The 144,179-nt window shown below is 38.8% G+C and overlaps 5 protein-coding genes across 7 annotated transcripts in view; 4 read left to right on the forward strand and 1 right to left on the reverse strand.

Annotated features, from left to right (window-relative positions):
* Positions 1 to 17,247: 17,247 nt before the first annotated feature.
* LOC125371703 lies at positions 17,248 to 78,716 on the forward strand. Its single transcript, XM_048386277.1, has 6 exons — positions 17,248 to 17,422; positions 70,098 to 70,203; positions 70,687 to 70,790; positions 71,624 to 71,681; positions 71,899 to 72,014; positions 78,059 to 78,716. The coding sequence occupies exons 1-6, from the start codon at positions 17,389 to 17,391 to the stop codon at positions 78,136 to 78,138; spliced, it is 498 nt and encodes a 165-aa protein (XP_048242234.1). The 5' UTR covers positions 17,248 to 17,388; the 3' UTR covers positions 78,139 to 78,716.
* On the forward strand, positions 45,541 to 51,342 carry LOC124112154. Its single transcript, XM_046472143.2, has 6 exons — positions 45,541 to 45,672; positions 46,455 to 46,560; positions 47,538 to 47,641; positions 48,548 to 48,623; positions 48,819 to 48,934; positions 50,520 to 51,342. The coding sequence occupies exons 1-6, from the start codon at positions 45,648 to 45,650 to the stop codon at positions 50,597 to 50,599; spliced, it is 507 nt and encodes a 168-aa protein (XP_046328099.2). The 5' UTR covers positions 45,541 to 45,647; the 3' UTR covers positions 50,600 to 51,342.
* An 18,632-nt stretch (positions 78,717 to 97,348) lies between the features above and the next one.
* Positions 97,349 to 104,329, forward strand: LOC124129284. Of its 3 annotated transcripts, none has more exons than XM_046492806.2 (7): positions 97,349 to 97,531; positions 98,462 to 98,549; positions 98,939 to 99,042; positions 100,674 to 100,749; positions 100,955 to 101,040; positions 102,148 to 102,210; positions 103,674 to 104,329. In XM_046492806.2, exons 1-7 carry the CDS (start codon positions 97,498 to 97,500, stop codon positions 103,751 to 103,753), a joined length of 531 nt encoding a protein of 176 aa, XP_046348762.2. In that variant the 5' UTR covers positions 97,349 to 97,497; the 3' UTR covers positions 103,754 to 104,329. The 3 variants fall into 3 exon arrangements, with proteins under 3 accessions (XP_046348762.2, XP_048242232.1, XP_048242233.1); XM_048386275.1 differs by having other exon boundaries at positions 102,151 to 102,210; XM_048386276.1 differs by lacking the exon at positions 102,148 to 102,210.
* A 5,572-nt stretch (positions 104,330 to 109,901) lies between these two features.
* LOC124112156 lies at positions 109,902 to 129,840 on the reverse strand. The gene is made up of 12 exons (XM_046472145.2): positions 129,691 to 129,840; positions 126,092 to 126,207; positions 125,376 to 125,511; positions 123,831 to 123,942; positions 123,084 to 123,284; positions 121,227 to 121,339; positions 120,568 to 120,691; positions 120,042 to 120,127; positions 119,488 to 119,558; positions 114,395 to 114,553; positions 113,361 to 113,522; positions 109,902 to 112,481 (listed from the first exon to the last, which is right to left on the reverse strand). Exons 1-12 carry the CDS (start codon positions 129,777 to 129,779, stop codon positions 112,279 to 112,281), a joined length of 1,572 nt encoding a protein of 523 aa, XP_046328101.2. The 5' UTR covers positions 129,780 to 129,840; the 3' UTR covers positions 109,902 to 112,278.
* Positions 129,841 to 134,003: 4,163 nt separating this feature from the next.
* LOC124112135 (transforming growth factor-beta receptor-associated protein 1-like) overlaps positions 134,004 to 144,179 on the forward strand; it is a 21,242-nt gene continuing 11,066 nt past the window's right edge. Inside the window, exons 1-11 of the mRNA XM_048386366.1 lie at positions 134,004 to 134,214; positions 135,986 to 136,038; positions 136,661 to 136,754; positions 138,177 to 138,275; positions 138,901 to 138,987; positions 139,785 to 139,889; positions 141,139 to 141,273; positions 141,974 to 142,134; positions 142,492 to 142,624; positions 142,956 to 143,051; positions 144,141 to 144,179. The exon at positions 144,141 to 144,179 is cut by the window's right edge and continues 66 nt beyond it. Of these exons, the coding sequence (XP_048242323.1) occupies positions 134,140 to 134,214; positions 135,986 to 136,038; positions 136,661 to 136,754; positions 138,177 to 138,275; positions 138,901 to 138,987; positions 139,785 to 139,889; positions 141,139 to 141,273; positions 141,974 to 142,134; positions 142,492 to 142,624; positions 142,956 to 143,051; positions 144,141 to 144,179 (1,077 nt within the window). The 5' untranslated portion in view covers positions 134,004 to 134,139. The remainder of the gene's footprint in view (positions 134,215 to 135,985; positions 136,039 to 136,660; positions 136,755 to 138,176; positions 138,276 to 138,900; positions 138,988 to 139,784; positions 139,890 to 141,138; positions 141,274 to 141,973; positions 142,135 to 142,491; positions 142,625 to 142,955; positions 143,052 to 144,140) is intronic.

Here is a 144,179-nt window from a genome sequence, read left to right on the forward strand (position 1 = left end):
CAGAACCCGTTTGTTCGGAGTGACGTTTGAACATTTAACTACTAGGTTACGCCACCACCAAGGTAGGATTTTAAATCACATTTGCAATGTTCTTTTCCCCAGCTACTTAGGATATGTTAAACAGACTGTGTTTGATTGTTTTCTTTTACTATTCATGACGTAGAGAGTCCTCCCTGTGTCGATAATTATATAAAAGTCAAAAGCATAATCAAATTTGAAATCATGTATCAACATCTACTAGTATTAGACCTCACACACGCATGACTATTGCAGACACGTATTAGATGAGAAGCCAAATATTTTATATTTTAATCATTTTTAACCATTAGATAGCTTTAGTTATGTGGTATGGTGCTAGCTATAGTACAATGAGATAACATTCCGCAGTTGAACATGGATACCCCGCTCAGACACAGTATACTGGGTTAAGCTGATCAATTCTTGTTTAAGCCCCTTAATGCCGAGCGCCAAGCAGTCTTTCGTATGACGCGGCCAGAGGATCGAATCACTGACCCTCTTCTCTCTATGGTTTGCTTGTGTGTTTGTTTAACGCCGCACTGAGCAATAATCAAGCATTATGACGGCAGTCTGTAAAAAATCGAGTCTGGACCAGATAATCCAGTGATTGACATCATGAGCATCGAGCCACGCAAGTGGGATACGATGACATACATTAAACAAGTCAGCGAACCTGACCACCCGATGCCGTCAGTCGCATCTTACGACAAGCATAATCGCCGTTTACGGCAAGCATGGGTTGCTGAAAACCTATTCTACCCCGGCTCTTTACGGGCCTTTGGTTGACTAGCATCCTTTTGAATATATATACATATGCGCCAGAGAATAACCATTGTCGATTACTCGACAGAATTTTGACATATACACGGAGGTTTGGATAAAACAATGTGACAGGATATTCAATGATAGAAATAATGTACATATACAGTATATTCAAAGATAAAACTTTTACTTTTACTCCGTGGTTGTGATAAAACCATGTGACTGTATTTTCAATGATAGGACTTATGTACATATACATCGAGATTGTGATAAAGCAATCTGAAAGTATATTCAATGATAGGATTTATGTACATATGTACCATAGTTCCGATAAAGCAACATGATAGTATATTCAATGATAGAATAAATGTACATATACACCGAGGTTGTGATAAAGCAATGTGACAGTATATTCAATGATAAAATGTATGTACATATACACCGCGGTTGTGATAAAGCCACGTGACGGTATATTCAATGATAGGATTTATGTACATGTACACCATGGTTGTGATTAAACCACGTGACAGTATATTCAATGATAGGATTTATGTACATTTACACCGAGGTTGTGATAAAGCAATGTGACAGTATATTCAATGATAGAATTTATGTACTTATTCACCAAAGTTCCGATAAAGCAACGTGATAGTATATACAATGATAGGATTTATGTACATATACACCAAGGATGTGATAAAGCAACGTGACAGTATATTCAATGACGGAATTTATGTACATATACACCGAGTTTGTGTGAAAAGCAACGTGACAGTATATTCAATGATAGGATTGATGTACAACACACCGAGGTTGTGATAAAGCAACGTGACAGTATATTCAATGATAGGATTTATGTACATTTACACCGAGGTTGTGATAAAGCAACATGACAGTATACTCAATGATAGAATTTATGTACTTATTCACCAAAGTTCCAATAAAGCAACATGATAGTATATTCAATTATAGGATTTATGTACATATGCACCGAGGTTGTGATAAAGCAACGTGACAGTATATTCAATGATAGGACTTATGTACAAACACACCGAGGTTCTGATTAAGCAACGTGACACTATATTCAATGATAGGATTTGTGTATATATACACCGAGTTTGTGATAAAACAATGTGACAGTATATTCAATGATAGGATTTATGTACATTTACACCGAGGTTGTGATAAAGCAATGTGACAGTATACTCAATGATAGAATTTATGTACTTATTCAGAAAAGTTCCGATAAAGCAACGTGACAGTATATTCAATGATAGGATTTATGTACATTAACCGAGGTTGTTATAAAGCAACGTGACAGTTTATTCAATGATGGAATTTATGTACATATACACCGAGGTTGTGATAAAGTAATGTGACAGTATATTCAATTATAGGATTTATGTACATATACACCGAGGTTGTGATGAGGCAACGTGACAGTATATTCAATGATGGAATTTATGTACATATACACAGAACTTGTGATAAAGTAATGTGACAGTATATTCAATGATAGGATTTATGTACTTATTCAGAAAAGTTCCGATAAAGCAACGTGACAGTTTATTCAATGATGGAATTTATGTACATATACACCGAGGTTGTGATAAAGTAATGTGACAGTATATTCAATGATAGGATTTATGTACATATACACCGAGGTTGTGATGAGGCAACGTGACAGTATATTCAATGATGGAATTTATGTACATATACACAGAACTTGTGATAAAGTAATGTGACAGTATATTCAATGATAGGATTTATGTACATATACACCGAGGTTCTGATTAAGCAACGTGACACTATATTCAATGATAGGATTTATGTATATATACACCGACGTTGTGATAAAGCAACGTGACAGTATATTCAATGATAGCATTCATGTACATATTCACCGAGGTTGTGATAAAGCAACGTGACAATATATTCAATGATAGGATCTATGTACATATACACCGAGGTTGTGATAAAGCAACGTGACAGTAGTCAATGATAGGATTGATGTATATATACACCGAGGTTGTGATAAAGCAACGTGACAGTATATTCAACGATAGCATTCATGTACATATTCACCGAGGTTGTGATAAAGCAACGTGACAATATATTCAATGATAGGATTTATGTACAAACACAACGAGGTTGTGATAAAGCAACGTGACAGTATATTCAATGATAGGATTTGTGTACATATACACCAAGGTTGTTATAAAGCAATGTGACAGTATATTCAATGATAGGATTTATGTACATATACACCGAGGTTGTTATGAGGCAACGTGACAGTATATTCAATGAAAGGATTTATGTACATTTACACTGAGGTTGTGATAAAGCAACGTGACAGTATATTCAATGATAAAATTTATGTACATATTCACTGAAGTTGTGATAAAGCAACGTGACAGTATATTCAATATATGATAGGAATTATGTACATATATACACCGAGGTTGTGATAAAGGAATGTGACAGTATATTCAATGATAGGATTTATGTACAATTACACCGAGTTTGTGATAAAGCAACATGACAGTATATTCAATGATAAAATTGATGTACTTATTCACCGAGGTTGTGATAAAGCAACGTGATAGTATATTCAATGATAGGATTTATGTACATATGCACCGAGGTTGTGATGAAGCAACGTGACTGTATATTTAATGATGGAATTTATGTACATATACACCGAGGTTGTGATGAGGCAACGTGACAGTTTATTCAATGATGGAATTTATGTACATATATACATAGCTTGTGATAAAGTAATGTGACAGTATATTCAATGATAGGATTTATGTACATATACACCGAGGTTGTGATAAAGCAACGTGACTGTATATTCAATGATAGGATTAATGTACATATTCACCGAGGTTGTGATAAAACAACGTGACAGTATATTCAAAGATAGGATTAATGTACATATTCACCGAGGTTGTGATAACGCAACGTGACAGTATATTCAATGATAGGATTATTGTACATATTCACCGAGGTTGTGATAAAGCAATGTGACAGTATATTCAATGATAGGATTTATGTACATATACACCGAGGTTGTTATGAGGCAACGTGACAGTTTATTCAATGATGGAATTTATGTACATATACACAGAGCTTGTGATAAAGTAATGTGACAGTATATTCAATTATAGGATTTATGTACAATTACACCGAGGTTGTGATAAAGCAACATGACAGTATATTCAATGATAGGATTTATGTACATATACACCGAGGTTGTGATAAAGCAACGTGACAGTATATTCAACGATAGCATTCATGTACATATTCACCGAGGTTGTGATAAAGCAACGTGACAATATATTCAATGATAGGATTTATGTACAAACACACCGAGGTTGTGATAAAGCAACGTGACAGTATATTCAATGATAGGATTTGTGTACATATACACCAAGGTTGTTATAAAGCAATGTGACAGTATATTCAATGATAGGATTTACGTACATATACACCGAGGTACCGATAAAGCAACGTGACAGTATATTCAATGAAAGGATTTATGTACATTTACACTGAGGTTGTGATAAAGCAACGTGACAGTATATTCAATGATAAAATTTATGTACATATTCACTGAAGTTGTGATAAAGCAATGTGACAGTATATTCAATATATGATAGGAATTATGTACATATATACACCGAGGTTGTGATAAAGGAATGTGACAGTATATTCAATGATAGGATTTATGTACAATTACACCGAGTTTGTGATAAAGCAACATGACAGTATATTCAATGATAAAATTTATGTACTTATTCACCGAGGTTGTGATAAAGCAACGTGATAGTATATTCAATGATAGGATTTATGTACATATGCACCGAGGTTGTGATGAAGCAACGTGACTGTATATTTAATGATGGAATTTATGTACATATACACCGAGGTTGTGATGAGGCAACGTGATAGTATATTCAATGATGGAATTTATGTACATATATACATAGCTTGTGATAAAGTAATGTGACAGTATATTCAATGATAGGATTTATGTACATATACACCGAGGTTGTGATAAAGCAACGTGACAGTATATTCAATGAAAGGATTAATGTACATATTCCCCGAGTATGTGATAAAACAACGTGACAGTATATTCAATGATAGGATTAATGTACATATTCACCGAGGTTGTGATAACGCAATGTGACAGTATATTCAATGATAGGATTATTGTACATATTCACCGAGGTTGTGATAAAGCAATGTGACAGTATATTCAATGATAGGATTTATGTACATATACACCGAGGTTGTTATGAGGCAACGTGACAGTATATTCAATGATGGAATTTATGTACATATACACAGAGCTTGTGATAAAGTAATGTGACAGTATATTCAATTATAGGATTTATGTACAATTACACCGAGGTTGTGATAAAGCAACATGACAGTATATTCAATGATAGGATTTATGTACATATACACCGAGGTTTTGATAAAGCAACGTGACAGTATATTCAACGATAGCATTCATGTACATATTCACCGAGGTTGTGATAAAGCAACGTGACAATATATTCAATGATAGGATTTATGTACAAACACACCGAGGTTGTGATAAAGCAACGTGACAGTATATTCAATGATAGGATTTGTGTACATATACACCAAGGTTGTTATAAAGCAATGTGACAGTATATTCAATGATAGGATTTACGTACATATACACCGAGGTACCGATAAAGCAACGTGACAGTATATTCAATGTAAGGATTTATGTACATTTACACTGAGGTTGTGATAAAGCAACGTGACAGTATATTCAATGATGGAATTTATGTACATATTCACAGAGCTTGTGATAAAGTAATGTGACAGTATATTCAATTATAGGATTTATGTACAATTACACCGAGGTTGTGATAAAGCAACATGACAGTATATTCAATGATAGGATTTATGTACATATACACCGAGGTTGTGATAAAGCAACGTGACAGTATATTCAACGATAGCATTCATGTACATATTCACCGAGGTTGTGATAAAGCAACGTGACAATATATTCAATGATAGGATTTATGTACAAACACACCGAGGTTGTGATAAAGCAACGTGACAGTATATTCAATGATAGGATTTGTGTACATATACACCAAGGTTGTTATAAAGCAATGTGACAGTATATTCAATGATAGGATTTACGTACATATACACCGAGGTACCGATAAAGCAACGTGACAGTATATTCAATGTAAGGATTTATGTACATTTACACTGAGGTTGTGATAAAGCAACGTGACAGTATATTCAATGATAAAATTTATGTACATATTCACTGAAGTTGTGATAAAGCAACGTGACAGTATATTCAATATATGATAGGAATTATGTACATATATACACCGAGGTTGTGATAAAGGAATGTGACAGTATATTCAATGATAGGATTTATGTACAATTACACCGAGTTTGTGATAAAGCAACATGACAGTATATTCAATGATAAAATTTATGTACTTATTCACCGAGGTTGTGATAAAGCAACGTGATAGTATATTCAATGATAGGATTTATGTACATATGCACCGAGGTTGTGATGAAGCAACGTGACTGTATATTTAATGTTGGAATTTATGTACATATACACCGAGGTTGTGATGAGGCAACGTGACAGTATATTCAATGATGGAATTTATGTACATATATACATAGCTTGTGATAAAGTAATGTGACAGTATATTCAATGATAGGATTTATGTACATATACACCGAGGTTGTGATAAAGCAACGTGACAGTATATTCAATGATAGGATTAATGTACATATTCACCGAGGTTGTGATAAAGCAACGTGACAGTATATTCAATGATAGGATTAATGTACATATTCACCGAGGTTGTGATAACGCAACGTGACAGTATATTCAATGATAGGATTAATGTACATATTCACCGAGGTTGTGATAAAGCAATGTGACAGTATATTCAATGATAGGATTGATGTACATATACACCGAGGTTGTTATGAGGCAACGTGACAGTATATTCAATGATGGAATTTATGTACATATACACAGAGCTTGTGATAAAGTAATGTGACAGTATATTCAATTATAGGATTTATGTACATATACACCGAGGTTGTGATAAAGCAACGTGACAGTATATTCAATGATAGGATTTATATATATATACACCGAGGTTGTTATAAAGCAATGTGACAGTATATTCAATGATAGGATTTATGTACATATTCACCGAGGTTGTGATAAAGCAACGTGACAATATATTCAATGATAGGATTTATGTACAAACACAACGAGGTTGTGATAAAGCAACGTGACAGTATATTCAATGATAGGATTTGTGTACATATACACCAAGGTTGTTATAAAGCAATGTGACAGTATATTCAATGATAGGATTTATGTACATATACACCGAGGTTGTTATGAGGCAACGTGACAGTATATTCAATGTAAGGATTTATGTACATTTACACTGAGGTTGTGATAAAGCAACGTGACAGTATATTCAATGATAAAATTTATGTACATATTCACTGAAGTTGTGATAAAGCAACGTGACAGTATATTCAATATATGATAGGAATTATGTACATATATACACCGAGGTTGTGATAAAGGAATGTGACAGTATATTCAATGATAGGATTTATGTACAATTACACCGAGTTTGTGATAAAGCAAAATGACAGTATATTCAATGATAAAATTGATGTACTTATTCACCGAGGTTGTGATAAAGCAACGTGATAGTATATTCAATGATAGGATTTATGTACATATGCACCGAGGTTGTGATGAAGCAACGTGACTGTATATTTAATGTTGGAATTTATGTACATATACACCGAGGTTGTGATGAGGCAACGTGACAGTTTATTCAATGATGGAATTTATGTACATATATACATAGCTTGTGATAAAGTAATGTGACAGTATATTCAATGATAGGATTTATGTACATATACACCGAGGTTGTGATAAAGCAACGTGACTGTATATTCAATGATAGGATTAATGTACATATTCACCGAGGTTGTGATAAAACAACGTGACAGTATATTCAATGATAGGATTAATGTACATATTCACCGAGGTTGTGATAACGCAACGTGACAGTATATTCAATGATAGGATTATTGTACATATTCACCGAGGTTGTGATAAAGCAATGTGACAGTATATTCAATGATAGGATTTATGTACATATACACCGAGGTTGTTATGAGGCAACGTGACAGTTTATTCAATGATGGAATTTATGTACATATACACAGAGCTTGTGATAAAGTAATGTGACAGTATATTCAATTATAGGATTTATGTACAATTACACCGAGGTTGTGATAAAGCAACATGACAGTATATTCAATGATAGGATTTATGTACATATACACCGAGGTTGTGATAAAGCAACGTGACAGTATATTCAACGATAGCATTCATGTACATATTCACCGAGGTTGTGATAAAGCAACGTGACAATATATTCAATGATAGGATTTATGTACAAACACACCGAGGTTGTGATAAAGCAACGTGACAGTATATTCAATGATAGGATTTGTGTACATATACACCAAGGTTGTTATAAAGCAATGTGACAGTATATTCAATGATAGGATTTACGTACATATACACCGAGGTACCGATAAAGCAACGTGACAGTATATTCAATGAAAGGATTTATGTACATTTACACTGAGGTTGTGATAAAGCAACGTGACAGTATATTCAATGATAAAATTTATGTACATATTCACTGAAGTTGTGATAAAGCAACGTGACAGTATATTCAATATATGATAGGAATTATGTACATATATACACCGAGGTTGTGATAAAGGAATGTGACAGTATATTCAATGATAGGATTTATGTACAATTACACCGAGTTTGTGATAAAGCAACATGACAGTATATTCAATGATAAAATTTATGTACTTATTCACCGAGGTTGTGATAAAGCAACGTGATAGTATATTCAATGATAGGATTTATGTACATATGCACCGAGGTTGTGATGAAGCAACGTGACTGTATATTTAATGATGGAATTTATGTACATATACACCGAGGTTGTGATGAGGCAACGTGATAGTATATTCAATGATGGAATTTATGTACATATATACATAGCTTGTGATAAAGTAATGTGACAGTATATTCAATGATAGGATTTATGTACATATACACCGAGGTTGTGATAAAGCAACGTGACAGTATATTCAATGAAAGGATTAATGTACATATTCCCCGAGTATGTGATAAAACAACGTGACAGTATATTCAATGATAGGATTAATGTACATATTCACCGAGGTTGTGATAACGCAACGTGACAGTATATTCAATGATAGGATTATTGTACATATTCACCGAGGTTGTGATAAAGCAATGTGACAGTATATTCAATGATAGGATTTATGTACATATACACCGAGGTTGTTATGAGGCAACGTGACAGTATATTCAATGATGGAATTTATGTACATATACACAGAGCTTGTGATAAAGTAATGTGACAGTATATTCAATTATAGGATTTATGTACAATTACACCGAGGTTGTGATAAAGCAACATGACAGTATATTCAATGATAGGATTTATGTACATATACACCGAGGTTGTGATAAAGCAACGTGACAGTATATTCAACGATAGCATTCATGTACATATTCACCGAGGTTGTGATAAAGCAACGTGACAATATATTCAATGATAGGATTTATGTACAAACACACCGAGGTTGTGATAAAGCAACGTGACAGTATATTCAATGATAGGATTTGTGTACATATACACCAAGGTTGTTATAAAGCAATGTGACAGTATATTCAATGATAGGATTTACGTACATATACACCGAGGTACCGATAAAGCAACGTGACAGTATATTCAATGTAAGGATTTATGTACATTTACACTGAGGTTGTGATAAAGCAACGTGACAGTATATTCAATGATAAAATTTATGTACATATTCACTGAAGTTGTGATAAAGCAACGTGACAGTATATTCAATATATGATAGGAATTATGTACATATATACACCGAGGTTGTGATAAAGGAATGTGACAGTATATTCAATGATAGGATTTATGTACAATTACACCGAGTTTGTGATAAAGCAACATGACAGTATATTCAATGATAAAATTTATGTACTGATTCACCGAGGTTGTGATAAAGCAACGTGATAGTATATTCAATGATAGGATTTATGTACATATGCACCGAGGTTGTGATGAAGCAACGTGACTGTATATTTAATGTTGGAATTTATGTACATATACACCGAGGTTGTGATGAGGCAACGTGACAGTATATTCAATGATGGAATTTATGTACATATATACATAGCTTGTGATAAAGTAATGTGACAGTATATTCAATGATAGGATTTATGTACATATACACCGAGGTTGTGATAAAGCAACGTGACAGTATATTCAATGATAGGATTAATGTACATATTCACCGAGGTTGTGATAAAGCAACGTGACAGTATATTCAATGATAGGATTAATGTACATATTCACCGAGGTTGTGATAACGCAACGTGACAGTATATTCAATGATAGGATTAATGTACATATTCACCGAGGTTGTGATAAAGCAATGTGACAGTATATTCAATGATAGGATTGATGTACATATACACCGAGGTTGTTATGAGGCAACGTGACAGTATATTCAATGATGGAATTTATGTACATATACACAGAGCTTGTGATAAAGTAATGTGACAGTATATTCAATTATAGGATTTATGTACATATACACCGAGGTTGTGATAAAGCAACGTGACAGTATATTCAATGATAGGATTTATATATATATACACCGAGGTTGTGATAAAGCAATGTGACAGTATATTCAATGATGGAATTGATGTACACATACACGGAGTTTGTGATAAAGAAATGTGACAGTATATTCAATGATAGGATTTATGTACAAACACACCGAGGTTGTGATAAAGCAACGAGACAGTATATTCAATGATAGGATTGGTGTACATCTACACCGAGGTTGTTATAAAGCAATCTGAAAGTATATTCAATGATAGGATTGATGTACATATATACAATGTAACAATGTACCGATAAAGCAACGTGATAGTATATTCAATTATAGGATTTGTGTACATATACACCGAGGTTGTGATAAAGCAACGTGACAGTATATTCAATGATAGGATTTATGTACATATACACGGAGTTTGTGATAAAAAGAATGGTGACAGTATATTCAATGATAGGATTTATGTACAAACACACCGAGGTTGTGATAAAGCAACGAGACAGTATATTCAATGATAGGATCTGTGTACATATACACCGAGGTTGTTATAAAGCAATGTGACAGTTTATTCAATGATAGGATTGATGTACATATATACAATGTAACGATGTACCGATAAAGCAACGTGATAGTATATTCAATTATAGGATTTGTGTACATATACACCGAGGTTGTGATAAAGCAACGTGACAGTATATTCAATAATAGGATTTATGTACATATACACAGAGGTTGTGATAAAGCAATGTGACAGCATATTCAATGATAGGATTTATGTACAATTACACCGAGGTTGTGATAAAGCAACATGACAGTATATTCAATGATAAAATTTATGTACTTATTCACCAAAGTTCCGATAAAGCAACGTGACAGTATATTCAATGATAGGTTTTATTTACATATACACCCAGGTTGTGATAAGTTGAACTTTATATAAATATGACATTACAGCTATCTAAAATAATCAACATTCCAGAATGCTTGTCTTATTTTCCATACTTTGAGCTTTAGTATCAATCACTTCAATTATTATTACTTTTCAAAACTGAACATGACATGTCCTTAGGCCAGATGGCATAAGCACCTGATACAATTTCAGAAGAAAATATTTTTTCTTGCATGTAAACAAATGGTAAAAAGTCAAGGTGACTGATAAAGATGATTCTACATTCTGATAAATACTAGCCCTGTGTCGGGGGAGTGGGGGAGTGAATGAATGAGTTTTAACCTCTTTCAGTGTTTTTGCAGTGGTAGGGGACACATTGTGTCACTATCAGCAGAACACTCCTGAGATGTTTCCACTTTTTTACACAGCACACATCTTCGAATTGTCCATGAAGAAAGGGACAATGTAGACTGTTCATATTCTTTGTGTAGACTCTCCCTATTCAAAGCCAGAATTGACTACTGCAATAATATCGTAATGAAATTTCAACTTCTATTATTTAATAAATTATGCTGATGCATATTCTGTCAAAGTATTTCTTTCCTAGGCAAACAAGATTTTTTGTTAGAATATTTTTTTCGGAAATAGATAAGGTTTAGTCTAAAGTATCATGCTATTTTAGAATATTCTTGAAGACATCACTTCATTTGATGTAAAAACTTCAAACAGTCTACTCTAAGTTAACACAACAGATGCATTTATTTGATGACACAGCGTAGACATTATTTGAATGAAACACACAGATTTCCTTCTTCCTTCAAAATTCGACATTGGTGTTGACAGGTTTTGAGCTTATTAATGTGTATTTAGTAATGAAATACTATGATTTTCTGAAAGTGAAACAACTTTTTGTTAAAATCGGGTGAGTCTGCCTCATTGACACTGTGCTTTAAAGCACAAAATTCATGAAGATAACTAAGAAAATATAATATAAATAAAATTTCTTCATTCTTGTCAATAGCCAAAACAAATGTTACCTCATCTTGTGACCTGCCGAAGATGATATTTTCAATTGTGGCTGTGTACAATTATAATATATTTTTTATAATATAATTATTGCTGACAGTAAGCACAACTCTAATTAGCATATACGCACATATAGCTTTGTGATTAGAATGTTTTTTTGTTTTCTGTTTATAATACCCACATAAAACACAATTGCACCCTCTCTTTTAATGGATCAGTGTCACCAATTGCAGTCAGGATATTTGTCATGAACATTTTAGCTTGGCAACGCTTTGATCATCTGCACCTTTGTTATTAATGTAACTGACGTTTGATGTGATAGGAAACATATAAATATGCCTGTAGATGTATCTCAGAAACTGAAATTGGCCATTAGCTTTCAAAGCAGAGTACCATCTTTGAGTTTAGTAACATATTGTATAGTCAAAAAAACGAGATTGGGCACAATTGTAACCCTTATCGCCATTTTGGAGAAGGTATACTACTCAGAGTTTGTTAAGGATCGCCACTTTTAAAGGCAATACGTCAAACTGTGCGCAGGAGTTGAACTAGCCGAAAACAATATTGCGTGAAGTCATGTTTTAATTACCAAAAGCCATGTGCCAAACAATGCCAACAAGCACCATTTAACCAATAATCCGTCAATTCAGTCAAAATGAGAGTATCTGACTAAAACTTAAACGTAAAAAAATCTTGAAAGCAAATTCATTGTCCTTGGAAAACAACTCTCAGAAGCGCGTTTGTGATCCTTGTGATGCGATCACAGCCTGGCACCGTCGTCTCATGCTCCCAATAAGTTTATAGATTGTTGCCCAAGGAAGATTGATCCACTCTTCAATAAGAGCATTGCCGAGTTCCCGTACATGTAAAGTTGCCTGAAGGACATCGCGTCATGACAGGCTAAACTACGCATAGCTCATTCCACATTTGTTGGATAGGCTTAAATGGTTACCGGGCTGGCCACTCCATGCGGACAATTGGTCTTATACTTTCAGTAGCACCAACGGCCCTGGCACGATGAGATCGTGCGTTACGATCCAAATGGATGAAGTGCGGTCCAGAATGTCGTCCCTGTAGCGCCCAACAGTAACCGTGCCTCACTGTAGGTCACAGAGGTCGGTACTTCCAGCTCTACTGATCCCACCCCAAATCATGATTGAGCGCAACGTGACACATTCAATATGCGAACATCATTAGTTTTGACTGTCTGGAATTTCGGGACTACAGCTGACACAATTTTGCACTTTTATTAAAGTTTAAGTTATTATTTTTTGTTTTTCTGGGGGTGATTTGGGGCTTTAACGTAATGCGGAAGGAAAGCCCATAATGACGCCGATTTATCAATTCCGTGAAATCCACGAGCACGATTTGGGGCTTACAGATCATGGATAGAGGTCGAATCACGATACCTATTCATATGTAGTTCATGCTTAAGCGCACGAATTATTGACACCTGTTGGTATGAACACAACGATAGCAACATCAATATATAATCTCTAAAACCACTTTGTGCACTTTTTATTTATAACTGACAGTTACAATGTTACGTTAGTTGGGAGGCACCATCTATAATCTCTGTTGACTCTCTAACAAGCAATACTTGACACCATAAGAATTTGTTACACGTTCGTAAAAGCCTGACAGCTTTATGCACAACCGTCTTAAGGAAGTACACATTGTAATCCTTGGATCTCAGCAAGTGCGACACAAACACATGTTCAATAGTTTACCAGGTTCTATTAATATAAGTTTTTTTTATAGGGATTACACATAGCGCACGTAGGCTCGATAAAGCACGTAGCAGTTTATACAGGTTGAATATGCATACGTGACATTCAAAGTAAATACATTAGTTAACTATTATGTAAAATAGAGAATACACTACCATCTCTAAAGGATTAAGGGTGATCTCTCTCTACTGAATTAATTTTGGATGTTCCCAGCCTTTGTTCATAATTTTACGAGGAACAAATAGCTAGACTTGTACCTGATATATTATTCAAAGCAGCGTTAAACTAAACTCACTCATTCGTCACCCATTACACGCTTTGATCAAAGATCTACTTGAACGTTCGTTTAGAAATAGAAACGTGTTATATGTTAAATGTATAGCTGAAGGAACTTTAAAGGTACATAGAAAATAAATAAATTCAATCAGGGATTAAATATAACATCCTACATACTTACTACATAAAATATTTTGTGTGTGTAAATTTAAGAATATAATTGGCTGGTGGATAAACCGTACCAGTACAATTTCGCTTTCTATCACGGAGTTCATCAACACATAACTCTTACACTGTAGACTCATGAAAATATGTATGGAAGCGTGACATAATGTCTACTAATCATAAGTATATATCGTGATTAGTAGACGTTGTCTGTGTGTTTGTTTGTTTATTTAAATTTCCTACATGGTAAAGGGTCATATCTTTTGACGGTATCTGAAATTAGATAAAATTTAAGACAATATAAAAATATATTTATCATATGTGGATATTTGGGCTCGACTTCGGTGTTCCAATCTCATTATCTTTTCCTTTATTTTGTAATTTCACCAAGGGATGGTGTCAGATGTGCATTTGATTACTTGAGGCAGCGAGATAACCAGAAGATTCATTTGGATCATTAGGTCCAACAGCACCACCATCTAGACTATACTGTTTATTGAACTGCCGAGTAAAAGAAAGTATACTCATAAAAATGTGATTTGACCAAAACATCACAAATATATAGACGTTTAAGGCTAAACTAAAGTGATTGAAGAACCCCGGGTTTGGTCAGTAGTTCGCATTTTACTAACCAAATGTGTAACCAATTTTTACTAATAAATATAGACCTTTATGGGTTATCCTCTGCCCCTTTTTCACCTTCGTTATACCCTTGAACAAGAAAACAGCGTTATCACTACGAACCCAAACCCAAACTCTCAGAGTGAGGCATCTAATCGCCAGCATACAAAGTCAGCCATGTCCCCAATAGACGCCTTCAAGATGATGGCGACGTATCCCACGTGACGTCATCAGACGAATGACTTTTTCCGTGCGCCGTGCGTGTGGCATGTCATTAAACTTGTGAGATTTCAGATTTGTGTACCCTTTGTACATAACCTTGAAAGCTTGTTTTTGCAACCGCAGCTCAGTTCGTGCAATTGTCATGCCAATATCGGATGCTGTATGACTGTAATTTTAAATATTGATTTCGTTGTGATTTTGATCTTTTCAATACATTTTACTTCTTGCATCTATCTGTTGTGTTTTTTAAACTACAGTAAAATACGCTTAATACGAACACGCTAATAACGAACTTTATTTTTGGTCCCGGCCAATTGCTGTAGATATGAGGTATATATGCTTGAAACGAGCTACTATTATAACGCTCTGGGATTAGTGCTCCCTTTGAGTTCGTAACAAACGTGTTTTAAAACTATGGTGACGTTTCGTTTGGCCGTCAGTTTATATATACATTTGCGTCATAATTACAAAGTCATATTTAAAAGCAAACATAATTTAACAAGAGAAATCTGATCAGATATCACGTTTTCATCACAAGGGACACAACTCCTATTCTACACGGGGTGGCGCCACGATCGAGCCAAACAAAAGTAGGCTTGAAATGGCTAAGGTGGAAACTAATCCTTCATATATGCTAGTGAATACCCTTGCCCCGGGAAGATGGCTTCAAGTGATCAGAGTCCGGTTTATCTCGAGTGAAACTGAGTTTGGTGGGGGATGACAAAACGCAACATGGAAATTGAACAGAGATTGTTCACGAGATGTAGCTTGACGCTTAAATATTTGAATAATTATATAAAGCGAAAGTGTACCTGAAGTAACCGCAAGTGTTCTTGAGATCAATTTGACATACATGTACCAATCCTGTGCTGCGGTTTAACAACACAGACGAATCCAGACATGGAAAATAACATACTGCCGCACTCAGCTATATTCCAGCTTTATGACGGCTGTTTGGACCAGACCAGACCAGTGACTGACATCATGAGCATCGATCCACGCAATTGGGATACGATGACATGTATCAACCAAGTCAGCGAGTCTGGCCACCCGATCTCGTTAATCGCTTCTTACAACAAGAATAGTCGCCTTTTATGGCAAGCATGGGTTGCTGAAGACTTATTACCAACTGTATAATAACAATGTGTGTATTTATAGTGAGTGAGTGAGGATGGTTTTACGCCGCCTATAGTAATATTCCAGCAATATCACGGCGGGGGACAGAAATGGGCTTCACACATTGTATTCATGTCGGGAATCCAACGTGGGTCTTCGGTGTGATGAGCGAGCGTTTTTACTACTAGGCTACCCGACCGCCCCTTGTGTACTTATAAATATCAGTATACAACAATAACAAAAATGTATATACAACGAGGTCACAAGAAAATATGCTATAATCAACAAACGCAGATAAACATTTCTGGTGCAAAAAAAATAACACTAAAGATTCGTACATTTTCAAATTCATTCGAATCACAAAATCGGATATTTTCTATCCAAGTCATGAATTGGATAGTTGAGAATCAGTATATGGTTCTGTCGACATAGTAGTACACGCAATGGTCGGTGGTAAATAACTTTAAAAAAGCTGTTGAGTCTGTGCTACAAAAGTGCATGGATAAACAAATTCGTGAAAGCATAAAAAGTCTTGTGTTCGTTCGAAAGGTTGTAAATATACGTGGATCATGCTGTCAAGTTGTATTCACGTAGGTCCCGCCCCATACCTGTGTTGTTGTCAACAGAAGACACCATGGGAACACACCCTATAAAAGCAGCAAGACGCCCAGCTTTGAAGTGTGGGAGTCCGAGGAGCTAGCCAAGACAAGGGTAGAGAAACCAAGGTTCATCAAGATGTGGAAAATGATGACATTATCGTTCCTCATGTGTAAGTTATATGTGTATTATCTGATCTTAACATAAATGGGAATCAACGTCTTTATGCTTTATGCAGCGTGTTCCTTTATCTGGCTTTTCTATGTGAATAATGTCTTTGTCAGTTTTGCATTTGGTCAAGCACAGTATTTATAACATACTTAATAACGCTTGGTCTATGCATCTGGCTGGAGATTGAGATTTAAATTTGCTATTGTACATTGTATAGATTCAAGTTATAACAGCTCGTTTGGCATTCAAACATGCAATATCATTTTTGTATGATTACATAAAATCTAAGTAGGTATTACAATATAACGGAACTGAGTCACCTTATGTGTCAGAAGAAATACTTTCATAAACCAGAAATCGTTTTGTATTTGAGAATGTGTTGAAGTGAGTGAGTGAAGTCTGACGCCGCTTTTAGCAATATTCGAGCAATATCATGGAGGGGGACACCAGAAATGGGCTTCACACATTGTACCTATGTAGGGAATCGAACCCGGGTCTTCGGCGTGATGAGCGAACGCTTTAACCACTATGCTACCCCACCACCCCAAGAATGTGTTGAAGTTGTCGGACTCCCATAAATTTTGCACGTCACCAACCTTGTTCAATCATTAAGTATGGAAACAACATATACGTTTAGGACTAAAAGGACCCGTTCTTCTAAATACTTAGCACTTTACATAAATAACATTTTATACGTTGTTTCTAAATGTCCGTGGGTGTGGTCACATCAGTCTGTTTAGAGACGTAATCTTCTGGAAACCACTTCCAGTTCCGGTCCAGTCCAAGCATAAAATAGCAAGTCCTAAGGTTTAAAGTTAAAATATTGCTGTTTATGGTCACTTAGTTTTCACGAATAAAGATAAAATGTGAATGGGCTTGAAATTTGATCATGATGATATTTTAGAGGCACATGTTCTTTCAGGCTTCTTCATAGCAACACTTATCAGGGTTCAGGTTGCTGCTGCTGATGATGCTGCTGCTGCTGCTGCTGCTGCTGCATGTGCTGCCTGCACATACGACTCAACTTCAGATACGAGCTGTGCGTAAGTAAATTCCACCTCATAAGAGTCGACTTGAAAGGCTATGGTGATTAAGATCAGATTGGGTGACTTGGTTTATTGTGTATCATCAGATTGGGTGACTCGGCTTATTGTGAATCATCAGATTGGGTGACTTGGTTCATTGTGTATAATCAGATTGGGTGACTTGGCTCATTGTGTATGATCAGATTGGGTGACTTGGTTTATTGTGAATCATCAGATTGAGTGACTTGGCTTATTGCGTATCATCATGCCCCGACAGCGTTCGTTGTTGTTCGTGCACACGATATGGCGGGAATCGTTCGCCCGAAAAAATTATCGGAACGTTTACATAAAATATTTATCCATATAATTGTATGCTATAATAGTGTATAAGACATCAAATGATACAACAGATATCGTGGTGTTATCAAGATGTACTTTGCAGAAATTTGAAAACGTACCTTGGATGTCTCGAAAATGCTGCGGGAATCAAAGATGGATGCACACTTTCAGGAGCAGATGTCAAGAAAATCACAGACGCTAAATGCAGTAAGCCACAGTTCCCCATCGTTCGTACTACGTTAATCATTCGCCTGCATAGGCCCCTTTCTTTGTATAATTTATTTTGCGAATTAGTTTTTGAGGATTATACGTATTGACATGACGAATGGTCAAGACATGTAATTGTAAAGACAACGGCATTTTATGCGTTGTTGCGATCCAAGTTCCACAACGTATACTGTATAATTAGATTTTGATACAATGAAAACGTTTTTTAAAGCATTTGCTTTCTTTTGTCATAATCTATACCTTGAAGTGAAATCATATCACATCAATCAGTCAATGTCAATGGTTATATGAACAAACTACACATTACGTAAAATACTGCTTATATAACATACTTGGTGGCAAAGTAACTGTGATCATAAAATAATGAACAGATTAATAATCAATAGATATTTCAAATGGAAGTGATGTCTAATTTGCAGGTGACACAGCTCACATACAAAATAGAATGTGTTTTGCGTCATTCTACCTCGAAAACAAATTTGGGAGTTTCTTTGTACTAGCGATAAAGTGGCAGTGTGCAACATTTAGTAATGAGTCTATTTCTTATTTCAATTGAGGAGATAATGCCTTACTAGATGTTCACTACATCAATCGTATCTAAAAATGCCGATTGGCTCCGCAAAGATCCGGGTTAGAATTGGCCTTTGGCAATCTATGTTTGTGATCAATGGCGACGAAAGGGACTCGGTGGTCAGGCTCGCTGACTTGGTTGATGTATGTCATCGTATCCCTGTTTCGTAGATCGATGTTCATGATGTCAATCACTGGATTGTCTGATAAAGTCTTGATTATTTATGGACCGCCGCCATATAGCTGGAATATTGCTGAGTGCAGCGTTAAACAAAAAACAAACAATCACAAACGCTGATCCAATTTTGGCATATAAAAGACGGCTCCTGTTTCAAGGTTACCTCAAAAGCACCCAATCTGGCGTTTAAAATCGTCCATATTGGAGCATTTGGTCATATTTCTGACTACATTTCCAAGAAACTTGTGTTCATGTATCAAACTATTCCTTGGTAAGTTAACACAACAAACTCAAAATACATGGTAGCCACATATACCTTCATATCACCCGGGAACAATATGAGTAAGGTCACTGAAACAGAAGTCTTAGCTGAAATTGTTCTCGGGGGATATGTAGGTACCGATTGGACTCTGTATTGTTTTCGACACAACGCGTCTAAATGAAATCCTTTACATCGTGCTCTTTTTAGATACGGCACTGAAAAAGAGACTCGGGTTACAGTAGGTCTTCAGCAACCCATGTTTGCCTTAAGAGGCGACTATGCTTGTCGTAAGAGGCGACTATGCTTGTCGTAAGAGGCGACTATTCTTGTCGTAAGAGGCGACTAAAGGGATCGGGTGGTCAGACTCGCTGACTTGGTGGATGCATGTCACCGATCCCAATTGCGTGGATCGATGCTCATGATGTCTATCACTGGATTGTCTGGTCCAAACTCGATTATTTACAGACCGCAGTCATATAGCTGGACTATTGCTGAGTGCGGCGTTTAACAACAAACAAACAAACACTGAAACAGATGTAACCATTGAATCAAGGTATCCCTGTAGTAATAGAAATGTCCGAAATTTAAAATAAAATTACGCCCACCATAAGGTAAGAATTTCCTGAAATTGTTCTTCCCTTAATTATCATAATTACGATTCGTTAAGTAGTCTTAGATTGTGGTAGCAGACAGATATACAGTGGATTCCAATTGTATTTCAGCGACAGGTTTGGATCCACCTTGCACATGCCAAAAAGTCTTCTGGGGTACGGATCTAACTGGCGACAAGGAATGCGCGTAAGCTCCTGATGATGATGGGGGTTAAGTTCAAGAAATGTAAAAATGAATATATTCAATCTATATTTACATGAAAATAATATGTGTATAATAGTTTATGTATGTCTTATTTTGTGTCGTCAGCATAAGAATAAACAAAAGAAATGCAGACTATTATACATTACTGTGTTTACAGCCATCAAGTTGTTTTAGGGCTCTGACCACCTATATCGGCTGTCTCAAAGTAGACGGAACTAAGAAAACATGTGATGCTTCAACCTTAGCCTCTGTACTAGTTACCAAACCGCAGGGGAGGTCGGATTCCAAGTGCAGTAAGTATAATTTGCACACGTTCAGTGTAGCTTTTTGTAAAATCCATAGCCTCACTTGTATTCATACATCTCCAGGATTAATGGTCCTTGTGCAGCCCCGTTTCGTACTGTATTCTCATAATATAATCTAACACTCAAAAATAATTAACACACCCCTTTCAAAAAGTATCGGCATTTTACAACTGTAATGTACAAACTTTTCAGAGTCACTTGTTAATTCTATTATTTTTTATCTGGTTTAACCAGATTTATTAAATTTGTGAAAGAGTGCAATCTAAATCAAAAATTATTTTTTGGGGGGATCATAGACTTAAGTACCCAAACAGGTCGAACGAGAAACAATGTTCATCATTTGTACAAAATATACATCAATAAAAGAATTCATCTGCTAAATATAAAAGATAAAAACATTTCCATATTCATAAGAAATATCTGTCATAAACAGAGTCGACTGTACGAATCCGACTGTATCATGACATGTGTTTATGAATCACTGTCAAATAGTCAAAGTATAAGGTGTTCGCGAAAAGGCGAACGTATCCTGCCTCACCGATGGCAAGTGACACAAACACATACAAAGGCAAGTCACTTATTCACCTGAAGTCATAATAGGGAATTGCATCGGACATCATTTTTGTCACTGATGCGTCACATATGGAAATGTCTACCATAAAACCTTTTGAAAGCTTAACTGAGGCCTTGAATGTTGTAACCGTGATCACACCAATTCTTACACCGTTTTTCAAAGAAAGAGCATGCTCCATTGTACCTCAAAAGTTGTGAAATCTAGTCACCAAGGGCTGGAGCTGCAGGAATGTTGCTCGACATAAATGGGACTGCCTAATTCTTGCAACGTACAAATACATTTGGACCTTAAACCTAATATTTTATCTGTGAGCTAAGTGACGTGCTAAAGATAGAAAGACGTTATCCAAAGCGCATTCCTCGCATTACCCAGACAGAGGAAAACTACCAGGTTTACTTGTTTCAATAAGAAAAATAGATGAAATATTTTGGTTGCATTCTTCATGATCACTTCCCCCACATTTACTATAGGACATATGGGACTGATAGTTATGCTATCGCAATACTTCATATATATGAAGTGACATTTCGCTTTTGTTAAAATGAGGCACTGTCAATGTACCAGATTCGTAGGTTTTTGTAGCATATACTATCACCATAAAATGCTGACAAGTGCGTGATTTATTTTGTCATTGCGACAAGACAGTACAATTACATAAATGACTGGGTATAAGAATGAGAAAGTATTATATCAGCCCATAAGTTCCACGTATTTTGGAGTGCAGTACATATTAATGTAACAACGCGTTGGTCTGATGTTGATTAATGAATAATTGGCACACTCGTATGTGCAAGGGGCCGACGTATGGTTCTCAGTAGGAAGTGACAACTTGGAGACGATGGCTTGCGGTATATACAGTTTTACTTTATACATGTAGATATGTACATACAAAAGACACTATGTGCCAGCTCAGCACATAGTGGCAGTGGTTGTTGTCTAGGTGCCCCGGAGCACCCAGCCTAACCCTAGCTAGGCTAAGGGTAAGACCTTTCTTTTTCTACTTTCCAGTTTTTTCCCTCTCTGGACCAATGCATATATATAGCCATGGTCACCTGACATTTAGTAAGTTATAAATATAAACAGTAATTCATCAGCAGGATGGCAGACAGTCGATGTACACAAGAAGGGGATTAACAATTAGGATTAGCATCTTATAAATAACAGCAATTAAGTGTTTCAAGGCATATAGATGTCATGGCTCCAGGGTAATGAGCCTTTGCAATTAAATGTTCTTCAGACAATGGGTGTTGTAAATCAGTCGCTATGACAAATGCATGGAACAGAGCCCAAATGAGACGCATGTAAATGTGAATAGGGAATAATCATTTCAGACACGTTACTAACATCAATGACTATTTTACAAAACAGCAGCAGGTAGTCCGACAACAACCGCACCAGGTAGCCCTACACCAACACCAGCAGACAAGAAAGGTAAATATCAAGTTCAAAAGTACTACATTGTGCCAAGTTTGCCCTGTGCTTGTGTGAGCTGGTACAGTTATGTGGCTGGGTAACGGGGAAGACTTTCGTTTTCAAGATATGTGTTCACAAGTATCTTATTTGAATATATATACATAATATTGATACCTCATGTGAAGTGAGGGACTGAATTTCTTTTTACGCCGCAATTGGTATTATGACAGCTTTATCACGGCGGCATGTGAATACTCGGATCTGAGCAAGACACACATTGTAACCACCTGATTTATTCAAATATGAAAAGACATTCATTATACCCAATGATGTTACATAGATTGTTTTTCGGCGATTTGAAAGTCATTGACGCGCTATTTACACGTAGTCGCTATTTTGCCCGATGGTATAGGTTGATGAAAATATGCATTTATTCAAATATGGACCCAAGAAGATCCGGGTAGAGAATAGGTCTTCAGCAACCCATGCTTGCCGTAAAAGGCGACTAGGATTGTCGTAAAAGGCGACTAACGTGATCGGGTGGTCAGGCTCCCTGACTTGATTGATGCATGTCATCGTATCCCAATTGAGTGGATCGATGCCCATAATGTGAATCACTGGATTGTCTCGTCCAGACTCGATTATTTACAGACCGCTGTCATCTAACTTGAATATTGGAGTGCGGCGTTAAACAACAAACAAACAAACAAACAAATATCCAAATATGTTGACAAATATGGTATATATTACATCGTTTTCTTAAATAATGCTTCTTATACTGCATATGCGCCAGAGTCAATTTAATGTGTCTTGTGTGTACAGTTATTCCCTGTATCATGTTTTGTGTTCATTCTGTACAGATTCCGGAGCTTCTTCACTGAGAATGTACAGTACCATTGCCTCCTTTCTTCCCTTCGTCCTTACTGCATTCCGACTTTGACCGACCCAGGAATCGCACCGAATGCCTGCTGTCCAAACGTCCATCGAGTGCCGTCGCTTATGTCAAATGAGCCAAATGTCAAATTGTCAAATGAATTAATCTTTATGATTACCATTCTTAAAACTCCTGATAGATGACAACAAATTGTTAATAAATGTGTATTTTGGTGAAAAATATACTGATATGTTTAATGATGTGTGCAGTGTCAGTTAGATAGAACAAGTAATTTGTTATCACTATTTTCATATTGGATGTGATTTATAAATATTTTTAATTTGAAAATAAAGCTGCTGCAAACTGACTAACGGGGCAAAAACTCCAACGTACATTTAGGCCCAGCTGATGACGTTTCCTGATGACGTGAGCCTCCCCAAGAGGAACACTGACGAATAGAAAATGTCATCAACCCTTTAGACACTTTGGCAGCAGATCAGTCAATATGTCCACGTTATAAGTTTTGTTGGATTTTGCGTGTTTGCGGAATTACCTATGTGATTGAAGAATATCCCTGTAATAAAATTTTGCAATTGTCATATTCTTGTGTTGTTGCCAAATTCACAATTACTAAAGGTGAGGTGAGTGAAATGGGTTTTTAATATCGCGTAGAAGATTATTGCACTTCCATACCGGCGCGTGCGCGTGCGTGCGTTCGTGCATGCGTGTGTGTGTGGTTTTGGAGTGCTAGCCTGGTGACGGGTGGGTAATCCAACGATACAATGATTCAAGACATAGAGCAAAGCATTCTCAGGAATGGTTTAATATAAAGAGCAAAATGTTACACTCATGAACCCAACTGAAAATATTTTGGGAGTCATGAAAGACAATATCAATGACAAATATCTCATAAATATATGTGATATGAAAGCAGATGCGGTGAAGTATTGGGATAGTATGACTCATGATTTTTCAATCTTCCTTGTAAGGCAGCAGTTAAAGGCAACTATACATGTCGTAGGAGGCGACTAACGGGATCGTGTGGTCAGGCTCGCTGACTTGGTTTGATGTATGTCGTCGTATCCCAATTGCGTGATGTCAAGATGTCAATCACTGTCTGATTGTCTGGTCAAGACTCGATTATTTACAGACCGCCATCATATAGCTGGTATATTGCTGAGTGCGGCGTTAAACAACAAACAAACAAAAACATGATATGCAGCATGCCTCGCCGCATTGAAGCATGTATTCGGAAATGGTATTAGAGGTGGTTTCATCAGTTGTACATTTAGTTATGGCCTGATGAGACTCATACGTGGTACAAGTTGAAAGCGCAAGTGTTCAATCTTGTTGCACTTATTTCATTGTTACTACATGTATATATACTATTTGGTACTGGTATTTATGCTATCACAATGCTTCATATACATATACTGTCTATGTACCAGATTCGTAGGGGTCTTTTTCACAAATACTATTACCACGCAATGCTATGAACTAATTATAAATAATTTATTTTGTCATTGAAACATGATGGTAAGATTACATAATTGTCTTGGCATAAGAGTGATACCGTATCCTATCAAATTATATTCACGTATTTGGAGTGTAGTACACATTAGTGCATATAACAGAGCCCCACACAGATATGTCAATAGAGATTAATCATTATAAATACATATAACCTACACAAAAAGTTAGTTGTCTGTGTTAATTAATAGAGAAACATCAGGTACCACCACCACCAGCAGCACCAGCACCACCAGCACAACAACAAAAGGTAACACAGGTAAAATAATCAGTTCAAGAGCTGAATGGGCCTATATACCTTAATTTTTTAGAAAAATGTCTCCAGATTCGATTATTTATAAACCCCTGTCATATAACTGGAATATTGCTGAGTGCGACGTTAAACAACAAACAAACTTTGTCATTAAGATATGATGGTAAATTTACATAACTGCCAGGGTATAAGAGTGATTAAGTATCATATCCACTTATTATATCCACGTATTTGGAGTGTGGCATATACTGATGTAACAAAGCCCCCAAAAGACCCATGTAAATGCCAAAAGGGAATACTCATTATCTATACATAGTATCTATATAAAACGTTAGTTTCCTTGGTAATTAGTAGAAACATCAATGACTCTTTTACAAAACAACAACAGGTCCCACTCCGACAACATCAGCAGCAACAACAACAGGATACGATGACATGCATCAACCAAGTCAGCGAACCGGACCACCCGATCCCATAAGTTGCCTCTTACGACCACCATGCTTGCCGTAAAAGGTGACTATGCTTGTTGTAAAAGGCGACTAACGGGATCGGATGGTTAGGCTCGCTGACTTGGTTGATGCATGTCATCGATCCCAATTGCGTGGATCGATGCTCATAATATTAATCACTGGATTGTCTCGTCCAGACTCGATTATTTACTGTGTGAGATCGGAATAATTCAGTGATGGCATAATGTCTTGCGTCGATGTCGTTTTTTCAGTTACACTCAACTTGAAGACATTTACGTGCGCACACAGTAGCACTTTAATCAAGACAAAAGTCTAACGATTCTTCTCAAAGCAATCTACATCACATTCGTAGCATATACAATGACACAGAAGATTACTTACCAGTAAACAAGTTACCCTGGCGACATAGAACACTATCACTTGCTGGACGCCACCATCTTGAATCAAGTCTCGCACTCGGGAGATCTCGTTATGTATTGACACATTAACTTTAACATTGAACACAAGCAAAACATATATGCAGGGCAGATACGACAATCTGATATTAAATGACAATACAGGTAGAACTGACCCGTGAAGATCCGGGGTAGAATAGATCTTCAGCAACCCATGCTTGCCATAAAAGGTGACTATGCTTGTCGTAAGAGGCGACTAACGGGATCGGGTGGTCAGGCTCGCTAACTTGGTTTGATGCATGTCGTCGTATCCCAATTACGTTGATCGATGCTCATGATGTCAATCACTGGATTGTCTGGTCCAGACTCGATTATTTTTCAGACCGCTGTCATATGGCTGGTATTTTGCTGAGAGCTGCGTTAGACAACAAACAGCTAGAACTTCTCAAAACTAAGACGCTGGAAGACGGTAAGCAGAGTTGTGTCCCTTAATAGACTTAAGATACCAGTCGTGGTTTCGATTCACAGACATAAACTTTCCAGACATTATCAGTTCGTGGTCACGCACAGAGAATACCTTGTTCTAAATTCTCCTTTAGGTAACAGGATAGTATTGCTGAGACTAGACTGATCAACACATTGAAAAGGAGATATACAAGTCGGCAATGGGGAAGACATACACCTGTCCATGTGGGCACCCCGCACACTAAAACGCATCAACGTTATCTGGAGTAAACCAAGTCCACTTCCCACCATATATCCGTTTCCGACGAATCTGAAACTCGATTTGCAGATGGCCGTGATTCAGCTTGACTATTGAGAACAGAGGCATTACACAACATTCATTCACTCGTCTCCGAGGCAGTGGGTACATGTCACTTGTGTTTCACTTGTACATTACACATACAGCGAACTAACTATAGCCTGGACGACAAACATATTACTGTGTCTGATTTGCTGTTCAGTCCTTTAGCTGGATGCATTTAACGAATCAAGCAGTACCCAAGACAATCTTTAGATCGGATTAATACAGTGATGGCACAACGTCTTGTGTCAATGTCGTTTATTCGGTTACACTCAACTTACGGACAATTACGTGCGCACACAGCAGCACTCTGATCATAACTACGTTTAACTGACAAGTGTGTATTTAAGCACATGGATTATTGATTATTTGTGGATCGATGTCGTCTGATGTTTGCTGTAATTCACATTGTTAAATACGTTGATTAAAATTTTGATTTAGCTCAACTGCAATGGTTTCAATTCTGTTACGGGTTGGTATAGGTCCCCAGTACTTCACATGTGAGGTACATTCACCAATAATGAGACCGCGAATGGTTGCTCATACTTTCAGCCTGCTAGCGTGTCTGCTGGGATAGAGGTGGAGCATTGCTTACTGTTGCAAACAACATCCACAATTCGCTTATTCATTCACCATACTATGACGTTTCCCGAGAACAACTTTGACTCAGGGTGGTCTTATTTACATAAAAGAGTGCATGTGAAGATATGATCTGTCAAATTTATCATTTCAATCCCCTAGAGACATTTGTATGTGCTATGACTGTGAGGAATTCTGGCGATAATAATAATATAAGAGAAAACTATAGTAGCTCTGTCCAGTATCATATTGCATAAAACGCGTGGCACGGTATAATGAAGTCTGATCTGCCCAAGACCTGGTGAAACAGTGAGTGAGTGAGTATGGTTTTACGCCGCTTTTAGCAATATTCCAGCAATATAACGGCACACATTGTACCCATGTCGGGAATCGAATCCGGGTCTTCGGCGTGACGAGCTAACGCTTTAAGCAATAGGCTACCCGACTGCCCCTGGTGAAAGAAACGATCCGAAGAGAAAATAGATAATATTGAAAGTAACAACCCTTGTTCTTCTGCATGTTTAAAAAATGTCGGCGGCAGCAGAAAACTTACAAGTGAAATGTGGGAGTAAAGCCCGTAGTGATGCAGGTCGCACACGTCGACGACTTTGCTGAAACACACGAGCACGTGTCAACAAAACAAGAAACATAAACGAACCGGTATTCGAACCCACAACCATAGGTTTCTGCGAATTGCTGCGCCTTATATAATTAGATGACTGGGTCATCCATGCCCAATGCAAATTAACGGAAAAAAACATAGTAATATTGTATAACTGTCCATTTACATTTACACAGCATTGAGGAGACAAAACAAGGACTGATCGGTTCGGAGTCAGTATACTGTGTCTGAGTTGGGTATTCATGTTAAACTATGGCATGGTATCTGATTGGCTTGGCACTATACCACACACGCGTGCATGCACGTCGCCATATCAGTACAATTATCTTAAACCCGACGTTAAACCCCGTTTCACCTCAGCTCCGCATATTGCGTCTGGGAGTACCAATGGCCCAGTCTCTGTGCATAGATGCGTCTCTTCCACTATCCTAGGAACGTAGGTTCCAATCCAAGATCGCGCTGATAACGACTCTTTGTTTGTATCCTTCAGGCTTTCATCCAATAAAATAGAACCTAAGTTGTGGCAAATAATACAAATGTCAGTAACCCCATGACCCAGGAGAGGAGACACTGAATATTGCTCTTCTTGGAAGGACAATTTAGAAAGGTGGATCATTAACACAGTCGACACGGCTTCATGTGTGTCATTGTACCTCATTAATGTACATCTTTGCTCATGCTATCATTGTTTTGCCAAGTCCAGACTCCATAATGCCGTCTTGATGTTGCAATGTTGCGACGTAAAATCCGTTTGTCTTACTTACCTAATGAAACGTTCATAAATTATAAGCGAACCGCGTGTCTTTCCTCTCACCTTATCGCAAATACCTGGTATCATTACTATTTTATAGTGATTCATAAACACATGCTCATGACACAATCGTACAATCGACTCTACTTTTAGCTGAGATTTCTTCTGGCTATTGAAAGGGTTGTCGCTGTAACTCAGAAATTGATCAAAAAACGAATAATTGATTGTCCAGTTTTAGAACCTCAGATATTACACCGGAAAACTGGAATAAGACGAGTTGTATCCACTTGTACGCGTCCGATCTTAGGTTATGGTAAAGAATAGCAAGAAATCACATGTACAAGCTGCTAGGTTTGTGAAGTAACAAAGAGGAATTTCCCATCAAGTTGAATATAAAATGAGACTGAAATAGCATGTCACCCTGTATGACTGCTTCGTTGAGGGTGATAAGAGGGACTGACTGAGTGAGTTCGTTTTACGCCGCTCTGAACAGCATTTCAGTTGTATGACAGTATGTCAGCTGAACGAGAATAACAAAGAGGAATTTCCCATTGACGGGAATTGTATCCACTGAGTGTTTATAAGATCATGAGACCGAAACAACATCTCATCCGGTATGACTGCTTCGTTAAGGACGATATGAGGGACTAAGTGGGTGAACTGGGTATCACGCTGCTCTGAACAGTATTTCAGTTGTATCTGGGCACTTCAGCTCAACAGTTGCACCTTGGCGAAACCCACACCTTGGTTTACAAACCACAGATCCTTATCATGAATTTGAGATTCGAACACACGATGAGGAGATACCGGTAATGGCCTTGGCTCAGACTAATGGTCGGGTAGCCTAGCGGTTAAAGCGTTCATCAGCAAATGAATGTAGATCACCATACTTTGGACCGTTGGGTACCTGCATGGACCACAGCAGGATTTACATCATCCCTTCAGGCCCAGAAGTCATAAATTGATCCGGGAAGGAATTCTTGTTAATCACGGATAGGGGGTGCAGATAGTCCCCCGGACACGTCCTTACGAAAGTTGATCATATTTTGTAAGTGAAAGAGTAGGTATCGTTCAATGACGCTTTTAGCAATATTCCGGCAAACATGAGAGGTGGGCTTCTCACATTGTACCCATGCAGGAGATAGTACCCGGGCCTTTGACTTGACGATCTATCGTTTTTAACATCTAGGCTATCCCAGCGACCTTGGCTGGAAATCCTGGCATCCTAATATATTATATCAGTGCAAGTGTATTTTAGAGGGATTTAACCTTCATATCAACTATTTCACTCTATTCACCTTACAACCATATACTTTTATAGCATCATGTAACCTGTGTGCATTTCGTGAGTATCTGGTCTATGTCGTGGTATTTCCATCCATTCCATCATTAATAATTGCAACCATATTGACGCTTTAATGGTAACATAGACAGCTATTAAACAAAATAGATTTTCACGAACGTTCCGTTAGAACTAGAAACTGAAAGTATGTCATATCAAACCATATACTATACTCTCCAAAGAACGCAGGGGATCATGAAACATTTTTTTAATGTTATAATCGGTCGTAAGAATAAGATCAGTTTTGAAAATGGACTGCCAGAGTTGATCGAGTTCGGTCCCCAAAACCTCACACACCATCAGTATTGCATGTGGGAAATGCAGTTCCTCTGATCCGTGCACGTGGGTAGAGGGTCATTCTTGAATTTGACACTTCACTAAAAGGACGTCAAATCACTCTGATCTATCAGTGATGATTTTCATTATCAACAGTAACACGTTGGCGCTCTACTGTTTAATGCAGTATTTGTGATCAATTTGGCGTCGTCTTCAATGTGATAAATGCCTAATGTGGGCTATTGGCATGCTTCAAACGGGTAGAACTCAGTCTGAGGCAGCCGATATACTAGTATTCAATGTGATTGGCAGATTATGGAACATGTTTCTGCCGACACAGAATGGTAATGATCGGCCTCACACATGGAGCCCAACGTCAACAAGACAAGACCAGGAATCAGGAACGAGGCTATGGGAAATCGAGCTCACACAAATCGCTGTTCAGATGCGCCATGCCACTGGTGTTCAAAATGCTGACCAGACGATTACAAATCTTCACGCAGCTAATTTGTATCCTCGGCGACCACGTGTTGTACGACCGTTAACAAATCGACACATAGGCAGACGCCAGTGGTGTTCAAAGCGTAGAAAATGTGGGAATCAAAGATGATTCTAGATTCACAAGGCAATATGACACATTTAGGAGTGGGTCTGTTATGATATGTGGCGGGATCATGACTGTCAGAACGCCACTGTATATTGTCCATGGAAAGGTCACTGGATGGTATTAACGGGACAACAATGGCGCAAATAAATATGCCGTTTGAGCGCCATGCTGATCCACGTCTTATCTGTCAAGACGATAACGCTTGTGCCCACCGTGCACGTGTCGTAACAGACTACCTCCAGCAGCAAAACATCCCCAGAATGCTATGGCCAGCGACGGGTGCTGACATTAGAGTGCCCATAGAGCACACCTGGGACCTGATCTGGAGACGTGTACCCGACGTCAAAGGCCATCCGCTACGTCAGCCGAAGTGGGCCAGGCCTTACTGACTATATTTTTACTAGTCGTGGAGACATGGCCCATTAGTAATCAAGTCATGTTCAACATTCATTTTTTTACCACGCATCCCTTTTCGCCTTTCGTGGTTGTTTTCACCCTGACAAGACACCGCAAACATGTTCTGTTGATTGTCATGTTACACCTAGTCCTTTCTTTTTCTTGTCCATCCATACCCATCACAAGATACTTCTTTGTATTTCTCTGATCGTCTGTTATTTTCGATTATCACCTATATGTTTGGAGAGTAAACCATTCTGTTTGTTTTGGTTGCTAAGCTAGTATGTAAAAATATGTCCAGCATATGTTTTATATTATTTCACATTCGATTTCAGTCTGTACAATCAGATATTAATACATGTCGTAATATGATGCAGCATGGCGAATAACTTCTTCGAGCTGCCAATCAACCGTGACCAAGGCTATTGCATACCCCCGGCGTACCATCAACTCATCAAAGACCCCAATGAGCCATAATCCAATTCAAATGAGTGTACATCTTTCCAACAATTAAAGGACTTCAACATCGATAGCCATGCGTTGTCATTCGTTCGTTATGAAATTCCTTAGGCATGGTTATAAAACAAAATTACCATTAATCATAATAAAACCAACCTATGTTGCTAAACGTAAGACAGGATGGACTACAGAGACAGCGGGATATAGAGAACTCGTCGATATAGGAATTACACACAAAAACAGAAACATAATTCAATAGCACATGCATGTCAATGTAAGGGAAATAAATTAATTGAATCACGGTGCACAACAAGTGGTAGAAAACCCCAGCAGGAAAGGTAACTGATCTATGAAGTGTTACGCAGCAATGTTCAACATTTCCGGTTTCCCTAACGCAGTTGGATCAAACAAAGTGCCCATGCAACGACATGGAAATGATTAACTACCCCATAAAAACGGAACACCTTACAGGAGCTGAATTATTTATTGAGTTCATAACAGCAGAAGAGATCAGGACGCCAGGTGAGACTCGAATTACGGCTTCATTTTGTTTATCTTAACAACTTTGGTCATAAACTATTGCATGGAGGAAACAATTTAGGCTTAAAGTTAAGGTAGAATGTTAGTGAACTAGGAGAGGTTTGTGGAATATTCTGTCCAGGTCAACACGCGGACCTTACCTAATATTGTGTCAGAACCCGTTTGTTCGGAGTGACGTTTGAAATTTAACTACTAGGTTACGCCTCCACACACATTTTATATCACATTTGCTGGGTTCTTTTCCCCAAATACTTAGCATATGTTAAACAGACTGCGTTTTCTTTTCTTTTACTATTCATGACGAAAGCAGTCTCCCTTGTATCGGCTATTACATCAAAGTCAAATGCATGTATGTACGTTTACTAGTGTTAGACCTGACACACGTATGGCTATTGCAGACACGTATTAGATGTGGAGCAAAACATTTTTAATTTCAATCATTTATAACCATTAGATAGCTTTAGTTGTGTGTGTGTATGTGGTATGGTGCTAGCACACTGAGATAACATGCCGCAGTTGAACATGGATACCCCGCTCAGACACCATATACTGAGTCAAGCCTACCAATCCGTGTTTAAGCCCCTTAATGCCGAGCGCCAAGCAGTCTTTTCGTATGACGCGACCAGAGGATCGATTAAATGACCCTCCGCTCGCTACGAAGACGTGCTGTCTAGACCATACTAAACGTGTGTAAAGGTGTATCATTCATGATAGAGCGTCCTATAAATTTGAGCCTTGTGGGATTTAATAAAATGATAACGTTTAATGTAACGTCAATGACAGAGAATAACCAGTATCGATTACTAGTATCCGGGGGTAAAGACAAAATAACGATGAAAATAATATTAATGGATCATTAAAAATTAAAGATGACACAAGATATTCGCGCCAGGTAATAGAATAAATATATTCTTCGTATATTAATATTTATTTTCCAATGTCGTCATGCTCCTTTTTCACTAACGTATTAACAAGTACGGTTCCTTCTTTTCAAGCAAATAAAGTAAATAAAGCTGAAATACTTTTCGAACAGCTTTTATCCAAATTGACTCACTCACATTTTGTATGATAGTAGTTAACATTGTGTTATCTTCCGCGCTCTTAAACATTACGTGTTCAAACTTAACATCAAATATGTTGTCAGATTATTAGTTGATTACTTTTTTCAAATATACATAGACAATATGTTCCCCGTGTGCGGAATAAACAGAAGATTCATTAAGATCATTAGGTCTAACGGAACCATCAGCTAGACTGTACTGTAAACTGTATATTACATTATAGGGTCAAATGTTATACACTATTGTTGTTGCATCAACAAGTGCATGGGCATATAAACAATCGCCGTCTGTGATTCACCAGTCCCCTAGTTAGGCAACTTATTTCGATATTTCGGGAATGGATTCGTATTAAAATGTATGTACACATACGCCGAGGTTATGATAAAACAATGTGACAGTATACTTTTTTTAAAAGTAAGGGATACTTGGCTCATTGCTGGCCATGGCATTCTATGGGTGTTGTGCTGGAGGTGAGCATTGACGCTTCGTGCTCGTGAGTGCGCGAAAGACAAAACGTCGACCCATACGCCTTGCAAACGGGAAGACAATGAGGTGTCAGGTTGATATTAGCTTGACGTTCATTTTGACGTCAACAGGCACGACCACGCCTAATAAGGAGGTGCAAAGTGAATCGGGACTTATCTGAAAACATGACACGTGATCAGCGACAATAACTTAACTTCTGACGTTGTGCACACCATTGACGTCTGTTGGCAATTTGACCATTTGTTAGATGCGACACAACACGTGGCCGAACTTTGAGATGAGCCGCACGTGGACGAAACTCATACTTCAGTCGCCTGATAAAAGTTGCAGCCATTTGATTCGCCGTTTGGAATCGATTTGGTATCGCCTGGTTTCGGATCAATCGATCCTGTACTCTGTCGTTGACCGGGGACGCCCTGAACGGGGTCGATTGTCAACATGACTCTGAAACATTGAACGTATTGGCCACTGCAGGCTCACTTCAGTAAGTTTCCAGTATGCCAACAGTTAACTGACACTGTGCGCGTTGCAGACGCCGAATCGCTTGCTCATACACAAACAATGAATGAAATCAAGTTAATTCATACAGTTACGCGGATTCACACAGTTTGCACATCGGCTTTTCGATTCATACCTCAATGAACAGAAACAAAATACACAGTCAATCCTTAAATATCAAAATAATCACTTAACATCGAATCCTGTAAAGACATTAAAATATGTGATGTGACGTCACATTGAAAGCCAAATAAAGGTTGGCGGTTCCTAATTAGAAGTAGCAGAACATCAATTAATTATTTGTGTAATATCATATGCCAATAAAACCTCTGCCAATGCACAGCTAGCGATCTGGATCTGGATGAAGATTTTGTTACACTTCAGTCTAGAGTGACATTGGCATATATACTGAACCGCAAAAGAAACGCCACCCCAAGTAACATTGCATGAAAAGTTGTCATTTAAATATCTGGGTAATTTTTGTCAAAGTTTCTAAAATTTAACATTACCTTGTCCGGAAAAATGAAATTTGATGATAAAAAAACAAAGCAGATGACAATAAAACCGATCGCCCAAAAGCATCAACGCAACGGCCATGGTAAGCCGATGGACGTGAGTTCCGTGCAAATTGAAATGCACATGCGTTCCCCCATTTCTTGCCTTATAAAAATCCACCCATATCAGATAACATGCATTCGTTATTGAATTGCTACCACATGCCAATATTGACAAGAAATCAGCGACACCAAGCCCTTGGACAATTGCAAGCTGGAAAACCGCCCGGCAAGTAGCCAAGACGCATCGGGGAACGTTATTCGGGTGCGTGTGTTGTTGAGAGAGACTCGTGGGGTGGTCCGAGCATCACGGTGTGGGATGGAATTGATCTTGCACAATGGGTCAGCCCTGTGGTCTTCCAGAGCATTGGTCCACGGAGAGGCAATGGTGTCACAGCAGCTCGGTACATTGATCAAGTCTTGAGACCACATGTACACGCCATACCTCATTTGGAACGTCGCTGCAACCACGAGTTTCAGCATGATAACGCCCGTGCCCATACTGCGAAAGCAACAAGAGACTTCCTCCTGCAGAATGGCATCGGAATCATGCAGTGGTCTGTCCTTAGTCCCGATTTATATCCCATTGAGCACCTGTGGCACGAGATTCAAAGACGGCTGAATGACGTTTGACCAAGGCCGACAACCGCAACTGAACTGCGTCAGGCGTTCCTCAGAGTGTGGGCTCAAGTGCCTATGGCCTTCATCAACCGCCTCATCCATTCCATGTATCGACGTTGCACGGCAGTCATCAATGCACATGGCGGAGATACGAGATACTTACTTGTGATGCCATTTTCTCGTGGAATAGAGACTAGTGTTGTGTTTCACTTTAAGAACTTTTGACACTTTAATTTCAACCGCGATGATCAGTTTTGCCAAGTTTCATCTTTTTAATATGTCTCAAAGTATGTTTACACTGTTTCGGTTTCTCACATATCTATCCACGGTGACGTTTCTTTTGCGGTTAAGTATAGTTGGCTGACATACTTCTGTTTATTCTTTCTTGGCACTGATCCTAAAGACACCAATTACCAAACTATTCCTACATAAATCTACTTAATATAATTGGGCAACTATTGAGGCATATGAAATACTGATGAGTGAGAGAAACACAAGACTTTAGTGCATCGGTTGGTGGATCTTATTAATGAAGTTTATGCAGATAAATGTGATTTGATCATACACATGACCAAAGAAAAACATCAAAATCATTCTTGTCATTTAGTTCTCAATCATTTTTGATATAAATTTATAAATACAGTTTATTTACAATTATGAAAGCTGGATTTATATAAATATTTCATTATAACTATCTAAAGTAATCTATATTCCAGAATACTTGTTTTTATATTTCATACTATGACCTTTGATATCAATCATTCAATTACTATTACTTTTCAAAACTAAACATGGCTTATCCTAGGGCCAGATGTCATGAGTACCTGATATAATGACACAGTGTAGACATTATTTGAATGACACACACAGATTGCACTCTTCCTTAAACATTCGATATTGGTGTGGGCGGGATTCGAGCTTTTTAATATGTATTTAGTAATGAAATACAGTGATTTTCTGAAAGGATATTTTCATATAATGCCAAAAATTGCACCTCTCTCTTATTGTATCAGTGTCACCGATTGCAGTCAGGATATTTTGAAATGAAATTTCAGTTTGGTAACGCTTTGACCATTCTGGAGATTGACATAAATGCAATTGACATTTGATATGGTAAGAAACATATAAATATAAAAATCCATGCCTGTAGATGTAAAAGCATGTCTGTAACAATGATATAGCAATGAAATTTGACAAAATTGACCATTAGCTTTCAAAGCAGGGCCCCATCTTGGAGCTCAGTTTAAACATATTATATTGTCCAAACGACACAGGGATAGGGCACAGTTGCAACACTTATCGCCATTTCACATTTTGCACTCAAACTCAAAGTTTGTTAATGATCAACACTTTAAAAGGCAATATGTCATACTGTGTGCAGATGTTAAACTAGCCAAGGACAATATTGCGTGAAGACATGTTTTATGTCAAAAGTCTATTGTCATGAGCCACACAATGCCACAAGCAACATTTGACCAATAATCAGTCAGTTCAGTCAAAATGAGAGTATCTGACCAAAACTTAAACGTAAACAAATCCTAAAAACATATTCATTGTCCTTAGAAAACAACTTTCAGTATTGAGTATTTGAGTATTGAAATACTGGAGCCCTGTTCTGGTCTCGTGTCGGGCTGCTAATGACATGCATGTGAAGCGAGTCAAAAATAATTTACCCCACCTGGTATAAGGTTGTGTTTGCGTAACGTGACACATTCAATATGAAAACATCATTAGTTTTGACTGTCTGGATTTTGGGGATTACATCTGTCACAATTTTGCACTTTGAATAAGTTTAATTTTTTTTTTTTTTTTTCTGGTGGTGATTTGGGTTTAACGCCGTTTCGACGTATTGCGGAAGGAAAGCCTATAGTGACGCCCGTCGTGACGATTTATCAATTCCGTGAAATCCACGAGCTCGACTTTGGGCTTACAGATCATGGATAAAGGTCAGGTCCAGTCACGATACCTATTCATAGATAATTCATGCTTAAGCGCTTATTGACAACTGTTGGTATGAACTCAACGATAGCAACCGAAATATATAACCTCTAAAACCACTATGTGCACTTTATATTTATAACTGACACTTACAATGTAACGTTAGTTGGGAGGCACCATCTATAATCTAGGTGGACTCTCTCAACAAGCAATACTTGACACCATAGGAATTTGTTTCACGTTCGCGATAAAAAGCCTGACAGCGTTATGCACAACCGTCTTAAGGAATTACACATTGTAATCCTTGGATCTGAGCAAGTGCGACACAAATACATGTTCAATAGATTACCAGGTTCTCTTTATACAAGTTTTTTTTATAGGGACTACACATAGTGCACGTAGGCTCGATAAAGCAGGTAGTAGTTCATACAAGTTGAAGATCATACTGCACCCCTGTGACATTCAAAGTAAATACATTAGTTAACTATAATGTACATAGAGAATACACTACAATCTCTAAAGGAATAAGCGTGATCCCTCTAGACTGAATTAATGTTGGATGTTCCCAGCCTTTGCTCATAATTTCACGAGGAACAAATAGCCAGACTTGTACCTGATGTATTATTCATAGCAGCGTTAAACTAAACTCACTCATTCGTCACCCATTACCCGCTTTGATCAAAGATCTACTTGAACGTTCGTTTAGAAATAGAAACGTGTTATATGTTAAATGTATAGCTGAAGGAACTTTAAAGGTGCATAGAAAATTAATAAATTCAATCCAGGACTAAATATTACATCCAACAGGCAGTGTTGGTACTACATAAAAAAAAAAAAATTGTGTGTAAATTTAAGAATATAATTGGTGGATAAACAATACCAGTACAAGTTCGCTTTCTATCACTGGGTTCATCAACACATAACTTTTACATTGTAGACTCATGTATATATGTATGGGGGCGTGAGAAAGTATCTACTAATCATAATTATATATACATAATACAAATATATATATATATATAACTTCAGGGACAAGTCTCTTTGTGTGTGTGTGAGTGTGTGTGAGTATGTACGAGTGTGAGTGTGTGTGTGTGAGTGTTTATGTATGTGAGTGTGTGAGAGAGAATGTGTGTCTGTGTGAATGCGTGTGTGTCTGTGTGAGTGTGTGTGTCTGTGTGAGTGTGGGTTTTTTTGCGTGTGTGAGTGAATGTGTGATTGAGAGAGATTAGTAAACGTTGTTCGTGTGTTTGTTTGTTGATTTAAATTTCATACATGATAAAGGATTGAAATTAGATAAAGTTTAAGAGATTATAAAAATATATTAATTATATTTGGATATTTGGGCTCGACTTCGGTGTTCCAATATGCAGTCGCTGGACGCGAGATAAACAGAAGATTCATTTAGATCATTAGGTCCAACATCATCACCACCTAGACTGTACTGTTTATGAAACTGCCGAGTAAAAGTAAGTATACTTATAAAAATATGATTTGACCAAAACATATATATAGACGTTCTAGGCTAAACTTAAGTGATTGAATAACCCCGGGTTTGGTCAAGAGTTCGCATTTTACTAACCAAATGTGTAACCAATTTTTACAAAGAAATATAGACCTTTATGGGTTATGCTCTGCCCCTTTTTGACCTTCGTTATACCCTTGAACAAGAAAGCAGCGTTATCACTATCCCCACCACCACCATGGATACACCTGCCCCGCTGAGTCGAAAGACATTCTGAAATAAATACAGGCACTGCTTATAGTTTTTCTAACAAACGTTTTATTTCGGTTCACATTTTCTAATTAGTGAAGTACAATTTATGGTACTCTTTGGGGTTGAGTCACATCCGGGATTCGAACCCACACTCTCAGAGTGAGGCATCTAATCGCCAGCACACAAAGTCAGCCATGTCCCCATTAGAAAGCCTTTCAAGAAGAATGGCGACGTATACCACGTGACGTCATCAGAAGAATGACTTTTTCCGTGCGCCGTGCGTGTGGCATGTCCTTGAACTTGAGCGATTTCAGATTTGTGTACCCTTTGTACATAACGTTGGAAGCTTGTTTTTGCTACCCCAGCTCCATTCGGGCAATTGTCGTGCCAATATCGGATGCTATATGACTGTCATTTTAAATATTTATTTCGTTGAGATTTTGATCTTTTCAAAACATTTTACTTCTTGCTTCTATCTTTTGTGGTGTTTATACGACAGTAAACTACGTTAATAACGAACACGCTTAAAACGAACTGTGTTTTTGGTCCCGGCCATTTGCTGTATATACATGATGTATATATGCTTAAACAAACTACGGTTAAAACGCTCTAGAATTAGTGCTCCCTTTGAGTTCGTTATAACCGTGTTTTAAAACTATGTGACGTTCCCTTTGGCCATCAGTTTATATATACATTTGTGCCATAAATACAAAGTTATTTTTAGAAGTAAACATATTTTAACAAGAGCAATCTCATCAGATATCGCGTTTTCATCACAAGGGACACAACTCATGTTCCACACGGGGTGGCGCCACGATAGAGCCGAACAAAAGTAGGCTTGAAATGACTAATCCTTGTTATATGCTAGTGAATACTCTTGCCCCGGGAAGGTGGCTTTAAGTAATCAGAGTCAGAGTTTGGTGGGGGATGACAAAAATCAACATAGAAATTGAACAGAGACTGTTTCTGTTATTGAATAAATGATGCTTATGCATATTCTCTCAAAGTATGTATTACTCTGCAAATAAAATCTTTTGTCATGCTCTTTTAGAATAATCTTGAAAACATCACTTCATATGATGTCTAAAATTCAAACAGTCACAAACACAACATATGCATTTAATTTATGACACAGTGAGTAGACATTATTTGAATGACACATACAGATTTCACTCTTCCTTCAACATTCGATATTGGTGTTGACAGGAGTTGAGCTTTTTAATATGTATTTCGTAATGAAATACAATGATTTTCTGAAACCATACTTTCACTAGAGTGAAACAACATTTTATTAAAATCGGGCGGGATATCACTAAATGAATCTGCCTCATACAAAGTACAAACATCATGAAAATAACTAAGAAAATATAATATAAATAGAAATATTCGTGTAAAAAAAATGTTATCTCATCTTGTGACCTGCCGAAGATGATATTTTGAATTGTGGCTGTGCCAGTCATGAAACTATCAACTGTGTCAGAATACGGGACGTGATAGATAATTACAGTTTGACAAGGTCATTTCACAAGACAAGCAGATTTCCTCTGTGAATTCTTGTTTTGAATGCATTCTGAAATGATCGCACCACTTGACCTGACTTAAAAAAGACTACATTTCGTACGATTGTTGACAATATCCAAATATTAAATAAAATTAATATAATTATTGCCCACAGCAAGCACAACTCTAATATAAGATATTATAACATAATTGCTCATTAATACATTACAACAGAAATGATTTTATGTCAACAGTTTAAAATATGGTTGTAAACATAAAACATGGAATATTATACAAGATACATTTCACAAGTATTAAGCTATTATTATTATTATAATAAATATGAGAATTATACAAGATTCATATTTATTTCCGGTTGATCTGAGGCTCACGATTCTCAAAGGATTTTTTTCGTACAAAAAGTAAATATCGTTTTGGTGAAACATTATTTCTTAAATTGTAGATTAAATATGTCCACAGCCTCTAAAGAAATTCAATAAAAATAATACTCCTTATTCTATGTAATCTGTCAACAATCAATACCACAAAACATAAGCTTTGGTGAAAGGTGGGGTCACAGTAAATTATTCCCTCTAGAGTATGCATTTTGGACAGGTCATAAAAATATGGACGTCACAAACTAAACACTCTGTATCTTAAAGGAACTCTACCTGTTTAACCCCTGATTATACTGCATGAAATCTTGTGCGCACTACATACTTGTATTATACATGCTGTACCTTAGGCCATGTGGCCTTTAATACGAAAAAACTTGTCACTTGAGTGTTAATCGTAGAGGTGGTATTCATTCATCATGGTGATGTAATATAAAGTTACTGTTGAGAGGGTTTTTGACATTGTCAAAAAGATATTTATAATTATTTTAATTAACATCAAAATACTTTTTCAATTTTCTTCTGTAACCCAAGGATTTAATGCAAGTGGATACATATTTGTATAGTTCAAAGGGGCGAACCTTATCTTTATTCGTTCAGGTTAGGCTAAATCTACCTTACAGGAGCTCAGATGTTTTTATATTCTCTCTTAAATGCAACCAAAGAGACCTTTGAAACCCTACGTATTTTACACAACCAGGGAAAGAAAACCATCAAGTCTGTTCATAGGTACTTCAAAAGGCAAGTGTTTTTAGTTTTAATCCACCCTGTTCTGATTATGCTTTCATGTAAACAAATGGTCAAAGAAAATTTGGTATGTCTGTTAAATTGATTTGATTTTGGCCTGTGTTAAAGACGATTTTAAGTCAGGCGATATCAATTCTAAGCATTGCACCTAACTGACGACCCAGTAAAGCTATGCCTCCACGGAATACGTGGAGTACTAAATCCTTCCAGGGTTGTACTTGTTTCATGTTAATCCCATAAATTTGTCAAAGTCCGACATGTTTGCATTCTTCATTCATGCAGTACTGACGATGTTCGTTTAAAACATAAGTTGATTTGAAACAATGTGATTCTATCAAATGACGATTCAACTGAATATTAAATCCAAAATGTCCGTGTCAATAAAACTAGAAATTAGCATATACGCACATATAACTTTGTGTTTTCTGTTTATGATTCTGACATACAACGCAATGCATAAACTGCACCCTCTCTTTTATTGTATCAGTGTTACCGATTGCAGTCAGGAAATGAACATTTCATCATGGCAACGCTTTAGCCATCTGGACCTTTGACATAAACGCAATTGTCGTTTGATGTGTTGGGAAACATATAAATTTAAAGTTCCATGCCTGTAGATGTATAATCATGTCTCAGAAACTGACAATGATCTTACCATGAGATTTGACTAATATCGCCAAGTTAAGTTTAAACATACAGTATCATATTGTCAAAAACAATATTGTCATATTGTCGAACCGGGATTCGAACCCACAATCAAAGGTTTCTGGCGTCTCCAAGGGACGCAACCAAGGGACGCCACACAATGCCAACAAGAAACACATGAAGAGAGTTTCTGACCAAAACGTAAACGTAAAAAAATCACGAAACAATTCATTGCGCTTAAAAAACAACACTCAGTAAGGCGTATGTGATCTACGTGATGCGATCACGGGCTGCAACCGTCGTCTCATTTTCCCAATTAGTGTCTGTATGGTTGCCAAAGGAAGATTTTCCACTCTTCAATAAGAGTATTGCCAAGTTCCTCTACAGTTGTCGGAAGGACAGGGCGTCATGCGAGGGCAATTTTGCGGCTCATTCCACATGTGTTCGATAGGGTTAAATGGTGATCGGGCTGGCGAACAATGGTCTCCTGCTCTCAGTAGGCATCAACGACCCTGCCACGATGAGGTCGTACGTTATCGTCCATACCCCAAATCATGATTAAGCTCCCACAATAGCGGTCATGTTCGGCTACGTTGGAATCCTGAAATCTTCTCCTTGTCTACGCCACACACGGGCACGACGATCTGTGAAGTCTAGACACTATCTCGATTCATCAGTGAAAAATACTTGAGCAAAGTCCTGGTCTGTCCAATTGACATGATCAAACCAAACCAGTCAGTGGGAAGTGAATGCGTGACCGTAGACCAGCCTCATGGTGACGATTACGAACTGTTTAAGCAGAAACGTTAACGCAACTGGCGTTACGCAGGTCACTTCCGAGTGTGGTGGCAGTCACGAAGTGAAGACGTCTTGCTGCAGTCAGGATTCACCTGTCTTTCCGCTGTGTGTTGACCACCTGCATGTCGCTGGGTAGCTGATCCAAATGTCTGGTATCGATTCCATGCCCTGCTGATCAAACTTTGGTTGACACCAAAGACGTTTGCAACGTGACGATGCATCTGCCTAATCCTTCCGGTCGTCAAACGACGTCTTTGACGTTTGAAGGGGCAAGAGTGCATTCAGTTGTTGCAATCCTTTGTAGCAAATGATGTGCTCTCTGATAACGATGTGCTAGGATTCTCATCAAAACGATCTTTAGCAAACTTTGAATAGTATTTATGCCGACTTTAATGTTCATTGCATTAATACATACTGAAAAAGTGTAATCATAAACATTTTGTGAGATCATTTTATCGCATGGCCTTGACGTTCAACCTTTTCGTGACATCTGCCTAAATAATTCCACGGAAGAATAGTTTCTGATGTCTAGAATCCTTGTGCAGTAGTTATTAGAAAAGAGGACAAAGTCATGCATTTGCCCCGCACAGGTAAATACATGTCGTGAATAAATATATGAAACGTGTTGCCTTGGAAACTAGAACCATATTTTTTTCACAAATCCCAAATTATCGATAGGCACCAGTTTACCACCAGACCTATCTTTGTACCAAGTTTGGTGAAAACATATTCCACAGTTTTCAAGATCTGCTCCGGAAACGACATCTTGCACGGACGGAATACTTTTAATACTTCCCGCAAGACAAGTTGTAGGGGATAAATATAACAGTCAAATTCCAACAAAACTTACAGCAGTCCCGTTTCAATCAGTCCTATATGTAATACATGTACGTAAAGTATACAATGTATATTTAAACCCAAAATAATATTGGGTAAATTAACAAATATAAATTAACTAAATATGCTATGGATTACTAACTGTATACTAACAACTTGTATATTAATAATTGTTTGTATACAACAACAATACATACCATACACGCGATACAGAAGTATTTACGTTGGGACATATTTCGCAAATGCAGTCAGGTTAAACCTTTCTGTTGCAAAAAACAACGTGTAAAGATTCATACATTTTCAACTTCATTGATCCATAAAATCTTCTCATTATACCAAGGAAAAAGAATTCTTAGTTATGGAAAAATACCGAACATTTTAAAGTTGTATGTCATAAATATATTAAACAATGTACTGTTAATAATAACAAAAATCGGATATTTCTTGTGAAACAAATTATTCATGTCATGCTTGGAGAGATGAGATTCACTTTTTATGATAGTTATGGTTCTGTCAACATGGTAGTAAACATGATGATAGATCGTACGTGATTTTGAAAAAGGGCTCTTGAATATGTGCTTCACAAATGCATGGATATACAAATCCGTGCAAGAATAAAAAGGTCTTGAGTTCGTTCGATAGCTTGTAAGTATACGTGGATTATGCTGTCAAGTGTTTTCATGTGGGTTCCGCCCCATACCTGTGCTGTTGACACCATGGGGACACACCCTATAAAAGCAGCAAGACGCCAAACTTCAAAGTTTGAGAGAGTCAGCTAGAGAAGACACGGGTGGAGAAACCAAGATTCCTCAAGCTGCTGAAAATGATGACATTATCGTTCCTCATGTGTAAGTTACATGTGAATTATCTGATCTTTACATACAATGGTTTGGACTGAAGTGACATGGGTTTCAACGTCTGTATGCTTTCAATGCAACGTGTCCTTTTTCTAGCAGCTTCTGTTTTCTATGTCATCGTCCGTTTTGCGTTTGGTCGAGCACATTATTCATAACACACTTAATAACGTTTCTTCTATGTATCAAGAAAAAAAAATTATTTAGTATTGTACATTGTATTGATTCAAGTGAAATGACAGCTCATGTGTAATTCAAACATGCAATAATATCATCTATCATAACAGATACTCTTAGTAGCTATTACAATGTAGTAGAGCTTAGTCTCCTTTTGAGTCAGAAGAAATACTTTCATAAATCATGAGCCAGAAGTCATACATTGATGAATATGTATTCAAGTTGTCGGGCTCCCTTAAGCTTAAACTACCACAAACCTTGCTGACTCATTATGTGTGAAAGCAACACATACTCTGTGACCTAAAAGGACCCGTACCTTTAAATACGGAACACTTTAGCTCTACATATATACATAACATTTTATATGTTGTTTCTGAATGTTCTCTGAATCAGTCAGTGCTTACTAACAGTATCATTCGAAAGCCGCTTCCAGTCCAGGTACAGTCCCATCCTAAAACGAAAAGTCCTAATGTTTTAAATTTATTATTGATATTAATCGTAATGTTTATGGTCATCAAGGCTTTAAAAATTAAGAAAGTAATATGTGAAAGAGCATGCAATGTATTGAGGATGTGATTTACGTGCATATGTTTTTTCAGGCATCTTCTCAGCAAAACTTATGGGAATGCAGGTTGCTGCTGACCCTGGTGTTGCCTGTGCTGGCTGCACCACTGACTATATGCCAGCTGCAGGCAATGAATGTGCGTAAGTAAATTTCATCTTAATACTCTAAAACCCATCGTGTGAAATCCTCCATCAGATGAACAGAAAACTAAAGAGGGTGTGCCCAACATTCCTCTGTATCTGCCTATCGTTACGTGTCGACCAAATTGAAAGAATAAGTCAACACAGAAATATATTACATAAAAGAATTATGTGTGAAACAAACGAACAACAAAGTTATGGTATACAATCAACATTTGCATTATAAAAGGAGCTAGTTTCAATACAAATTGCTGCAAAGTATTTACAATGGCAGTTCACAATAGAGTGGTAGTACAATATTCAATGGGAGTAGTGGTCATGATAGCAAATCGTAAGTGATAATAATATTTACCAAGCAGCAACAGTTGTCAAGCTTCGAAAAGGCCTAGGCTGGATGCCCAGGATGAAAACAATAATCTTCCCACAACCGCTAATCTTGATCTAACGTAAGATAAGAGAGGCACGCTCTTGCCCCCTTATATAGAGTCTAAATACCTTGTAGAAGATTCTTTACAATACTGGATTAGTCTAGCTATTCTGGTAGATTCCAGATTACACTTGACACCAAAATAATCTAACTATCTAACTTCTATACCACTACATTAGATAGTACTACATTCCTGACAACTAATCTTTGTCAAAACACAATGCGGTGAACTTCTACTGAATCCCATAAGAAACAATGTAATATAATTGGAACATTGTTTAACAATAAATTACACTGTCATACAACACTATGAGATAAATCTTACATGTTCAATAACAGTGAAACAGCAAAAATGAGTAGTTTGTTCTGTATCCATGCAATTATTATCGTGAGGCTGAACCAGACTATTTGCAGACTGCTATCTGGCGGGGATATTTAAAAAAAAATACCATTGACACATTCCGTGATGGTTACACAATGCCTATTATCATGATAGTACCGTTTCATCTAAATGTACACGAAATAAACATGTATAATTCATATTTTGCAGAGATTTGAAAAAGTACCTGAATTGCCTCGAAACTGCTGCGGGACCAAAAGATGGATGCACACTTTTAAAAGACGATGCCAAGAAAATAAAAGCCTCTACTTGCAGTAAGCCAAAGTTCCCTATCGTTTTTGTGCCTCTTCTTTTGTTTTATTATTTTGAGAAATTTATTTTATTTTTATATTGATGAGATGATGAATTAATCCAGCTAAAGGTGTGCTCATGACAATATCACATTTTCAGTGAATTCAAATTCGTATTTTTTTAATGTATCATAACAAACACAACGGTAGTTCAGGCCTTGGTACCATCCAATATATAATTAGCTGTAATGCATTTTTAATACAATGGAAACGATCGATTTTCCCATAATGTTACCTTGAAGTGACTGCAATCACATCAAGTAATCATTCTGAATGGTTTCATTATACAAATAACTACACATCATGTAATATACTGCCTATGAAAGATTTTCAAAGGCAAAATTAACTGCCTTTAAATAAATTGATTATCAATACGGATATAAATAACTGCGCGTTCAGTTCACATTAAAATGTATTTTTCTAATGTACAGATGACACTTGCTCACAAAATAACACATAATGTCCTTTCTACCACGACAAGATATAACATAGTAGCTAATAATACTTATCAATAATGTGATGATAAGTGTCTTTTTCCTAAAACAAGTTATCATAATAAATATATACTATTACTATCAGTATGTTTTCACAAAATCGATTATTTCTAACAAGATACAATTGGTCTAGCTTTGATGCATAGTGACATCTGACCATTCAGGTAAAAGCACAAAGCATGCGTTCAGTTTTCACCATTTGGCTGAAATGCAACTTGCATTGCCTTGGTGAAGGTGAAAATGGGTATACAATTGTCTAATTGGCCAAAAGGCACTGAGTTTTCAGAAATTGTTCTTTCTTTATATATCCGTTTCGATTAGTAGTTTGACAATGTTGAATCAGACAGACATACTGTTGATTCCAATTGAATTTCAGCGACGGACTTTGCACCACCCTGCACATGCCTAAAAGAATTTTGGGGACGTGATCCAACTGTTGATAAGGAATGCGGGTAAACTTCTTATGGTGATATTCCCTTCTTTGATTTAAAATTGAAATCATTGAAACAAATATATTCATATAATAATAACGTGCGTATCATAGTTTGTGTAAAAATGTTTCATTTTGTTACATTATCGTTAGAATAATAAAAGAAGATCTACAGATTATAAGACATGGTCGTGTCACAGCCTACCCGTTGTTTTAGATCACTGAAGAACTATACTGAATGTCTCAACAAAGCAGCTGACGCAGCATGTGATACTGGACCCAAAGCGTCTGTGATCGTTGTCAGCGTGAAGGGGAGATCGGATTCGAAATGCAGTAAGTATTAGCAGCTGTACCGTGCAATGTACTTATTGCTAGATCCAAAGCTTCACGTTTGCACATATTATCTGCAGGATGAATTATCCATCAGTGTGTATTCGGTCGAGTTCTTTTGCAATAACCGTCATTATCTAACACTCGACAATGAAATAATTGTCAAACCTCTACAAAAGCTGCAATCGAAAAGGGCGGGACTTCACAAGTCAATTCTAATAAATAAATAAATAAATAAATAAGTAAAATAACCATAAGAACTTCACATATTGCCAATTTAATCGCAAAAAACGGTTGGCAACAATACAAATTCACTGACATCATTCAGGGCAATAAGACTAAATCCCGACCGTCCTATTATCGGCCAATCAGAAAACAGTATACCGCTATTGGGCGTGGCATGCATATTTTGGTTCAAAGGAACATGACCGCAAAAAGTATTGCTTGGTTATCTAAAGTTATGCAGTGGAATCACATGCATTTTTATTTATTACATAATATAACTGTTTATCTTCATTAACAAAAAAGCGTTTTGAACTAGATAATTATGTCGAAGCTTGAAAGAAATTGTTTGAGTGCTGAATGGCGCCAAGATGCACTTCGACTGAACCTTTTCAAGCTTTTGTATATGTACGAAAAAGTGAAATCTCAACCAACATATTATATTTCTGTGGTGTAATGGATTTAAAAACCGGAGGAAAAACATGTCCATCATTTATACAAAGTACAAATTAATAAAAAGAATTCATCAGTAAGAGTGTCGCCAGTCTTTTGGAGTGCACTGATGTTTTACTTTATAGATCAATAGAAATATTAACGTCACGTGGCGACGTAGGATACATTTTGACCTAACTTTATAACCATAAATTCAGTATTGTTATTTAAGAAATAAACGACTCGTGGTCGTTGTTTGTTGTACAATATATCACTGAAGGGAGAATACACCACGAGGGCCGCAGCAGTGTTATATTGTACGATAAACAACGACCACGAATCGTTTACTTCTTACATGAGATATCAACATTATGTACAGCCTCTTAAGGGTGATAACAAAATGTACAAGCTTTAAAAATTATATCCGTATTTTAATCAATTATAATGATGACTCCCTCTATAGAATCCGACCTCGCCAATGTCGGACAAGTCCATTTTATGCACAGGTGGGTATTTCCCGCACATGTACTTTTTCTCTCAATACCGATTGTCATATCTCTTCCGCTTTGAGATGCTATCGTTCGGCCATCGCGTTCATCTATGAGGAACAACTCACTATATATATATTAATAATAATAATAATAATGATACCTTATGCCAAGTGAGTGAGTGAGTGAATTTCGTTGTCGTCCGTAATCAGTATTAATACAGCAACATCAAAGTGGCATGTAAATACTCGAATCTAAGAATCTCAGAATCTAATCGCTGAAAAAAACATCTATGTAACATCACTGGGTATAGTGAATGTCTTTATATTTATCCAAATATGCTGACAAATATGGTATACATTACATCGTTGTCTGAGGGCATTAAAACTACATACGCGCCATTGTCAACACAATGTATCTTGTATAAATAGTTCATTTTTGTGTAGGTTCCGGAGCTTCTTCACTGGGATTGTACAGTGCGATAGCTTCCTTTCTTCCCTTCGTCATTACTGCATTCCGACTTTGACCGACCCAGAACAGAATGCCTGCTGTCCAAACGTCCATCGAGTGTCGTCGCTTATGAACTGTCAAATTAATTAATCTGTATGAACGTCATGCTTTAAACTCCAGATAGATGAAAACGTAAAATTATGAAGGAATCTTTGCGGGATTGTTCTAATCGTCATTGCAAGAATATAAATGTATTTTTAGTGAAAAATATATGATGACATTTTCAAGTCTCTTAATATTGTGTGCAGTGTTAGATCAAGTTATCGTATATTACTGTTTACTTATTAGATTTAATTTGTATATATTTTGAATTTAAAAATGAAGCTGCTGCAGACTGACTAAAGGGGAAAAATCTCAAACGTACTCTTCTTACTTGCCTTTGCAGTTTTGTTTCAATCGTAATTGCAAGATTAGTGAACAATAGATAGCCTCTGTTAAGTGTACAGTGTTGAAAGAACAAGCTATATTTCCACACTGGATGTGATTTATAAAATGTTTGAATTAAGAAATGTAGCTGCTGCAAACTGACTCACAGGGAAAAATCTCCAACATACATTTAGGCCCAGCTGATGACGTTTACTGATGACGTGAGCCTCCCCAAGAGGAACACTGACGATTAGAAAATGTCATCAACCCTTTAGACACTTTGGCAGCAGATCAGTCAATATGTGCATGGTATAAGTTTTGTTGGATTGTGCGGATGTATGGATTTACCTATGTGATTGAAGAATATCCCCCAAATAAAAGTTATTTGCAAGAGTCATGTTCTATTTTCTATTTTCTGGGTTTTAATAGCGCGTTAAATGATGATTGCACTTGTATAGCAACGTACGTGTCTGTGTGTTCGTGTGTTAGTGTGTTAGATTCCCAAATTGAAACAATATGTGTACGTAATAGAACTTGAATGTGAAAGTGTGAAATCAACAAACAACCAACAATTGGTATACAATCAACAAATGTATCACAAAATTAACTAGGTTTCCAAATCAATACGAAGTACTGCACAGCAATGACACTGACGGTCACAATAGCGTGGTAGTACAATATTCAAGGACAGCAAAAGTCGGTGATAATAATATATATTCACCAAACGGCGATAGTGGTCAAGCTTCCGAGATGGACTAGGCAGGGAATCAGGTATGATAAGCAATCCTGAGATGCCTAAATTCGCCCTTGTATACTTATATACAACCTGGTGCCCCAGTCGTCTAAGGCGCCCCGATTCGCTGTGCAGAGTTGCGCCCCTTGGGCACGCCAGAAACCTATGATTGTGGGTTCGAATCCCGGTTCGCCCCGATTATGATTCTAGGTTTGTCAGCACCATACCCGTGCTCCTGGGTTTCACCGAAGTGGTAAACGTCTGAGACATGCATCACTTCGAGCTTTCCTCCCACATTAAGCTGACACACCGTGATATAACTGGAATACTGTTAAAACAAGCGTTGAATCCAACTCACTCACTCACTCACTCACTTATATATAACCGACCTACCTACTTAAAAGTTCGACTGATCACTGTCCAAACACAATGCAATGGGCGTCTACCGAACCCCAACAGAAACAATGTAACAGCTTCAATCACTGTCAAACAATAAAATGCACTGCTATATAACAGTGTGTGTAAATGTGAACTTCCGGTTCGAATGGTTACAGTTACATGTACGTAAACACTGGTTTGTCTGGACAGGAATTAATCACCGAAGGCCGCGGTGATATTATTGCTGAGACACGACATAAAGAAGACATACAAGACAGCAATGGAGAGACTGACATATATATGTTTCAATACCGAACATATCACATGACAAAGGTGCTGACTGTGGCGTTAAACAACAATCATACAACAGTCTCCTGTATCTTTGTCTGAGTAATGTCCGTACTCGGAAGCTATCATCACTTGGTCATCAATCTATTCGCCCTAGGAACAATGAGACAGTGGGTGCATATCTTTGTCACGCCGAAAGGACCACATACACATAGGTTCAGATGGTAACAATCTGTGAGGTACCTGACAGCGTAGATGCTAGCCTGTGCTTTCAAACACTGGTTGTCCAGACCAGGAATCAATTACGAGATTCCGCTGTGTACATCTGGACCATTGTTTTCTGCACCATAAAGCAACATTGACTTACTTAATCTGATTATAAAGGATAGTCGGTAATCATTTTACCAGTGCTTCTCTTGCGAATTACAAAAGCAGCGAAACACCGCCTGAACTACCAACATATTAGTGTGTCTGCCTTAGTTGGATGCATTTAACGAGTAAGGTTGTACCCAAAACAAGCGTGAGACCGGAATAATTCAGTGATGGTAGAATGTCTTGTGTCGATGTCGTTTTTTCGGTTACACTCAACTTGAAGACATTTACGTGCGCACACAGTAGCACTTTAATCAAGACAAAAGTCTAACGGTCCTTCCCAAAGCAATCTACATCACATACGTAGCATATACAATCACACAGAAGATTACTAACCAGTAAACAAGTTACCCTGGCGACATAGAACGTTATCACTTGCTGGACGCCACCATCTTGAATCAAGTCTCGCACTCGGGAGATCTCGTTATATATTGACACATCTACTGTAACATTAAACACAAGCAAAACATATATGCAGGGAAGATACGACAATCTGACATTAAATGACAATACAGCTAGAACTGACCCGTGAAGATCCGGGATAGAATAGGTCTTCAACAACCCATACTTGCCATAAAAGTTGACTATGCTTGTCGTAAGAGGCGACTAACGGGATCGGGTGGTCAGGCTCGCTGACTTGGTTTGATGCATGTCGTCGTATCCCAATTGCGTGGTTCGATGTTCATGATGTCAATCACTGGATTGTCTGGTCCAGACCCGATTATATTTCAGACCACCGTCATATATATGGAATGTTGCTGAGTGCGGAGTTAAACAACAAACAACAGCTGGAACTGCTCAAATCTAAGACGCTGGAAGACGGTAAGCAGAGTTGTGTCCCTTAATAGACTTAATATACCAGTCGTGGTTTCGATTCCCAGACATAAACTTCCAGACATAATCAGTTCGTGGTCTCACACAGAGAATACCTTGCACTCAATTCTCTTTAAGGTAACAAGATATGATTGCTGAGACTAGGCTGATCAACACAATGAAAAGGAGATATATACTGAGTCAAATTAAAAACTTCACATTTTTAAAAGTAATCCCATATATGATATACAACGGACAAATGTATCAGAGAAGGTAATTTTTAATCATTAATGTCCAAAGAAGGATTTTAATTAACGGTGGTAACCATAATTTGTTCCAAGCACCTACGGTATTCGGTAATAACATCAACAGTTTTAATCATAAGTACCAAGTTCAGTAGGGTGTATGGCCACCATGTGCGTTGACAACTGCCACACAACGCCTCCGCATGGACCTTGTGATGCTTGTGAACACATGATTGGGAAGACGACGCCATCGTTCTGCAAAATGGTGCCAAGATCTTGCAAATTCTGTGGTTGGTTCTGGAGAGTGCGCAAACTTCTGCCAAGAGCATCCCAGACGTTTTCGATGGGATTGAGGTTGGGAGACCTTGACGGCCAGTCTATGACGTTGACCCCGCATTCTGAAGGAAATTCCTTGTAAAAATTGCTGTGTGGGGTCTGGCATTGTCGTGTTGGAAGATCAAACCGGGTCCATGTGCTGCCATAAAAGGCAGAAGTTCTGGTGCCAGTACCTGGTCGCGGTAAGCAGCAGCGTTGAAGTTGCCACGGATGACAAGAAGCCTGGAACGTGCATTGCCACAGAAAGCACCCCACACCATGACACATCCGCCTCGAAATCTGTCAACTTCCTGTACACAACACTGGGCGTAACGTTCATGACGGCGCCTCAACACCCTCGCCCTACCATCAGCAAATCGAAGATTAAATCGGGATTCATCACTGAAGACGACTTGATTCCATCGTAAGTGTCGCTGTTGACGTCTGTGTAATTGAGTCAGAATCTGCCCGCAGTATGGCCGTCGTGCTTGAAGGCGAGCAGTTCTCAGACGGTTTCGAATAGTTTGCGCACTCAGTCTACCCCTAAACAGTTCATATCTGGTTGATGTAGCCGTCAAAAATCGGTAACGGAGGTGACGTAAGACAATCTGAAGATCCTCTGCATGTGACGTCACCTGTGGTGGACCTGGCCGACGGCGATCATCGGTGGTACCTGTTTGCTGTAGACGCGTCTGTAAATCATAAACAGTCCGTCGACTACAACCCTCGCGACTTCAGCTACGGACGTTCCCGTCTGCAACATGCCGATGGCACGTTCACGTTGCACATTTGAAAGGCGTGGCATGGCAAATGGCCGTAGAGACTTTTGTTTTCTTGTGTTTTTCTTTTTTTATTAATGACTGCTAACAAGTATGGCTGAAAACACGTGCGGTATTATGTCCACGTGACCAGTTGCACTTGAAAAAACACTTTTGCCATTATAGTGCTGTGCACATGATTTTGATCGATTCACCTGCACAAAACGGGTGTTATTTGACGACAATATGTGGCCATTACTGTTTAAATACACAATAAGGGCCCACAATGATAACTGGTCAAAATGTTACAATTTGAGGATTGTGAAGTTTTTAATTTGGTTCAGTATACAAGTCAGCAAGGGGGAAGACATACACCTGTCCATATGGGCACCCCGCACACAAAAACACATCAATGGTATCTGGAGTAAAACAAATCCACTTCCCACAAGGTATCCGTATCTGACGTATCTGATACACGATTTGCAGATCGCCGTGATTTAGCTGGACTATGATAACAGAGGCATTAAACAACATTTATTCACTCGTCTCCGAGGCAGTGGGTACATGTCACTAGTGTTTCACTTGTACATTACACATACAGCGAACTAACTATAGCCTGAACGACCATCATATTACTGTGTCTGATTTGCTGTTCGGTCCTTTAGCTGGATGCATTTAACGAATCAAGGAGTACCCAAGACAACTTTTAGATCGGATTAATACAGTGATGGCACAACGTCTTGCGTCAATGTCGTTTATTCGGTTACACTCAACTTACGGACATTTACGTGCGCATACAGCAGCACTCTGATCATAACTACGTTTAACTGACAAGTGTGTATTTAAGCACATGTATTATTGATTATTTGTGGATCGATGTCGTCTGATGTTTGCTGTAAGTCACATTGTTAAATACGTTGATTAAAATTTTGATTTAGCTCAACTGCAATGGTTTCAATTCTGTTACGGGTTGGTATAGGTCCCCAGTACTTCACATGTGAGGTACAATCACCAATTATTGGACCGGGAATGGTTGCTCATACTTTCAGCTGGCTAGCGTGGCTGCTGGGATAGAGGTGGAGCATTGCTTACTGTTGCAAACAACATCCACAATTCGCTTATTCACTCACCATACTATGACGTTTCCCGAGAACAACTTTGACTCAGGGTGGTCTTATTTACATAAAAGAGTGCATGTGAAGATATGAACTGTCAAATTTATCATTTCAATCCCCTAGAGACATTTGTATGTGCTATGACTGTGAGGAATTCTGGCGATAATAATAATATAAGAGAAAACTATAGTAGCTCTGTCCAGTATCATATTGCATAAAACGCGTGGCACGGTATAATGAAGTCTGATCTGCCCAAGACCTGGTGAAACAGTGAGTGAGTGAGTATGGTTTTACGCCGCTTTTAGCAATATTCCAGCAATATAATGGCGGGGGACACCAGAAATGGGCTTCACACATTGTACCCATGTCGGGAATCGAGTCCGGGTCTTCGGCGTGACGAGCTAACGCTTTAACCAATAGGCTACCCGACTGCCCCTGGTGAAAGAAACGATCCGAAGAGAGAATAGATAATATTGAAAGTAACAACCCTTGTTCTTCTGCATGTTTAAAAAATGTCGGCGGCAGCAGAAAACTTACAAGTGAAATGTGGGAGTAAAGCCCGAAGTGATGCAGGTCGCACACGTCGACGACTTTGCTGAAACACACAAGCACGTGTCAACAAAACAAGAAACATAAACGAACCGGTATTCGAACCCACAACCATAGGTTTCTGCGAATTGCTGCGCCTTATATAATTAGATGACTGGGTCATCCATGCCCAATGCAAATTAACCAACAAGAACATAGTAATATTGTATAAGTGTCCATTTACATTTACACAGCATTGAGGAGACAAAACAAGGACTGGTCGGTTCGGAGTCAGTATACTGTGTCTGAGTTGGGTATTCATGTTAAACTATGGCATGGTATCTGATTGGGTTGGCACTATACCACACACGCGTGCATGCACGTCGCCATATCAGTACAATTATCTTAAACCCGACGTTAAACCCCGTTTCACCTCACCTCCACTTATTGCGTCTGGGAATACCAATGACCCGGTCTCTGTGCATAGATCCGTCTCTTCCAGAATCCAAAGAACGTTGGTTCCAATCCAAGATCGTGCTGATAACGACTCTTTGTTTGTATCCTTCAGGCTTTCATCCAATAAAATAGAACCTAAGTTGTGGCAAATGATACAAATGTCAGTAACCCCATGACCCTGGAGAGGAGACACTGAAAATTGCTCTTCTTGGATGAAATTGAGCAAGGGCAATTTAGAAAGGTGGATCATTAACACAGTCGACTCGGTTCATGTGTGTCATTGTACCTCATAAATGTACATCTTTGCTCATGCTATCATTGTTTTGCCCAGTCCAGGCTCCATAATGCCGTCTTGATGTTACAATGTTGCGACGTAAAATCCGTTTGTCTAACTTACCTAATGAAACGTTCATAAATTATCACGGGACCGCGTTTCTTTTCTCTCACCTTATCGCAAAGACCTGGTATCATTACTAGTTGATAGTGATTCATAAACACATGCTCATGACACAATCGTACAATCTCTACTCTTAGCTCAGATTTCTTGTGGCTATGGAAAGGGTTGTCGCTTTAACTCAGAAATTGATCAAAAACGAATAATTGATTGTCCAATTTTAGAACCTCAGATAATACAACAGAAAACAGGAAAAATGACGAGTTGTATCCGTTTGTACGCGTTCGATCTTAGGTTATGGTAAAAAATGACAAGATATTACATGTACATGCTACTAGGTTTGTGAAGTAACAAAGAGAAATTCTCCATCAAGTTGAATATAAAATGAGACTGAAATAACATGTCACCCTGTATGACTGCTTCGTTGAGGGTGATAAGAGGGACTGACTGAGTGAGTTCGTTTTACGCTGCTCTGAACAGCATTCCAGTTGTATGACAGTATGTCAGCTAAACGAGAATAACAAAGAGGAATTTCCCATTGTGTGGAATTGTATCCACTGACTGTTTATAACATGAGACCGAAACAACATCTCATCCGGTATGACTGCTTCGTTAAGGACGATATGAGGGACGAAGTGAGTGAACTGGGTATCACGCCGCTCTGAACAGTATTTCAGTTGTATCTGGGCATTTCAGCTAAACAGTTGCACCTTGGCGAAACCCACACCTTGGTATACAAACCACGGATCCTTATCATGAATTTGAGATTCGAACTCACCATAAGGAGATACCGGTAATGGCAGGGACCCCTACTCTGCGCAGTAAATTGCCTTGGCTCAGACTAATGGTCCACACCTGCTCCAATGGGGGCGGTCGGGTAGCCTAGCGGTTAAAGCGTTCACCAGCAACTGAATGTAAATCACCATACTCGGGACCATGGGGTACCTGCATAGACCACCACAGGATTCACATCATCCCTTCAAACCCAGAAGTCATAAATAGAATTCTTGATAATCACGGATAGGGGTTGCAGATAGTCTCCCGGACTCGTCCTTACGAAAGTCGATCATATTTTGTAAGTGAGAGGGTAGGTATCGTTTTATGCCACTTTTAGCAATATTCCGGCAAACATGAGAGGTGGGCTTTTCATATTGTATCCATGCAGGGAATAGTACCCGGGCCTTTGACTTGACGATCTAACGTTTTTAACCTCCAGGCTATCCCGGCGACCTTGGCTGGAAATCCTGGCGTCCTAATATATTATATCAGTGCAAGTGAATTATAGAGGGATTTAACCTTCATATCAACTATTTTACTCAATTCACCTTACAACCATATACTTCCATAGCATCATGTAGCCTGTGTGCATTTAGTGAGTATCTGGTCTATGTCGTTGTGGTATTTCCATTCACTTGATTCTAAAATGAGACGAGTAACATAATAATTGCAACCATATTGACGCTTTAATGGTAACATAGACAGCTATTAAACAAAATAGATCTTCAAGAACGTTCCATCACAACTAGAAACTGAAAGTATACCATATCAAACCATATAATATACTCTCCAAAGAAAGAAGGAGAGCATGAAATATATATGTTATAATCGGTCGTAAGAATAAGATCAGTTTTGAAAATGGACTGCCAGAGTTGAACGAGTTCGGTTACCAAAACCTCACACAAACCATCAATATTGCGTGTGGGAAATGCAGTTCCTCCGATCCGTGCACGTGGGTGGAGGGTCATTCTTGAATTTGACACTTCAATAAAAGGTCGTCAAATCACTCTCAGCCATCAGGACCGCCTCCGTGATCTAGTGGTAGAGCGTCCGCCCGGAGAGCGGGAGGTCCGGGGTTCGATCCCCGACCGCGTCATTCCAAAAGACGTTAAATCATGGTACTTGTTGTTACCCTGTCTGGCGCTTGGCATTAAGGGGCTGAAACAAGGACTGGTCGGCTGGGAGTCAGTATACTGTGTCTGAGTGGGGTATTCACGTTAAACTGTGTCATGGTATCTCAGTGAGTTAGCACTATAAATCGGCATCAGTCCGGCTTTGTACAAGCAGCCACACAAACACACTCACGTACATGCACGTCGCTATATCAGTGCAATAATCTTTGACACGAAGTTAAACCCCGTTTTACCTCACCTGAGCCATCAGTGATGATTTTCATTATCCACAGTAACACGTTAGCGCTCTACTGTTTAATACAGCATGCGTTATCAATTTGGCGTCGTCTACAATGTGATTAATGCCTAATATGGGCTATTGGCATGCTTCAAACGGTAGAACTCAGTCTGAGGCAGCCGATGTACTAGTATTTAATGTGATTGGCAGATTTTTGAACATGTTCCAGCCGACACAAAATGTTAATGATCGGCCTCACACATGGTGCCCAACGTCAACAAGACAAGACCAGGAATCAGGAACGAGGCTATTGGAAATCGAGCTCAAACAAATCACTGTTCAGATGCGCCATGCCGATTAAAAATCTTCACGCAGCTAATTTGCATGCTCGGCGACCACGTGTTGTACAACCGTTAACAAATCGACACATAGGCAGACGCCAGTGGTGTTCAGCGCGTAGAAACTGGGGGAATCAAAGATGATTCTAGATTCACAAGGCAACATGACACATTTAGGAGTGGGTCTGTTATGATATGGGGCGGGATCATGACTGTCAGAACGCCAATGCATATTGTCCATGAAAAGGTCACTGGATTGTATTATCGGGACAACAATGGCGCAAATAAATATGCCGTTTGAGCGCCATGCTGATCCACGTCTTATCTTTCAAGACGATAACGCTTGTGCCCACTTTGCACGTGTCGTAACAGACTACCTCCAGCATCAAAACATCCCAAGGATGCAATGGCCAACGACGGGTCCTGACATTTCCCCCATAGAGCACACCTGGGACATAATCTGAAGACGTGTATCCCGACGTCAAAGGCCACCCGCTACGTCAGCCGAAGTGGGCCAGGCCGTACTGACTATATTTTTACCAGTCGTGGAGACATGGCCCATTAGTAATCAAGTCATGTCCAACATTCATATTTTTACCACGCATCCCTTTTCGACTTTCTTGGTTGTTTTCACCCTGACAAGACACCGCGAACATGTTCTGTTGATTGTCATGTTACACCTTGTCCTTTTCTTTTTCTTGTCCATCCATACCCATCACACGATACTTCTTTGTATTTCTCTGATTATCTGTTATTTTCGATTATCACCTATATGTTTGGAGAGTAAAACATTCTGTTTCTTTTGTTTGCTAAGCTTACATGTAAAAATATGTCCAGCATATATTTTTTTTTTGTTTCACATTCGATTTCAGTCTGCACAATTAAATGTTGATACACTTCATAATATTATGCAGTATGACGAAGATCTAGATTAAGCTCCTCTCTTTTTGTTGGCTGTCATCGCATTGCTTGCCATCCATCGTGTTGGTTTGTTGTTTAACATGACGGTCAGTAATATTCAAGCAATATCACGGCGGCTTGTGGATAAACAACTCTGGACCACACAAACGAGTGGTTGATATGATGAGCAGAATCCCAAGATCCATCACCCCACATGATAACTCGACAACAGAAAGGCCGAAAACAAATCCGAAAAAGAATGTTACATATTAAGTTACCTCTGGTGTAACAATATCATGCAAGCCATGTCAGGTAAAATACCACTGTGAAAGCTCGTCTGCATATATTTTATTTATAACTACTCAAGTAACAAACGAAGATGAACACGATATGGTTCAATTTCAAGTAAATCTTAGGCTAAATCAAAGACGTCTGGAGACCCCGGACCTGTTTGCACTTGACAGCGACTTTAACCACTTAGACAAAATCAAAGACGTATTGAAACCCCGGACCTATTACTACTACACTCTGACGCGATCTAGTGTATAAATAATGGCCTTATATTGTATAGGTCGCCGTCAGGTCGATGATAGGAGTTTGAACATTCATGGTTTGTACATCAGAAGACATACTCCAATAAATGGTCAACATTGGTCAACTTTAGTATACTTAGATCATGATGGTACACTAGTTTCGTGTTAATATACAATTGAAATGCGTGGACATCTTTCTAACGATTGAAAGCACTTCAACATCGTTGGTCAGATGCGTCGTGACGCGTTCGTTATATGATATTCCTTAGTCATGGTTATATTACAAATCTATATTTTTTTATAATAAAACCAACCTATGTTGCTTAACGTGAAGACGAGATAGACTAGAGAGTCACCAGTATAAGGAGAACTCGTCGATACAGGAATTACGCATTGGAACAGAAACATAATTCGACAGCCTACGCATGTCAAAGTAAGGGAAATAAATTAATTGAATCTCAGCGCACAACAAGTGGTAGAAAATCCCAGCAGGAAAGGTAACTAATTTATGAAGTGTTACGCAGCAATGTTCAACATATTCGTTTTCCCAAACGCAGTTGGATCAAACAAAGTGCCCATGCAACGACATGGAAATGATAAGCTACCCCATAAAAACGGAACACCTTACAGGAGCTGGATTATTTATTGAGTTCATAACAGCAGAAGAAATCAGGACGCCAGGTGAGAATCGAATTACGGCTTCATTTTGTTTATCTTAACAACTTTAGTCAAAAATTGTAGCACGGAGGAAACAGTTTAGGCTTATGTAAGGTAGAATGTTAGTGAACTAGAAAAGGTTTGTGTAATATTCCGTCCAGATCAACGCGGGGACCCCACGTGTGTGCTTCACACATAATACCTATGATTGTATCAGAACCCGCTTGTTCGGAGTGACGTGTGAACATTTAACTACTAGGTTACGCTACCACCAAGGTAGGATTTTAAATCACATTTGCAATGTTCTTTTCCCCAGCTACTTAGGATATGTTAAACAGACTGTGTTTGTTTGTTTTCTTTTACTATTCATGACGTAGAGAGTCCTCCCTTTGTCGATAATTATATAAAAGTCAAAAGCATAATCAAATTTGAAATCATGTATCAACATCTACTAGTATTAGACCTCACACACGCATGACAATTGCAGACACGTATTAGATGAGAAGGCAAATATTTTATATTTTAATCATTTTTAACCATTAGATAGCTTTAGTTATGTGGTATGGTGCTAGCTATAGTACAATGAGATAACATTCCGCAGTTGAACATGGATACCCCGCTCAGACACAGTATACTGGGTTAAGCTGATCAATTCTTGTTTAAGCCCCTTAATGCCGAGCGCCAAGCAGTCTTTCGTATGACGCGGCCAGAGGATCGAATCATTGACCCTCCTCTCGCTATGGTTTGCTTGTTTGTTTGTTTAACGCCGCACTCAGCAATAATCAAGCATTATGACGGCGGTCTGTAAAAAATCGAGTCTGGACCAGACAATCCAGTGATTGACATCATGAGCATCGATCCACGCAAGTGGGATACGATGACATACATTAAACAAGTCAGCGAACCTGACCACCCAATGCCGTCAGTCGCCTCTTACGACAAGCATAATCGCCGTTTACGGCAAGCATGGGTTGCTGAAAACCTATTCTACCCTGGCTCTTTACGGGCCTTTGGCTGACTAGCATCCTTTTGAATGTATATACATATGCGCCAGAGAATAACCATTGTCGATTACTCGACAGAATTTTGACATACACACGGAGGTTTTGATAAAACCATATGACAGTATATTCAAAGATAAAACTTTTACATATACACCGTGGTTGTGATAAAGCAATGTGACAGTATATTCAATGATAAAATTTATGTACATATACACCGAGGTTGTGATAAAGCAACGTGACGGTATATTCAATGATAGGATTTATGTAAATATACACCGAGGTTGTGATAAAACAACGTGACAGTATATTCAATGATAGGATTTATGTACATTTACACCGAGGTTGTGATAGAGCAACGTGACAGTATATTCAATGATAGAATTTATGTATTTATTCACCAAAGTTCCAATAAAGCAACGTTACAGTATATTCAATGATAGTATTTATGTACATATGCACTATGGTTGTGATAAAGCAACGTGACAGTATATTCAATGATAGAATTTAAATACATATACACCGAGGTTGTGATAAAGCAACGTGACAGTATATTCAATGATAGGATTGATGTACATTTACACCAAGCTTGTGATAAAGCAACGTGACAGTATATTGAATGATAAAATTTATGTATTTATTCACCAAAGTTCCAATCAAGCAACGTGGTAGTATATTCAATGATAGAATTTATGTACATATGCACCATGGTTATGATAAAGAAATGTGACAGTATATTCAATGATAGGACTTATGTACATATACATCGAGATTGTGATAAAGCAATCTGACAGTATATTCAATGATAGCATTTATGTACATATGCACCATGGTTATGATAAAGAAATGTGACAGTATATTCAATGATAAAATTTATATACATATACACAGACGTGATAAAGGAATGTGACAGTATATTCAATGATAGAAATTATGTACATATACACCCAGGTTGTGATAAACAATGTGACAGTGTATTCAATGATAGAATAAATGTACATATACACCCAGGTTGTCATAAAGCAATGTGACAGTATATTCAATGATGGAATGTATGTACATATACACCGAGGTTGTGATAAAGCAATGTGACAGTATATTCAATGATGGAATTTATGTAAATATACACCGAGGTTGTGATAAAACCATGTGACGGTATATTCAATGATAGGATTTATGTACATTTAAACCGAAGTTGTGATAAAGCAGCGTGACAGTATATTCAATGACAGAAATTATGTACATATACACCCAGGTTGTGATAAACAATGTGACAGTGTATTCAATGATAGAATAAATGTACATATACACCCAGGTTGTCATTAAGCAATGTGACAGTATATTCAATGATGGAATTTATGTACATATACACCGAGGTTCTGATAAAGCCACGTGACGGTATATTCAATGATGGAATTTATGTAAATATACACCGAGGTTGTGATAAAACCATGTGACGGTATATTCAATGATAGGATTTATGTACATTTACACCGAGGTTGTGATAAAGCAGCGTGACAGTATATTCAATGATATATTTTATGTACATATTCACCAAAGTTGTGATAAAGCAACGTGACAGTATATTCAATATATGATAGGATTTATGTACATATACACCGAGGTTGTGATAAAGCAACGTGACAATATATTCAATGATGGAATTTATGTACATGTACACCGAGGTTGTGATAAAGCAACGTGACAGTATATTCAATGATGGAATTTATGTACATTTTCACTGAGGTTGTAATAAGTTGAATTTTATACAAATATGACACTTCAGCTATCTAAAATAATCGACATTCCAGAGTGCTTGACTTATTTTCCATACTTTGAGCTTTAGCATCAATCACTTCAATTATGTTTACTTTTCAAAACTGAACATGACATGTCCGTTGGCCAGATGTCATGAGCACCTGATACAATTTCAGAAGAAAATATTTTTTCTTGCTTGTAAACATATGGTAAAAAGCCAAGGTGACTGATAAAGAGGATTCTACATTCTGATAAATACTAGCCATGTGTCGGGTGAGTGAGTGAGTGAATGAGTTTTAACCACTTTCAGTGCTTTTGCATTGTAATGTAGTAGGGGACACATTGTGTCACTATCAGCAGAACACTCCTCAGATGTTTCCACTTTTTTTATACAGCACACATCTTCGAATTGTCCATGAAGAAAGGGACAATGTAGACTGTACATATTTTTTGTATAGACTCTCCCTATTCAAAGCCAGAATTGACTACTGGGATAATATCGTAATGATATTTCCACTTCTATTATTTAATAAATTATGCTTATGCATATTATCTCAAAGTATTTCTCACTAGGCAAATAAGATTTGCTTTCAGTATAATTTTTCAGAAATAGATAAGGTTCAGACTAACTTATCATGTCATTTTAGAATATTCTTGAAGACATCACTTCATTTGATGTAAAAATTTCAAACAGTCTACTCTAAGTTAACACAACAGATGCATTGATTTGATGACACAGCGTAGACATTATTTGAATGAAACACACAGATTTCCCTCTTCCTTCAAAATACGACATTGGTGTTGACAGGTTTTGAGCTTATTAATGTGTATTTAGTAATGACATACTATGATTATCTGAAAGTGAAACAACTTTTTGTTAAAATCGGATGAGTCTGCCTCATTGACATTGTGGTTTAAAGCACAAAAATCATGAAGATAACTAAGAAAATATAATATAAATATAATTTGTATATTCTTGTCAATAGTAAAAAAAATGTTACCTCATCTTGTGACCTGCCGAAAATGATATTTTCAATTGTGGCTATGTACAATTATAATATATATTTTTATAATATAGTTATTGCCAACAGTAAGCACATACGCACATATAACTTTGTGATTAGAATGTTTTTGTTTTCTGTTTATAATACCTACATATAACACAACCGCACCATCTCTTTTAATGGATCAGTGTCACCGATTGCATTCAGGATATTTGTCATGAACATTTTAGCTTGGCAACGCTTTGATCATCTGCACCTTTGTTATTAATGCAACTGACGTTTGATGTGGTAGGAAACATTTGAATATGCCTGGAGATGTATCTCAGAAACTGAAATTGGCCATTAGCTTTCAAAGCAGAGCACCATCTTGGAGTTTAGTTTAACATATTGTACAGTCAAAAAAACGAGATTGGGCACAATTGCAACCCTTATCGCCATTTGAGAAGTATACTACTCAAAGTTTGTAAAGGATCGCCACTTTAAAAGGCAATACGTCAAACTGTGCACAGGTGTTGAACTGGCCGAAAACAATATTACGTGAAATCATGTTTTAATTACTAAAAGTCCGTTGCCATTTGCCAAACAATGCCAACAAGCACCATTTGACCAATAATCAGTCAATTCAGTCAAAATGAGAGTATCTGACCAAATCTTTAACGAAAAAAATCTTGCAAGCAAATTCATTGTCCTTGGAAAACAACTCTCAGAAGCGAGTTTGTGATCCATGTGATGCGATCACAGCCTGGCACCGTCGTCTCATGCTCCCAATAAGTGTATAGATTGTTGCCTAAGGAAGATTAATCCACTCTTCAATAAGAGCATTGCCGAGTTCCCGTACATGTTTAAGTTGCCTGAAGGACATGGCGTCATGACAGGCTAAACTGCAGTTCATTCCACATTTGTTCGATAGGCTTAAATGGTTACCGGGCTGGCCACTCCATGCGGACAATTGGTCTTATACTTTCAGTAGCACCAACGGCCCTGGCACGATGAGGTCGTGCGTTACGATCCAAATGGATGAAGTGCGGTCCAGAATGTCGTCCCTGTAGCGCCCAACAGTAACCGTGCCTCACTGTAGGTCACAGAGGTCGGTACTTCCAGCTCTACTGATCCCACCCCAAATCATGATTGAGCGCAACGTGACACATTCAATATGCGAACATCATTAGTTTTGACTGTCTGGAATTTCGGGACTACATCTGACACAATTTTGCACTTTTATTAAAGTTTAAGTTATTATTTTTTGTTTTTCTGGGGGTGATTTGGGGCTTTAACGTAATGCGGAAGGAAAGCCTATAATTACGCCGATTTATTAATTCCGTGAAATCCACGAGCACGATTTGGGGCTTACAGATCATGGAAAGAGGTCGAGTCACGATACCTATTCATATATAGTTCATGCTTAAGCGCACGAATTATTGACACCTGTTGGTATGAACACAACGATAGCAACATCAATATATAATCTCTAAAACCACTTTGTGCACTTTTTATTTATAACTGACAGTTACAATGTTACGTTAGTTGGGAGGCACCATCTATAATCTCTGTTGACTCTCTAACAAGCAATACTTGACACCATAAGAATTTGTTACACGTTCGTAAAAGCCTGACAGCGTTATGCACAACCGTCTTAAGGAAGTACACATTGTAATCCTTGGATCTCAGCAAGTGCGACACAAACACATGTTCAATAGTTTACCAGGTTCTATTAATACAAGTTTTTTTTTATAGGGATTACACATAGTGCACGTAGGCTCGATAAAGCACGTAGCAGTTTATACAGGTTGAATATGTATATGTGACATTCAAAGTAAATACATTAGTTAACTATTATGTAAAATAGAGAATACACTACCATCTCTAAAGGATTAAGGGTGATCTCTCTCTACTGAATTAATTTGGATGTTCCCAGCCTTTGTGCATAATTTTACGAGGAACAAATAGCTAGACTTGTACCTGATATATTATTCAAAGCAGCGTTAAACTAAACTCACTCATTCGTCACCCATTACACGCTTTGATCAAAGATCTACTTGAACGTTCGTTTAGAAATAGAAACGTGTTATATGTTAAATGTATAGCTGAAGGAACTTTAAAGGTACATAGAAAATAAATAAATTCAATCCAGGATTAAATATAATATCCTACATACTTACTACATAAAATATTTTGTGTGTGTAAATTTAAGAATATAATTGGCTGGTGGATAAACAGTACCAGAACAATTTCGCTTTCTATCACGGAGTTCATCAACACATAACTGTTACACTGTAGACTCATGAAAATATGTATGGAAGCGTGACATAATGTCTACTAATCATAAGTATATATCGTGATTAGTAGACGTTGTCTGTGTGTTTGTTTGTTTGTTTATTTAAATTTCCTACATGGTAAAGGGTCATATCTTTTGACGGTATTTGAAATTAGATAAAATTTAAGACAATATAAAAATATATTTATCATATGTGGATATTTGGGCTCGACTTCGGTGTTCCAATCTCATTATCTTTTCCTTTATTTTGTAATTTCACCAAGGGATGGTGTCAGATGTGCAGTTTATTACTTGAGGCAGCGAGATAAACAGAAGATTCATTTGGATCATTAGGTCCAACAGCACCACCATCTAGACTATACTGTTTATTAAACTGCCGAGTAAAAGCAAGTATACTCATAAAAATGTGATTTGACCAAAACATCACAAATATATAGACGTTTAAGGCTCAACTAAAGTGATTGAATAACCCCGGGTTTGGTCAGTAGTTCGCATTTTACTAACCAAATGTGTAACCAATTTTTACTAATAAATATAGACCTTTATGGGTTATCCTCTGCCCCTTTTTCACCTTCGTTATACCCTTGAATAAGAAAACAGCGTTATCACTACCCCACCCCCACCACCCACCCCCCACCTACCACCCCCCAACCTAAAGTAAACATATTTTAACAAGAGCAATCTGATCAGATATCGCGTTTTCATCACATGGGACACAACTCCTATTCTACACAGGGTGGCGCCACGATCGAGCCAAACGAAAGTAGGCTTGAAATGGCTAAGGTGGAAACTAATCCGTGATATATGCTAGTGAATACTCTTGCCCCGGGAAGATGGCTTTAAGTGATCAGAGTCCGGTTTATCTCGAGTGAAACTGAGTTTGGTGGGGGATGACAAAACGCAACATGGAAATTGAACAGAGATTGTTTACGAGATGTAGTTTGGTATCTGACTATTAAATATTTGAATAATTACATAAAGCGAAGTTGTACCTGAAGTAACCACAAGAGTTCAGAGATCATATTAATATACCAATACTGTGCTGCGTCTTAACAACACAGGCGAATCCAGAAATGGAAAAATAACATCACCGTATTGGTTTATGACTTTTTGACTTTATGGCTTGTGGCGTTTATATAGCCAGATGTGACGTATAAGTGACCAAAATGTCCGATGCTGTTCCCATTTTGACTTAATCCCGTGTTTGTTCAGGTGGACAATTGACTAGCCTTTGCCTCCGGTCGGGCAGAATACTCTCACCTTTTTGCGAACACCTTGAATCATCATTATTTGATAGTGATTCATAAACACATAATCATAATAAAGCAGGAAAGATATTCCTTATGAATAGGGAAAGGGTTTTGTCGCTGTTAGTTCATGTTACCGGTGGGATTGGATACGCTCGCATTTTTTTGCGAACAGCTGGTATCACACGCGATACACATGTTCATGGTATAATCTTACAAAGGACTCTGCTTGTAGCAGAGATTTCAGCTTTTATCCACCCAGCTGTGAGAATACATTAAAAATATAAAGAAAATGTTAGGTTCTGTCAAGTCGTTATAATTATTACCAGCGTCGATTTTACGTCACACGATATCAATTCTAGGCATTACACCCAATGGGCGTTCTTTTTGTTCCATACGACAATAACTTTTCTTTGGAAAAGATATAAGCGATGGTTCAACCTGTCGCTTCTTGTCTTGTTCCATACAATATCATTTTTGTATCATTACACATACTCTAAGTAGGTATTACAATGTAACGGAACGAAGTCACCTTATGCGTCAGAAGCAATTCTTTCATAAACCATAAGTCCTTTTGTATTGGTGAGTATGAAAACCACATACTTCAATACATAAAAGGACCCGTTTCTCTAAACACTGAACACTTTAGCTTGACATACACAACATTTTATTCGTTGTTTCTAAAATGTTCTCTGCATGTGGTCACATCAGTCTGTTTTCAGACGTTACTATCTGGAAACCACTTCCAGTTCCGGTCCAGTCCATGTCTAAAAGAGCAGTCATAATGTTTAAAGTTGAATATTGCTGTAAATCGGAAATGTTTATGGTCACTAAGTTTTCACGAATAACGATAATATGTGAATTGGCTTGAAATTTGATCATTATGATATTTTAGAGGCAAATGTTCTTTCAGGCTTCTTCACAGCAACACTTATCAGGGTTCAAGATGCTGCTGACGCTGATGTTGCCTGTGCTGCCTGCACCACCGCATATAAGTCAGATACAGATATGGACTGTCCGTAAGTAAATTCAATCTCAATATTCAAAACTCATCAAGAGATATGACAAATGAGATATATTTACAGCAATCTAAACGATTGTGGCCTACCGCTGTCTGTATCTGCCTTTAACATAAATGTTAATGTTTTTGAGGAGCAATGGAACAGACAAAATGAGTAGTTTGTTCTGCATATCACGCAGGACTTGAAAGGTTATGGTGATTATCATCAGACTCGGAGCCTTGGCTTATAGCTTATCATCATGCCCCAACAGAGTGGGCTGTTCCTTGTGCACACAGGTTTGTCTGGTCGAGACAGGCAGCAATCTGGCGGGAATACTCTTTTTATGGCAACATTCATATTATTCCAACATTTCAGAACGTTTACACCCACTATTTATCCTTAAAAACATATGCTGATATTGTTTAAAAGACATCAAATGATACAATAGGGGTTTATTTTAGATGTACATGACTTAAAACATGCGTAACTGATACTTTGCAGAAACTTGAAAGAGTACCTTAATTGTCTCGAAAATGCTGCGGGAACGACAGATTGGTGTACACTTTCAACAGAAGATGCCCAGAAAGTCACAAAAGCTACTTGCAGTGAGCCAAAGTTCCCCCATGTGTTTACGTTGATTCGCCTGCATTGGCGTTTTATGTGTATAATTTACTTTCGTAGTATATATTGATAGCATGACTACTTAAGCTAGTTAGATATGTATTCATGACAATTGTAAGTCTTTATAAAAGTTAAATTCCTATTAAATTATAAAGAAATGCAAATAATGATATAGAATGGTAAATAAATAGGGTGACATATATAACAGGAAAACTGTAAAATTTAACTGAGTAACAAAAATACCTATTGCTAATACAATGACAATTGTCTACTTCCTAAAAAGAGTTAAACAAAATAATCGTATTCTATTACAATCAGATTGTTTTGATATATTCGATTATTTTCAACAGGGTACAATTTGTTTAGCTTTGATGCATAGTGGAATCTGACCGTTCAGGTAAAAGCACGAAGCATGTGTTCAGTACTCACCATTTGGCTGAATTGCAAATTGCGTTTCATGTGAAGGTGACAATAGGTATGCAACAGTCTGATTGGCCAAAAGGTACTCATCCTCGGGTTTCCATTGACGCATGTAGATTGACGGCCTATTTTTGCTATACAAATACTTGGGCTAATCTGTACCTACATTTCACCCTGCGACTATTTGAGGTAAAGCATTAAAATAGATCTAGACTCGAACAGTTATTGATCCAAGATCTCGTTTGTTGCAAAAGAAATGTCCTAAATTCAAAAATGCTTCCCTTAGGGTTCGAGTGAGAGTTTTCAGAAGTTGTTCTTTTTTATATATCCTAAATCCGTTTCGTTGAGTAGTTGGACAATGATGCAGCACATAATGTGGATTCCAATTGAATTTCAGAGACAACCTTGGGAGCACCCTGCACATGCCTAAAGGATTTTTGGGGAAGTGAATGCAGGTAATTACAAACTTCATGTGATGAGATTCCCTTCTTTGATTTAACTTTCAAACCATTAAAAAAAAAATAACTGTTCAATCTATATTCATATTACAATAAAATGGGTGTATTATAGCTTATGTATATGTTTCATTTTGTTTCAATAGCAGTAGAATTATATAAGAAGAATTACAGATTATTAGACATGGCCGTGTTCACAGCCTACACGTTGTTTTAGATCTCTGGAGCACTACACTGATTGTCTCAACACAGCACATGATGCAGCATGTGGAAGTGGTGACACAGCCTCGAAACTTATTACCAGAGCGACTGGGAGATCGCATCCGAAATGTAGTGAGTATTATCAGTTGTACACGTGCAATGTACTTGCTGCTACACATAATATCTGCAAGATGAATTGTTCACCAATGCGTATTCGGCCCCTTTCTTTTGCAATAACCGTCATAATCTAACATTCGACAATGAATTAATTATCAAACCTCTACATATCTCGGGGATCTGTAATCGATTCTTGATGTGAAAAACTCCGGACTTCACAAGTTAATTCTAATATATAAATCAGTCAACAATAAGAACTTAACATGCATACTGCCAATTTAATCATTAACACAAAAAATGGTTGACAACAATACAAAATAATTGACATGGTTTAGCGTAATAATGCAGCCCAACTCCCGACCGCCCTAAACTAACGGGCAAATAAACGCCACCTAACAATTTTCTGGTCTAAAACAAAACAGACGCAAAATTTAGTAACAGTTGATGTTTTATTCTAAAAAAAACAATTATACAAAAACGCTATTTGAAAATGACAAGATTAAAAACCATGTACTTGAAGTTCTGCAGACACGTTTATCATGCTGGGGGCACTGTCCAGTATTCGATCACATCCGCAGAATCGACGTTGATCTCTTTCATAGTCCCGTGCTACGCACATGGCTCAGTATCGGATGTGACCCCCCACAGCAACGATGCTGGACCTAACACGACGTCGAACTGAGTACACGAGTCTACGCCATTCTTCCTGCAGGGCAATTGCCAAGGCATCCCTCGTCAACGGCGGCTGTTAATGTTTCCGAATCCTCTGTCCAAGTTGGTCCCAGAGGTGCTCTATTGGCTACTGCTCCAGTGATCTGGCTGGCCACTGTAATACGATCACGTTGTTTGCGTTCAGAAAGTCGCTAGTAATTCGAGCTGTGTGAGAGGTGGCGTTGTCCTGCTGAAACAGCGTCCGTCGGTGTCGTTGCAGGATTGGCAGTACCACAGGCCGAAAAACTTCTTTAATGTAACGACGTGCAGTGAGATTTCTGTCGATGATGACCAGATCTGTCTTCTGGTCCCCGCGACCCCAGACCATGACAGTACCACCTCCATAAGGCTCCACTTCTTTGACGCAACAACGTGCCGTCCGTTCACCACGTCGTCGGTAGATTCGAACCCGCCCATCAGACGTGCAAAGCGGGCACCTAGTCTTGTCGCTGAAGAGCACTCTTCGCCAATTTCACTGCTGCCACTGCTGTACAGTCCTGGCCCGTCTCAGTCTGTGACGTCGGTGTAGAAACGTTAACGTCATGCCCTTGAAAGGTCGATAGGCACGGAGACCAAACAGGCGGAGTCGTCCAGCAACGGTCCTTCTGCTGACTGGATGTCCAAGGCTGTTTGCGGATGATGACGTCACAGTTAGGAATCTGGACCATAGGTGAAGCACCCGTAAATACCGGTCCTCCTTTAAGGGTCGTGACCTTAGGTCTTCCACTCCTCGGCCTGTCTCAAGTACTGCCAGTTTGCCTGTGACGTGTGACAAGACTGGCGATGGTGCACTTGAAGCAGCCAATGATCCTGGCAACGTGCTCCTGCGTCGCTCCCATTTGCAACATACCGATGGCTCTCTCCCTCTGCTTAGTCGAGGCATGTTCGTTGTTTTAAACGATTTCATGTGATGACAGAGTACAAACCTGCTCATGTATTTACCAAAATTTCATATGGGTAACTTGTTCGTGCTGTTTGGCAAATTTGTTGAAAACTGACGACCATTATTTATTTGGTGGCGTTTCTTTTGCCCTCTAGTTTATTATCATCAAGGAAACAGTTTACTGCTATTGGGCGTCTCATCTATGATTCGGTTTGAAGGAACATAACCTCAAAACATATTGCTTGGTTAGCTAATGAAATGTCGTGGAATCATATGCATTATTATTTATAACATAATATCATTGTGAATCTTCATTTACAGAAAAGCGTTTTGAACAAGATAATCAAGTCGAAGCTTGAAAGAAATTGTTTGAGTGCTAAATTGCGTCACAAACTATCGAGAAGCACTTCGGCTGAACCTTTTCACGCTTTTGTATATGAACTAAAGATTGAAATCTCAACCAACATATTATATTTCTGTGGTGTAATAGATTTAAATACCGAAGGAAAAACATGTTCATCATTTGTACAAAGCACAAATTAATAAAAAGAATTCATCAGTAAGAGTGTCGCCAGTCATGGAGTGCACTGATGTTTTACTTTATAGATCAATAGAAATATGAACGTCACGTGGCGACGTACGATACATTTGGACCTAAACTTTAAAACCATAAATTCAGTATTGTTTTTTTAGAAATAAACGACTCCTGGTCGTTGTTTGTTGTACAATAGACAACTGCGGGGAGAATAAACCAGGAGGGGTGTAGCAGTGTTTTATTGTACGATAAACAACGACCACGAGTCGTTTACTTCTTATATGAGATATCAACACTATGTACAGCCTCTTCAAGGATGATAACACAATGTACAAGCTTTAAAAATATTAATATGCGTATTTTATCAATTATAATGATGACTCCCTCAATAGAATCCGATCTCGGCAATGTCGGACAAGAGAGAGAGCAAAGTTCTCACTTTCAGTCATAGTGAGTCATATAAGTCTCATCAGGCAATACGTACCACGTATGATTCTCGTCAGTTATACATTCAGTTATGGCCTGATGAGACTCATACATGTACGTGGTACGAGTTGATAGTGTAAGCCAGTTAAAACTGAGATCAATCTTACTCCACTTATTTAATTATTACTATATATATAATTTATTTTTTTTTAATACAATTTGGTTCTGGCATTTATGCTATCGCAATGCTGTATATACATATACTGTCTATGCACTAGATTCGTAGGTTTTTTTCACAAATAATATTATCACACAATGCTATGAACTAGATGATTTATTTTGTCATTGAGACATGATGGTAAGATTACATAATTGTCTTGGCATAAGTGTGATAACGTATAATATCAACTTATTATCACAACAGGTACCACCACCACCACCAGCACCAGCACAACAACGACAAAAGGTAACACATGTAAAATTATCAGTTCAAAAGCTCTCCATAATGTATGAGCCTATATACCTTATTTTACTAGAAAATGACTCCAGACTCGATTATTTATAAACCGCTGTCATATAACTGGAATATTGCCGAGTTCGACGTTAAACAACAAACAAACTTTGTCATTAAGACATGATGGTAAGATTGGCTAACTGTCTTGGTATAAGAGTGATAAAGTATTATATTCACTAATTATATCCACGTATTTGGAGTGTAGTATACTGCTGGATGTAACAAAGCCCCAGAGAGACCCATGTAAATGCCAAAGGGAATACTCATTACAGTAAACTACGGTTATAACGAACCCAAAGGGACCACTAATTTTAGTTCGTAATAACCGTAGTTCGTTATAGTGAGTGAGTGAGGTTTTACGCCGCTTTTAGCAATATTCCAGCAATATCACGGCGGGGGACATCAGAAATGGGCTTCACACATTGTACCCATGTCGGGAATCGAACCCGGGTCTTCGGCGTGACGAGCTAACGCTTTAACCACTAGGCTACCCGACCGCCCGTAGTTCGTTATAAGCAAATATAGAGCATATATGCAACAAATGGCTGGGACTAAAAACAAGTTCGTTATATCGGTAAGTTTGTTATAAGAGTGTACTGTATATATACATAGTATCTGTACAAAACGTTAGTTTACTTTGGTAGTTAAGAGAAACATTACTAACATCAATTACTCTTTTACAAAACAACAACAGGTACCACTCCGACAACATCAGCAGCAATAACAGCACGCAACAAAGGTGAAAATATCGAGTTTAAAACCTCACCATAATGTATGGGCTTTATTTTCGAAAACTTGCTTTTATATCAGAAAACAATGCAAAGCGTCAGTTTTCTTTGGTAATTTATAGACATTAACATCACTGACCCTTCTAGAAAACAACAAGCAACACCAGCAAAAAGTTAGAAGTTCAAAAAGTTCAAAAGTATTGAGTAGTTTGTTGTTTCTTTGTTGTTTAACGCCGCACTATTCCTGTTATATGACGGCGGTCTGTAAATAATGGTCTTATGAGCATCGATCCACGTAATTAACACACTATCCCGTTGGTAGCCTCAAGACGCCTTTTATCGCAATCATGGGTTCCTGAAGACCTATTCTAACCCGGATCTTCACGGGTCTGCATCTGTTGATTAGTAATCTATGTAAGATGACATACTTCCAAACCTAACTACATTGTGCCAAGATTGTCTTGTCCTTCTCATGCCAGCTGGTACGGTTACGTGGCTGGGTAACGGGGGTGACTTTTGCTTCCAAGGCGTGTGTTTTGGTTAAGTCTGTATGTTTGTTGTTTAACGCCACATTCAGCATTATGCCATCTATATAGAAACGGCGTTGTAAATAATCGTGTCTGAACCAGACAAACCAGTGATTGATATCTTGAGCATCGATCCACGCAAATGGGATACAATGACATGCCTCAACCAAGTCAGAGAACCTGACCATCCGATCCCGTTAGTCGCCTCTTACGGCAAGCATGGGTTCCTAAAGACCTATTCAACACCGGATCTCCACGGGCCTTTGGTTCACCAGCATCCTTTTGAATATTAAGATATATATTTATATACATAATAATGATACCCTGTGTGACACGTGATCCTTTCATAATCTATCATCAACCAGTGTTTTTAAGTTAACTCATTGCTCAGTATATTGGCTTCTATTGTGCAAAACCACCAGTAGCTAAAGTGATGACGTAAATCCTACTGGGGTATCATGCAGGAAGCTGGAGTACTGTAAGTCCCGATTATCCCTAACGAGGTGGCCTAGCTTTGGTTACTGGTGGCCTATAGCCCGTGTTTTAAAACTGTATGTATAATATTGTTATGCTCAAATATGTTTCATAAATTGTGTCTCAATACAGTATGCTCAAATATGTTTCACAACTTGTTTTTAAATAAAACCTTGCATACAAAAACTAAATTGCTGAAATAATGCCAATGCGACGTTAAATTTGAACTCACTTTACTCACCTTATAAGTGAGTGATTGAATTTCGTTGTCTTCCGCAATCCGTATTATTACAGCACTATCACGTGGCATGTGAATACTCGAATCTGAGCAATGCACGCGTTGTAATCACCTCATACCATTGCAGTCGGTAATTACGATAAGCAATTCGCACCTGGGATCTTCTAGTTATCCACGTATAGAGTGTATATTCATGTTATGAGACACGTATAAGGAGACACGTGTTGCTGAGATAAGGGTGTTTCCATTCACTCCTGATCTTTTCAGCTGTGGGAGCTTTTGTTGTTTTGTGTTGTTGAAACGGAAAGGTGGTCACAATGGACTCACTGGCACTTACTTTAATGGATTGGTGACTTGGTTGACAGCGTGGATAAATGCTCATGGTGCTGATCACTGGATTCTCTGGTCCAGACTCTATTGTTTTACAGGCTTCTTTAGTTTGTCAAGAATATTGCTGTCTGTCGCGTCAGGGAAAACACACCTACTCTTTCTATAAAAAAATGTGTTGGGTGCTACAGGTACAGTTTATGCTTACTCTTTTCTCGAACACCTGGTGTCATCGCTGATTTTAGTGATCCATTAATAATATTTCCATCATTCTATTTTGTTGATACAGATTATTCATTGGCCTTTTGAATATAGATTCCTCCAGGCAGCATCATGTCGACGTTTCCATAACTGTCGATTACAGATTATGACCATGTTAACGCTAAGTATAGGCAATGAATATACAGGTATTTTAATCAACCTATTTTCCGAGGCAAAATAGCGACTGCAGGTACATGTGCATCAATGACTTTAAAATCAACGGGAAACCATCTATGTAACATCACTGGGTGTAATGAATGTCTTTGTTTTTATTCACAAATGCTGTCAAATATGGTATATATTACATCGTTGTCTAGGGACATTAAAATATTTTTAAATAACGCTTTTTATACTGCATACGCGCCATTGTCAACACAGTGTGTCTTGTGTAAATAGTGAATTCCCTGTATCATGTGTTGTGTTCATTCTGTATAGGTTCCGGAGCTTCTCCACTGAGAATGTACAGTGCCATAGCTTCCTTTCTTCCCTTCGTCCTTGCTGCATTCCGACTTTGACCGACCCAGGAATCGCACCGAATGCCTGCTGTCCAAACGTCCATCGAGTGCCGTCGCTTATGTCAAATGAGCCAAATGTCAAATTGTCAAATGAATTAATCCGTATGATTACCATTCTTAAAACTCCTGATAGATAACAACAACAAATTGTTAAGAAATCTTAGCAGTTTTGTTTTAATCGTCATTGCAAGATTTAAATGGATTTTGGTGAAAAATATATTATGATATTTTTAATGATGTGTGCAGTGTCAGTTAGATAGAACAAGTTATTTGTTATCACTATTTTCATATTGGATGTGATTTATAAATATTTTCATTTTGAAAATAATGCTGCTGCAAACTGACTAACGGGGAAAAATCTCCAACGTACATTTAGGCCCAGCTGATGACGTTTCCTGATGACGTGGGCCTCCCCAAGAGGAACACTGACAAATAGAAAATGTCATCAACCCTTTAGACACTTTTGCAGCAGATCAGTAAATATGTCCAAGTTATAAGTTTTGTTGGATTGTGCGTGTTAACGGAATTACCTATGTGATTGAAGAATATCCCTGTAATAAAATTATTTGCAATTGTCATTTTCTTGTGTTGTTGTCTGTTGTTGTTGTTGTAGTCTCGCCTAAAGGATGTCCGCTGGTCTGTATTTAGACTGTCAGACTGTTTTCTTTTCTGAGATGGATTCAATCAAGAATGTTTTAGATATATATATTATCTAGATGATTGAATCTATCTTGGCAATAGAAAATAACGGCACCGCCAAATTCACAATTACTAAAGGTGAGGTGAGTGAAATGGGTTTTAATATCACGTAGAAGATTATTGCACTTCCACGCGCGCGTGCGTGTGTGGTTTTGTAGTGCTAGCCTGGTGACGGGTGGGTATTCCAACGAAACATTGACCCAAGACATAGAGCAACGAATTCTCAGGAATGGTTTAACGAGCAAAATGTTACACACTTGAACCCAATTGAAAATATTTTGGGGAATCATGAAGGACAATATCAACAACAAAAATCTCAAAAATGTGATATGAAAGCATATGTGGTGAAGTATTGGGATAGTATGACTCGTGATTTTCAATCTTCCTTGAAAGGCTGCAGTTAAAGGCAACTATACATGTCGTAAGAGGCGACTAACGGGATCGTGTGGTCAGGCACGCTGACTAGGTTTGATGCATGTCGTTGTATCCCAATTGCATGATGTCAAGATGTTAATCACTGAATTGTCTGGTCAAGACTCGATTATTTACAGACCGCCATTATATAGCTGGTATATTGCTGAGTGCGGCGTTAAACAACAAACAAACAAAAACATGATATGCAGCATGCCTCGCCGCATTGAAGCATGTATTCGGAAATGGTATTAGAGGTGGTTTCATCAGTTATACGTTTAGTTATGGCCTAATGAAACTCATACGTGGTACAAGTTGAAAGCGCAAGCCAATTAAAACTGTGTTCAATCTTATTTAATTATTACTATATATACTATTTGGTACTGGTATTTATGCTATCACAATGCTTCATATACATATACTGTCTATGAACCAGATTCGTAGGGGTCTTTTTCACAAATACTATTACCACGCAATGCTATGAACTAATTATACATAATTTATTTTGTCATTGAAACATGATGGTAAGATTACATAATTGTCTTGGCATAAGAGTGATACCGTATTCTATCAACTTATTATATTCACGTATTTGGAGTGTAGTACACATTAGTGCATGTAACAGAGCCCCACACAGATATGCCAATAGAGATTAATCATTATATATACATATAACCTACACAAAAAGTTAGTTGTCTGTGTTAATTAATAGAAAAACATCAGGTACCACCACCACCACCAGCACCAGCACCACCAGCACAACAACAAAAGGTAACACAGGTAAAATAATCAGTTCAAGAGATGAATGGGACTATATACCTTAATCTTTTAGAAAAATGTCTCCAGATTCGATTATTTATAAATCCCTGTCATATAACTGGAATATTGCTGAGTGCGACGTTAAACAACAAACAAACTTTGTCATTAAGATATGATGGTAAAATTACATAACTGTCTGGGTATAAGAGTGATTAAGTATTATATCCACTTATTATATCCACGTATTTGGAGTGTAGCATATACTGATGTAACAAAGACCCCAAAAGACCCATGTAAGTGCCAGATGGGAATACTCATTATCTATACATAGTATCTATATAAAACGTTAGTTTCCTTGGTAATTAGTAGAAACATCAATGACTCTTTTAAAAAACAACAACAGGTCCCACTCCGACAACTTCAGCAGCAACAACAACAACAGGATACGATGACATGCATCAACCAAGTCAGCGAGCCTTACCACCCGATCCCATAAGTTGCCTCTTACGACCACCATGCTTGCCGTAAAAGGTGACTATGCTTGTTGTAAAAGGCGACTAACGGGATCGGAAGGTTAGGCTCGCTGACTCGGTTGATGCATGGATCGATGCTCATAATATTAATCACTGGATTGTCTGGTCCAGACTCGAATATTTACTGTGTGAGACCGGAATAATTCAGTGATGGCATAATGTCTTGCGTCGATGTCGTTTTTCAGTTACACTCAACTTGAAGACATTTACGTGCGCACACAGCAGCACTTTAATCAAGACAAAAGTCTAACGATTCTTCTCAAAGCAATCTACATCACATTCGTAGCATATACAATGACACAGAAGATTACTTACCAGTAAACAAGTTACCCTGGCGACATAGAACGTTATCACTTGCTGGACGCCACCATCTTGAATCAAGTCTCGCACTCGGGAGATCTCGTTATGTATTGACACAATAACTTTAACATTGAACACAAGCAAAACATATATGCAGGGCAGATACTACAATCTGATATTAAATGACAATACAGGTAAAACTGACCCGTGAAGATCCGGGGTAGAATAGATCTTCAGCAACCCATGCTTGCCATAAAAGGTGACCATGCTTGTCGTAAGAGGCGACTAACGGGATCGGGTGGTCAGACTCGCTGACTTGGTTGATGCATGTCGTCGTATCTCAATTACGTTGATCGATGCTCATGATGTCAATCACTGGGTTGTCTGGTCCAGACTCGATTATTTTTCAGACCGCCGTCATATGGCTGGTATTTTGCTGAGTGCTGCGTTAGACAACAAACAGCTAGAACTTCTCAAAACTAAGACGCTGGAAGACGGTAAGCAGAGTTGTGTCCCTTAATAGACTTAAGATACCAGTCGTGGTTTCGATTCACAGACATAAACTTTCCAGACATAATCAGTTCGTGGTCACGCACAGAAAATACCTTGTTCTAAATTCTCCTTTGGGTAACAGGATAGTATTGCTGAGACTAGACTGATCAACACATTGAAAAGGAGATATACAAGTCGGCAATGGGGAAGACATACACCTGTCCATGTGGGCACCCCGCATACTAAAACACATCAACGGTATCTGGAGTAAACCAAGTCCACTTCCCACCAGATATCCGTATCCGACGAATCTGAAACTCGATTTGCCGATGGCCGTGATTCAGCTGGACTATTGAGAACAGAGGCATTACACAACATTCATTCACTCGTCTCCGAGGCAGTGGGTACATGTCACTAGTGTTTCACTTGTACATTACACATACAGCGAACTAACTATAGCCTGGACTTCCAACATATTACTGTGTCTGATTTGCTGTTCGGTCCTTTAGCTGGATGCATTTAACGAATCAAGCTGTACCCAAGACAACTTTTAGATCGGATTAATACAGTGATGGCACAACGTCTTGCGTCTATGTCGTTTATTCGGTTACACTCAACTTACGGACATTTACGTGCGCATACAGCAGCACTCTGATCATAACTACGTTTAACTGACAAGTGTGTATTTTAGCACATGCATTATTGATTATTTCTGGATCGATGTCGTCTGATGTTTGTTGTAAGTCACATTGTTAAATACGTTGATTAAAATTTTGATTTAGCTCAACTGCAATGGTTTCAATTCTGTTACGGGTTGGTATAGGTCCCCAGTACTTCACATGTGAGGTACAATCACCAATAATGGGACCGGGAATGGTTGCTCATACTTTCAGCTTGCTAGCGTGGCTGCTTGGATAGAGGTGGAGCATTGCTTACTGTTGCATACAACATCCACAATTCGCTTATTCACTCACCACACTATGATGTTTCTCGAGAACAACTTTGACTCAGGGTGGTCTTATTTACATAAAAGAGTGCATGTTAAGATATAAACTGTCACATATATCATTTCAATCCCCTAGAGACATTTGTATGTGCTATGACTGTGAGGAATTCTGGCGATAATAATAATATAAGAGAAAAACTATAGTAGCTCTGTCCAGTATCATATTGCATAAAACGCGTGGCACGGTATAATGAAGTCTGATCTGCCCAAGACCTGGTGAAACAGTGAGTGAGTGAGTATGGTTTTACGTCGCTTTTAGCAGTATTCCAGCAATATAACGGCGGGGGACACCAGAAATGGGCTTCACACATTGTACCCATGTCGGGAATCGAGTCCGGGTCTTCGGCGTGACGAGCTAACGCTTTAACCCATAGGCTACCCGACTGCCCCTGGTGAAAGAAACGTTCCGAAGAGAGAATAGATAATATTGAAAGTAACAACCCTTGTTCTTCAGCATGTTTAAAAAATGTCGGCGGCAGCAGAAAACTTACAAGTGAAATGTGGGAGTAAAGCCCCTAGTGATGCAGGTCGCACACGTCGACGACTTTGCTGAAACACACGAGCACGTGTCAACAAAACAAGAAACATAAACGAACCAGTATTCGAACCCACAACCATAGGTTTCTGCGAATTGCTGCGCCTTATATAATTAGATGACTGGGTCATCCATGCCCAATGCAAATTAACGAAAAAGAACATAGTAATATTGTATAAGTGTCCATTTACATTTACACAGCATTGAGGAGACAAAACAAGGACTGGTCGGTTCGGAGTCAGTATACTGTGTCTGAGTTGGGTATTCATGTTAAACTATGGCATGGTATCTGATTGGGTTGGCACTATACCACACACGCGTGCATGCACGTCGCCATATCAGTACAATTATCTTAAACCCGACGTTAAACCCCGTTTCACCTCACCTCCACTTATTGCGTCTGGGATTACCAATGACCCAGTCTCTGTGCATAGATCCGTCTCTTCCAGAATCCAAAGAACGTTGGTTCCAATCCAAGATCGTGCTGATAACGACTCTTTGTTTGTATCCTTCAGGCTTTCATCCAATAAAATAGAACCTAAGTTGTGGCAAATGATACAAATGTCAGTAACCCCATGACCCTGGAGAGGAGACACTGAAAATTGCTCTTCTTGGATGAAATTGAGCAAGGGCAATTTAGAAAGGTGGATCATTAACACAGTCGACTCGGCTTCATGTGTGTCATTGTACCTCATAAATGTACATCTTTGCTCATGCTATCATTGTTTTGCCCAGTCCAGACTCCATAATGCCGTCTTGATGTTACAATGTTGCGACGTAAAATCCGTTTGTCTAACTTACCTAATGAAACGTTCATAAATTATCACCGGACCGCGTTTCTTTTCTCTCACCTTATCGCAAAGACCTGGTATCATTACTAGTTGATAGTGATTCATAAACACATGCTCATGACACAATCGTACAATCTCTACTCTTAGCTCAGATTTCTTGTGGCTATGGAAAGGGTTGTCGCTTTAACTCAGAAATTGATCAAAAACGAATAATTGATTGTCCAATTTTAGAACCTCAGATAATACACCAGAAAACAGGAAAAATGACGAGTTGTATCCGTTTGTACGCGTTCGATCTTAGGTTATGGTAAAAAATGACAAGATATTACATGTACATGCTACTAGGTTTGTGAAGTAACAAAGAGAAATTCTCCATCAAGTTGAATATAAAATGAGACTGAAATAACATGTCACCCTGTATGACTGCTTCGTTGAGGGTGATAAGAGGGACTGACTGAGTGAGTTCGTTTTACGCTGCTCTGAACAGCATTCCAGTTGTATGACAGTATGTCAGCTAAACGAGAATAACAAAGAGGAATTTCCCATTGTGTGGAATTGTATCCACTGACTGTTTATAACATGAGACCGAAACAACATCTCATCCGGTATGACTGCTTCGTTAAGGACGATATGAGGGACGAAGTGAGTGAACTGGGTATCACGCCGCTCTGAACAGTATTTCAGTTGTATCTGGGCATTTCAGCTAAACAGTTGCACCTTGGCGAAACCCACACCTTGGTATACAAACCACGGATCCTTATCATGAATTTGAGATTCGAACTCACCATAAGGAGATACCGGTAATGGCAGGGACCCCTACTCTGCGCAGTAAATTGCCTTGGCTCAGACTAATGGTCCACACCTGCTCCAATGGGGGCGGTCGGGTAGCCTAGCGGTTAAAGCGTTCACCAGCAACTGAATGTAAATCACCATACTCGGGACCGTGGGGTACCTGCATAGACCACCACAGGATTCACATCATCCCTTCAAACCCAGAAGTCATAAATAGAATTCTTGATAATCACGGATAGGAGTTGCAGATAGTCTCCCGGACTCGTCCTTACGAAAGTCGATCATATTTTGTAAGTGAGGGAGTAGGTATCGTTTTATGCCACTTTTAGCAATATTCCGGCAAACATGAGAGGTGGGCTTCTCACATTGTATCCATGCAGGGAATAGTACCCGGGCCTTTGACTTGACGATCTAACGTTTTTAACCTCTAGGCTATCCCGGCGACCTTGGCTTGAAATCCTGGCATCCTAATATATTATATCAGTGCAAGTGAATTATAGAGGGATTTAACCTTCATATCAACTATTTTACTCAATTCACCTTACAACCATATACTTCCATAGCATCATGTAGCCTGTGTGCATTTAGTGAGTATCTGGTATATGTCGTTATTCCATTCATTTGATTCTAAAATGAGACGAGTAACATAATAATTGCAACCATATTGACGCTTTAATGGTAACATAGACAGCTATTAAACAAAATAGATCTTCAAGAACGTACCATCACAACTAGAAACTGAAAGTATACCATATCAAACCATATAATATACTCTCCAAAGAAAGAAGGAGAGCATGAAATATATATGTTATAATCGGTCGTAAGAATAAGATCAGTTTTGAAAATGGACTGCCAGAGTTGAACGAGTTCGGTCACCAAAACCTCACACAAACCATCAATATTGCGTGTGGGAAATGCAGTTCCTCCGATCCGTGCACGTGGGTGGAGGGTCATTCTTGAATTTGACACTTCAATAAAAGGTCGTCAAATCACTCTGAGCCATCAGGACCGCCTCCGTGATCTAGTGGTAGAGCGTCCGCCCGGAGAGCGGAAGGTCCGGGGTTCGATCCCCGACCGCGTCATTCCAAAAGACGTTAAATCATGGTACTTGTTGTTACCCTGTCTGGCGCTTGGCATTAAGGGGCTGAAACAAGGACTGGTCGGCTCGGAGTCAGTATACTGTGTCTGAGTGGGGTATTCACGTTAAACTGTGTCATGGTATCTCAGTGAGTTAGCACTATAAATCGGCATCAGTCCGGCCTTGTACAAGCAGTCACACAAACACACTCACGTACATGCACGTCGCTATATAAGAGCAATAATCTTGGACACGAAGTTAAACCCCGTTTTACCTCACCTGAGCCATCAGTGATGATTTTCATTATCCACAGTAACACGTTAGCGCTCTACTGTTTAATACAGCATGCGTTATCAATTTGGCGTCGTCTACAATGTGATTAATGCCTAATATGGGCTATTGGCATGCTTCAAACGGTAGAACTCAGTCTGAGGCAGCCGATGTACTAGTATTTAATGTGATTGGCAGATTTTTGAACATGTTCCAGCCGACACAAAATGTTAATGATCGGCCTCACACATGGTGCCCAACGTCAACAAGACAAGACCAGGAATCAGGAACGAGGCTATTGGAAATCGAGCTCAAACAAATCACTGTTCAGATGCGCCATGCCGATTAAAAATCTTCACGCAGCTAATTTGCATGCTCGGCGACCACGTGTTGTACAACCGTTAACAAATCGACACATAGGCAGACGCCAGTGGTGTTCAGCGCGTAGAAACTGGGGGAATCAAAGATGATTCTAGATTCACAAGGCAACATGACACATTTAGGAGTGGGTCTGTTATGATATGGGGCGGGATCATGACTGTCAGAACGCCACTGCATATTGTACATGAAAAGGTCACTGGATTGTATTATCGGGACAACAATGGCGCAAATAAATATGCCGTTTGAGCGCCATGCTGATCCACGTCTTATCTTTCAAGACGATAACGCTTGTGCCCACTTTGCACGTGTCGTAACAGACTACCTCCAGCATCAAAACATCCCAAGGATGCAATGGCCAACGACGGGTCCTGACATTTCCCCCATAGAGCACACCTGGGACATAATCTAAGACGTGTATCCCGACGTCAAAGGCCACCCGCTACGTCAGCCGAAGTGGGCTAGGCCGTACTGATTATATTTTTACCAGTCGTGGAGACATGGCCCATTAGTAATCAAGTCATGTCCAACATTCATATTTTTACCACGCATCCCTTTTCGACTTTCTTGGTTGTTTTCACCCTGACAAGACACCGCGAACATGTTTTGTTGATTGTCATGTTACACCTTGTCCTTTTCTTTTTCTTGTCCATCCATACCCATCACACGATACTTCTTTGTATTTCTCTGATTATCTGTTATTTTCGATTATCACCTATATGTTTGGAGAGTAAAACATTCTGTTTCTTTTGTTTGCTAAGCTTATATGTAAAAATATGTCCAGCATATATTTTTTTATTGTTTCACATTCGATTTCAGTCTGCACAATTAAATGTTGATACACTTCATAATATTATGCAGTATGACGAAGATCATTCTTTTGAAAACAAAACTCCACACACCATCACATCTATCACAAGACGTCTTCTGGCGTTCAGTAAGCTGCCTTATTACCATATTATGCACATACTATAATGAACAGCTAAATATACACTTGCATACAATAAAAGTTACTTTAGGTCGCGTTCAAGTGAGTTTTGAATTCCTTGATCGACTGCTGGAACACCGTCTCTAGATTAAGCTCCTCTCTTTTTGTTGGCTGTCATCGCATTGCTTGCCATCCATCGTGTTGGTTTGTTGTTTAACATGACGGTCAGTAATATTCAAGCAATATCACGGCGGCTTGTGGATAAACAACTCTGGACCACACAAACGAGTGGTTGATATGATGAGCAGAATCCCAAGATCCATCACCCCACATGATAACTCGACAACAGAAAGGCCGAAAACAAATCCGAAAAAGAATGTTACATATTAAGTTACCTCTGGTGTAACAATATCATGCAAGCCATGTCAGGTAAAATACCACTGTGAAAGCTCGTCTGCATATATTTTATTTATAACTACTCAAGTAACAAACGAAGATGAACACGATATGGTTCAATTTCAAGTAAATCTTAGGCTAAATCAAAGACGTCTGGAGACCCCGGACCTGTTTGCACTTGACAGCGACTTTAACCACTTAGACAAAATCAAAGACGTATTGAAACCCCGGACCTATTACCACTACACTCTGACGCGATCTAGTGTATAAATAATGGCCTTATATTGTATAGGTCGCCGTCAGGTCGATGATAGGAGTTTGAACATTCATGGTTTGTACATCAGAAGACATACTCCAATCAATGGTCAACATTGGTCAACTTTAGTATACTTAGATCATGATGGTACACTAGTTTCGTGTTAATATACAATTGAAATGCGTGGACATCTTTCTAACGATTGAAAGCACTTCAACATCGTTGGTCAGATGCGTCGTGACGCGTTCGTTATATGATATTCCTTAGTCATGGTTATATTACAAATCTATATTTTTTTATAATAAAACCAACCTATGTTTCTTAACGTGAAGACGAGATAGACTAGAGAGTCACCAGTATAAGGAGAACTCGTCGATACAGGAATTACGCATTGGAACAGAAACATAATTCGACAGCCTACGCATGTCAAAGTAAGGGAAATAAATTAATTGAATCTCAGCGCACAACAAGTGGTAGAAAATCCCAGCAGGAAAGGTAACTAATTTATGAAGTGTTACGCAGCAATGTTCAACATATTCGTTTTCCCAAACGCAGTTTGATCAAACAAAGTGCCCATGCAACGACATGGAAATGATTAACTACCCCATAAAAACGGAACACCTTACAGGAGCTGAATTATTTATTGAGTTCATAACAGCAGAAGAAATCAGGACGCCAGGTGAGAATCGAATTACGGCTTCATTTTGTTTATCTTAACAACTTTGGTCATAAATTGTAGCACGGAGGAAACAGTTTAGGCTTATGTAAGGTAGAATGTTAGTGAACTAGAAGAGGTTTGTGTAATATTCCGTCCAGATCAACGCGGGGACCCCACGTGTGTGCTTCACACATAATACCTATGATTGTATCAGAACCCGCTTGTTCGGAGTGACGTGTGAACATTTAACTACTAGGTTACGCTACCACCAAGGTAGGATTTTAAATCACATTTGCAATGTTCTTTTCCCCAGCTACTTAGGATATGTTAAACAGACTGTGTTTTTTTCTTTCTTTTACTATTCATGACGTAGAGAGTCCTCCCTTTGTCGGTAATTATATAAAAGTCAAAAGCATAATCAAATTTGAAATCATGTATCAACATCTACTAGTATTAGACCTCACACACGCATGACTATTGCAGACACGTATTAGATGAGAAGCCAAATATTTTATATTTTAATCATTTTTAACCATTAGATAGCTTTAGTTATGTGGTATGGTGCTAGCTATAGTACAATGAGATAACATTCCGCAGTTGAACATGGATACCCCGCTCAGACACAGTATACTGGGTTAAGCTGATCAATTCTTGTTTAAGCCCCTTAATGCCGAGCGCCAAGCAGTCTTTCGTATGACGCGGCCAGAGGATCGAATCACTGACCCTCCTCTCGCTATGGTTTGCTTGTTTGTTTGTTTAACACCGCGCTCAGCAATAATCAAGCATTATGACGGCGGTCTGTAAAAAATCGAGTCTGGACCAGACAATCCAGTGATTGACATCATGAGCATCGATCCACGCAAGTGGGATACGATGACATACATTAAACAAGTCAGCGAACCTGACCACCCGATGCCGTCAGTCGCCTCTTACGACAAGCATAATCGCCGTTTACGGCAAGCATGGGTTGCTGAAAACCTATTCTACTCTGGCTCTTTACGGGCCTTTGGCTGACTAGCATCCTTTTGAATGTATATACATATGCGCCAGAGAATAACCATTGTCGATTACTCGACAGAATTTTGACATACACACGGAGGTTTTGATAAAACCATATGACAGTATATTCAAAGATAAAACTTTTACATATACACCGTGGTTGTGATAAAGCAATGTGACAGTATATTCAATGATAAAATTTATGTACATATGCACCAAGGTTGTGATAAAGCCACGTGACGGTATATTCAATGATAGGATTTATGTAAATATACACCGAGGTTGTGATAAAACAACGTGACAGTATATTCAATGATAGGATTTATGTACATTTACACCGAGGTTGTGATAGAGCAACGTGACAGTATATTCAATGATAGAATTTATGTATTTATTCACCAAAGTTCCAATAAAGCAACGTTACAGTATATTCAATGATAGTATTTATGTACATATGCACTATGGTTGTGATAAAGCAACGTGACAGTATATTCAATGATAGAATTTAAATACATATACACCGAGGTTGTGATAAAGCAACCTGACAGTATATTCAATGATAGGATTAATGTACATTTACACCAAGCTTGTGATAAAGCAACGTGACAGTATATTGAATGATAAAATTTATGTATTTATTCACCAAAGTTCCAATCAAGCAACGTGGTAGTATATTCAATGATAGAATTTATGTACATTTGCACCATGGTTATGATAAAGAAATGTGACAGTATATTCAATGATAGGACTTATGTACATATACATCGAGATTGTGATAAAGCAATCTGACAGTATATTCAATGATAGCATTTATGTACATATGCACCATGGTTATGATAAAGAAATGTGACAGTATATTCAATGATAAAATTTATATACATATACACAGACGTGATAAAGGAATGTGACAGTATATTCAATGATAGAAATTATGTACATATACACCCAGGTTGTGATAAACAATGTGACAGTGTATTCAATGATGGAATGTATGTACATATACACCCAGGTTGTCATAAAGCAATGTGACAGTATATTCAATGATGGAATGTATGTACATATACACCGAGGTTGTGATAAAGCAATGTGACAGTATATTCAATGATGGAATTTATGTAAATATACACCGAGGTTGTGATAAAACCATGTGACGGTATATTCAATGATAGGATTTATGTACATTTAAACCGAAGTTGTGATAAAGCAGCGTGACAGTATATTCAATGACAGAAATTATGTACATATACACCCAGGTTGTGATAAACAATGTGACAGTGTATTCAATGATAGAATAAATGTACATATACACCCAGGTTGTCATTAAGCAATGTGACAGTATATTCAATGATGGAATTTATGTACATATACACCGAGGTTCTGATAAAGCCACGTGACGGTATATTCAATGATGGAATTTATGTAAATGTACACCGAGGTTGTGATAAAACCAGGTGACGGTATATTCAATGATAGGATTGATGTACATTTACACCGAGGTTGTGATAAAGCAGCGTGACAGTATATTCAATGATATAATTTATGTACATATTCACCAAAGTTGTGATAAAGCAACGTGACAGTATATTCAATATATGATAGGATTTATGTACATATACACCGAGGTTGTGATAGAGCAACGTGACAATATATTCAATGATGGAATTTATGTACATGTACACCGAGGTTGTGATAAAGCAACGTGACAGTATATTCAATGATGGAATTTATGTACATTTTCACTGAGGTTGTAATAAGTTGAATTTTATACAAATATGACACTTCAGCTATCTAAAATAATCGACATTCCAGAGTGCTTGACTTATTTTCCATACTTTGAGCTTTAGCATCAATCACTTCAATTATGTTTACTTTTCAAAACTGAACATGACATGTCCTTAGGCCAGATGTCATGAGCACCTGATACAATTTCAGAAGAAAATATTTTTTCTTGCTTGTAAACATATGGTAAAAAGTCAAGGTGACTGATAAAGAGGATTCTACATTCTGATAAATATTAGCCATGTGTCGGGTGATTGAGTGAGTGAGTGAATGAGTTTTAACCACTTTCAGTGCTTTTGCATTGAAATGTAGTAGGGGACACATAGTGTCACTATCAGCAGAACACTCCTCAGATGTTTCCACTTTTTTATACAGCACACATCTTCGAATTGTCCATGAAGAAAGGGACAATGTAGACTGTACATATTTTTTGTGTAGACTCTCCCTATTCAAAGCCAGAATTGACTACTGGGATAATATCGTAATGATATTTCCACTTCTATTATTTAATAAATTATGCTTATGCATATTATCTCAAAGTATTTCTCACTAGGCAAATAAGATTTGCTTTCAGTATAATTTTTCAGAAATAGATAAGGTTCAGACTAACTTATCATGTCATTTTAGAATATTCTTGAAGACATCACTTCATTTGATGTAAAAAATTCAAACAGTCTACTCTAAGTTAACACAACAGATGCATTGATTTGATGACACAGCGTAGACATTATTTGAATGAAACACACAGATTTCCCTCTTCCTTCAAAATACGACATTGGTGTTGACAGGTTTTGAGCTTATTAATGTGTATTTAGTAATGACATACTATGATTATCAGGAAGTGAAACAACTTTTTGTTAAAATCGGATGAGTCTGCCTCATTGACATTGTGGTTTAAAGCACAAAAATCATGAAGATAACTAAGAAAATATAATATAAATATAATTTGTATATTCTTGTCAATAGTAAAAAAAATGTTACCTCATCTTGTGACCTGCCGAAAATGATATTTTCAATTGTGGCTATGTACAATTATAATATATATTTTATAATATAGTTATTGCCAACAGTAAGCACATACGCACTTTTTATAATACCTACATATAACACAACCGCACCATCTCTTTTAATGGATCAGTGTCACCGATTGCAGTCAGGATATTTGTCATGAACATTTTAGCTTGGCAACGCTTTGATCATCTGCACCTGTTATTAATGCAACTGACGTTTGATGTGGTAGGAAACATATGAATATGCCTGGAGATGTATCTCAGAAACTGAAATTGGCCATTAGCTTTCAAAGCAGAGCACCATCTTGGAGTTTAGTTTAACATATTGTACAGTCAAAAAAACGAGATTGGGCACAACTGCAACCCTTATCGCCATTTGAGAAGTATACTACTCAAAGTTTGTAAAGGATCGCCACTTTAAAAGGCAATACGTCAAACTGTGCACAGGTGTTGAACTGGCCGAAAACAATATTGCTAAAAGTCATGTTTTCATTACCAAAAGTCCGTTGCCATTTGCCAAACAATGCCAACAAGCACCATTTGACCAATAATCAGTCAATTCAGTCAAAATGAGAGTATCTGACCAAAACTTAAACGAAAAAAATCTTGCAAGCAAATTCATTGTCCCTGGAAAACAACTCTCAGTAGCGAGTTTGTGATCCATGTGATGCGATCCCAGCCTGGCACCGTCGTCTCATGCTCCCAATAAGTGTATAGATTTTTGCCTAAGGAAGATTAATCCACTCTTCAATAAGAGCATTGCCGAGTTCCCGTACATGTAAAGTTGCCTGAAGGACATGGCGTCATGACAGGCTAAACTGCAGTTCATTCCACATTTGTTCGATAGGCTTAAATGGTTACCGGGCTGGCCACTCCATGCGGACAATTGGTCTTATACTTTCAGTAGCACCAACGGCCCTGGCACGATGAGGTCGTGTGTTACGATCCAAATGGATGAAGTGCGGTCCAGAATGTCGTCCCTGTAGCGCCCAACAGTACCGTGCCTCACTGTAGGTCACAGAGTTCGGTACTTCCAGCTCTACTGATCCCACCCCAAATCATGATTGAGCGCAACGTGACACATTCAATATGCGAACATCATTAGTTTTGACTGTCTGGAATGTCTACATCTGACACAATTTTGCACTTTTATTAAAGTTTAAGTTATTTTTTATTTTTTTTCTGGGGGTGATTTGGGGCTTTAACGCAATGCGGAAGGAAAGCCTATAATGACGCCGATTTATCAATTCCGTGAAATCCACGAGCACGATTTGGGGCTTACAGATCATGGATAGAGGTCGAGTCACGATACCTATTCATATATAGTTGATGCTTAAGCGCACGAATTATTGACACCTGTTGGTATGAACACAACGATAGCAACATCAATATATAATCTCTGAAACCACTTTGTGCACTTTTTATTTATAACTGACAGTTACAATGTTACGTTAGTTGGGAGGCACCATCTATAATCTCTGTTGACTCTCTAACAAGCAATACTTGACACCATAAGAATTTGTTACACGTTCGTAAAAGCCTGACAGCGTTATGCACAACCGTCTTAAGGAAGTACACATTGTAATCCTTGGATCTCAGCAAGTGCAACACAAACACATGTTCAATAGTTTACCAGGTTCTATTAATACAAGTATTTTTATAGGGATTACACATAGCGCACGTAGGCTCGATAAAGCACGTAGCAGTTTATACAGGTTGAATATGCATATGTGACATTCAAAGTAAATACATTAGTTAACTATTATGTAAAATAGAGAATACACTACCATCTCTAAAGGATTAAGGGTGATCTCTCTCTACTGAATTAATTTTGGATGTTCCCAGCCTTTGTTCATAATTTTACGAGGAACAAATAGCTAGACTTGTACCTGATATATTATTCAAAGCAGCGTTAAACTAAACTCACTCATTCGTCACCCATTACACGCTTTGATCAAAGATCTACTTGAACGTTCGTTTAGAAATAGAAACGTGTTATATGTTAAATGTTTAGCTGAAGGAACTTTAAATGTACATAGAAAATAAATAAATTCAATCAGGGATTAAATATAACATCCTACATACTTACTACATAAAATATTTTGTGTGTGTAAATTTAAGAATATAATTGGCTGGTGGATAAACCGTACCTATTAAATTTCGCTTCCTATCACGGAGTTCATCAACACATAACTGTGACACTGTACACTCATGAATATATCTATGGAAGCGTGACATAATGTCTACTAATCATAAGTATATATCGTGATTAGTAGACGTTGTCTGTGTGTTTGTTTGTTTGTTTGTTTATTTAAATTTCCTACATGGTAAAGGGTCATATCTTTTGACGGTATTTGAAATTAGATAAAATTTAAGACAATATAAAAATATATTTATCATATGTGGATATTTGGGCTCGACTTCGGTTTTCCAATCTCATTATCTTTTCCTTTATTTTGTAATTTCACCAAGGGATGGTGTCAGATGTGCAGTTGATTACTTGAGGCAGCGAGATAAACAGAAGATTCATTTGGATCATTAGGTCCAACAGCACCACCATCTAGACTATACTGTTTATTAAACTGCCGAGTAAAATAAAGTATACTCATAAAAATGTGATTTGACCAAAACATCACAAATATATAGACGTTTAAGGCTAAACTAAAGTGATTGAATAACCCCGGGTTTGGTCAGTAGTTCGCATTTTACTAACCAAATGTGTAACCAATTTTTACTAATAAATATAGACCTAATGGGTTATCCTCTGCCCCTTTTTCACCTTCGTTATACCCTTGAACAAGTAAACAGCGTTATCACTACACACCCCACCCACCCCACCCTACCCCCACCCCCGCCCCCACCACCACCCCCCATGGGGCACTTTAGAATTAAATTTAATATTCTCTGGAGATCGTGACCAGTTGTATTAGTATGTAAAATTTAATTTCTCAAGCTTGAATAGTTTTTGAGAAAATTTGTCCATATTGAGAAGCGGACGGAGGGAAAGACGGACGGACGAATGGACGAACTTCCTTCCAATATGCACCTCCCCACTACGTGGCAGGGGATAATAAACGCCTGCCGCGTAAAACGGCCTGGTCATAGGAGATACATGGTGAAGAGATATTCAAAACAACAGTGAAATGAAACTGGATGCAAACCCCTCTCAACACATGGATACACCTGCCCCGCCGAGTCGAAAGACATTCTGAAATAAATACAGGCACTGCTTAAAGTTTTTCTAACAAACGTTTTATTTGGGTTCATATTTTCTTAGTGAAGTACAAATTCTGGTACTCTTTGGGGTTGAGTCACATCCGGGATTCGAACCCAAACTCTCAGAGTGAGGCATCTAATCGCCAGCATACAAAGTCAGCCATGTCCCCAATAGAACGCCTTCAAGATAATGGCGACGTATCCCACGTGACGTCATCAGACGAATGACTTTTCCGTGCGCCGTGCGTGTGGCATCTCATTAAACTTGTGAGATTTCAGATTTGTGTACCCTTTGTACATAACGTTGAAAGCTTGTTTTTGCAACCGCAGCTCAATTCGTGCAATTGTCATGCCAATATCGGATGCTGTATGACTGTAATTTTAAATATTGATTTCGTTGTGATTTTGATCTTTTCAATACATTTTACTTCTTGCATCTATCTTTTGTGTTTTTTAAACTACAGTAAAATACGCTTAATACGAACACGCTTATAACGAACTTTATTTTTGGTCCCGGCCAATTGCTGTAGATATGAGGTATATATGCTTGAAACGAGCTACTATTATAACGTTCTGGAATTAGTGCTCCCTTTGAGTTCGTAACAAACGTGTTTTAAAACTATGGTGACGTTTCGTTTGGCCGTCAGTTTATATATACATTTGCGTCATAATTACAAAGTCATATTTAAAAGCAAACATAATTTAACAAGAGAAATCTGATCAGATATCACGTTTTTATCACAAGGGACACAACTCCTATTCTACACGGGGTGGCGCCACGATCGAGCCAAACAAAAGTAGGCTTGAAATGGCTAAGGTGGAAACTAATCCTTCATATATGCTAGTGAATACCCTTGCCCCGGGAAGATGGCTTTAAGTGATCAGAGTCCGGTTGATCTCGAGTGAAACTGAGTTTGGTGGGGGATGACAAAACGCAACATGGAAATTGAACAGAGATTGTTCACGAGATGTAGTTTGACGCTTAAATATTTGAATAATTATATAAAGCGAAAGTGTACCTGAAGTAACCGCAAGTGTTCTTGAGATCAATTTGTCATACATGTACCAATCCTGTGCTGCGGTTTAACAACACAGACGAATCCAGACATGGAAAATAACATACTACCGCACTCAGCAATATTCCAGCTTTATGACGGTTGTTTGGACCAGACAATCCAGTGACTGACATCATGAGCATCGATCCACGCAATTGGGATACGATGACATGTATCAACCAAGTCAGCGAGTCTGGCCACCCGATCTCGTTAATCGCTTCTTACAACAAGAAAAGTCGCCTTTTATGGCAAGCATGGGTTGCTGAAGACTTATTACCAACTGTATAATAACAATGGGTGTATTTATACTGAGTGAGTGAGGATGGTTTTACGCCGCCTATAGTAATATTCCAGCAATATCACGGCGGGGGACACCAGAAATGGGCTTCACACATTGTATTCATGTCGGGAATCCAACGTGGGTCTTCGGTGTGATGGCTACCCGACCGCCCCTTGTGTACTTATAAATATTAGTATACAACAATAACAAAAATGTATATACAACGAGGTCACAAGAAAATAGACACAAGAAGTTTAGAAATATTTTTTTTTATGCTATAATCAACAAACGCAGATAAACATTTCTGGTGCAAAAAAAATAACACTAAAGATTCGAACATTTTCAAATTCATTCAAAATCACAAAATCGGATATTTTCTATCCAAGTCATGAATAGGATAGTTGAGAATCAGTATATGGTTCTGTCGACATGGTAGTACACGCAATCCTCGGTCGTACGTGACTTTGAAAAAAGGGCTGTTGAGTATGTGCTACAAAATTGCAGGGATAAACAAATTCGTGAAAGCATAAAAAGTCTTGTGTTCGTTCGAAAGGTTGTAAATGTACGTGGATCATGCTGTCAAGTGTATTCACGTAGGTCCCGCCCCATATCTGCGTTGTTGACAACAGAAGACACCATGGGAACACACCCTATAAAAGCAGCAAGACGCCCAGCTTTGAAGTGTGGGAGTCCAAGGAGCTAGCCAAGACACGGGTAGAGAAACCAAGGTTCATCAAGATGTGGAAAATGATGACATTATCGTTCCTCATTTGTAAGTTACATGTGTATTATCTGATCTTAACATAAATGGGAATCAACGTCTTTATGCTTTATGCGACGTGTTCCTTTATCTGGCTTCTCTATGTGAATAATGTCTTTGTCAGTTTTGTGTTTGGTCAAGCACAATATTTATAACATACTTAATAACGCTTGGTCTATGCATCTGGCTGGAGATTGAGATTTAAATTTGCTTTTGTATATTGCATAGATTCAAGTTATAACAGCTCGTTTGCCATTCAAACATGCAATATCATTTTTGTATGATTACACATACTTTAAGTAGGTATTACAATATAACGGAACTAAGTCACATTATGTGTCAGAAGCAATACTTTCATAAACCAGAAATCGTTTTGTATTTGAGAATGTGTTGAAGTGAGTGAGTGAAGTCTTACGCCGCTTTGAGCAATATTCGAGCAATATCACGGAGGGAGACAGAAATTGGCTTCACGCATTGTACCTATGTCGGGAATCGAACCCGGGTTTTCGGCGTGACGAGCTAACGCTTTAACCACAATGCTACCCAACCACCCTGAGAATGTGTTGAAGTTGTCGGACTCCCATAAATTTTGAACGTTACCAACCTTGTTCAATCATTAAGTATCGAAACAACATATACTTTTAGGACTAAAAGGACCCGTTCTTCTAAATACTTAGCACTTTACATAAATAACATTTTATACGTTGTTTCTAAATGTTCTCTGGATGTGGTCACATCAGTCTGTTTACAAACGTTATCTCTGGAAACCACTTCCAGTTCCGGTCCAGTCCCAGCCTAAAATAGCAAGTCCTAAGGTTTAAAGTAAAATATTGCTGTAAATCGTAAATGTTTATGGTCACTAAGTTTTCACGAATAAAGATAATATGTGAATGGGCTTGAAATTTGATCATCATGATATTTTAGAGGCACATGTTCTTTCAGGCTTCTTCGTAGCAACACTTATCAGGGTTCAGGTTGCTGCTGACTGTCCTGCCTGCACATACGACTCAGCTCCAGATACGACCTGTGCGTAAGTAAATTCCACCTCAATACTCAAAACCTATTAAATGTTTATGACAAATGAGATATATAAACAGAAAACTAAACGATTGTGGACAACCCCCGTCTGTATCTGCCTTCAAATATAAATGTTAAATGTTTTTGAGTAACAATGGAACATCAAAAATGAGTGTGATATATAGCATGCATGTCTTATCATAAGAGTCGACTTGAAAGGCTATGGTAATTATGATCAGATTGGGTGACTTGGTTTATTGTGTAACATCATGCCCCGACAGCGTTCGTTGTTGTTCGTGCACACGATATGGCGGGAATAGTTCTGATGGTGGCCCTAAAAAATGATCATATCATTCACATATTTCGGAACGTTTACATAAAATATTTATCCATACTTTGCAGAAAGTTGAAAACGTACCTTGATTGTCTCGAAACTGCTGCGGGAACCAAAGAAGGTTGCACACTTTCAGCAGCAGATGTCACGAAATTCACAGCCGCTACTTGCAGTAAGCCTTAGTTCCCTATCGTTCGTATTACGTTAATTATTCGCCTGCATAGGCCCCTTTATTTGTATAATTTAATTTATGAATTAGTTCTTGAAGATTATACGTACTAACATGACGAATGGCTGGTTAGAGATTATTCATGTCAATTCAAGTTTTTATTGTAGTTAAATTCCTAATTATGAAATTTGTATTGTAAAGACAACGGCATTTTACGCATTGGTGTGATCTAAGTTCCACAACGCATGATGTATTAGATGAAATACATTTTGATACAATGGACACGTTTTTAAAGCATTTGCTTTCTTTTGTCTTAATCTATACCTTGAAGTAAAATCACATCAATTAATCAATCTAAATGGTTATATGATCAAACAATACACATCATGTAAAATACTGCTAATATAATATACTTAGTGGTAAAGTAACTGTGATCATAAACTGATAAACAGATAAATAATCAATAGATATATATAACTGCGCGTTCCATTCCGATTAAAATTGAAGTGAATGCAGGTGACACCGCTCACATGCAAAATAGAATGGGTTTTGCGTCATTCTACCTTGACAAAGTATTTTCGAGTTTCTTGGTACTAGCGGCGATGAAGCTGCAGTGGGCAACATTTAGTTATAAGTACATTTCTTATTTCAAATGGGGAAATAGTGCCTTTAAGTTACTAGATGTTCGATCTACATACGATCGTATCTGATAACGCCGATTGGCCCCGCAAATTGGTCTCTGCAATCTATGCTTGTAAATGGAAACTAAAGAGATCGGGTGGTCAGGCTCCCTGACTTCGTTGGTGCATGTCATCGTATCCAAGTACGGTAGATCGATGATCATGATGTCAATTACTGGATTCTCTGTTGAAGTGTTGATTATTTACACCATCGCCGCCATATAGCTGGAATATTGCTGTTAAACAATAAACAAACACAACGGTGATTTAATTTTGGCATACAAAAGCCGGCTCCTGTTTCAAGATTACCTCAAAAGCAATCCATGTGGCGTTTTTAATCGTCCATCCATATCCAAGAAACTTATGTTCATGCATCAACCCAATCTCTGGTAAATTTACACAACCAAACTCATGGTAGCAACATATACCTACATATCACCCGGGACCAATTTGAGATATGGCACTGAAACAGATGCCTTGTCCCAAAGAGGATCCGGGTTACAGTAGGTCTTCAGTAACCCATGCTTCTCATAAAAAGCGATTATGCTTGTCGTAAGGGGCGACTAACGGGATCGGGTGGTCAGGATCGCTGACTGGTTTAATGCATGTCATCGTATTCCAAATGCGTCGGTCTTTTCTTATGATGTCAATCGCTGGATTGTCTGGTCCAAACTCGATTATTAACAGAACGCAGTCATATAGCTGGAATGTTGCTGAGTGCGACGCTAAACAACAAACAAACAAACAAAACAAACACTGAAACAGATGTAACCATTGAATCAAGGAAACCCTGTAGTAATAGAAATGTTCTAAATTTTAAAATAAAATTTCGCCCACAATAAGGTAAGAATATCCTGAAATTGTTCTTTCCTTATTTATCATAATTACGATTCGATGAGTAGTCTTAGATTGTGGTAGCAGACAGATATACAGTGGATTCCAATTGTATTTCAGAGCCAGATTTGGCCCCACCTTACACATGCCAAAAAGACTTCTGGGTAAAGGATCTAACTGGTGACAAGGAATGCGCGTAAGCTCCAGATGATAAGAGGGTTTCATTCTTGGACTTAAGTTCAAGCAATGTAAAAATAAATATATCCAATCTATATTTACATGAAAATAATATGTGTATAACAGTTTATGTATGTCTTATTTTGTGTCGTCAGGGTAGGAATAAACAAAAAAAATGCAGACTATTATACACTACTGTGTTCACAGCCATCACGTTGTTTTAGGGCTCTGAAGACCTACATCGGCTGTCTCACCACACACGCCTCTGCACTAGTTACCAAACCGCAGGGGAGGTCGGATTCCAAGTGCAGTAAGTATCAGTTGCACACGTTCAGTGCAGCTTTTTGCAAAATCCATAGCCTCACTTGTATTCATACATCTCCAGGATAAATGGTCCATATGCAGCCCCGTTTCGTACTGTATTCTCATAATATAATCTAACACTCAGAAATAATTAACACACCCCTTTCAAAAAGTATCGGCATTTTGGAACTGTAATCGACTCATTGATATGAAAAAGGGAGAGGCTTTCTTTATTATCCAATATGAATCTGCATTTTCAAAAAGCGTTTTCACTTATTCACCTGAAGTCAAAATAGGGAATTGCATCGGACATGATTTTTGTCACTGATGCGTCACATATGGAAATGTCTACCATAAAACTTTTTGAAAGCTAAACTCAGGCCTTGAATGTTGTAACCGTGATCACACCAATTCGGGGCAGAAGTCTTACACCGTTCTTTCAAAGAAAGAGCATGCTCCATTGTACCTCAAAAGTTGTGAAATGTAGCCACCAAGGGCTGGAGCTGCAGGAATGTTGGTCGACATAAATGGGAATGCCTACTTCTTGCAACGTACAAATACATTTGAACCTTAAACCTAATATTTTATCTGTGAGCTAAGTGACATGCTAAAGATAGAAAGACGTTATCCAAAGCACATTCCTCGCATTACTCAGACAGAGGAAAACTACCAGGTTTACTTGTTTTAATTAGAAAAATAGATGAAATATTTTGGTTGCATTCTTCATAATCACCTCCCCCAGATTTACTACAGGACACATGGGACTGATATTAATGCTGTCGCAATACTTCATATATATGTAGTGACATTTCGTTTTTGTTAATATGAAGCACTGTCAATGTACCAGATTCGTAGGTTTTTGTAGCATATACTATCAGCATAAAATGTTAACAAGTGCATGATTTACTTTGTCATTGCGACAAGGCAGTAAAATTACATAAATGACTGGGTGTAAGAACGATAAACTATTATTTCATCCCATAATTTCAATGTAATTCGGAGTGCAGTACATATTAATGCATGTAACAGAGCCCAAATGAGACTCATGTAAATATGAATAGGGAATAATCATTTCGGACACAATACTAACATCAACGACTATTTTACAAAACAACAGCAGGTAGTCCGACAACAACCGCACCAGGTAGCCCTACACCAACACCAGCAGACAAGAAAGGTAAAAATATCAAGTTCAAAATTACTACATTGTGCCAAGATTGCCCTGTGCTTAAGTGAGCTGGTACAGTTATGTGGCTGGATAACGGGGAAGACTTTCGTTTCAAGTTCGATGGTTGGTTGGTTTGTTGTTTAATGCCGCAGTCAGCAATATTCCAGCTATATGACGGCGGTCTGTAAATAATCCAGTGATTGATATCATGAGCATTGATCCAAGCAATTGGGATCGATGACATGCATCAACCAAGTCGGCAAGCCTGACCACCCGATCCCGTTAGTCGCCTCCTACGACAAGCATAGTCGCCTTTTTACGGCAAGTGTGGGTTGCTGAAGACCTATTTACCCCGGATCTTCACGGGTCTCGTTCACAAGTAACGTTTTTGAATATATTTATATACTACTCAAAAGAAAGTTAAGGAACACCCGATTCTTTCATATTAATATAGTTAATATCTCAGATTATGACAGATTAACTATAGTATTATGAAAGAATCGTTTGTTCCTTTATTCATACCTTTTGTGAAGTAAGGGACTGAATTTATTTTTACTCAGCAATGACTATTATTACAGCTATATCATGGCGGCATGTGAATACTCGAATCTGAGCAAGACATACATTGTAACCACCTGATCCTATCGCAGTCGGTAATTACAATAAGATACTTTCTTGTTATCCGCATATAGATAGCATATTTATGTTATGAGATACATGTAAAACCAGACACGTGTTCCTTAGATAAGGGTGTGTCCATTCACTCTGGTCAGGTGAGTCAAGATCGGGTGGTCAGGATTGGCAACTTGTTTGACAGCGTGGATAAAGGCTCATGATACTGACGACTGAATTTTCTGGTCCAGATTTGATTCTTGATGTTTTTCATCAAGAATACTGCTGTCTTCTACGTTAGGGAAAACACACTTACTTGAACAATGTGGCGGGTACTACCGGTAGAGGAGGACATGTTTACCTTCTTGCGAACACCTGGTGTCATCACTGGTTTAGTGATCCATTCATACAATGTTCATCATTTTATTTGCCTTTTACGGGCTTGCTTCAAAAGATAATCGAGACAGATAATTCATTGGCCTTGTGATATTGAATTTCTCCAGGAAGGATCATGTCGACGTTTCCACAACTGTCAAATTCAGATTATCACAATGTGAACTCTTAGTATAGTCAGTGAATATATGGGTATTTTCATCAACTTATAACATGAGGCAAAGTAGCGACTACGTGTACATAGCACGTCACTGACTTTCAAATGGCCGAAAAATAATCTAAGTGACATCATTGGGTATAATGAATGTCTGTGCATTTATCCAAATATTCTGTCAAATATTGTATAAATTACATCGTTGTCTGAGGACATTAAAATATTTTTTAAATAATGCTTCTTATACGTCAATTTAATGTGACTTGTGTGTACAGTTATTCTCTATATCATGTGTTGTGTTCATTCTGTATAGGTTCCGGAGCTTCTTCACTGAGAGTGTACAGTGCCATAGCTTCCTTCCTTCTCTTCGTCCTTGCTGCATTCCGACTTTGACCGACCCAGGAATCGCACAGAATATTTGCTTTCCACGCGTCCATCGAGTGCCATCGCTTTTGTCAAATGAGCCAAATATCATATTGTCAGATGAATTAATCCGTATGATTACCATTCTTAAAACTCCTGATAGATGACAGCAACAAATTGTTAAGAAATCGTAGCAGTTTTGTTTTAATCGTCATTGCAAGAATTAAATGTATTTTGGTGAAAAATATACTGATATTTTTAATGATGTGTGCAGTGTCAGTTAGATAGAGCAAGTAATTTGTTATCACTATTTTCATATTGGATGTGATTTATAAATATTTTTCATTTGAAAATAATGCAGCTGCAAACTGACTAACGGGGGAAAATCTCCAACATACATTTAGGCCCAGCTGATGACGTTTCCTGATGACGTGAGCCTCCCCAAGAGAAACACTGACGAATAGAAAATGTCATCAACCCTTTAGACACTTTGGCAGCAGATCAGTCAATATGTGCATGGTATAAGTTTTGTTGGGTTGTGCGTGTTTACGGAAGTACCTATGTGATTGAAGAATTTACCTGTAATAAAATAATTTGCAGTTGTCATTTTCTTGTGTTGTTGTCTGTTGTTGTTGTTATTCTCGCCTATATAATGTCCGCTGGTCTGTATTTGGACTGTTTCCTTTTCTGAGATGGATTCATTCAAGATTTTTTTAGATATATATATATTTCTTTGCAAAAGAAAATAACGGCACCGCCAAATTCACATTTACTAAAGATGAGGTGAGTGAAATGGGGTTTTGATATCACCTAGAAGATAATTGCACTTCCATACCGACGCGCGCGCGTGCGTGTGTGGTTTTGTAGTGCTAGCCTTGTGATGGTTGGGTATTCCAACGAAACAATGATCCAAGACATAGAGCAACGAATTCTCAGGAATGGTTTAACGAGCAAAATGTTACACTCCTGAACCCAATTGAAAATATTTGGCGAATCATGAAGGACAATATCAACAACAAAAATCTCATAAATATATGTGATATGAAAGCATATGTGGTGAAGTATTGGGATTGTATGACTCATAATTTTCTAACTTCCTTGAAAGGCAGCAGTTAAAGGCGACTACACATGTCTTAGGAGGCGACTGACGGGATCGGGTGGTCAGGCTCGCTGACTTGGTTGATGCATGTCATCGTATCCCAATTGCGTGGATCGATGTTCATGTCAATCACTGGATTGTCTGGTTCAGACTCGTCATATAGCTGTAGTATTGCTGAGTGCGGCGTTAAACAACAAACAAACAAACCAAAACATGACAGGCGGGATGCCTGGCCGCATTAAGGCACGTATTGGGAAAAGAGGTGGTCTGATCAACTATTGAATAGTTATTGTTTTGTAGCTTCATGAAAGCACTGTTTGTTTGACCAAACTTATCTCTACGTCTATGGCTTAATAAATGAATAATTTACAATTTTCTCATTCTAATAATGTATGGTCAAACTATATAACAGGAACCCAATCTATTATTTCTCGTCATATGTGAATTACGCGTACATATTTTAACGGATATACATTTTTATTACGCGGTGCAGAATTATCACATACTGTTTATGTGAGTAAGAACATAATTTTTACATATTTGCACATTGAACTATAAAACTATTGGCGGCGGGACAGATAAATTGTCGGCCTCGTGTGCAACAGGTCCCTGGTTCTATTCCCGTGGTCGGCACACATCTTCCCGAGGCAAGAGGGTTTACTGACTATAAAAGCCCAGTTTCCACCCTTGCCGAACTAGGCTGGTATTATGGAGTTACATTACAGCTGGACTAACGAGTCTATGCATAGTCCAATCAAAATCGCGCAACGAAATCGAAATCCGGTTCGTAAACTGCCGTGCAGATTTCGGCCGATTGCAAGATTTGGAAAGCATGTGCACCGCCAACTCGTTGTCAACAGATATTTTCCAAATCTTTTCATGTTTTAATCAAGGTGCTCACGTGATTTGATGCACTTCGCGATGTAAGATCCGTTTTATCACAATATAGATCTTGATTATCGATCAGATCGTCTTGACTGGGCGCCTCCATTTTTTTAAAGTAAATACAAGTGATACGAGAGGTGGAATCTGATTGGTCCATAGGAGACTGACTGACTGAGTATGGTTTTACGCCGCTTTTAGCAATATTCCAGCAATATCACGGCGGGGGACACCAGAAATGGGCTTCACACGGTCCATAGGAGAGGCTTAGAAGGGACATAACTGGTAATAGCCACTGGTGGCGCTACGATCGACCCCAGGAATTCCAGCCTATTTCGGCAAGGGTGGAAACTGGACTTTTATAGTCAGTTGCCTCGGGAAGATGGTCGGCACATTGTGTGAAACCGATTTCAGTGGCACTATAATGGTTGCGATTTGAAGCGCACGTAAAATATTTGACACTTGCTATTTCAAAAATAAATATTCTGTTTACATATTTTAGAACATGAGATTGTTGGCAAATTTTCACTTAGGTTATATACATAAGGGGTAACAAGTGTATTACCAATACTGCAAGTGCATATATATAAAACGAGCATAAAATGTTATTTTTGAAGGGGGTTAATTAACGGGAAAGGGGCCACCGTCATATTAGCTTCCAATACCCCTGAAATAGAAAGTTTATACCTTTAATTAAAGGTTTCCATTTCCTAAAACATACTTACGGAAGTGAGAAGCCAGACGCGAAGTAGAGCTTCCCATCCTTACAAAACTACGGAAGTAAGACGTTGGAAGCTGAGGCGTGCTTACAAGATTTTCATCTTTCAAAAATAAAGTTTGAAAAATGAATTGTCACGTGTTACTCGGAAGCGTATACTTATACAATCCATCTGACCCATCACAATATTTGTGTGTTTGTTTTTTGTTTAACGTGTGACGGCGGTCTGTAAATAACCAGATAATCCAGTGATTGATATGAGCATCGATCAACGCAATTGCGATACGATGACATGCATCAACCCGTGACAATATATTTATGGAGGTTCAGAGGACTGAACAAGTAAATTTGTGTCGAACTTGTCCCAGTAGACGCTTTCAGAAGAATGCCAAACAATAAACGTTAACGTGGAAACCAGGTTTCAAAAAGTAATGATGGGGAAATAACAGTTTTTGCCATGAATTTCGTCTCCAGCTTCTGACCAGAAACAGAATGAGAATAATGCTGTCGGACAATGGCATTGTCCCAGGTGACAATGGCCTACACATGAATGAAGGGAAGCGAGCTGTGTGTTGTCAGAGGGTAGCAGTCTTAGCGGTGAGGTGAGGTGAAATGGAGTTAATGTCGTTTCCAAGAGCATTGCACTTATATAGCGACGTGCATTGCTTGTACTAGTCCGGACTGATGTCGATTTACAGCGTTAGAAATTGGCACTAGTCCTGTAGTCCTTGCCAAACTGCCAAATAGTTAAGGTATCCTAAGGACTAGTAGAAATTTGCCATTTTTAATGGTTTTGCTATATGTTATCATTATAAGGACTAGTGGACAAAAACACTTAGTTTCTAACCCTGGATTTATAGTGCTAGCTCACTGAGATACCATGCCGCAGTTAAACATGAAAACCCCACTCAGACACAGTATACTGACTCCGAGCCGCCCAGTCCTTGTTTTAGCCCCATTATGCCGAGCGCCAGACAGGGTAACAACTAGTACCATCTTTTAATGTCTTATGGTATGACGCGGCCGAGGATCGAGCCCCGGATCTTCCGCTCTCCGGGCGGAGGCTCTACCACTAGACCACGGAGGCGGTCAGTAGTCTAAGAAGGGGCAGAGAGAGAGATAGTAGAATTTGAATTTTGGGCTTTGAGGAACTGACAGTATGTGGATGGTGGGATGGGGGTAGGGTTTTTATTTTATTTTTATGAATTCAGGACCATGGGTGGTGTTACTTTTCATTTTTCACATTCAATGGGACCCCTGAAGATCCGGGGTAGAATAGGTCTTCAGCAACCAAAGCTTGCCGTAAAAGGCGACTATGCTTGTCGTAAGCGGCGACTAATAACAGGATCGGGTGGTCAGGCTCGCTGTCTTAGTTGATGCATGTCATCGTATCCCAATTGCGTGGATCGATTCTCATGTCAGTGACTGAATTGTCTGGTTCAGACTCGATTATTTACAGACCGCTGTCACGTAGCCATCTTCCGAAGGCAAGGTAGATAACTGACTGTAAAGTCCAGTTTCCATGTGGCAACTGGACTTTTAGAGTCAGTTAACTCCTTTGCCTCGGGAAGATGTCATATAGCTGGAATATGGCTGAGTGTTCCCCCTGAACTCATGAATGCTGGTGTGGTCACATTTGGCACGTTCACTCTCATGGCATATGGGTCATATGAATTATTTGGTACTGGTTCAAATTCTAAGATGATATAAGGAATGGGTCTAATGTGATAGGCATTGATACACCACTCCTCTTCACTGATCCATTTACCATGGTGACGGCATACTGTATTGCTTGCAGTATTTCTGTATGGCATGCCGTCCAAATATGTGTATATTCGGCTTGCGTCTGGTCTGGCATATTGTATGGATGGCATGCGAAATACAAATAAAGAATCAGTTTAGTACTGATCTTCAGCAATCCATGCTTGTCGTAAAAGAAGCGGCTAATGGGATCAGGTGGTCAGACATCGGTGACATGGTTGATGCATGAGATCGTTACCCAAATGCATAGATCGATGCTCATGATGTCAATCACTGGATTGTGTGGTCCAGACTTGATTATTTACAAACCACTGGCATACATTACTCTGTGCGGCGTTAAACAACAAACAAACAAACAAAACAAACTTTGGCTAAGATCCAGTAATTATTCTTTAGATTTTATCTACAACCTCTTAAGCCAAGAGTCCGATAAATAAAAAAGAACAAGATGATTGTTTCATAGTTTTATTGTTGCTAATGTGAAACACACTAGCACAGAATATCTCGTATTTCAAGATATAACAAAATTTAGCACCGTATAACGTTACATGACATCCTCTTGAGAGAGATAATGAGTATTATATGATGTTCATGAATATAGTACATTGCAAGTTTAAATACCAGTTTGAGACAAAAATATCATCCTTTTTATATTGCACATTATGAAACTCTCTGCAAGAGACCTACAAAGGAGGTTTAGCCAATACCATCCAGACATATAACCAAAAACATTTCTATCAACAGATAATTCTTAGTATTTAAAGCAATATTTTAGAATTGAGTTATTCACATGTTTCACGCAAAAACATCCATTAGAGTTGTTTGAGACTAAGTCCAAATTGTTTCCATGTAAACATAACAAAATAAAATTTAGAAAAAAAATCAAAATAGCTAAAGGCACCAGTTAAGCTGATGAGCAATGCATATGCCAAGTTTCATTGAAATATGTTCAATGTTTTTCACAAACCCGACCCTCATTTGAGACTAAGTCTAAATTGTTTCCATGGAAGCATGAGAAAATATAATTTAGAAAAAAATATAAATAGCAAAAGGCACCAGTTATGCTGTTGAGCAATGCATATGCCACGTTTCATTGGCATGTACATATATATATATCCATCAACAATATGCAAAGATGCATCATTATCATTCCATCATCATCATTGTAGACCAATATTGTAAGCCATCTGAAGCAGCACCATATGGAGTGAAAGGCATCATACTGTCCTCTTGACAGGCACAGCAACCTGTTCATTAATATCAACACATTGCTATTGCACAACTATATCCATATATCTATGCAACCTTGCACATCATCATCAGTAAGATCATCACCATTGTTCACCAATATGATTATCCATCTATACATCCCCAGTAGTGTAAAAGCACATTGAGGCAGTAAAATCTTTCAAACTAGCAAGGGATTGCTCTGGCAAAAATATACATGATATACATGTAAATGACAATATCACAAACAATAAACAGAAAATGTTTTGATAAAGTTAATGTTATCACATTTTTTTCAAATATTTTTATGCTACCTTACTGGACAGAAAAGACATATATTATGCACAGGTTGTGTAAAGCACATTGAGGCAGTACAATCTTCAAAAAAGCAAGCGATTGATCCAGCAGAAATATACATGTAAAAGACAATATATCACAAACAATCAACAGAAAATGTTTTGATAAAGTTTATGTTATCACATGTTTTTCAAATATTTTTAGACAACCATACTGGACAAAAAAAGACATATATTATGCACAGGTTGTGCAAAGCACATTGTGGCAGTACAATCTTCAAAAAAACAAGAGATTGCTCCAGCAGAAATATACATATATATCACAATCAATAGAAAATGTTTTGATGAAATTTATGTTATCAAATTTTTTCAAATATTTTTATAATACCAACAACATACTGGAATGAACAAGACATATTATCCAAAATATTATATATCTTGGTGAAAACATCCTTTTGGGGGTTATTACCCTATATGAATGTTTTTAGATACCTGGGAATGGTTATGACAGTGGGTCCTTCTGTTAAACTTGTGGTGTACAATACAAAGCAATAAACACATCTCATGTTGTTCATGGCTCTCATACAAGGTGATGCACGTATTTGATAAACAATTTCAAGAAATCTGTAGACAAGAAAAGAAAGTGGGACTTAAATTGGAAATTGTATTTACCTGAATAGACCAGAATGAAAAAATTTATAAATATGTCGGAACAACTGAAACTTCTCGTCACAAAGACATATCAATCAGAATGCTCACTGCAAACGAATCCTCTAAACATGTGTGACCTCCGGTCAACATCAAGTTCCTGCCGATGACCATTCATCATCGCTCAAGCAAATCGTAGAAGGTTTCAGAAGAGGGGGGTTGGGGCTAAAAAAAGGATGTCTGTCAAGAAGTCTGTCCGTAGAACCCCTTCCTACACCTAACTACAAATCTGCACTAACCACAGTCAGTTCAAAGGAGGAACTTGACGTCTCTCATCAATCTCACATGTTAGTACATCCTTTTGCTGTAAGAACTCATTGACTCATCTCTGGATGTGAAGAGTCTGTCATTTCCTACATGGGGGCCTGTCCAATTAGACTGGCGGCCCAAGCCTGCTCTACCTGGAGGTACATTGCTTCCCACCACAGGCATTTCAGGTCGTTGACCCTACTCCACCTGGAGGTACTTTGCTTCCCACCACAGGCATTTCAGGTCGTTGACCCTACTCCACCTGGAGGTACTTTGCTTCCCACCACAGGAATTTCAGGTCGTTGACCCTATTCCACCTGGAGGTACTTTGCTTCCCACCACAGGCATTTCAGGTCGTTGACCCTACTCCACCTGGAGGTACTTTGCTTCCCACCACAGGCATTTCAGGTCGTTGACCCTAGTCCACCTGGAGGTACTTTGCTTCCCACCACAGGCATTTCAGGTCATTGACCCTAGTCCACCTGGAGGTACTTTGCTTCCCACCACAGGCATTTCAGGTCGTTGACCCTATTCCACCTGGAGGTACTTTGCTTCCCACTACAGGCATTTCAGGTCGTTGACCCTAGTCCACCTGGAGGTACTTTGCTTCCCACCACAGGCAATTCAGGTCATTGACCCTACTCCACCTGGAGGTACTTTGCTTCCCACCACAGGCATTTCAGGTAGTTGACCCTAGTCCACCTGGAGGTACTTTGCTTCCCACCACAGGCATTTCAGGTCATTGACCCTTGTCCACCTGGAGGTACTTTGCTTCCCACCATAGGCATTTCAGGTTGCAATGACAGCCTTAAATAGTCACTGGCCTTCCTGTCTAATGATAGAGACAAGCCCCCCTTTAACTCAATAACAAGTACAGTCCCATCTTAGATTTTCTGTCTGAATTGGAATTGAATGAACATTTCTTCAATCATCTACAAATTTCTTGAGTGATAGAGATTTTGTGAACAACATCAGAAAGAAACATGATAACATCAGAAATATTGATACTTTGTAATTTTAGTTACATATTATTGAATACAATTGTATTCAATTTTAGAATACACATTTATTGAATTTGAAATTCAGATGAAAACTTTAACTTTCACAAAATGACAACAGTCTAGAAAACTGGACCCACACAAGACAATAAATTACCCAGTGATGCTTTAAGGTTCAACATGTGGTCATAACAATACACAATTTATCCCTTAAAATAGAATGTTCTATGCCATATATACCCAGGTATCTTTCAAATTAAAACTTAATGCATTATCATAGTATATTATATATTGATCCAAAACATATCATTCAAAAACGTCATTTCTTATGACTGAGCCTTGTTAATCACATAATCAATCAGCATCAGAAAATGATTGTGTATTCTTATAAAATACTCAAATAAATCACATCTCAAACCATCCCTACATACAATAATCTGTATATCATTAAATACTATCAAAGAAATATCACAGATCAAATACACTGTTCATATAAGAACAGTCAACAATATATCCATGTAAAAACAAATCAACAAATATAAAAAAACATTTCACAGTTCCAAGTCGTTATCGAGTTCATAGCCAGGTCCGTCAGGAAAAACCATCTGTAAATATATCTAAGATTTCTTACTATCCTCAGTACCCTTCTTGGAGGATTTCTTCTTCAGGATTGAATGCTTGACTTTTAACTTAGTTGTGCTGATCAGCTGTTCCGGAAAGAAGCCATATTTCTTTTTCTTGATCAGCTTGCCCTTCTTGATGTATCCATAGGCACGGCCACCAGCAGCTGATTCGTGATCACTGATGTAAATCTTTTGTCCTGTAAAATTCAAAATGAGGACAAATAAAACAATGGGACTCTTCAGCTCAGTTGGAATTTGAAATATTTGCAGATCACATTACAATACTGATATTACAATATAATTTCAGAGCAAAGGTAAAGAACATGGGATGGCTGAGCTGGTTTGAGGGTGGAGAAAGTGAGTGAGAGTGTTATACACCTGTCAGCAAAAATACAGCCACTGGATCAGTAGTGAGTGACAAATGTTCAGAATGTGATGTTAAATAAGGGGCGGTGGGGCAGCCTAGTGATTGGAGCGTTCGCTCGTCATGCCAAAGGCCTGGGTTCGATTCCCCATATGCCTACAATGTGTGAAGCCCATTTCTGGTGACCCCCGCCGTGATATTGCTGGAATATTACTAAAAGCAGCGTAAAACCATACTCAATGAATCAACATGTTGAAAAACTTAATGTCCATTATCACAAATGGTCTTATGGTCCTTATTGGACGGTATTATCTGAACTCATTCCAAACAGTCCACTGAGATACTGTACGAAACTATTGTTGTGTCACATCATTCCCTTGGTTCTGACATATATATACAGTGTTAGAAATTGTCACCAGTTTATAGTCCTTGCCAAACTGGCCAATAGTTAAGGTATCATAAGTACAAGTAGAATTTTTCCCCTTTTAAGGTATCATTATAAGGACTAGTGGATTAAAAATGTTAGTTTCTAATGCTAATATACTTTTTGTTAAAGCCTTTGGTCAATTATGCTAATAATGTTTCAATTATTAAACATCATTGGCTCAATACATAGTTCTTTTTTAGAATAGTCTTTTAAGGAAGTCAACATATGTAACAAAGCCAGATGTAGTCATGACAATGACAAACACCTTCAATTCTATCAACCTACCTGCTTTGAATGTCAGTTCATCCTTTGAGCGAGCAGTGAAGTCCTTCAGAGCATACACTTTGATCTTCTGGCCTGTCACAGGTTTCATGACGCATCTGGGGTCAGTGGATTGTGACATTGGAAGTGATGGAGACACTGCCTCGTCATCAGAGTCAGACTCCGCTGAAACAGGAATCAACACATTTCATGACAATTGTGTTTGTGTTCATATGTAAGTTTGATCTTGTAGATTTCATTTCCATATTGAACTCAAACCTAACGCAGCCTCATTCAATAGACATCAACAGTGTTAGAAATTGGTACTTGTCCTATAGTCCTTGCCAAAGTACCCAACAGTAAAGGTATCATGACGACAAGTAGAAATTTGCTATTATTTAGGGTTTGCTTTGTGCAGGGATAATTCTAGGGTGGGGCCTTGTGCTTTTTAACCCCTTAATTTGAAAAAAAGGCCCACATTTTCAAATACAATGGGGCATTTTAACATTGTGCTGTGTGGGCAAGTGTGGGTGTACCTCTGGAATATATATGAAATGTCAGAAAATTCCTAGAGTGAACCCTGTATATCATTATAAGGACTAGCAGACAAAAACCGTTAGTTTCTATTGCTGCATCAATGGTCATAGTCAGCTAGTCCACACCAATTTTAGCGGCATAGTCCATAGAAAACAACTACTGGTAGATTCTTGAGAGAACAACTAGTCCCTCTAGATTTTCACTCAGAGTAACAGACAAGTGGTCAATGTAACACTGTCATTCCCTGAACATGACACAGCTTTGTGATGTGTGTATGCACACTGATTATTCCAAGATCTGCACAATGATGTGCACCTTAAACAGCCTTAGGTGATAAGGATAACGTAGTTACAGATTCGGTGTCTTACCTAACAAACAACTCATATTCTATCTGATAGGAAGAGCAATGGTAGGAGAATTGTGTTAGGCACTGCAGTTTTCCATGTTATTAGTGAATTTCGATCAGTGAAATAAGACTCCAACTAACTCGAACTTCCTTAAGAACAACATATAATACTTACAGAGGCTCATATAATTTTCCACAATGGTCTCCTTTCTGATGGGAGCTGCGTCTGGTATACTCTCTGACACAATGTTTGGAATCTCAACATCAGGCAGGTAGCGTGTAATCACCGGCCTCGGGGCAGTGAGAGTCACTGGACGCGAATGCTTCCATGAGTCTGAAGAAATAAAGTTGCATTAAAACTGTGCATAAGCTCTACCAGCTCTTAGGATCTGCAATATGAACCAAAGCACATTGTTACAGGTTGATTACGTGCTTGTGAAAAAAATTGATTTAAAAATCTTCTGTTGAAAATCGTATATATCTCCTAATAATTGTAAAAGAAACACAAATTGAGACTACTGATCCAATTATTAAACATTAACAAAATTTTGTTTAAGTGCTTTGTAATTCAATAGAAAATCTAAAAAGTAACACTGACTAAGCAGTTGTCAGGACAAAACAAACCAGTGATTGATACTATGAGCACCATCCCCTGACAGTGGGATCGATGACACATAATCAACCAAGTCACAGAGCCTGACCACCCAATCCCTTTAATCACCACAGGAGAGTAGGACTAAGAAATATGATCAACATCCCCACTGACTTATGCATAAACCTAACATATATGTTAACATTGATTTTCTAATCTATATATCCTGATATTTTTTATCAGATTCACTGATACTGAAATTTCAAATCATTGATAGCCCTTCAAATACCATTGTATTTCATGGAGGTTTCTGCATTTTGTGTTATGGATACAAAAATGACAATTTCATTCTAAAGCTACAAAGTACAATGACATACAATGCAACCAAGACAGATTGCCGGTGGTCTCCCATTAGAGCACCGTGACACAGGGACATTGGTGTGCCTCTACCAAAGGTGGTCATCCATTAGAGCACAACACAGGGACATTGATGTGCATCTACTAAAGGTGGGCTCCCATTAGAGCACCATGACACACAAATCACCAACACCATTGGTGCGGGTCTAGCAAAGGTGGTCTCCGATTAGAGCACCATGACCCACACAACATCCAGGACATTGGTGTGTGTCTACCAAAGGTGGTCTCTCATTAGAGCACAATGACACATGGACAATGATGTGCATCTACCAAAGGTGGTCTCCCATTAGAGCACCGTGACACAGGGACAATGATGTGCGTCTACCAAAGGAGTTCTCCCATTAGAGAACCGTGACACAGGGGCAATGAGGGCGTCTACCAAAGGTGGTCTCCCATTAGAGCACCATGACACATGGACATTGATGTGCGTCTACCAAAGGTGGTCTCCCATTAGAGCACCATGAGACATACAACATCCAGGACATTGGTGTGTGTCTACCAAAGGAGGTCTCCCATTAGAGAACCGTGACACAGGGGCAATGAGGGCGTCTACCAAAGGTGGTCTCCCATTAGAGCACCATGACACATGGACATTGATGTGCGTCTACCAAAGGTGGTCTCCCATTAGAGCACCATGAGACATACAACATCCAGGACATTGGTGTGTGTCTACCAAAGGAGGTCTCTCATTAGAGCACCGTGACACAGGGACAATGATGTGCGTCTACCAAAGGTCGTCTCCCATTAGAACACCATGACACAGGGAAATTGGTGTGTGTCTACCAATGGTGGTGTCTCCATTAGAGCACCATGACACACACTACATCCAGGACATTGGTGTGTGTCTACAAAGGGTCGTCTCCCATTAGAGCACCATGACACAGGGACAATGATGTGCATCTACCAAAGGTGGTCTCCCATTAGAGCACCGTGACACAGGGACAATGATGTGCGTCTACCAAAGGTGGTCTCCCATTAGAGCACCGTGACACAGGGACATTGGTGTGTGTCTACCAAAGGTGGTCTCCCATTAGAGCACGACACAGGGACATTGATGTGTGTCTACTAAAGGTCGTCTCCTATTAGAGCACCATGACACAGGGAAATTGGTGTGTGTCTACCAATGGTGGTGTCTCCATTAGAGCACCATGACACACACAACATCCAGGACATTGGTGTGCCTCTACCAAAGGTGGTCTCACATTGGACCACCATGACACACACTACATCCAGGACATTGGTGTGTGTCTACCGAAGGTGATCTCCCATTAGAGCACCATGACACACACTACATCCAGGTCATTGGTGTGCATCTACCAAAGGTGGTCTCCCATTAGAGCACCATGACACACAAATCACCAACACCATTGGTGCGGGTCTAGCAAAGGTGGTCTCCGATTAGAGCACCATGACCCACACAACATCCAGGACATTGGTGTGTGTCTACCAAAGGTGGTCTCCCATTAGAGCACAATGACACATGGACAATGATGTGCATCTACCAAAGGAGGTCTCCCATTAGAGCACCGTGACACAGGGACATTGGTGTGCATCTACCAAAGGTGGTCTCCCATTAGAGCACCGTGACACAGGGACAATGATGTGCGTCTACCAAAGGAGGTCTCCCATTAGAGAACCGTGACACAGTGGCAATGATGTGCGTCTACCAAAGGTGGTCTCCCATTAGAGCACCATGACACATGGACATTGATGTGCGTCTACCAAAGGTGGTCTCCCATTAGAGCACCATGAGACATACAACATCCAGGACATTGGTGTGTGTCTACCAAAGGAGGTCTCCTATTAGAGCACCGTGACACAGGGACAATGATGTGCGTCTACCAAAGGTGGTCTCCCATTAGAGCACCATGACACAGGGAAATTGGTGTGTGTCTACCAATGGTGGTGTCTCCATTAGAGCACCATGACACACACAACATCCAGGACATTGGTGTGTGTCTACAAAGGGTCGTCTCCCATTAGAGCACCATGACACAGGGACAATGATGTGCATCTACCAAAGGTGGTCTCCCATTAGAGCACCGTGACACAGGGACATTGGTGTGTGTCTACCAATGGTGGTGTCTCCATTAGAGCACCATGACACACACAACATCCAGGACATTGGTGTGCCTCTACCAAGGGTGGTCTCCCATTGGACTACCATGACACACACTACATCCAGGACATTGGTGTGTGTCTACCGAAGGTGATCTCCCATTAGAGCACCATGACACACACTACATCTAGGACATAGGTGTGCGTCTACCAAAGGAGGTCTCCCATTATAGCACCGTGACACAGGGACAATGATGTGCGTCTACCAAAGGTGGTCTCCCATTAGATCACAATGACACATGGACAATGATGTGCATCTACCAAAGGAGGTCTCCCATTAGAGCACCGTGACACAGGGACATTGGTGTGTGTCTACCAAAGGTGGTCTTCCATTAGAGCACCGTGACACAGGGACATTGGTGTGTGTCTACCAAAGGTGGTCTCCCATTAGAGCACAATGACACATTGACAATGATGTGCATCTACCAAAGGTGGTCTCCCATTAGAGCACGACACAGAGACATTGATGTGTGTCTACCAAAGGTGGTCTCCCATTAGAGCACCGTGACACAGGGACATTGGTGTGTGTCTACCAAAGGTGGTCTCCCATTAGAGCACGACACAGAGACATTGATGTGTGTCTACAGAGACATTGATGTGTGTCTACCAAAGGTGGTCTCCCATTAGAGCACCATGACACACAAATCACCAGGGACATTGATGTGTGTCTACCGAAGGTGATCACCCATTAGAGCACCATGACACACTACATCAAGGCCATTGGTGTGTGTCTACCAAAGGTGGTCATCCATTAGAGCACGACACAGGGACATTGATGTGTGTCTACTAAATGTGGTCTCCCGTTAGAGCACCTTGACAAAGGGACAATGATGTGCGTCTAACAAAGGTCGTCTCCAATTAGAGCACCATGACACAGGGAAATTGGTGTGTGTCTACCAATGGTGGTGTCTCCATTAGAGCACCATGACACACACAACATCCAGGACATTGGTGTGTGTCTACCGAAGGATATCACCCATTAGAGCACCATGACACACAAATCACCAACGACATTGGTGTGGGTCTAGCAAAGGTGGTCTCCGATTAGAGCACCATAACACACAAATCACCAACAACATTTGTGCGGGTCTACCAAAGGTGGTCTCCCATTAGACCACCATGACACACAAATCACCAACGACATTGGTGTGTGTCTACCAAAGGTGGTCTCCCATTAGAGCACCATGACACACACTACATTCAAGACATTGGTGCAGGCCTAGCATGGGTGATCTCCCATTAGAGCACCATGAAACACAAATCACCCAAGACATTGATGTGCGTCTACCAAAGGTGGTCTCCCATCAGAGCACCATGACATATAAAACACCAAGGACATTGAGAATATGTCCCTAGCCGTATTGCTTGTTATAAAGAGATGACCAAATTTGATCTGGTGGTCTGGTCACTTGGCTGATAGGGTGTCACCATACATGTTACGCTGCTCATAGTATCAACCACTGGTTTGTCTGGCCCATACACCCCGCCACACCCCATACAGTCTGCCACACCCCATACACCCTGCTACACCCCATACACTCTGCAACACCCCATACACCTTGCCACACCCCATACAGCCTGCCACATCCGATACAACCTGCCACACCCCATACAGCCTGCCACACCCCATGCAACCTGCCACTCCCCATACACTCTGCCACACCCCATACACCCTGCACCCCATACAACCTGCCACACCCCATACACTCTGCCACACCCCATACGCCCTGCCACACCCCATACGCTCTGCCACACCCTAAACACTGTGCCACACCCCATACACCTTGCCACACCCCATACACCCTGCCACACCCCATACACTCTGCCACACCCCATACACCTTGCCACACCCCATACACTCTGCCACACCCCATACAGCCTGCTACATCCCATACACTCTGCCACACCCCATACACCTTGCCACACCCCATACACTCTGCCACACCCCATACACCTTGCCACACCCCATACACCCTGCCACACCCCATACACCCTGACACACCCTGCCACACCCCATACACCCTGACACACCCCATACACCCTGACACACCCCATACACAACAGCTGACACATCCATGTCAAGTGTTTTTCTCAAAAACCAGTCATTACCCACTTGCATTGCTTAAGGCTAAAATACTCACCCATGTCATCATCCGAGTCTACCCTGGTCTGTACAAACACAGTGGTGTTGTCTTTGGCTGGCAGGACTTGGCTGCAACAAACATAAACAAATGACAAAACAGCTCAGACGGTATCATAACCATATCCACATTTCAGGTAAACATAACATTAAATGAAATTTCTTCTTTTTTATTTTACCAATGCTTATAGAAGAATAGCACTGATGATCTTGTAAGAATTTGTTCATAAAAATATAACAAATGATGCATATGTATGAATTGTAAATAGTCTTCTGTAGGAATACAAGAGTTTGTGTTACACATAGAATTGTACATAAGTACAATATACGGGATTCTGGGGTCCTTGAGATTTTCTACTATGGTATGTTAATCTGGGAACCACCAAATATTTAATTACTAACATTAGTATTATGGAAATGGACCCCTTGACTTGTATTCTTTTCGAACATAGAAAACTGAATTATCACCATTCCAGACTGAATGTTCACACAAATGTAAACTACTGCCAGAAAACATTTTGGAAACATCCATTACTTAAAGCTACTGAGACTTACACAATATCATTGTCCTTGGATTTGGATGCCTTCTTAGATGATTCCTTGCCAGATTTCTTCTCTGCCTTGATTTCAGATGGGTGAAGCTGTATCAGTACAATCCAAGTTATACTACATACCAGAGATGTTATTTTAGATTGTTGTACTGATGTATCGACATATTTGTAATATCGATGCTATATCGATACAAAATCACAGATATCAATACTAAATTAATAATTCACTGCAGGGATGAGCAAACTTGAAAAAAAAACAATATCACTTGATCATTTTTAACTTGCCTATTATGATGCTACAATAAAGGGAATCACAACAATAATGTGTTGTGTTTAAGAAATCTGAACAATTGAACTGTCATAAAATTTTCAAATATTCTATTCAGAATTTAGAGCATCTGGTTCAGACTTTCAACACAGGCAACATACAGTATGTGTAACAAGATCCGCCCACTACCCCCACCTACCACCTCCACCCCTATCATTTTTCAAGCTGGTATTCACAAGGGTGTCTGTGATGCTAAACTCACCTCGTCCTGTGGAAACTTGTGCTCATACACATAGAACTGGTTGAAGAGGGCAATTTCTCTCTCAATGTTCAACCTGTCAAGATCGGAGATACCTTCATCAAATACTGGCTTCAGTGTCTCTTTCCTGAAATAAGAAATGTAAATGGTACTTACATAATGCCTCAACATGCTCAAGTTGTAGGGCCAGGCCATTTCATATTCTTGTGGGGTGGGTCTGGGATTTTATCGAAAACAATTTATTTTACCAGAAAGCGCTCGAAAAAAATAATAATGCCACAAAAAAGGAAAGAAGAATATTTAGGTTCCTTGTTTTAACTAATAAATAAATCAGGTTTTGCAGCTGTAGCTGAAAAAAATATCAAGTCTGCATACGAAATCCCACCACCCTACCCAAAGTGATTGAAGACAGTGATTGAAAACCCAGTGAGTTGATATGTAAATACTGTGTTCAGAGTCTTGCCATTTCCAAAAGCAAAGACCCATCATGACCTTCAAAGGAGTCATTTTAGGAAAGTCAATCAGAGAGTTAAAAACCAAGATTATGGATTATAGAAACTGTTATTTTATGTGACACTATAACACTATAAATGCCAGTTATAATTACTGTTTCAGGCATACCAGAAGCATACCTGGGAAAACACAATACTGTAAAGCCTCACCTCTGAATCTCTACTGATTTGTTGCACTTCAACATCAAGCCCAAAACAGACTGGAGGTTTTCAAGACGAACCATCTCATAGGCGTCAGAATCCTTCTGGAATCTTTTCATTTCCTGAAACAAGTATCACTCATGATTCTGATAGAATTCCAAAACCATAGTCAAACACAAATTGAGGTAAAAAGCCTGAGATCATATTGGCTGTGTCCTATCAACACGATCTTCCATCTGCTAGTGTGCTAAAGTCTTACCCCAAAACCATCAACCACACAACATTAACTTGTATCCATCATTAAAAAATTTCATAAGTTATATCTACCGTATATGACCGCGGATAAGCCGACCCCGCAGATAAGCCGATGTGTTAACTTGACCATTGAAATACGAAAGAAAATGATATGACCCGCAGATAAGCCGAACCAGGAATTGAAAGGCAAAAAAACACTGCCAAGTCGGACTGCAAGACATGTGCCGGTGTACTCGCAGATTTTCAAAAATATAAGATGAAAAATGTTGTAATTATATTGAAAAAGTCATTATTATTTCTAATAAAGATTTAACAAACCAGTCATCCACTTTCATAATGTGGGAAGCTGTTTCTCGTGGGTTTTTTTAATCTCATAATGATCGTTATATGTTGCCATCAACAACAACCATTTTGTGAATCGGTGTATATAGAATTATGAACCCGTGAGAAAATATATCAGCTAAATCGAAGACTCGCAGTTTGAATTCAACATCGTAAGCATGGCGTTTTCGTTGGAGAATGTCAGTCAGTAAAAATATACCAACTTTTATAACCCCCTTTACACCACTATTGTACATGTTAATCCAATTGAATTAAATAAACTATCATACTATGAACCCATTGAATGACCATCACTTACTCACAGGCTTCTCCAGTTTATTAAACTAATCTCTCGAAAACAAAGGAATTAAGCTCCTACTCCCAACACGATCGCTAAGCACCCACAACTTGAAAATGTTTGTGTAAACAACATGACAATACCAATCGGCCCGTTATTATCAATGCTCATTTTCTTGTGTACCGTGTTGCTTTTTAAACAACAGGAAGCAATCACAGTGGTCACCGTTTGTGACGTCACAGGAAACAGCTGATCACATGTTTTTGCAAATGGCGAACGGAATAACTCGCCCGATACAGTTGTTTATTTGCCTCTTTCAATAAAGGTAGACACTTGTTCACTATCAATTTATGAACTTTGAAAAACGTACGTAATAGCTATTGGCGATTTCATCTGGGGATTATATATTATAGCTGTGAATTACATATATTGTTACATGTAAAAATTGTCGAGTTTACGAAGAACGATAAACTTTGAACATTCAATTGAAAACTTATTATCGGAAGTAGTAACATGCATAACATTTTTTTAATAATGACAACATTGGTGTATAATAATAACTTTATTGATAATTTATAACAATAATGGCTCTAGTCGTGGCAACTTCCAAACTTTCGGGAAGTTATGATAAATCGGACCGTCATTAAGGCGATGTTTCTGACAGATCACGATCTGAAAAATACTATCATGAAAGTGTATCCCGTGGATAAGCCGACCCCTTTCTACAGAATCTTTTTTCTGGTCCTCAAAATTCGGCTTATACGCGGTCATATACGGTACCATACATTCATTTTACAGGCAAATATTTCACAAAAAAGTGCGTTCATCAATGCATGACAGATCCCCCTTATTAAGTGAAGCAATCAAGCATGACTACATAAGCGTGGTGACTCTGACATAAAGGTGATATTATCATAAACAGGTACTCGGATAATACAATTAAATTTTTCAAAGTCACGAATGAAAATATGTTTTTATCTTTTTGTCCCTACTTCTATGAAAGTCATTCGTTGGGATTTTTCCTCATGCAGTTTTTGTTTGTAGGATGTCTTGGCCTCCTTAGATTCAGCCTCCAGTTTCTGCCAGTGGCCCAAGAGAACCTGGAATTTGGTAGGATTATCCTCCCTCTCTCTGAATGCTTCATCCAGCTGTGGCTTGAAGTCAACTGCCTTGTCCTTTGACAGGTAAAAGTCCTGGAATAGAATGGAGGAATAAGCCCAGTGACAGGCTTGTTTTGTTTTCATGGTCTGTTTTATTGACAGACTAGAACAGAGACTTGTAATCCAGACCATTATCCGTGATGATGAATGTTAACCTTCTTAAAGGTAGTCATCAAGTCACACCAAAAGGCTGGAGGACCTCAAGTCACATGGCCTAAATGCACTGCAAAGGAATCGCCTTTCTGCACACATCAGCAGTTCAACATTGACTCTAATTGAAAAACAACCACTTTATTAAAAAAAATAAGGTACTTCCCTGTGATTTTGTAATACAAAGCCTACATCAAAGCCATTCATGAATTGAGTGCCTGATGGCCACAGAAAGAAATTACGACAAAAAGGAAGGAACTGCAACATCAAACAGCCAATATACCCAATCCTATTGTATGGTTATTGGTTTCACTTAGAAATCAGTCCAGTACTAGTAATATTCCATGTTATGACTAAAATCTACTGTAATTGATGCTGAAAGAAACTTTAGGGTAGTTTTTGGCAGACTGTCAGATCATAAGCAATCACCTCTTTCAGCTGGTCAATCTCCTTCTCCAGCTTAAGCTGTCTCTTCTTTGTCCTTTCATAGAGTGACTGAGTGGCCTTCCTTGAAGCATTGACATCTTCTGAGTGGATGTACCTAAGATGAAGATGAGAAGCTTGCATAAGAGTGAGTGTGTGAGTTGGGTTTAACGCTGCATTTAACAGTATTCCAGTATTATCGCAGCGTGTCAGCTTAATGTGGGAGGAAAGCCCCAAGTGATGCAGGTCTAAGACGTTTACCACCACGGTAAAACCCACAAGCATGGGTATGGTGCTGACAAACCTAGAAACATAATCGGGGCGGACCAGGATTCGAACCCACAATCATAGGTTTCTGGCGTGCCCAAGTGACGCAACTCTGCACAGTGAATCGCGGCTCCTTAGACGACTTGGCCACCCGTGCCCCAGGCTGACATTAGAAATATTACCAATTTACAGCTAGGAAAATTTGGAAAAGGCTAATGGAAAGAATCTCCTAGCGAGTCCATTCTCTCTTCTATTTTCCCCATACAAGAGTCATCACGAAAGACAGAAAACTTATGTTGTTATTTCAAGAAACAAAAACCATACTACAGGTACATTTTCTTCAAGACTTGCAAGAAAAAGTTTCTGAATAGCCCAAACTTTAAATGAAATTTTCGTGTTACCAGGGATAGAAATGAGCACTGGCCTGATGGTTTACCCTGTGTATTCCAAGTATCAAAACTGGTTTATTTGAGTATCCTTTTTAGAAAAATGATTAGTTACCACTATCCAAAGTGATAATATTCTATATTCACAACATCTCCCAGCAGACCTATCATTGGATAAACAAATCATATTAAAATTCCCAAGTCCAAATTTCATGATTTTTTTCACTTGTTCACTTCCAACCAACAATGAGGCCACATTGGCAACATTAACTGGTAAAGCCCTCGTATTCCACAAGTTGCTTATTGATACACATTTATTAACATATAGGTAAACTATATAGTAATCAGAACAAAAGCATACAAAGTTCATATTTCAACTCAATAACATTAATTGACTTCATTCAGTCGCCACAAAAAGAACTGAAAGGGCCATTGTGTCATCCTGTTGCAGTTGACACGAAGGAATACTGGTGCTTGTATTCAGTAAACAGAGTATCATTGAGTGAAAGCTGTTTAATGTCACTTTGTCAGTTATCAAGGACAGCCGTGTACACTACTGACTACCTGACACACCAGTGATGGATAGGTCACACAATGCACACATATATAGCCATGTGATTTGTACTTCAGTCAGCCAATCTGAATACAACATCATATACAATTAAAACTCTCTAGGTTGTTGCAAGTAAATGATTACATGTATTTCTATCTGGCACAAGGGGCAGTAGAGTAGCCTAGTGGTTAAAGTATTTGCTCGTCAGGCTGAGGACCCTGTTTCGATTCCCCACATTGACATCAAGCCCATTTCTGATGTCCTCCACTGTGGTTTTGATGGAATATTGCTAAAAGCAGCATAAAACCATACTCTCTCACTCACTCTATCTGGCTCAATACTTACATATGAAGTGTCTCAATTGGGCCTCTTGGAGCATACATTGCATTAAGGCATTTGGCATGTAGATCCTCCTTCTGCTTTACAGTTTCCAGCCAGACTTTCATGATAGAATTCACCTGGTCGTATGCTAAGTTGCTACCTGTATGTACACAGAAACAAACATATAGATTCTCATTCCAGCATTCAAGGGGTTGTATGCTACCTGTAGTGTACACTATGGAGTAATCTAGGAGCTGTACAGTGAATCACAATATATTGTAATGCATAAGTCCGTATTGCGATACATATCACAATATATTGTGTAATTATAAAATCATAAATTCAGAGGCTCACTCGCGACAGACTACAATATTTCGTTCATCAATTTTGCAATCCGTTGTTTTAGACGGAAGTGCTTCCACACTTCGGCTTTGCCTTTCACATTTGAAACAACTGACCACACCGGAATGTTGGGGCCCCGGATTTTGACGAGGGAAGTGTGGGAAATGTGTATGCTCCGAGAATTAACCTCTATCTTGACAAACTTGCACTTGGGAATTACACATAGGGAATTTCGAAGGTATTTGGCAAGTGTCTAACATTAAACACATGACAAAAATCGCTATTTGAAATGACTGATATACAGGTAACCCTGCCCACCCTAAGGTACACAGAAACAACCATACAGATTCTCATGACAGCATTCACATGGCAGCATGCCTGTGTTTCACAAAACTTACCAATTTTGGTCATGACACTCTGTCTCCATTTGTTATCAAAGTCCTTGTAAATTCTGCTGATTCTCTTCTCCAGTTTTGCACTGTCTGTGAGCAGGTTCAGAAGAGTGACCACTGAGCTGAAAAAGAAAAGTTGAAATTGAACTGACAATATGTTCCATTAATGTATGCAAACACATATTCAAACATAAAACAGAGCTCCGGATAAGCTTTTGGTGTTGTGGGTATTTTACCCATGCATTTTAAAATCATTGGGTATCAGTAATTTAATCTGGGTATTCAAATTTCTGTTACCCACTAGTTTTTACACATGTGGGTATTTAAGTTAAATATCTAAAAACACTGTTCATCTAGTCCCTGCAAACTGGTGTCGTCTGGGTTCGAGAGCTTTATAGGACTCAAGAATACCACGATACTCCCACAAGAAAGTGTGATGGCAAATGATCATGATGTAAGTGTCATCGTGGAGTTTGGCAAGGTTGACGGAATGCCCATTTATAATTTCAAAATAAGTTGCTGATTTGCTAATCGAATACGCAGGGTTACTTCACAATATTTTGATGATACGCACAATTTTTATTTTTGTAGCGTATATGTAATGTTTGTTGCGTATTTGATACGCTTGGATTTTATTTTACTGCGTATTTCTGCATTTCTGATGCGTATTTCACGCAGATACGCAGCGTATCTGGAGTTCTAATAAAAACAAACTTGACTTTTATCTTTAAGTTCATACACTGCAAAGTAATTGATCCCAAACTGCAGAACATTGCACGAGAGTGAGGAAGTCAACGTTCAAGGTTAACTATTGTCCTGAGATCCTTGAGGTTTGTCCGATATCTAAATTCACCTACATCTATATAAGTATCAACCTGGTAACTAACTGGATGACCAGTGTTTCAGGCCTCAAAGTTTAGGGGGCACAGGTGGCCCAGTCCTCTAAGGCTCCGCGATTCGCTGTGCAGCGTTGCGTCCCTTGGGCAAGCCAGAAACCTATGATTGTGGGTTCGAATCCCGGTTCGCCCCAATTATGTTTCTAGGTTTGTCAGCACCATACCCATGCCCATGGGTTTCACTGAAGTGGTAAAGGTCTTAGACCTGCATCACTTGGGGCTTTCCTCCCACATTAAGCTGACACAACGTGATATAACTGGAATAATGTTAAAAGCGGCGTTAAACCCAACTCACTCACTCACTCAAAGTTTAAATTTTTACCAAGTAGCCCTATGGCTACAAGTATTTTTTTTCCAGGTAGCCAGTGGTAAAATCAAGAAGTCAAGCCAATATTGTAGGTAGCCAAAAGCATTTGAAATTATCTTTATCAAATAACTATTATAATATGTACAAGTTACAGCACTAGTCTTGAAATTGTATCTTAATGGAAACTGTACTTGAATTTTGTTACTTGTGACTTGAACAATGATGCAATTTATGTTACTAGATTATATAGTGAGGTATATCCTCGCTTATCCAATGAGCATTGTCAACTAAACTAAAATACTACAGTAATTACATTAATTTTTATGTATTTTGGTTCACTGTTGACTTAAGAAGGAATTATTTGCGAGTACAATTATTAGAAGACGTGTTTTCCAATATTAGCTGTTATTAATTTTGTGTCTACAGACATGTAGCAATAGAATTTAGTTGCCACAAGATATTTTTCAAGGTAGTCATTTGGCTACCTCTGAATTTTAGACAGTAGACAGACTGAAATTTAGGTCGCATTGGCTACCGTTTTAGTTGCAACTTTGAGGCCTGACTGTTTGATGCTGTACTGTGACATACAATCAACCAGGCTACACAATAGTAAGGTTCTACACATTTAAGCACAGGCTACTGTCTGTGACCTGTTTTGAACCAGAATCCCAACAGGGACATGCATTTAAAAGGCTGTCATGATCACAAAGATAAATGAACTACAACTTCATTAACATGAAATTAAGACCTAACAAAAGTCAGATGTTTGGACAGTAATGGACAGTAATTGGGATAAACATTACTAATTCAACTTGTAATATTAAGTCGACAAATTGGCAGTATTACAAAATAAATAAGTAATAGTTCTAATGACATTTCTGCACCTGATTGAATACTTCAATAAACATGCATAAACCTACCTGTGTGAATACAACCATGTGAGTAGTCTAGAAAAACCAGGGGGTTCTCGAACCCATAACTTACCCTTAAGTCTGACACTCTTAGAAAAAGACATTGCCTTATTTGCTTCACTGAAGTAGCTGGTGTAGAGAGCATTGGCAATTTCTTCCCAAATGGTTCAGTTCAAAGACTGTATAATACCAGTAAATATACTTGAGAGACCTTTGACACAAGCAATTTTGGATGATTGTTAAACATTCTTAATAAGTGTTAAAGATCAAGCATAAAATTGAACCCCAATGTTCAAAGTCAAATATTTAGGGTGTCCCCAGATTCAAATAGCATTGCAGCAAACTAACAAACAAAAGACCACAGGCCCCCTTAAATTTCAAACATGATTGTTAATGATTTTTAAATAAATTAATAATCACACAGTTACTATTCACCAGCTAACTTTGTATATTAGGATTGGTACAAATATATATAGACAAATATTTTAGATCGATAGACAAACCATACTCTTGACCCAAACTACCATTGGGCCTTCTGAAGGCTCTGCTAGGACTACTGAGTTAGTTGATAGTCCATATAGTCACATATACTTTGATGTCTCTTAATATCTGCTGATTAATATTCATATTCATATCTACATAATCTGGCATTCATTGATAAACAAACCAACAGTTCCAGTAAGAATACATAATTGGTAATAAGGCCCTGTTGTTCTTCAGACAACTCTTTAAACATCAGGCCCACCATAGAGACATGTCAAACTGTCAAGAAAAATCCCTTCTGAGGACTGTTGGATCCCCTCAGCAGCTGTTCACAGCTTTCAGCTTGATTTGTTTGACAGGCATCACTCAGAAGTTGGCGGATGACAAAGCAGACACAATTTATGGATAACAGCCTTTACAGTATTAAAGAAGTTGTTATCCATAAATTGTGTCCACTTTGTTTTCAGCTTGTTGCTAACTACACCTGACCACCAAGTTGTTTTATAAAAATGTATGACACAGCTTATAGTGCATGGGCTATACTGAACATAATTACTATAAAAAAAAAGAAGTTATGCACCGTTGCTTACTAGATCTACTAAATAGAAGCAATAATTACAGCATATGCGTGAGATATTTTATGAGCGCTTACTTGAATTAAACGGCGATTTAGCTCTAACTGAAAACTGTTATCGCCAAGAGAGCGCTTTAGTGAACAAACGACAGCCTAAGACTAGTAAGAGACAATATGGTCTCTTATCGAATGAAAACCTCCATTATTTTATATTTATTAGTGCATATTTAGTTAAATCTGCTTGTCATGGCAAATGAATATGACGTTTCCAGTTCGAGATGAGCTACAATGCAGCAATTAACAATGTTTAAGCTCAACTAACAAACTAAACTTCCGATTCCTGCTTTCGTAGCAAGTTGAGAGTTGGGCGGAAGTCATGGCTCACTTTGCAAATATGAAAAGAGTGAAAACATCAAACATATGCTTCTACTCACCCAGGTCCACGTGTAAATCTTTGAAGTGAAGCTGCTGTCGACGCCTGACACCATTTAGGCAGTTCCATGTCTTGATTAACCTGAGCCATGTTTGATTTTTCCGCCAGTACGACTATCTGACTCCTTCCTTTGACGCCCCAGGGGGATAGAATGGCGTCGCTAGGGAACGCCGCTGGTGATACGCGTTTTGATTGGATGGACTATTGTATCCCATGAGCCTTTGCAACATATGGAGGCTGAGGCCACGACCATGGTTGTGTGGAGGGGAGAGGTTCTCCTTTATTAATTGACGTAACTGTCCTGATGGTTGTAGTTGTGTTTCAACATTTATATTGTTAATTTAGGGAACGGTCTGGGGCAGATAATCCCGTTGGCCTTTACCGCTCTCGGCAATAAATGTGACGGCGGTCAGTGAATTTCGATTCGGGAACAATCCTGCGATTGACATCATGAGCATCGATCTACGTAGAACCGATACGATGACAAGAAGCAACCAAGTCAGCAAGCCTAACCACCTGATCACGTTTGGGAACGGTCTTGGAGAGATAATCCCGTTGGCCTATACCGAACTGGGCAATAATGTGACAGCAGTCTGTAAATAGAATCTAGTCGTCTGGACCAGACATTCCTGTGACTGACACCATGCGCATCGACCTACGATAACGATACGATACGATACGATAACATGAACTAAAAAAAGTCAGTGAGTCTGACCACCCGATCCCGTCAGTCGCATTTTCCGACAAGTAAATCGCCTTTTACGACAAGCATGGGTTGCTGTGGTGATGGTGCATGTTCTATCATTGATTTCCCGTGAAGATCCGGGGTGAAGAATAGGTCTTCAGCAACCCATGCTTGCCATATAAAAGGCAACTATGCTTGTCGTAAGAGGCGACTAACGGGATAGGGTGGTCAGGCTCGCTGACTTGGCTGATGCATGTCAATGATGGATTGTCTGGTTCAGACTCGATTATTTACAGACCGCCGTCATATAGCTTGACTATTGCTGAGCGCGGCGTAAACAACAAACAAAGAATCAAAACGAAGCTCATAAACTAAATGTTTAACATACAATTAAAGCAGACTGCATTTACAAAAAGAGACAGAAAGTTTTGTTCTTGTTGCAACGTTTGAGCATTATAATATTGATTCACCAATTCTTTTCATATTAATAGAACTTTCCAACAGAGCATGATTTATACTTGTAAAAACAACTATAAGAGAGGTTCAAAATAAAATTATGTATTAAGTATGGCAAATTGGGGTGCAACGCCAACCATCTATATTGGACGGAAGCTGTAAGCTGTTACACGTGCCAACCGTTGCATCCCATTCATGTCAGAGGTAGAATGAGTACAACAGGGTAGAATATTTCCATGCACTGTGAAAATGTGTTTTGAATGTAAACACATAAAAGTCATTTTAGGTATGTTTAAATTCTAAACGGAATACACATTTTGGTGTGTTCTGTCTTATCACTTTAGGGTCTATAAATACATGAAATCGTTCACAGCCTAATAACAACATCCTTGTAATCTAAACATTTGGAATTTAAACGTCTAGACATGTTCAGAATTTGTACATGTTGAAAGTTTTAAAATGTTTAAAATTTAAACAAGTTTAAACGTCTAGGATTTTACTTATTTAAATAAAGTGCATATCATTATAGGCAATAAGTCAAATATGGATAAAATGCATAATATATATTGAAATTAGATGTGCAAACCAGATTCACAGGCCCTTGCATAGCAACATACCTCCAGGATTTACAACGGTACAATGAACATAATAATGTACAAATAAACCAAGCTCGGTTAATACTTACAATTGTGATGACGACACTCACCGCAGCACAGCGTGAAGAAGGGCTGGGACGAGTCCAAATTTACTACCCGGGTACCCACTGTAGGTCTCAGGAGATGTCTCAAAATGTCCGATTGGTGACATTTTTTAGCATAGCGCTGGCAAAACGTATTTATATACAAGTATTGAACAATCTGGTCATGCATACACTGAAGCTGAATTAAGTTATATCTTTATTGAACCATATGAAAAATCAGAAGGAATGGGTGCTTAGTCAGAAAGAAATGCGAACAGTTCTTGATAATTTTTGTCATTAAACAATATATCATGTGACTAACTACGGGTCCGGGTAGTCCTGTAGGTACCCGGGTCTTACTCAGTATCAACTCGACCCTAGCGTGAAGGACAACGTTATCAAGGGATTGCATGTTGAAATTCGTACCCCGCCGAGGATTAAAAATCTATGTGTTCATAAATCTGTTGTTTCTGTATAACATTAGTAATTCTCTTCTACAGGAAGATGAAAGTGTATCTGATTACTACTATAGACCCTTATCCTTTTGTTAGTTACCCACTCACCCGACACACCCAAAAATCAATCCATTCATACTGCTAGAAATAGCTTTTATCCCCTATTACTTCGAGGGGTGAGTGTAAAGTATTAGCGAAACTACGAGTGAGTGAGTGACTTGGGTTTAATGCCGCTTTGACCAGTATTCCGGTTATATGACGGCGTGTCAGCTTCACGTGGGAAAGCCAAAAATGATGTTGTTTTTATTCTGAATTCGGTTTCGCATAAAAATACTCTGTATGTGTGTAGTTGGTGAAGTGGTTGAAAATGTGTTGATAAAATCAGTGGGAAAAAGTAAGAGGTTTGAACCTGCTTCTACTGGCCTGGTGTGCCAGAGCAGAATTTACGTCATCGCTCTGGATACTGGTGGTTGTAAACCTACCATACTTGCTATAAAATAAAATAGACTCGATTATTTACAGACCGCCGTCATACAGCTGGAATATGGCTGAGTGCGACGTTAAACAACAAACCAACCAACAACCAAAAGCAGCAAATGTGAAGGAGTGGTAACTCGTGTTTGTGGGCATTTGGTTTTGAAATTGATTTTGAAAATGTGAATATGTTTTGAAATAACAGAGGGTGCCAAACACCTTTTGCATGGTACGCGGTCGGATGCCGAGCCCTGTTAAGTGGTAATCTGGATGACGCTGCGGTACGCTGGATGGCATAAAATGTTCGCGGTTCGCGGTTCGCGGATGCCAATATTTCAATGTTGAAATTTGTTTTTCGTGTTTGTTTCCTTCAAAGAGTGGCAAATCAAGAAACTATTTATCTCCAAGCTTGCGAGCACACACTGTCATTCATGCCATGTGAAAATCCCAGTCTCAGTCTAATTTACTTGTACAGCTGTATCAGTAACATGACTCCAGAGTTCTTAAGCTGGGTGCCATTGTACAAAGCGATCTTAGCGCTAAGGTGATCTAACTCCCATACCTTAACATAGACTTACGATAGTCGTAGCGCTAAGGTTGTTTTGTACAACGACACCCTGGATGCCAAGACAAATTAAGTGGTATGCCGGATGCCTAGAGTCGGAGAATGGCGGTTGACACCCTCACGACATACATTTAGTGTCGGTCATGTGGTTGTTCTTAGATATATGTGTTGCGTTTAACCGTATTGTTTGTATTTTATTGTATCTGTGATATTTACCTTACTATTTAAATGTATATGCTTTAATCAAACAAAATGTGCTCTCGTGCTATATAATGGCTGAGCTATTGCTGATGAGAGGTTCAATATTAACTCACTGCATGATGTTCATCTTCTTTAAACTTACAACAGCAATCATGACAGTTATCAGTGTTGAATATTCATTAAAAAATCTATCCAGACAGCAGGACTGACAACTCATAAAAAGTTACTTGCCCAGTTAGAAAGTTGCCGACCCGCGAAGATCCGGGGTTTAGAACAAGTCTTCAGCAACCCATGTTTGCCGTAAGAGGTGACTATGCTTGCCGTAAGAGGTGACTAACGGAATCGGGTTGTCAGGCTTGCTGACTTAGTTGATGCTTGTCATCGTATCCCAATTGCGTAGAACGATGCTCATGATATTAATCACTGGATTGTCTGGTCCAGACTCGATTATTTACAGACCGCCGTCATATAGCTGGAATATTGCCGAGTGCGGCGTTAAACAATAAACCAACCAGCCAATGTTATATATTTTACATATAAAATATAAGTTACCTGCCCGAGACGAAAACAGCCCGTCTCGGACGGTCGGGCGGGCAGGTGTTTCGAGGCGCTACAGTTATCAGTTGTTTCAATATTGATAAATTTAAAAAAACAAAACAAAAAAACATCATTCATTCGTCATCTCTAAAATATTCGATATTAGCGACATGAAGACTCCCCCGTTTACAAACGAAATATTAAACGAGTGAGCGAAGCGCCAGAGTTTTGCGGTCAGAGTTATTTCTCTTGAAGTGGGAGTTTCCTTATCGCTAGATGGCAGGTCAATCCAAGATGGCGCTGTCCATCGGCTGAGTCGGTAATGAACAACGCTAGAGGGGAAACTAACAGGATGTTACGCATATTTTAAGTTCCTACGAACGCACACGAGATTGAGAATGAGTGTCAAAGCATTTGAGTTGGTACCCGCCATCGAGCGGGTAAAATTAATGTCTGACAAAGCGAAGTCTCAGGTAAGAATAACTGAAACTGACAGCTGAGTATGACAGCGACACTCACACTTTTCCTGGAGGAGGGTTCATCGATCAAAATACAGGCACGACTGTTAAGCTGTGTGTCAGTTGGACCCCTCCTTCCAGCTAACGGTGCCACAAAGCTTGCTCTATTGACAACGCATAAAGTCTCCCTTTTTAATCATTCTGGTCATTTTTGCAAGAAGTTCCTGATTCATAAATCAAAATATTTTCCAATCACTCCTCCACAGATAGATCTAGTCAAAATGCCTGGCCAGTTCACTGCTTGGATCAAAATTGACCCAAATATATTATATAATTTGGGTAACAATGCAGTTTATGGGCGCAGCTTACTCATACTTAATTGTCTCAGCTGAAATCAAGAGATTTGTAAAACATCATTTTATCCATTTATTGATATCATGTCTGTTATGCAAGATGACTAGTTTGGTATGTCCTCACCCCATAAACAATGTTAAATGTTATAGCTGGTTAAAGGTGAGCCTGGGGGCACGGGTGGCCCAGTCGTCTAAGGCGCCGCGATTCGCTGTGCAGGGTTGCATCCCTTGGGTACGCCAGAAACCTATGATTGTGGGTTCGAATCCCAGTTCGCCCCAGTTATGTTTCTAGGTTTGTCAGCACCATACTCGTGCTCGTCGGTTTCACCGAAGTGGTAAACGTCTGAGAGCTGCATCACTTGGGGCTTTCCTCCCACATTAAGCTGACACGACGCGATATAACTGGAATACTGTTAAAAGCGGCGATAAACCCAACTCACTCCCTAAAGGTGAGCCTGTGTCTGTGGTTTTCAGTGATCATACAAAAAAGTGAGAATCGCTTCACTACGAGAGAGTTGAAACAACACTTTCCAATTGCCAAATGTGTTTGTGGACCTTAACTATCAGAGTCTGCAATTTTAACCACTAGTCCAAACCCCAAGTCTAGTAAAAACCCTTCTGGCCTAGTAAGATCAGCTTGTTCTAGTCCATTTACTAAGACTAAAAGAGGGACACAGGTGACCCAGTCGTCTTAGGCGCCGCGATTCGCTGTGCAGAGTTGCGTCCCTTGGGCACGCCAGAAACCTATAATTGTGGGTTCGAATCCCAGTTCACCCCAATTATGTTTCTAGGTTTGTCAGCACCATACCCGTGCTCATGGGTTTCACTGAAGTGGTAAACGTCTGAGACCTGCATCACTTCGGGCTTTCCTCCCACATTAAGCTGACACGCCGTGATATAACTGGAATATTGTTAAAAGCGGCGTTAAACCCAACTCACTCACTAAGACTAAAATCTACTGAAATAATGCCGAAATACAAGTTCAGTTTTATAGACTCAAACGTGTTTGATGCCTTCATGTGATGTTATGCCTCAAACATCATCAATTGCCATGTTTGTTTTGTAATTTTTAACCGTATTCAACGTAATAAGCGCCCCGCTCTAATAAGCGTCCATGGTGATATTTGCATATCTATTGGCTAGTGAACAATCCCAATTAGCACCCCTTCTGATGGATCAATGTACACAAGACTTATTTATTCGCATATAATACGCACTCGCGTGTTATATGCACCCTTAATTATGGGCAATTAAATTCTTGAAAAATATATCTGTCGTATATAAACATTTCAGGCTGTCAGCATAAACCACGCAATTTATCTTTCAACTCTGTTTTTTCACCAAAATAATATTCTAATAAGAGCCCCCTATTTCTAATTTTGAGAGCGCCCTGGGCGCTTATTACGTCGGTTACGGTAATGTATCATTTTCAGATTGAGTGCATTGATGTCTGTGGCAAGAACCTGTACATTGGGACAAATGACTGGTGAGCAACTACCAGTTAGAAGGAGGAATAATTTCTTGTGGCATGAAAATCATCTGAAGCTGAAATTCCTTATTTGACTTACACAAGGGATTAATTACCACAGTGTTTGGATATGAGTTATGAGAGTATACATTTATTGTTTTATGATGGTAAAAACTCATATTTTTGGATCATCATGTTCATCAACAATTTAAACATACCAGCTTGTGATGGTAGCTAGGATATGTAGGATGTCATTATATAAGTTTGTTCAAATTTCATGGTGCTTTGTTCACTGTTATTGTTCACCTCTAATGTTGTATTAATTCTGTAAATCAGACAAAGTAGACGCAATTTATGGATAACAACTTCTTCATTACTGTAATGGCAATGTGTCGGTATAGATCCTTATACCATTATACAGCAAGACTGAATGAAGAACATGATACATTTTTCATCCGTCAACTTCAAGCCTTTCAAACAATTTGTAAATCATTTTTTTTAAATGTATAGCTATATTTGATCATTTTGCCAGTTGCATGAGAAATCAAATCAAATGTGATTCTCAAAAAGGTCAATATGATTAAAGACGTTTGATGAGGACCTTCATCTTACATCCATGGATATATTTTGTTTTTTACAGTTTTGTTGTTCACTACACTATTGAAGAGAAGACATCCTCGTCAGGCAGGGTTTCATTTCAGAGTGAGAAACAAGGTCACAAGTACTTAGCAGTGGTGAGTACCACAGTTGTTGGAATGTGATCTCTTAGACTACTTGGGGCAGTCAGGTAGCCTAGTGGTTAAAGCGTTCGCTAGTCACGCCGAAGACCCGGGTTTGATTCCGACATGGGGGGGGGGGGGGGGGGGGGGCACGGGTTGCCCAGTTGTCTAAGGCGCCGCGATTCGCTGTGCAAAGTTGCGTCCCTTGGGCACGCCAGAAATCTATGATTGTGGGTTCGAATCCCGGTTTGCCCCGATTATGTTTCTAGGTTTGTCAGCACCATACCCGTGCTCATGGGTTTCACCGAAGTGGTAAACGTCTGTGACCTGCATCACTTGGGGCTTTCCTCCCACATTAAGCTGACACGCCGCGATATAACTGGAATACTGTTAAAAGCGGTGTTAAACCAAACTCACTCACTCACTCCGACATGGGTACAATGTGTGAAGCCCATTTCTGGTGTCCCCTGCCGTGAATAATCGGTGTGAAGTTGTGCCCCTTTGACATGCCAGGATCCACTGGTTTGCCTTCCTCCATCACTCTATTTATTATCTCTGGTCTCATATCTATGCATATGGGCTAATGTGTCATGATGGTAAACACTGAGGAAGCATATTTTGGCTGGGACAGGTAACTCGGTTACTCGGGTCAGGGGTACTGAGTTGGACCTGGATACCCACAGGACTAACCAGACTTGTTGTTAGTCTCATGATATATTGTTTTATGGCAAAAAGTATCTGGCTATATGTGTGTATCTACAAACATTTCGCCAAGGCTATGGTCAAACTATTCCCAATCAGACATTTTGTACCTATCCCTTGAGACCTACAGTGGGTACCCGGGTAGGGTAGGGTAATATAAGGGTTGGGTACCTGGTTAATAAATTACAGTGAGGTGCCATGCTCTCCTTTATTTTATGAACTAAATGTAAAACAAAAATAGCAGTCAGACCATCAGAGATGCATGCTTAAAAAGTTGACTGTGTGAGACTGATATCAGAAGAAAAAATGGGTTACACTGAATTTTTAGCCATTCATGGCAATCGTCTCAGCATCCTTCATATCCATGATACAGGTAAGAAAGACTAATAATATTGTTTTTGGGTGAGTGAGTATGGTTTTACGCCACTTTTAATGATATTTCAGCAATATCACAGCAGGGGATACCAGAAATGGGCATACGGGAAATTGAACCCGGGTCTCAGCATGATGAGCAAACGCTTTGACCACTAGGCCTCCCCACAATTCATCACTTTTGAAGCCTCATCTGAAAATGGTTAAAATGAAATATCAGTAACAGATGTCACGATCTATTCAATCGTTGAAACTGAATCAGTCACTGGTGAAGTCTATGGGTCAGAACAACCCTAATGATGTTCATACTAGTTGCAGTACTGGTATGTCCTGATTTTTGCTCCTACCTTTCATCTTCCACAGAAAAAGGCCATCACTCAGCTGCAAGGTGCATCAGCGCTCAACAGGATCCTGGTCGTGTGTGACAACACGCTCACTCTGCTCAACATGTTTGACCTGGAGGTAAGGATTTTTTTTGCTAGGATAATAAGGGATTTGGTTTGGTTTGTTGTTTAACGCTGCACGCAGCAATAGTCCAGCTATATGACGGCGGTCTGTAAATAATCGAGTCTGGACCAGACAATCCAGTGATTGACATCATGAGCATCGATCCATGCAATTGGGATCAATGACATGCATTAACAAAGTCAGAGAGCCTGATCGCCCGATCCCATTAGTCGCCTCTTACGACAAGCATAGTCGCCTTTTACAGCAAGCATGAGTTGCTGAAGACCTATTTTACCCCGGATCTTCACGGGTCAGGATAATAAGGGAAATTTTAGCTGATGTTCTGGTTAATTCACCAGTTATAAAATATGGGGTCCCATTCATTCATTCATTCATTCATTCATTCATTCATTCATTCATTCATTCATTCATTCATTCATTCATTCATTCATTCATTCATTCATTCATTCATTCATTCATTCATTCATTCACCCATAAATATATTTCCCCCCTAAGCTTCCTTCATTCAACTGGCATCTCTTATAGGAGACGTTATCACGACATACCAACACTGTTAATGCAGTACTGAATCACTATCAATTGTTTACAAACCATTTCATAGGTACACTTGTTGTTTCAGCCGATCTTGAGTGGAGCAAAGATCAAGGGGATAACCTGTTTCTGTGTCAACCATAACCCATTGCGAACAAACCCTTTCAGTATTGAGGTATGAATGCTCTGATGAATTGTTCTTATCAACATCCTGTGAAAAATACTTCATTATGCTTCTGGGTTTATCAACGAAATGCACATTTCTGCATCTTCCCAAGGCAGGGCAAGTTTCCACCCTTGCCGAACTAGATGGAATTATGGAGTTATAGTTACAAAATTGACATTGGTTCATAACAACATGGCCACTACTGTCCAGCTTTCGGTCAATTGCTGTGTTTGCGGAGCATCTGCACCGCCAACTGGACATCAGACAGATATTTTTCAAATCTTTTCATGTTTTTAATGAAGGTGTGCAAGCGATTTGATTCACTTCGCAAGGAAAGACCCATATTATTACAATAAAGATCTTGATTATTGATCAGGTCGTCTTGACTGGTCGCTACCATTTTGTTTGAAGCGAATGCAAGTGATATGTAGTGGTGGAATCTGATTGGTCAATAGGAGGGACATAGAAGGGACCTAACTCGTAAAAGCCACTGGTGGCTCTACGATCGAACCTGGAAATTCCAGCCTAGTTTGGCAATTGTGGAAACTGGACTTTTACAGTCAGTTAACTCCCTTGCCTTGGGAAGATGACATTTCCTTGGGTTGCACCAAAGTGGTTAACCTATATACCTGATCATATTTATATACCTTTCAATATTTAAAGGCAGTGTTAACCAAAGTATCTCTCTCAATCAATCGTCAATGCCTTGTCAGTTATGAAACAGCTAGAAGAAGACAACTGAACTGGTAGATAGAATTAGTGACTATCCCCTGCTGATCAGCTAAAGCTTGTCTTCCTGTCTGCAGGTCTGTGTGGCACTCAAGAAGAAGCAGCTGCAGCTGTACACGGTAACAGAGGACCGGATGATCCACCTCCGGGACATCACCCTGTCTGAACCAGCTGTGGCTGTGGTAAGTCCAACATACCGTATTACTATGACAACCTGTCTGAACCAGCTGTGGCTGTGGTAAGTCCAACATACCGTATTACTATGACAACCTGTCTGAACCAGCTGTGGCTGTGGTAAGTCCAACATACCGTATTACTATGACACCCTGTCTGAACCAGCTGTGGCTGTGGTAAGTCCAACATACCGTATTACTATGACATCCTGTCTGAACCAGCTGTGGCTGTGGTAAGTCCAACATACCGTATTACTATGACACCCTGTCTGAACCAGCTGTGGCTGTGGTATGTCCAACATACCGCATTACTATGACATCCTGTCTGAACCAGCTGTGGCTGTGGTATGTCCAACATACCGTATTACTATGACAACCTGTCTGAACCAGCTGTGGCTGTGGTAAGTCTAACATACCGTATTACTATGACATTCTGTCTGAACCAGCTGTGGCTGTGGTAAGTCCAACATACCGCATTACTATGACATCCTGTCTGAACCAGCTGTGGCTGTGGTAAGTCCAACATACCATATTACTATGACACCCTGTATGAACCAGCTGTGGCTGTGGTATGTCCAACATACCGCATTACTATGACATCCTGTCTGAACCAGCTGTGGCTGTGGTATGTCCAACATACCGTATTACTATGACAACCTGTCTGAACCAGCTGTGGCTGTGGTAAGTCTAACATACCGTATTACTATGACATTCTGTCTGAACCAGCTGTGGCTGTGGTAAGTCCAACATACCGCATTACTATGACATCCTGTCTGAACCAGCTGTGGCTGTGGTAAGTCCAACATACCGTATTACTATGACACCCTGTATGAACCAGCTGTGGCTGTGGTAAGTCCAATGTGCCATGTTATTATGATAAACTGTCTTAACCAGTTGTGAGATTAGGGTTTAATGTTACTATGGCAGCATGTCAGTGCCAGCTGTGGATCTGTGCAACATACCCTGTTACTATGGCAATGCATTTGAACCAGTTGTGGCTGTGGTATGTTCAGCACCCAAAGTTACTATGGCAACATATCTGAACCAGCTGTGGCCGTGGTAAGTTCTGCAATAATGTTGCCATGACTGAACCAGTAATTGTAGAAACAATATGTCTACCGATACCATTATATTACAAAACTTAATACAATTGTGTCTGAACAAACTGTGACTGTGGTTAGGCATTTAGGTCATGCTACAACAACATGTCTGAATCATGTATGCATTATCTCTGAGCTTGTTTTCTTGTTGATACCAGGGTGTCGATGGTGTCAACATCTGTGCTGCACTGACGTCCCAGTACATGGTCATCAACTCCGACACCAACTCCATGCAAGACCTGTTCCCCTACGACAACGACCAAATGACGCCAATAGTCAAGAGAATCAGCAAGGTAGACAACTTTTGCAGACCACACTAACAACAAACTTCATCGGCAACACTGTCATTATTTTAGGCTAGGTGGTGGAAGGGTGGTTGTATTCATCTTAGGTCTGTATCATATTTTGTTGACACCCTAAAAGAATACATGACACTTTTTTATGAGGCTTTCACCTGATGTGTGTGAGCGAGTTGGGTTTAACGCCGCTTTTAACACTATTCCAGTTTTATCGCGGTGTGTCAGCTTAATGTGGGAGGAAAGCCCTAAGTGATGCAGGTTTCAGACGTTTACCACTTTGGATGAAACCCACGAGCATGCGTATGGTGCTGACAAACCTAGAAACCTTAATGGGGCAAACCGGGATTCATAGGTTTCTGGCGTGCCCAAGGGACGCAACTCTGCACAGCGAATCGCGGCGCCTTAGATGACTGGGCCACCTATGCCCCCTCACCTGATGAAGGAGCAAGAAGGAGCTCTGAAACGTTGTGCAAAGAAGTTGCTGTCCATAAAAAAGTGTCACATATTCATGTTCTCCAAAATTCTAAATGCCTATCAAAGACATCACTTAAAAGAAAATTGCTGATGATTTTTTAGCTATGGTATTTGAATCTGGGAAACCCTTATGTACATGGTTTAACTTTTGACGTTAGGGGTTCTGACAAGGACTCATTGACTTTAATTGATGATGCTGAAGCCTGCTGTGTGTGTACAGGATGAGTTCCTGCTGTCTGGCCCAAGTGCCCTGGGCATGTTTGTGACATCTGCGGGCATCTCCCAGCGTCCACCCATGCAGTGGTCAGATAACCTGGTCAGCGTCAGCTACGTCCACCCCTACATCCTGGCAATGAATGACGAGTTCATCACAGTACACAGGTGAGTCTTGTGCAAACTAAACTGTATGTGAAACTTGAGATCCTCTTTACCAGAGGGAAAATTGAGAAATACAGATTTAGCAAAAAAGTGTTCTTTCTCTGTTTGAATCAGTTGTCGTACAAATGTCAGAATATGAAACTTGAGATCCTCTTTACCGGAGGGAAAATTGAGAAATACAGATAGAGAAAGAAAGTGCTCTTCCTCTGTTGAATCAGTTGTCGTACAAATATCAGAATATGAAACTTGAGATCCTCTTTACCGGAGGGAAAATTGAGAAATACAGATAGAGAAAGAAAGTGCTCTTCCTCTGTTGAATCAGTTGTCGTACAAATATCATCAGCTTGGTCTTATTCCCAGCATCCTGGACCAGCAACAGAAGCAGGCCATCCCCTTCCAGGGCGGGGTGTGTCTCGGGGACTATGACGGTCGGCTGTTTGTGGCCTCAGGGAGAGAGATCTACTCTCTTGTACCTGTGGCCTTTGAGAAACAGGTAGGAGCCTGTTCATGTTTAACTGTGGCATGGTATCTCATTTGTTTGGCACTATATCATCGGTATTAGTGCAACTAGTACAAGCAGCCAGACACACACACTAACACACACACACTCACTCAGCGCGCGCGCACGCACACACATGCAGCCGCTGTATAAGTGCAATAATCTTGGACGTAACATTAAACCCCATTTCACCACCCATTGTTGTCCATTGAGCATCCATCATAACAAGATAAATACTTGGGACATGTGTTACATCTCAAATGAATTATTATGATTTCACATCTATTGTCTGTAACGCACAGGTAATACACATTTTCTGTTTTAGATCCAAGCACTGTTGGCTGACAAGAGGGTGAAGGAGGCGCTAGACTTGGCCAAGAACGCCACGAAGACAGGTCTCAGTAGAGAGAAGTTCCTCAAGGTAGGATGTGGCTGAAATATGATGATGATGATATTGGAGATTTAACTAACGCTTCCGATGTTGCCGGTTTGCACTCGGCTGAATTATATTGTTGGACATTTGGGATGACAATCAGTCAATGTCCTGGAAAATGAAGTGATCTGAAACCATTCACTTTTTTAACATGATTAATATCCCTTTCTGATACAAAAATGAAAGTGAGGTGCATACATAAATAAATAATTGCATGTATTGACGGTTACAAAAAAGTAAAAAGGCCCGTACCCACTAACAGGCTATTGTATCCTGATTGGCTGATAATGTAATGGGCGGGGCTTGGGTTCATTAAGTACAAAACAATGTCACTCTTTCTGTATTGTTGTCTCCAGTTTTTTTAATGATTAAATAAACAGCCTGTGAAGTTATTATTGTTGACATTTACCGTATTCGACGTAATAAGCGCCCCGCTCTAATAAGCACCTACGTCGAGATTTGCTAGTGAACAATCCCAATTAGCATCCCTTCCGACCCCTATTCGCATATAATACGCACCGCTTCCTTCCCCAATTCGCCTATAATGCGCACTCGTGTGTTATAGTCACCCTTTATTATTGGCAATTAAATTCTGGAAAAACATATCTGTCGTACATTAGCATTTCAGGCTGCCAGCATAAACCACAAAATTTATCTTTCAACTCTGTTTATTTCACCAAAATAATATTCTAATAAGAGCGCCCTGGGCGCTTATTACGTCGAATGCGGTATTAGAATTGACTTCAATATATTGTTGTGTTTATGGAGTTATAGACATAAAAACCAATGTCCCGTGCACACTTGCGAATATTGCGGATTTACACTGTATGCACAACACATTTTAAGTTAAGACCTCCCAAAACACAAAAACATTGAAGTCAATTCTTTTAGATAAATAAGAAGTCAGTGCTTATGTGATTATGTTTACACATAAGGTGTTTCATTAATTGGTAGTAAATAATCAGTTTTTCAAATAAAATATCTCAGATATTCTGGACTTTCTCCGATATTTTAGCTGACTTTTACTGATATTACTGAAATACTGTTCCCCAAACCCTCTGACTGTGTGTCTCTCAGATGTACCACCGCATCCAGCAGCAAGCTGGCTTCATCGAG

Source organism: Haliotis rufescens, unplaced genomic scaffold (genome assembly GCF_023055435.1).
Source record: "Haliotis rufescens isolate VD_foot unplaced genomic scaffold, xgHalRufe1.0.p SCAF_6, whole genome shotgun sequence".
In the NCBI taxonomy this organism is placed as follows: domain Eukaryota; kingdom Metazoa; phylum Mollusca; class Gastropoda; order Lepetellida; family Haliotidae; genus Haliotis; species Haliotis rufescens.

Coding starts and splice junctions, on each gene's coding strand:
- LOC125371703 (XM_048386277.1), top strand. CDS start 17,389: ATGTGGAAAATGATGACATTATCGTTCCTCATGT. Junction 17,423..70,097: donor GACATTATCGTTCCTCATGT/GTAAGTTATATG, acceptor ATGTTCTTTCAG/GCTTCTTCACAGCAACACTT. Junction 72,015..78,058: donor GAGATCGCATCCGAAATGTA/GTGAGTATTATC, acceptor CATTCTGTATAG/GTTCCGGAGCTTCTCCACTG.
- LOC124112154 (XM_046472143.2), top strand. CDS start 45,648: ATGATGACATTATCGTTCCTCATGT. Junction 48,624..48,818: donor ACTGTTGATAAGGAATGCGG/GTAAACTTCTTA, acceptor CCGTTGTTTTAG/ATCACTGAAGAACTATACTG. Junction 48,935..50,519: donor GAGATCGGATTCGAAATGCA/GTAAGTATTAGC, acceptor ATTTTTGTGTAG/GTTCCGGAGCTTCTTCACTG.
- LOC124129284 (XM_046492806.2), top strand. CDS start 97,498: ATGTGGAAAATGATGACATTATCGTTCCTCATTT. Junction 100,750..100,954: donor ACTGGTGACAAGGAATGCGC/GTAAGCTCCAGA, acceptor ACGTTGTTTTAG/GGCTCTGAAGACCTACATCG. Junction 101,041..102,147: donor GAGGTCGGATTCCAAGTGCA/GTAAGTATCAGT, acceptor TTTACAAAACAA/CAGCAGGTAGTCCGACAACA.
- LOC124112156 (XM_046472145.2), bottom strand. CDS start 129,779: ATGGCTCAGGTTAATCAAGACATGGAACTGCCTAAATGGTGTCAGGCG. Junction 123,943..125,375: donor CCAATTGAGACACTTCATAT/GTAAGTATTGAG, acceptor TCTTCATCTTAG/GTACATCCACTCAGAAGATG. Junction 112,482..113,360: donor TGAACTGACATTCAAAGCAG/GTAGGTTGATAG, acceptor TGAATTTTACAG/GACAAAAGATTTACATCAGT.